This window comes from Hoplias malabaricus, chromosome 3 (assembly GCF_029633855.1).
Source record: "Hoplias malabaricus isolate fHopMal1 chromosome 3, fHopMal1.hap1, whole genome shotgun sequence".
Classification (NCBI taxonomy): domain Eukaryota; kingdom Metazoa; phylum Chordata; class Actinopteri; order Characiformes; family Erythrinidae; genus Hoplias; species Hoplias malabaricus.
Window position 1 is genome coordinate 11,716,678 of NC_089802.1, and position 144,179 is coordinate 11,860,856.

Sequence of the window (144,179 nt, forward strand, 5' to 3'; positions counted from 1 at the left end):
TGAAAGGTTTGGAGCAAATTATGGCACCACTCTCAGTCTCCGAGGACAGTTTCAGATTCAGAAATTACGTTAGGGATTTTCAAGTTCGCGAGCAATACAGAGGTGTTTCAGTGGTGAACCAGTAAAATGAAATGAAGTCAGAGTTCATACAAATGTCTGTTCCTCCTCAGAGCAGCAGGCTGTGTACATTAGGCATCTCCAAACCCTCATTCAGGGTAACCAGTCTAAACTAACATGTTCTTTTGAGCCTTGTTCTATTGTTATCACACAAAATGGCTGCTTACATTTACACATTAGGCCAAAACTGAACAATAAAACAGTGACCATATTCATTCTGTGTCTGACACGTGTTAAACAAGGCCTTAGTTTATTTGTAAATGGTACAATCTCATTCAATCTATTCATATCAAGTCTGCTCACTCTGTGGTTTCTGTTTCGAGCACAACAGCTGTCATTCATAGACATTAAAATATTTTTCCCTTGTCTAAAAGGCTTGTGACACCTACACAAACCTACACATTTGACCTTTAAAAGGCTTCGACACAGGCAGAGAAAAACCAGCACAGATTCACTGTCCAATGGGCAAACAAGTTCCCTTTTGGAGGAAACTCTTGAATACTCAAGAGGTATGAGGTTTCTTCTCTAACAAAACATCTTTGACAAATGCCCTCCCATACATTTGCAAAAAAGAAAAAAAATAGGACATTTTAAAAAGAGATAAGGGTTTGGACAGAAATAAAAAACAGAGGCAGAAGATTCCTCACTGAACCATTTTAAGGAAAGTGATGGGAAACATCACTGTAGCCTGTAGTATACCTCCCTCTGTTGGCCATAAAATCTCATTACATAAACATTACATGTCTAAATGTTTGTAGACGACCCTTAAAATGAGCTATTTTAGTAGGGTGACCAGATCTGAGATGGTGGAAAAGAGGACACGTCTTGGGTGGGGGGATGGGGAGGGGGTGATTAGCTCTCGCACCTCGCTGCCGTTGTATGTTTAGCCGAACCCATGTGTGCTTTTAGGTCCTTTACACCTTTATTTGCTACACAAAACATGGGAATTTCTTTTTTAATTCATCCGAGAATTTACATTTACGTTTCGGCACAGCTGCTCGAGATGAGGGTGGGTACATGAGCTTTGCCTGAGGTAAACAAGGACTACTGACGTGCAGACTGACCAATTAAATGTTTACAGAGAAGGTTATCGACCAATAACGGTAGCGCTACAGTCAGACCGTCCAATCAGAAGATTTTAGGCTACTTCACCACGCCCCCTTCTCACTCAAGCGAGCCAATCGGAGTAGGGGAGGGCGGAACTAGTTTGTGAACGAAACACTTCTCGAAGTTCTATGTAAGCTCTAGAAAAACAAAATCCCGGACGTTTGTGAAATTCCGTACGGACATTTTTTTAAGTCTAAAAAAGAGGACATGTCCGGGTAAAAGAGGACGTCTGGTCACCCTCATTTTAGAGATGGCCAGGGAGGTACAAAGACTGCTATAATCTTAACTGAACTGGTCTCATGTTAATGAGCTTAAGGGATACATTTAAAGCTGCAACTTTCTGAAAATGGAGAGGTTAAACTGTAAATTGAGATCCACACATTAAGATGTGCATTTGGCTCTTAATTTTGCTTAGATTTCCACAAACAATTTTCTCAAAATTAAAGAGAAAGTTAAGCCAGTGAAGGGCACCAGGGTTGCTCTTAAAGTAAATTTTTTTGGGTCATTGACACAATCAATTACACAGTTCTCTCACCCAGAAGTTGCAGTTGTTGTTCTACACTACTATTTAACTCTTGTAATGGAAAGGATGCACACCAAAGCAGAAGAAATGCAATAAAAAATTTTGTAATTTTTTTGTTTCCCAATCAAATACTTACTCACACTGGCATTGTTCCCTCTTCTGTCAATTTTGCAGATAATTATCGCAAATGAAATCTTCCTGTAACGTGCTGTTTTGTTTTGTATTTTGTTCTGTTCTGTGCTCCCCTTGTCATGTGACTGTTTCCCCATCTTGTGTCTGCTTCCTGCTTGTTCCCTGGTCATGTGATACCCTTCCCTTGTGTTTCTAGTGTCATGTGTCTTAATTAGTAACCAGGTGTTTCTTGTTGGTGTTGTCTTTATATAGTCTTTGTATGTATGTTTGGTTGTGTTCATGGTCCTCAGCCTTGTTCTAGGTTTAATGCTTGTCTTTTTTGTTTATATTCCTTGTTTAGTATTTAGCCCTTTAGTTCTGTATAGTCCTTGTTTATAGTTTAGCCCTTGTGTTTAGTGTCTCTCTGTCTAGTTTCCTTTAAGTTATTGTAATAAAGCCTCCTGCATTTACCTCCATCCCTTACTCCTACACCCCACCATTATTACACTTCCTTGCTTTTTTGTGTCCTGTTGGAACAATATTAACACAAATAACTCAAAATACATAGGTTCCACTGTGTTTTTCACAAATTCTATCTACCCCAGGCACAACGGACAAACATAAGGAAGACTATGATGATGAATATTGCATGCCTTGTGTTGTGATTATGCCCCAAAAATATTTGTTTTTAAAATGCATAGAGGAGTGTGTGGTTTGAAACTAGTTCACATTTACACTACCTCTCAATTTGACATGTTGAAATTTCAATTCACACCATAGTCATTGTTTTGAACACATATCCTCATCTGATATGTTCCGGTGCATAGCATGAGGTCTTATATCACTCACAAATAGGGAGCACCACATCACGATACTCCCACCACCACACTTCATCGTAGGTCTGGTGTTTTTGGCATCATTACAGACAGAATCTGATCAAAGCCTCCATTTTCAGTTTTTTGTAGAATTAAAGAATTCAAGTAGAATTACAAAAGTATTTGCCTTCAAATAGACTTTAAATATCAAACGTAAAAGTACTTAAGCACTGTAAGCCTTTGTTCATAAACAAACTAACAAAACACGAAAGAGTTTGTATACCTTCACAAAAATACGCATGACAAAACGACCTGGGGTGCTGCGGCAAGTTCATTCATCCTGTTGACATATGCACTCCTGCTGGCACTCGATGCTGCTGCATTAATGTTGAACTGGATAACTCTGTCTAGGCCAAAGCCTTTAACAAAGTGTGCGCTGTAACCAGATTTACTGTTCATGCTTTTGTTTAGATTTAATTTTGAATGAAGATATTTAACTATGAAATGTAGTGAAGTTAATGTGCCCCAAAATTTAAAGACTCCAGTAAAGTACAGACACAGAAAAAAAAAACCTAAGTACAGTAACAAATGACATTTACTTTCTTACTGTCCACCGCTGTTAACTCCCTCTCAAGAAGCTGGATGAAATTAGCCTGTAATTCTTACGACTTGATTTCACTCACAGAAGACATAAAATTTAAAACAAAACCTACAGCTGATCTGTGTGAGGAATAACTTGCCCTCCCATCATACCCTTGGAATGAGTAAGAGTGGCTTATAATAATAAATTAATTAACAATGTCATCATCTCGCTTTACGTCCTTGTGGTTAATTAAATCAAATACCCACAATAAATGTTCCATTATCTAATTGTGCTTTATATTTTCTATATATTTATAACACAATGAAGTGGCGGCACAGCAGGTAGTGTTACAGTCACACAGCTCCAGGGACCTGGAGGTTGTGGGTTCAATTTCCGCTCCGGGTGACTGAGGAGCTGGTGTGTTCTCCCAGTGTCCATGTGGGTTTCCTCCCACAGTCCAAAAACACTTGTTGGTAGGTGGATTGGTGACTCAAAAAGTGTCTGTAGGTGTGAGTGAATGCGAGTGTTGCCCTGTGAAGGACTGGCGCCCCATCCAGGGTGTATTCTTGCCTTGTGCCCAATGGTTCCAGGTAGGCTCCGGACCCACCGTGACCCTGAACTGGATAAGGGTTATAGATAATGAATAAAGGAACACAATGAAGTGTGTCTTCTGCATATAACACATCTGTGGCAGTGAACACACACAGACGTGGATTGAACCCTCAATTTTCAAACCGGTTGTGGGGACTGAATCAGAGATTCGTCCCAAGCCTGCTTCTCTAACCATTATGCCACAATTGACCCTTTCTAGGATTCTGGCACATGAACAAACACCTGACAAATTCTGTTCTTGTTGCTACTGAATTCGTGCTGTTGTACTTCAGGGCTTTCAAAAACCTTTGTAAGGATTAGCTAAACAGTGTCAGGTATAAAAGGCTTTTTGCTCCCCCTCTGTGGTTCTGAACATATAATTTAGCACACTAAAACCAAGAATGTTTTCTTCTTGCAAAAAATGTCAGAGAGAAACCAAGATGATATACATATTGTCACATAAGAGGTTTACTTACGTTTATTGATTTGTCCCTACTGAGGCACCCAACAAATACTTTGAGAACCAAAAACCTAATGAAAACATTAATACAGTTTGGATGATATTCATCTATGAGAACCAGAGAGAGATGCCACGTTGGAGGATTAGTTCTGGATTACAAACGCTAAGCCAACTCACCCCAAAGGCAATGGATGGAGCACATAACAGTTCCACTGCTACACAGCCTAATGCTGTTTGGATTTATACCTCTATAACGCATACCTCTTACTAGGCAAAGGCACCTCAGGGTCTTGCTTTTGCTCCAGAGTGATTTTCTATGGAGATTACACAAGCTGATGAAGGACTCAGAGCAGTGTAGCAGCAGAAATAAGGTTAATAAATGTTTTACTCATTAAGATGTATAAAAATGTGGTGAGAACATAAAATATAGATTAATGATTGATAAGAAAAACAACAAAACTGTCGATTTCTAGTTTATTTTCTTATAATATTTATATATTCACAAAAATTCATAAAATTGTAGACTATCATATTTCTTTATATAAACTGTACAGGGAAGTAAAGGCACTATACAGTGTAGTGAGGGGATCTGATACACCTCTATATCATTCAATGAATTCATGCCAACAAAAAAAAAAAAAAAAAAAAAAAAAAAAAAAAGTCACACACAGACACTATGTAAGCAAAGAAATCAGTGATGGCATGTAAAAATCTGTGAGTGGCACTAGACCAGACCATGACTACATTACTCACTCATAACAGGATCTCTCCCACTAACAGGGAAACCATTTAAAATTCTGACTGTACATTTTTTTCCCCACAAGTCTTAAGTATAAATTATAAACACATTCATATTAGAAAACAGACTGAGCTCGAATCATCTCTGAGTTCAGAGGCAACACGTCTTGTGCAACGTAGTGGAATGAATGCATGAACTGAAAAACAACCAAACAACCCCCCCAAAAAAAACAAAATAAAACAAAAAAAACTAACAAACAAAAACAAACAAACCCACAAAACTGGAAGACACAAAACCTTAATCAAAAATGCATTACATTTTCCACTTTTCATTTATATCTTTTTAACATAAACATGGAAAACAAAAAGACGGAAAGAGATACACTACAAGAGGCTGGTCAACCTCTGCTAATCTCTGTCCACATCCATCACTCACTTCCTCCTACTTTTACTGCCATCTCTTAACTGGACAGATGCCCTTGGATGCACACTCAGGAGCCCGGAGTCTAGTTAAAAGAGCACACTGAGCTTTGTCCACTTGCTTGTTCCTCCTGTTGCAGTCATTCTGCGGCGATTGGTGCCCCATCTCCAAAACACTGACTCTCCATTCTCTCTAGAACAGTCCTTTAGATTTCTTCACATTCACTTGTTTCCACACCGGCAAAGCCTCATACTCACTCCTCGTCATCTCCAGAGCTTTCTGTACAGATCACATACACACACCCAAAGACACAACATCTTAACATACAGTTACGGTCTAATACAAGTAAAGACAATGAGTAAAAACTCAGGGCTCCATGTGCTGTTGGTCTAAAAATCACTCACAAGAAAGATGGCTAGGATAATGACTAATGTACATATCTACAAAGAAGGATAAAAATGTATGGATGGATAGATAATGGATAACTATATCCATTATATATTTATATATAGAGACAGGTCAACACATGACCAAAACCAAACCAATTGCCCTTTATTGAGAGCTCTATATATTAACAAACACATGACTATCAATAAAATTAGGGGAAAGGATTAGGATTAGAGTTATGATTAGGATTCTTTTACAAGTGCATGATAAGCATTAGAGTTTAAAGGGTTTAAAAAAAATCAAACAAAGCAACAAGAGACTGAACGCTACCATGTCAAAGCTGATATGTGCATCTTCTTATGTAAATGTTTTACATTTTTTTAAATTTAATTGTAGTGAGTGACTAGTCTATTATTTTAAAGTTACACAGTTTACAAGTGTAAGGGCCAAATTTAACGACTAAAAGACGTTAGTATCTTTTTTTAATTTGTTACAACTTTGTATTATTTAATTAGTTTAAATATTTAAACTTTGTTTCATTGTGTTTTTATTATGATTTAGAATTTTTATCATTTATTTTCAAATTCAGAAGTTTGCCTTGGTTTTACTCTCCTTTTACTAGCTTTATTCAATGAATTTCCTAATTTTTTCCCCTTATAACGACAAAATTAGCACAGCAATCATGTAGCGTGTCATATTTCAAAATGTGAATTTTAAATCAGCAAATCAAAGCAGTAAAGCCATGACAGTATCCTTAATATGAAATTTTAAATCTGTGAAAAACACATGCAAAATGTGAGTCATCAATTCAGGTCATTTGTGCCAAGTCTCAACACCCCCCCCCACCCCCAAACACACACAGAGGAGTTAGAGGGATGTGGTACAAGCATGACCCAAACGTTAGAATTCTGAGGAAACAGGGGAGGGGGTGGGGGGCACATCTGGGTTCTTTAAACTCACCTTACCATAGGCCCCTACACCCTGAAGGTGAAAGGAAAATTTAACCTCTGTCAGATGCAAGACTATGCCAACACAGGAGAAAGAATACAGAGAAAGAATGAGAGCAAAAGGAAAGTCATAGAGAAATTTGACAGAGGAGACAGAGGGTAAATTATGAGAGAAGGAAAGACAGAGACAGAGTGACAAAATGAAAAAGGCACATGTACCATTCACGAAGATGAGACCCAACAACACTAAAACAAGAGCAAAGAGAAACTAGGCACTGCCATAGTGTCACAGAGGTGTTTTTGTTTACATGTGTTTTTATTCTGTGATTATGTTGTACAGAAAATTTAGAGGGCAGGTAATAAATGTTCTTCTTGTTCATTTTATTTAAATATAAATACTAGATGATCTACCACCAAAGAACAAAGACAACCAAGGACATTTTGCTGATTTTAATAATTACAATGACTTATTTATTGAATGTAACAGACACGATATAAAACAAATTCAGCTGTCCTCCTCTCTTTGTGAGATATAATGTGTGTGTAAATATTGCCGAGTTCAAAGCTGTCCTGCTGAGCCTGTGAACTAACTAACGTCAAGCCGAATCTCTGGCAAACGCAGCCCCAGAAACACACAGAGGGTGTTCCTGTCTTATTTCCTATTATTCAGCCTTGGTTCGCACTAAAGAACCAAATGTTCTTTGGCTCCAGCTGGGAACAAATTTATCTGGTTTGCTAACCTGTTTATGTCGGTGGAAACGCACCAAATGGTTCCAAATTTAGCTCACGAACTGGAATGACAAATATTGCTGAACTAACAACAGACGGTGTAGTGGCGCCACCTTACGTTCTCTCTTTGAAATATGGCTGAACTAACAGTTCCTACTTGTGCATGTGCGTTTCAACTTTACGAGTTAGTCAGTCAGTAAGTGAAAACGCCCCTTCAAATATCCAAACATATCTTGGCAAGTTTACATCTTCAGTAAGGTCTGTAGCAGTGAGGAGTTCGTTTTAAAAATCACAATCAAAAGTCTCCATTAGCTGTGTTCTTGATTGAACGTTATGATCTCACCTCAAAGTCTTCATCTGAAAGATAGATTTCAAGCCTCAAAGGGTCTACACCTTCTGGAAGGGGCCGGGCCTGCAGTTCAGCCAGTGGATATGTAGTCTTGCACAGTCTGGCCAACACATCTTCCACTAGAATTATCTGATTACATACTTCTGCTTCCTTTTATATGGAATAAAGCAAAGAGAACTAGTTATAGGTTTATTATAAGTGGTGTAACCATGCATCAAATCATAATATCACAATGTGAATACAGCAGGAAAATATGGCAATGAAAGTAGGGAGAAAATGTATTTTATTATATTATGATTTTCTATTAAATATTAAATGATATCTAATAAAACTACATTGTCTGGACTCAAATGTGGAAATATCCTGACACCAATTAACTAATAAAGTTCAAGTGCTACATTCTATCAACCATCCAGCTCTAGTTATATTACTAGACTGTGCAACAAAGATGGATAGTTCTATTTGACCATGTGTCCACGTGTGTGTGTGTGTGTGTGTGTGTGTGAGCATTAATAAAACCTTCTCTGTGATCTCAGCAATGTCTTCTCTGTGCTCCCAGCAGGGGAACATGTTGGTAAAGGTCAGAGGCTCTAGACCAGCATGGATCAGATAGGCTTTAGGAGGCTTCTTCTCGTTTTTCTCTGTGTAAATACACCCACACACAGAAGTCAGACATTTATAATGATTCATGTTTAATATTTGACAAAAATTAAAAAAAATTTTATTGAACAGCTGCTTCACACATCTCAGGGGAGGGCAAACTGCCCAGAGGGTAAATATCAGCTTACAGATGCCTACACCAGCTAGCAACTGCATACACTGTTGAAGGGAAATGGGGCCTACCCCACCTACACAGAGAGCAAAAACAACTGTGTGCTCTTGAAGGGAATTGAACTGAACTGTCTCCAGATTACATGAACAGAATGACTGCCACTCAGGAACCTGTATACTTTGTCTTTAAATAAAGTAACGATTTTACTTCTGTACACCTCAGTTCTTTTTATGTCTTTAAGGTGAATAGACATTCAAATTAAAAACTTCAATCAATGGACTGATTCAATTAAAAAAAAAAAAAACCACACAACTCTCAGCTGGGTACCTCTGCAGTACTGGAGCACAGTTTCCATAGCACACTTCCTATCCAAGTCCCAGCGGATGCGAGCAGACCCAGTGTTTTCACTATCCTGAGGCCACCAGCCCTGCCACAGGTACACCTCATGATGATTATCCACCAAGAACAGAGCTGTAAAAAAAAAAAAAAAAAAAAAAAAAGTGAAAAATAAGTGAAAAAAAGCACTGATGATAGAAACTGAACCAGTAAAGCAATAAAAGGTTTCTTTATTTTTGTTAAAAATATGATTTAAGCTATAATTGTCTTCATTATTCAAAAGAAATACACAAAAAGTATGTTATCACTTTGAAAATTGTAGAATGGGTGCACCTTGAAAAGGAGCTGAAGTCATGTAATTTTAAGGAATATACAAACATTTGGACAGAGTATATATTATCTAATATCACAACTGCATTTATTGAAAGCTTCATTAGAGGAAGGAGAGTTGAAACAGTGTTTAGCAGTTGTTAGCGGTGGTGTCTGGTGTGTTGTTACATTACCAGGCTGGGGTGCATTATACAGGTCTTCCTGATTGAAAGGCATCGAGTTGACCAGATTTGGCTCTCTGAACGGACAGATAAACTCCACAGCAACAAACTCCCCGGAAGCACTGCTCAACTGAAACAGTCGTGGTGTGAAGTTAAACTTCCCCAAATCTGAAACACAAAATAACACTTTGTTAACATGCACACATGTACTTTACATAAACAGACTGTTTTTGCTACCCACCATGAATCATGCAATCATATGCCTTCCGGTCCCGCTTTCCAAGAGCTTCACAAAAGCCCAGTGGTTCAGTCCCTTCATCACACTCCTGGATGGACACTTTACTGCTGCTGTGAAGCCCTGCCTCAAGGGGACACCTGGCAATCAAATAAAAAGCTGTGTATTAGTGTGTGTGCATATTGCAATTCAAAACTAATGACAATTTCAGTTACATCATGTGCAAGTTTAATTGCACTCATGTGATTACTGTGCAGTAAACCACTCATTTCAATATCTTTTCTCACTAGAAGTTTAAGTTGGTAGATTAGCTGGAAAATGTTCTTGCATAAAGTCAAAAAGTTAGTAATAAAATTTGAGTTTACAAACCCAAACTTCACTATAATTGAATACGTTTTATGCTCTATTACACTGAAATTTATTACTGAATTGATAACTTCTACTTAATGAAAAATCATTGCGAATGAAATAAATAAAAGTGTGGTTTCAGATATTTGTAAAGTGTGTTTTGTGTTTTATTTGTTGCGTTCACTCACTGCTCTTTGATCTTGTTAGCTGCAGTGCGGCCTACTTCACGGGTGTGTGTTTGGGCTTTGCAGCCATGCCAAAGGTACATGCTTGCTTTACGGACATTCAGCAGAATCATGGAGGTCCGAGAGCGAAGGCTGCTGCAGTGACAAACAACTTCTAACAGGTGACCTTCTAATGGCTTCTCTCCTCGAACGCAGTACAACCGCCAGTCATCTAGAGCCAGGTGAAAATATCAAGTGTAGGGTAAGGCCACTATGACAACAGACTTTTGACTGCTGATATAAAGTGTAGTTTCACAGTCATTGAGTGTAATTGGACTGAACACAATAATAATCAAACTGTTTTAGCCTCATTAAAATCTAGGCTTTCAATATATCAATATTCTTATGACAATTGTCTCTAGAACCAGGTTACTTGTTTACTCAATGAAGAGGATGTGCCTCTGAAACACCTTATTGTCAGACTAATAGTACAGAACAATAAAATGTTGAAACAGTTCATGCCTTCTTTAAACTACGCCATTTCAGTGTTGCGCTTGTAATCATGTACAGCATGAGCAGCCTTACTATTTTTTCTACCTTTAAAATAAACACGGGTATTATCCTACACTGCCATACATGCCCTGCTCTAAAACAACTGTTTGTGACATTATCTGCATCAGCCAGAATTTTCCTGTTTTCATTTACAGCCTTAACTGACGAGTAGGAAACAGAAATTTGACATGCTAGGGACAAACATGTCCTACGAGTCAGTTACTGATGCTCGACTAACGCCACTACTATTCTTAGATAAGAAAATGCAAATAATATTAATATATTGTAATCTAAAAATAATTGAACCAATTGGACATTGGTTTGGTTTACCACTGATTTTTATTATTATTTTTTTTAAATGTACTTCAATGGAGAGAGAAAATATAGCATACTCTGAGAATTCTCTTCCTCCTCTTCCCTTTTTCCTGCATGAATGACCATCCCTCCATTAAAGCACTGCAGGAAACATGGAGGCTCCTTGCCCTGTTGCACCTGAACCTGAAACAAAGTTATACTATTCAACATATATTCCCATGTTACCGTGATAATCATAAGTAACACTGGAGTTCTACTCCAGAACACTGAACTTGAGTTGTAGGTATGTTACAGTAATAACAGCAAACTAGGACTAGTGGCATTTCTGTAGACCTATAGCCCATTTCTGTTTCCAGCACAGAGAAGAAAGCTGACACTATCTGCTCAAATGCATCTGCAGTGGTGGTGAACATTTCATGTGACAACAGTCACTCTGTTTTTGTTCTGGTTACATGTGCCACAGCCCCTAGGAGTTTTCTCTAAAACTATTTGGCAGCTGCTCATCACTGTTCCTGTAACTTGTCATAGATTCATTAAAAAAAAAATTCAAACACACAAAAATATATATCTTAGCCACTGTGACAGCATGCAGACTGAGAAATCTGATTTGCTAAACTATGGATTAAAAGCAGTTAATATAGTTTTAGGCAACATGTTTCCAAGCTGGGTTTTGGCTGTAGTTCACCCAGGACAACTTCATCTCTAAGCTATGACCACTGAAATCAAATGTATTTTAGGGTAGTATCCTGATGTCTTATAAGCACCAGAACTCCGGGTGAGAATTACCTGTGCTCCTCCTTCCTCAGCCAGCTCCACAGTCATCAGAGCTGATGTTCCCTTCTCACTCACTGTGGAATTACGACCTTGCCAAAAGAAATACGCACACTTTTCCTTTCCTGGGCCGACAGCTCGCTCCGAATTAAATTTCTTTCCAACTGTACACACATACAAAAAGTGAAAAAGAAAATTGCTTGTCCATCACATCACTCCATCACTCATGATTTTGTACAATGCACTGAGAGGGTGGCTGACAGTTTGAGACATTTAAATCATTTGGGAAGAAATATGTTTGTTTGATGAAAGGTGACCATGCATACACAAATCAACATTAAAAAATAAGACAGAAAGCTCACCTGTTGTGCTGATCATGTGCTTCCATTTAACAACGTATGTGTCTCCCTCATGAAACTGCCCTATGCTTTGTTTAGGCAGACGACTGTAGCAGGAAAAACAAACCATCACACATTCAGTTCAAACCTGTTCAATAAGCCAAACAATTTAACTTGCATGTTTATCCAACAGAACTTTCATAACTGAAAGCTGTTTTGAATTTTGTCAGATTTTGAATGATAAAAACCTCAGCGCACACACACACACACACACACACGTTTAGAACTCAGTTCTGGTGGTCAATTCTGTACCTGTAATCAAACTCAAGAATATGCCACACATCCACAGACAGTGTGCTTATCTCAAAGCCTCGACCATCCTCTCCATCCACCAGTCCATAACCTCGACCCACATCCACTCCATCCAGAACAGTCCGAACAGGAGCCCGCAATAATGGTAACATCAGAGAGGCATTGTACGGCCGGGAGTCACTACTCTGCACCTCCTACAAGAGAAAAAAAATTCATTTTATTTATATATTTCTAAATATACCTTTAAGTAGATGTAAAAAGTAGGGACTAAATTTTTGTAATGTTTCAGAAAAAATAAATTTCTCTTATTTGTATGTCATATTTAACTGATAGTTACCCATGTAAAAGACTCAATCTATATCAATCTATCAATCACATTGGTTAACTAAGCAGAGTTAAAAAACAAAGCAGGTTATCATTTTATTTACACTGTACCTTGTTTTCAATGCTTTCTGTGTTACCATTCTTCTTTGAATCAATCCAATCTTGAAACTTCTCCTTAAACAGCGTGGTCTCATTGTGCTGGGTCAGCCTACCAAACACAGCCCAATCTGGCCGGCCCTGCCCTTTCCTAACACATATATACACAAGACATAAATATGGTGTCAGAGTATAGGTACACAAATACATAGGCATATATAAAAGAGAGACAGTGTGCGACTTTACTGTCATAGGTAACTAAGCCTTGTTTATATACACAATACTATTCTTGGCAGGGTTTACTGGCAGGGTTAAGGAGGTTAGCACTGAAGACATGAACATGACACTAACATGGACAACACCAGCAAAGTCCACCAAGTCACGTTTTTAAAAGCCATTCTAAGACCTAGCTACGGAAAATAAGTCCGTATTTCATACTACAAAACATATACATAATAAAAATACACTGAGAGAAGCAAACTTACACAAAAACAAAGCTCACTGAGAGTGTGTTTATGCATCATGCCTAGGCTAATGTCAATGAGGGTACATACTTGGGTATAAGCGTGTTGCATTCTCCTGGATCTAGTGGGTTGATATCACATGTTGTGTAATCAAATGTTCCATTCCAAAGGTGCTTGGCCAGCTGAAAGGCCACTTTCCTCTGAGCTAATGTCACCTCTTTACCATGCCACACATACACTTCACTACCAAAATCAAATACAAGAACCTGTAAAAACAAACAAATATCATTCCTCTTCAATACATCATAAAGGCATTTAAGATAATTGAATTTATTTAGTAAGTATGACATGAAAATTAGCCTTTTAGGCTAACTCAGGCTCATTTACAGAACCTCTCTGTTGATTAATGAGCATCAAATAAATAATGTCAAATAAATAAATTTAAAAATTAAATAAATAAATAACAAAGTTTGTGACTGTTGATATTGTTCTTTTCCCCAAGTATTTTAAATACCAATTGCTAAACTTGAAAACAGCAGTATAAAAAGTGTGTGCTGACCTCAGTGGAGCTGAGCATGCTGCAGCGGGGTAATCGTCCCCAGTAATCATCATCTGGCACCAGTTTATCCTCCTGCAGCCTATATACACAGTTCGTCTCCACTATGGCAGTTTCGTAGAACTCATCCTCTTTTGGAGTTCCTGCAGCTGTAATACACAGAACACTCAGATTTGACATGCTCCTCGCAAATCAGCAACTAGCTTTTGAATATGTATAAATTAATCCTGTTTGAATTACAAATCCTGCAACAAAGTGTCCCAATCAACACATCCACACACAGTTTATTTCAAACAATTCCCTTGTAAGCATTAAAAGATCTACAAAGCTCATTTGTCATCTCATCTGAGTTCTAGTTCATGCCTCCTAACCACCAGAGGGCAGCATAGCGCATGGATGTTTAACCTTGTGTTATTTACTTCAGATAGCTTCCAGACCAAGTAGATATTGACCTCAATGAGCTGAAGTAGTTTCTGTTCCTCACTGCCCCATGGGTCCTGAGCCATGCAAACTCCACATCAATAGCAGTGATCTACTGGATTATTTCCGTTAATACAGAAGCCCACATGCTGCTCCACACTCATTGTTAATTGTGCACTGTGAACTTATTACAGAGAGGTTTGAGAGCGAGCAGAAACATGGCGAGAACCTGAGCCTCCCACGCTGTTGACTAGGTCTCAGGCACAGCAGTGCTTCCTGCTTGACTATCTTCCGAGGTATTGAAGCCTGCATGGTGCTCTGAGCCCTTATTTTATATCGCGCCTTTTGAGTTTTCACAGGGATTCTCTTCATGCCTTTTACTCACCCTTTGGCCTCAAAGTCTCTCAATCGGTCGACTTTCCCCCAGCCACTCATCTGTACCTGCCCCAAGCTGATAGTAGCAATACCATCCAAAGCATTTTTCCTCTTGCGGCCATGAATACCCTCTGGTAACTCATTCCTCCCACCATTAGAAGCAAAATGACATTTATATCAGATGCCCATCTTGTCTAGGTCAGGAACATTTCTGCAGTGCTCCAACTGATCCTTGCATATACTGTGTGACCATGCCTCTAGCCAGACGCAGCAAATGGCTCTCCACTGTGCTGCTGTGCTATAATGACATGCTTTACATACTTTTTCTGGTTCAGAGTTCTGTTGTTTGACCTATCCAATTCATCAAGGGTCTTTTTGCGATGCTTTCGAGAAGATGTATCCCTCTCTTGGAAGGAAGCATGGAAATCCTGACATATTTCCGCTCACCCACCTGAGACCGCAAGCTTGCAGATATTAGTGCCCTTAGGTGTTCACTTGGAGAGGAGCGCTCTGCTAGTCTAGCCAGTTTACTAGAATGGTCTTGAATTTTGCCAAGTCACTTGGCAGATATACTGCACCTGGCATCAGGATTCATCCTAAGGCAACTTGTTTGCATCAATCTGCTTCTACAACTCCATATGCTCAAGCCTGCAGCACAGGTTTTTAAATTTTTTTATTACTTGGGTTATTTGAAATGAGACCGCTGCAAAATCAGCATAAATGGAACTAGGCCTTGATTGTATATAGCATAAACTGTTGTGCATGATTACAGAGTGAGCATGTACATCCTCACAGGATATGGCAGTGCCACTTCTTTCTGACAGTGGAGGTGCCACAGGATGCGGTCCTTTTGCAGGGAAGAAGTTACCACTTTCTGACTGGGGTGCAGTGTGGAGAGCAAGTGCCAGAGACTCCAATCCAGAGGCGGATTTCTTGTTGAGACACAGAGTGGCGAATGAAACCCAAGGTAGTTGTTCAGATTTGGGGCCATTATGCAGAGGCAGCGGTAGATCTGTACTCCAGCAGGAAACCACCTTTCCCCCCTTCACCTTTCTATTGGCGGTCCTGTTCTGAATACACCAGGACAATTACCGGGTTTCCTTGGTCACCCCTTGGCAGCCTTCCAGACCTGTGTTTACTCTGCTGCACCCTTTCCAATGTAGACCAGTCCTCTTGTCCCAAATCGAGTGTACAGATTGACATCCCCACCCGGAATACCTCCAACTAGGCGTTTGGTCCCTGGGACCAATGATATCTTAGATTAATTCTATCCCACAGACATTAACATTTTGGATAAAGCTAGAGATCCACCTATGAGTGCCTTGTATGTCAATTGGTGAAAGGTGAAGGCTTGCCCTTTGCAGTTTTCCCTTCTGTTGTTTATGAGTCTCACTAAAATATGCCTTCCAACTAGCAACAGTCTCAGAGATTTGGTGAACTACACCCACTGTCCATTAGCCCTGCTTGTTGGTGATGGTGGCCAGACACAGCAGTTGTTATCCTGTAGCCCTCGGTCTGCTGGTGGATGCAAGCTTGCTTTCTAAACAAGAGCATTTGCATTGGGTTGAACATGTTATGAGCTTGGTTTATAAAGCAAATGGCAATGTGCTACCTAGCAAAGTGCTCACTCCACCAGAAGTGTCTCAGTGTCATGGGCTGTGGTCAGAGGAGTCCATTTTCCAACACTGGTTTAAAGAAGAAGAAGAAACACCTCTATTGATCACCTTAGAGAAATTGCTTTTCTGCATTTGACCCATCCGTGGCAGTGAATACTAAAGAGCAATTCTTAATACACACTAGGGTCAGTGAACAAGCACACAACCAGAGCAGGGGGCTGCCAACTACCTCAGCGCCTGGGAAGCAGATTGGGGGTTAAGTGCCATGCTCAAGGGCACTTCATCCATGAATTATTTGCTTGCTGGTCCCGGGACTTGAACCGGCGAGCCTCCAGCTTCAATCTCTCTTCTCTGACCTCAAGGACATGGCTGCCCGTTGGCAGCGACTTCATCTCCCTCAACCTTCACCAGGTTTAAAAGACTGAACATTGCCTTGACTTCAAACCTTGCTGTGTCTGTAATGTCAGCTTCTGTTCAGCTCTAACCGGATTCTCCAGTAAACCCAACTATGTTGGTTTGGATGGTCATCTACCCTCTGGTGATCAGGAGGCACGAAAAAGATGATAGGTATATGAATGTAACTGTAGTTCTATGAATGCCACATGATTGCCAGAGCCATCACTCTGCTGCAAGAAGTTCTGAGTACATCCAACAAGTGTCATCCCTTTTGTTGGGTGAACACACGACTTTGTTGATATATCCCTTGATTTGTGCTACACGCAAAGGGAAACATACACAGGCTGAGCTGCCCTCTGGTAGTCATCCAGCATTCTTAGAACCACACAGTTACATTCATAACTAATGTTATGACAGAAGATAATGATAGGTCTTGCCTTGATAGCTTGTTTGCCCTCCCAAAATCTTCCAGAACTCCTTGGCTGCATGGCTGTGTGTATTGATCCCTTCCTCTATGGTCTGCACATATGTGGCTCTACAGCCCAGGTCATGCTTGGTTTGAATAAAAGTTGCCAACTCAGCAGCCTGCAGTGAGGATAAGGCAGTGTTTAAAAATAAGAAAGTGGTGCTTTTAACACTTAAATGCATAAGTAAAGAATCAACTGTTTGTTAGTAGCCTATATGTACACAGAGAAATGTGGAAAAACAATAATGTCTAGCTTTCTCACCAAATGATGTTACAATACAATCCTGTTTTTCTTACACACAACAGAACATATAACATTATTAAAATTAAAAAGACAGAAGTGAAGCCATTCAGCAACTTGGGGATCTCTACACTCCTAAAAACAATGGTTCTACAAGGGTTCTTTGGTAAAGAAAATGGTTCTATATAGAACCCGGAACATGTGAAGGACGTTTTGCTTGATTAAAGAGTTCCTTGTAATGTGAAGGGGTTCTTCAGAATGAGGGAGAATGTGCTATAGATGGTTCTATACAGCACCTTCTAGAACAGGGTCCTTTAATGCCCCAAAAATTGTTCCTCTACTGTAACACGCATTATATTCATGAAAACAGTTCTTCACATGTTCAGGGTTCTATATCAAATCCATTTCTTTTCTAAATAACGCTTGTAGAACCACCATTTTTAAGCCTGTACCTCATATTATTGTTCAAATGTAGGTCAAATTCATTTCCATTCAGGGTTCATTGACCTCTCTAGTGTTAAACAACAGCCTATTTTAGCTTGTATGACAGGTGTACACTTCTTAATGTTTCCTGCTTTTACAAATGTTTTCCGGTTTCCGGTATTTGAAGTCAACACAGCTCAGTGGTTTTTTTTGCTGACTTCCTGCACGTGGAGGATTAGTTAACCACAAACACAAACATGGGCAACAAGTGATATAGGCTTTTATGTCATAACTTTTTACTAGAATTTTTCCATCAGTCTGTCTGACTGGCGATTTTAATGTTTTAAACGGTTTTGGTGTTCAGGCTGTTTTATCAATGCTGACTACTGGACTGTTTTGAAGTCCCAACTCTTAACAACTGAACTTCATTTAGTGTTTCAGAGATACAAGAATTTCTTACAACAGTGTTCTATAGCAAACAATTATAAAAGAGCATGGGGCCGTTTAGCACACTTGTTATTCGTTATGTATTCCAGTCATAATATAGACTGAGATAAAACAGAGCAACAAAAAAAAAAAAGGGCAATTTCAATATCAGAATATAGTGAAACTGACTATATGAATGAATGTTAGTCATTTCTTTTTACCTTTATATTAAGCTAATTTTGTCTGTTCATCTTTCTGATACAAAAATAAACAGTGCTGAGCCATGACGTTCTCCCTTGTGTGTATGTGATGTGTGTGTCAGGGGAAAAACTCACTTTAGCCTTCTCAATAACATTTGCGAACTCTCCTGTCCAAATGAAGCAGTGATGAGGTGTGATCAGGAGGAAGCAATCACCACTGTTAAGTGAGGTTGCTCTGGGCTCCACTAGCCTTGTCTGGACATGTCGCCGACCTAGTCAGTATAACAAGGAAAACTGTTCAGTCCAATCCACAATACATATTTTATGCACACACTCCAATTCCACCTCTACATTTCACATATTATACTCCCCTTGTGTTTAGTTTACATCAGTGGTTCTCAAACTTTTTAGACCAAGTATAACACATTATCAAACAAAAACCTCCAACTAATACCTATGATTTTTACCACAAAACATGTGCCTCTGGTAATTCCTCTGTTCTGGGGGCATAAGGCAAAATCTTGATTGAATTTTTTGCATGTTTTTGTTGCTCTTAATTTACTTGAAATCTGCATGCTTAACACGAAATTATCTAAGATAATTACTAAAAAAGAGAGATAATACAATAACTAGGCCTAAACAGAATGTTTTAAACACAATTTATAAGAACACATAACATTTATGGGCAATAATCATTTTGAAAGGAATAATAAAGAGAGGTCAATTTAATATCAGTTATGTGCTTTAATACGCTACAGGTGACAACAGCGTTGCAGGGGCTTGGGGCAGGTCACAGTGGCTCTCTGCACTTGTTGCTGTAGGTGAAGGCTTTGTTTAAGGGCTGTAATGACGCAAAGAACGGCCACGTTTTCCTTCAGCCGAGTGTTTTCTTCTATTGTCTTCACTTGTACAGAATTCTTGCTTAGTTTTTCTCTTTCTGCCTCTGGATTTAGTCCTTCTGAGTATTTCTCAGGCTTGGCCTCAACTTGCTTTTCTCTTTTTATAATACATACCTAATTGCTAACGTAGGTCCTAGCCTTTGCTTACGTCCAGTAAGCTACTGAAACTGGGAGTTCCTTACATGGATTTCTCTAAAAACTGGGGATCGTTTTTCCCTCCCTGGAAATAAACGTGGAAGAATATTTCCCCCCCTAACGGCCGTTCCATTAAAGATGTAATTGACTACAGTGTATGCAAAACATGTTGTATTTTTCTACAACACTAATGAATTTCATTGGGGCATAATTAGGAAAACTTTGAAACATTATGTAATTTACTCAAAAACTTTGATTTTCATGTTTTGAGTTCCTTAATTCCTTAATTAAGTAGTAAATGTTTTAAGGTCATTTGGCATACCACCTCTTGCTGCCACACTTGGAGAACCACTGGTTTACATAATGTGCATTATTATTTTGACATGTTATTACTGTTATAGTTTAGATGTCAGACTTCATATGCCTCACAGGCACAGAACAACCTACAAACATTAATAAATGGAGGCTGATACAAGTGATCCAGCATCCATAAATCAGATCATTCATTTTATTTAAGTCTCATGTCCCTGATCATCATAGCTCATTGAAAATGAACAGAAACAATTACAGGTGAGACTTTTTTTTTCTTAAAATTTAATTAAATGAATTTAAGGGCACCAACAGGCTTAATTTACCAGTTGACAGGTTGAGGTACTGACCTTTGACTTGAATAAGCATGGTGCTCTTATAGGGAGTGGCACCGCTTTGGGACCTCTGCTCAGTGACGTTAACACTGCGCAAACTCACACTGCTGAAATTCTCTTTACTTGCCAAACCTGCCAGTGCCACAGCTGAGAAACCACTTTTCTTACTCACTGAGAGAGAGAGAGAGAGAGAGAGAGAGAGAGAGAGACTTATAATACAGCTTACAGTTATAAACTCCAAAATATTCATCATATGCTAAGGACATTTCAACGTGTCACATAACTTGGAAAACAAACTAATGTATGGCTGACCATTAACATTCTGAGACACAATCCTTTTTTACCCAAAACAGCAACATCTAGGAGTTTTACACTGGATATATTTCATGAGGACTGTTTTTAAAATAAAAGCTGTTGCACTCAGAGCCTGTGCATCACTACACACATAGCTATCTAAACCTATGATCTGTGTATACACAGACACCAATGATTAGCACCAGTTTAAAATTTGCATCACAAAACACTACAAACAATAATCAGATCCAGCGAAGTTCCACTGTATTTAATTCAGTCTCCACTTTGCTTTTCCTACAAACACCTGCAGAAACAAGTTCTTCCTTTTCAACCCTTCTGTCCTTCACTCACTTTTCTCCTGTTTAATCCTCTTGCTCTCTAGCATGCTGATGTTGAGTCTCTGCTCTGTGTATTCGTGTCTGATGTCCTCTCGTGAGGCCAGCAGCTTCAGAGGGTTCCTGGATGACTGAACGTTCCGAGCTGGACGCACTGCCCGCTTATGCTGCACCATCTCTGAGGCCAGCCTATAAATGTAAATAGCCACATAAAGAATCAGAATATACAAAAAAAAAAGTTCAAAATCTGCTTCTATGTAGTTTATGAGAGAATGTAGTTATTAACCCATATATACACACAATTAGTAAGTAAATATGACCCTACACCAATCCCATACTGAAAAATGACATGTGTGCAAATGTAATCTTTACTGTATATAAACCACACCAAGTCTTTGACCCTGAAACAACAGACCAGCCTTACTTGGCTGTCTGAGGTCCAAAGATGTCATCAAAGTCATCACTGATCTCCACTTTGCTAGTGACACTGGCGAGTTCCTCTGTGTGTCTGTAGAATTTATCAAAGCCCTCATCATCCAGGGTCATGATTGCTTTCACTTTCTTCTCCGTGACTTCAAGAGTGGTCTCCTGAAGACCTTCCACTAAATCAATGAAGGACAGGAAGAGAGCATTTAGTTTTCAGTTAGGCAACATTTTCACTTTTAAATGATTGACCTTGTTCACCTTTACTGTTGAGTCGACCAAGGAAGGACTCCAGCTTGTCTAGTTTCCGATCTGACTCAACTTTCATACCCTGCCTGACCTCAATCTCTGGAGAAGCAATGATCACAGATCAAATTTAATGAGAGAATACAACATGATAAAATACAATGCAAAAGATTAACACCACTCATCTATACATTTTAAAAGATCTTAATTTATAAAAACAAATAACAAATTAAAACACAGTATACCTTAATATATTATACTTATACTATACTATATTTTAGCATGTATACCAATATTGTCACTGTACAAGTCACTTCACTGTGACTGTGAAGTCACAATTTTTGTGAAACTTTTCAAAAGAAAAATAAGCAAAACACAGCATAAAACATTCAAATCAAATTGTTTTATGTGTTAAACAATTTCTCTATTAGAAAAGTAGCTTTGCAGGATACACATGTAGTCTCTTACCTTCCTGGGGCTTGCTGATTGTGTTCTTGTTTTTAGTGGATGGAGGAATCAGTATAGGATTCTTGAGAATTGAGGGGGAAGCCAGACCTGAAACACATCAGTCCAAATATATTGGTCTACATGACAGTAATACCTACACTACGATTATATATAACAACTGATAATAGTAATAGTACCACTGAAAATAAGAAAGATTTAACATTTAAAACTACTTGCAGTTCTGGTTTTGTGAAAATTTAAGCCTGACTAAGGGCAACCTATCCTCAGACCCAGAACCTACACTGGTTTGTATGGACAAGTTTTGGTTTTAGTGAAAATTCTCTTCTGCACACAAATCAACAATCCATGGGCTGTCAAAAAATAAATTTCTTTAATTTTTTTCTATTGTAAAAGTGTTTTGATGACTTTAAGCAAGGGAATCAGTGTGCACTTTCCTCCTCCCATAGCAGCACAGTACTGTGCATGTAATCAGCCTGATTTAACATTTAACTCTTGGAAAACTTGTACTAGTGAAATATTTAATTTTGACATATGTACCACGAAATATATTTTCTCCTAAACTTCTACGAAGACAGCTAATGCATGCATGTAAATATTTGCTGACCCTTCTTGACCATCCGACCAGCAACGGTGAACTGTGTGGAGTCATTGGCAGCTCCAAGGCCTTTGCTCTTCCAGGAATCCCCTTTGGCTGTGATGAGCTGCTTGCGCTCCTGAATGGACAACTCTACGCGCTCCAGCTGCTGACTCTCTACCAGTTCTTCTCCTATCCTCTGGAAGACAAAAACTCAGACAATCACAAATTCACAATCTCCATTTTCATATTTGCTAAATAAATATCCAGAAGCCACTAATCTGCAAAAACCATTGATCCTGTTTTCTCAGTTCAAGATCATACTGTGACAATTGCTCAGACATGCAGCTATCACAATTTTAATAGGCATACTAAATCCTACAAACACTGATAACTCTGTAATAGTAATGAATACGTGGAAGCACTCAGAAATGTAAATATGCATTCACGTACATATCTGAGGCATTTTAAAAATAAATGCAATTTTTTTGCTGAACCATTACTTTAACAAAAAGATTACAACCAGTCCAGAGATACAGTGTGTGTACTTAATATTAACACCCATATGAATGACCCAACAACTAAATCCAGAACATGTGTGGGGTCTTTGTGATGTTTATTAAAGTGACTTTACTGCAGTATTTAACGTGTACATGGTGTATGTTTGACAGTGTATCTGCTGGGGGATGATATGGGGCACCTTGCGTCTCCAGGGATGACGATCATCCGCCTGCACAAGCAGGGGTGGAGCCTTTATGGGGATAGGAGATGGGACAGGAAAAGATAGGGGTGAGGAAAGAGTGGACAGAGAAGATGACAGATGAAGGGATGCACTCTAGAGCTTCCTAAAGATAGCAAAGGCAAGTGAACACTATTACACTTTATTTAAACTCTCACCAGGAGGGGGTTGGCTAGATAATGTCAACATTATAAATGCATATTTGCATGAAGAAATAACAAGGATATAATGATATTTGGAGCAAGTGTATCTACATTCACATATACAAACTCCTCAAAAGGTAAATGACCTGTGTTATACTTTGCCTGTATTTCAAAGCATGCTATCTGGTGGAGGTTTAAGTAAAGTGCTTGACAGTGTTAAAATAAGTCTTACAACTTCTAAATAACACATGAAGCACCTCCAGGAAAATACATGAGCCACAGGCAGTAATTATCATCACAGAACCACATCAGGCTGTTCTGTTCAGAGAAGATTTTTTTTTTTTTAAGTGGGAGCTAAGAAAGTTCAACAGAAAAAAAACGAACATCTGAGGATGAGCAGTTCATCAAGGGGGGGGGGGGTAATGAACAATGCATAGAAAAAAAAAACGTTAGAAAGAAATGGAAGGGAAAGTTGTTCATTAGTACATTAAGGACCTTCATAAAACAGCAAGAGGCCAATGTATTTAACTGTGTGGATATTAATGATGGTTTCTGGCCAGCTGATAGTAACACTGTTCTATCTCTCTCTGTCTCACCTCGGTAGAATCGATGTTGTCCTGAGGCTCAGAAACACATGAGAAAGTGGAAGAAAAGACAGGTTCCTACAGGGAGGATGATGTGGAGAAAGCAAGACAAACGAGATGAAGGGATGTAAGAGAAATGACAGAGAATGAAATGAGCAGGGGAAGCAGAGGACAGGTGACAGGTTTGTTGATGTGTCTAAGCATTACTTTGAAGTATTCAGCGATACTGACTTTGACAAGGCAAAGTGAGGTTTGTTTCTAGCAACAGAGTTTGGCTAAATATGATTTCTCATTCTAAATAAGAGAGGATTTGAGTGAGACCCTTCAATGCAGTTGTAATGATCAAATAAGAAAGAGACAAAAGAAGTCTAAATGTTCAGTCGCGCTTAAAGACTAAGCACCAGCTCTATGAAAGTGTCAAACACAAATACAGTGGAATATGAGTTCCTAACTTGTGTTTATTGATAGTCAGAAAACATGTTATTTCTTACTAATTCAAGGAAAACGGTTTTCCAACAATATGGGGGTGTAAGGAAATCAACGAAAGGTGTTCAAGAGCCTCTGTAACATGGAGGTAAACAATGTAAGTACACTTGCTTCGCCTGTTTTAGTTGGTGTTAGTTAACGTTAGCTTGACTTGCTAAACTCGGTGGCTCAGATTATACTCGGCTACGTAGCTGCATTACGGAGGTTTATAGTGTCGGATGAATTCGACTTCGACTTCGACCACATTTACAAGAATAACGGTACCTCTAAATTTGAGTTTAGCTTATTGTTAGGCTACTGACATGAATAATGTTGGTTATTTAGCTAGATACTGTCATAACAGTCAGTCGTAACAGCGTTTTACCGCGGCGTTGTTCAGCTGCTGTCCACCAGTGACGTCACGGTTGTGTTCAAGAATTTCCGTAGCGAGCTCGGGTTTTTCCCGTCAATTTAATAAAATTGTCAGTTTTAAAGCAAATTAAGCTGCTATTTTTATTTTAATTCATACTTATATATGTCAGTAACTAAAATAATGTGAAATATTCATGAAGGCCCATTAAGTGGTGCTTAGCCTTTTTTACTGTATATGTTTGTTTTTTTTATTGTATATTGTTTGGCTGATAATATTTAGGTATCACAGGTTTATTACTATAGATAAATATTTTAACAATTAAGCAATGAAAGTTATTAAAAATGTATACGTTATGGCAAATATGAACATAAAATGGAAGTGAGACACAAACTTAAACACTGCCATGAAAAATGTATTTAATATAAGGACACATTCAATTATGCACTTATACTTTCCACTAACAGAAATTTAAGCATTTTAAAAATCTGTTGCAATCTGTGGAGATAAAACCTTAACTAGGAGAATGTCACCAGCCACCGTATGGAATGACAAAGCCATGGTAATGAGAATTCAAATACAGAAATACAAGCAAGTTAGATTGCTTTGTTATTATGGCAGCACAAAACTAGCAAATCCACCACCTTAAGTGCAGGGGTTGTTCACAATTCACCAAAACAACAGCTAAAAACACCAGCACAGCACACCATCACCATGAGTGAGTCCAAACACAAAGACACCTTTTAATCTCCACACCACACTATCAACAGGTGAATTCAGCCTCACAGGGGCTATCAGCAAACAATCTTACCCAGAGCTGGTCAGAAACAGCAAAGTCATCAATCATTCCATTGCCCTAGAAAAGGGGGTAAAATGAACAAGAAGATATGCTCCCTAAAGCATTGAAACTGAAATAAATCCACTAGGTTTTCTTATGATGCAACATACACTTGAATAAACCACTGGAATCTGGAGTGCTGTCCTACCTTTTCTACATAAATTTAGAAAATTCTATCAAAGTACTATCTATTGCTGACAACTATTAATTGCTTTTTGCTGCATTGTGCTTTAAAAACATTCATCTTCTCATAATTTATGATCTTTAATACAATGCATGCTGAATGACTAAGCGAATAAACATTAATAAAAAGAATAAGAACAGTGCATACTTCAGTATGGACTATCTGTGTTCTTTAGAGACAACAGTAAGATCACAGAACAGAGGACGATTAACTATGACTAATGTAAATCAAATACATTACTTTAAGAGTTACCAGTGAAGGGCAAATCCATTTATTGCAGTCTTATGAATAAATCCAAACAGAGAGGTACATGTGAATCTTTACACAAAAACTAAAGAGTAAACTCAGAGAAAGGGTAAAGACACAGAAAACATATAAATTGAAAAAAGAAAAACATAACAGGACATTACTAATCCCATAACAGGCCAAAAGCATTGTATTAGATCAACACAATGTAAGAAATCAAGCAAAACAAGAAAAGACCATCAGAATGCTTGGTTACATGTGAAACTTGTAACACAGTTTAGTATTAGAGTACACATATGTACTGTGATTAGTTATGTATATATGAAGGTTAATAATGAATTATGTGATCAAATAACTAAAAACATTAAAAAACTATAAAAGGAAATAAAACTGAACTATATTAACTTATAAACTCATAAGTTATTCCTGTTCTCTTCTATGCAATTAGAAAAAAAGGCAAAAACAATCTATCATCTAAATATTGAATACGCTGTAGTGAACTTACATATAAATATTACTTAACACACATACAACAACACTAAAGATCTTACAGTCTCAAAAACCAATTCTAAGACTGACTGTATTATTAATCTGGCCAAGCTTGAGAGACATTACATATAATAAATAGATAAAAACTATCCTGCTCAGTCATAATTTAGAAAATATATGTTTTTATCAGAGTAATCATTTTAATTCCATTAATAAATACACGACACTCTCAGAAAAGAGGTACAACTGAGGTACATTACTCTTCTCCATAAGGAGAGGTGAATATTTATAAGTTTTCATTATGGAACTGTGTCAAATATAAACACACAAAAGTCCTTGAGATGAAACAGATCGTATGAAATCAACACAATTATAAAATCTACAATTGTTATTGTACATTATTCTATTACATTCCCTAATTAAAAGGTACAAATACGTAGCCTTTAGGGCACCACCACAGTGACACATTTTCTGACAGTGTACAGCATGGATAAATTAAGTAGTTCCACATAGACACACTCATTTTACAGTCTAAACACATATAATATCAGTAACATATGCATTTTTCACATAAGAAAAACATTTAACTTGTATCATCACACATGCACTTCTATTATCCACAAAAAAGCCAAAAATCAGACAAAATCACTTTACCATGCCGACAGACATGAGCATGCAGAAAGATAGGGTCAAACAAACATAAAAAAAGAAAATAGAATAAGAAAAGCACATCCCCTCTCTGTTTAGAGATACCCCTGACTGACTTAGACATGGCTTTCTAGTTTTAGATTGGATAAGGTTTGGATGATTCCTGCGCAGAGAATGGTTTACTTGTATAAAGAGGAACAGAAACACTGAAAATAAAAAAAGCCATTTGTTTTTCTAAAGTTGAAGTGTATATTCAACTTTAATATTCAAGGTTCAGGGGTTACCTTCTTCTTGAAGGTCTGCTCCACCTCCCATAGCTGAGCATGTCTCTCTGAAATGGCAACTTGCACAATGTCCTGCTTCTTATTGATCCTGTTCCTCCAGTCTTCCTCACCACTCTTCCTCAGCAGAGCCAGTCTGGTGAAACAAAGGTACATAAACACACATCAGGTCAAATCTAAAGCAACAACTTTCAGAAACTACTGAAACTATGCTGCCTTAGACTTTCCCTCAAAACTCTCTTCTTTTCACCTATGTCTGCACACAAAATTAGCCCTGTTGACTTTTTATTTTCCCTACACTGCATGATGTCATCAATCAATTTAAAGGCCCACTTGCTTACGCCAGTACATCTATGGCAGCCACAGATGTCTGCCAACTGTCCATGAGTTACGCAACACTTTGATTGCGCATTAGCGAATTCAGAAATCTCCAAGCACATCAATACACATACTGGTGGTGTATGATTTGACCCCTGTTTATTTATGCAGGTCAAGTATACACAATGAAATTCAGGGTATTAATAAGTTACTTGTCCCCATAGATTGGGGTGATGACTAATGAATATATGACAACATTAGTGAGGTCAGCTTCTGATGTTAGATTAATTGTTTTGGATCGAAAAGCCAATCAGCTGCCTCTCAAATGCACTTAAATGTTGCTCACACAGTATACTGCTGGGGTGATTTATACCCCTGTGAAAAACTAAACTGTCCTTTCAGGTTTTCCACCCACATTAAAAAAAGTCATATTTCACACTGCATGAAACGAGCTCCTTCACCTCTAAATAGACATTCTTTAGATTCTGTAAAATATTGTTTACTTTGTATACTTTCTTACAACCTACAAAAAAAAAACTTTCTAAAATGTGCCCCATCTTTTTATATCATGTACCACCAGACACATTAAAGCCAATCAAATTTTTGACTAGGGATAGGCAGTATTTTTTTATACCATCATAACGTCTCAAAGTAACACTGTATACGGTATTACCGTGGGGTGTGCATTGTTGGGCTGCATGTGCCTCCTCATATCTGTGAGTGTAGTTCATCTCAGCACAGCCTAACAGTGCACACTGACGTGTTGACGATTTATAAATAAATAAATAAAGTCTAGTGCTAGAGAAACATCAGCAGTCAGTGAAATCCCAAAGCACCCCTTCCCTGTGGCTTTCTTAAATGCACATAAATGAGTTCTTTGGCCTTGTACTTAAAGGCAGATAACAGAAATTTGACACCACACACAATGGAGGTACCATCCATTTATATATACTGCGGTATGCTGTATTAGTGTTATACTGCCCAAACCTAATATTTACTGTCAGGAAAAAGAATCACTCGTACTCTTTCTCTCATAATCCAGTCTCAGACAGTCTGTCAAAGTGAAGACCATGTCCTGGCAGTTTTGACATCCTGTAAACAGTCAAGTAATCATTCTGACACTGATTCACAATCGCGGCACAGACATAGCCTTATATAGAATTGCTTCCAAGGGGCCTGTCTTGTGTCACATCTTATTAGCTTACATTTCAAAGTTCGAATCAACTGAGAGAAAATCAAAGATGTGCATTCAACCTACACTACCATTAATAGTAATATTAGCCATAGTAGTAGAAATGATAGTAGCATACATAGTAGTAGCTGAACATATAGCAGAAGTATTAGTAGTAGTTTTAACAGTTGTACTATAAGTCTATCAAAACTAAACTGGCATTATTGTGTGTTATTTATTTACAGTGCAGTGGGCACACACTGCTGTTGTCAACATTTAAAAGCACACACACGCAGCACTGCTCACCTTTCTTTGACGGACATCTGCCGGGCTGTCATGTCTGACATCTCGTCAGTCTCTTCGGTCAGCAAGTCTCTCTCTCTCTCCTCAGATATGATTCTGCTGGACTCAAGGGACTGCACAGGGTGTGATAGAGTGTGTGCGTGTGGTGTGAGAGTGCTGCTCCAGTTTGAGGACGAAGGCTGTGATGCAGCTCGCACTGAAAGTGCCTGCTCACAAAGACCTGTTACACACACACACACACACAGACACAGGAAGCTTTAGGACAGCCCAAATGGCTGAGCCCTACAGCATGACGAGAAGTGGGGTGGGCATTTTTCACAGCTGCTACATTATTGGTGAGAGCTTCACAGTGTGTTAGCTAATTTGCATAAAATACGTGTTAATCTGCATGTGCGACTGAAACAAGTGGTTTGTGGGTAAACAGAGGAAACCAACAGAACTATAAGTCTGCCTACTAGACAGATTCAGCAGGAAGTGTTGACAGTAGTTTTCAAACTATTATTTTTCACCTGCTTTACAAATGGAAAGCATTTTCCTATTAATCACTGCCATTGGCTGAGGTGATTACAGGTTCATTACCAGCTCCAATAAAGATTTTATTTCTACTTGCAATGCTTTTTTTTAATTTTTTGTTAGTTTAATGGAAATTATACAAGCTCTATGTACACATCTGATGACCAATCCACTGAGGGTAATCCTTCATATAGAAATTCAATAATAAAGTGGTTCTGTATACTTTGTCATAGGTCCTCCAGCAGCTCTGAGTATTCTGAGCATACCGAGTATTCAGAATTCATTCTGAATCATACCAAAACATATAAATCAAGTCTTTGCAAATCTTTGTAATTGATCAGCACATAACTGAATCAATCTGTGAGAAAGATTTTAAATATGCATCACTTTATTATGATGCCATAACTGAAAATGGTTCTCAGGAAATTTGAAAACTATCATGGTATCAACAGATCAATTGTAGCTGTGCAATTTGAGAATAGCCATAAAAACCATACTGTTAATAAACATTACAATTTTAAAAATATATGAGAAGAATGTCAAACATCAAGAAGTGAGTGAATGTTTTAAAAGTCAATTCTATTGCAATGTTTTGCACCTATAATATAATACTACCTGATGCTGTGGATTTAGAAATCTGCTCAACATCTTTCTCCTGGAAGTCAGAAGTCATGTCAGCCTTGTTGTGACCTCTCTGTTCCTCCCACACTCTGGGTGGCTGTTTTATGCTGTCTGGAGAGGGGTTCTTCCTTTTCCCAATGCCCAGCCTAGGCTCCTGTCCTAGTGCGACAGAGGAATCACTGGGGCCTTTTAGAGACTGGACCGTTGTAGCAGGTTGAGAATGGTGCGTTTGTCCATCGCAGGTGACAGAGGGCATGGTCAAATGGATGTCACCAGCGTGTGTTGTAGAAACTGTGGAAGATTGCATTGAGGAGGTCATGCTTAAATGAGACCCACCTCCAATCTGAGACCGAAAAAGAAGGGATGAAGAAAATACAGTTAGGCAGAGATGAAAAAGATAGAGAGAGACAGAAGAAAAAATGAGAGCAAGAACTGAACAGAGGCATGTTCATTTTAATCAAAAACAGACATGAAAAAAATGAAAGACAAACAGATCTGAATTCAGGGAAATTTAAAAACAGGTTAAAAAAGTCTGTCTTTGCATTTTTTCCTGAAACCAGTTTCTTCATTCTTCCAGCCATTGTTAAGGCAACTCTAGACACGTAAAAGCAATATGTATTTTTTTTTTACCTCTGCTCCTATTGTTAAGGAGATACTGGTTCACAGGGTGGCTTTGAAATCACAATCAAATCATTGTAGACAGAGGAGACTTTAGAAGAGGATTTTCTTCCACAGCAAAATCTTTCACTATGCCACATGATTATGGGAAAGAAAGGTTTTTCCTCAAAGGAGTGTTAGGAGATTTTGTACTGAAAGAAAATCTTGTTTTTACCACGTCTAAAATTATTTCAGATTAAGGGTGCAAAACCATATCTCCATCATCAATACACGCATATACTGTATTTGTGACTCATCAGGGGCCTTCTCAGAAATGCCAATAATCTCAAAGCCACAATGCACTCAAACATAGCACGCAAGATGCACCCAAAAGCACAGACACACACTGACCCTCTCAAATGTTGTATGCTCTCTCACTCACGTGCACCTACAGTTTGCTCATTCAGTAAAATCTGCTTTCACTTGTGGAGAAAAAAAAACCTTTCTGACGCTCTAAGTCAAACTTTCTTGGCAAATGTGCCAATATTGTGAGAAAATGTATTTCATAGAACTGCAGCATTCAAAAGCATGCTTGCAAACAACTCAGATCAGACTGCAAAGCAGATTCAAGTTCTAGAGCAGAACCACGCAGTTCTAAAAGCTCTCACATCGTCCAGATTGCTCAGTGTATCTGAGCCCTGCATTTCTTCATCATAAAGTTCAGAGTCGGAGTCATCCTATACCAAAGAGAACCATTACAGTCCATTTTATGTATTTATGCATGTGTGTGTGTCAGTGCACACACAGACAGATATGGGTTGCGGTCATAGCTGCAAAAATTTAACATGGGTTTCCTTAATGGTCATCATTCAACATTCACAGAAACACTGGTTATTACATCTTCTATAGTGAAGCTGACTACAGGGGGTCCTCGACTTATGACGTTGATCCGTTCCTACGTCGAGTCGTAAACCGATTTTCGGTGTAAGTCGGAACATACGTGCATACTGTTCGTAAATAACATACTGTATGCACTTATCCTATCCTGACGCCATCCTCCTCGGTCCTGAGCCGCGTAACCGTGTATTCTTCCGCCGCGCACACCACACACGAAGTTCACATTACGATGTTTAGGACGTAAAACCACTTAAGTCAAATCAAAACAAGGCTATATACAGTAAATGGGAGATGTGTCGTAACCACAAAACATCGTAACTCGGGACTGACGTAACCCGAGGACCTCCTGTATTTTAAGACACTACATGTTGTGCCAAAATCATAATATGAATTAGCTTTTCATATGAACAAAACTGGCCTTTTTGGTTTTTAAATAAAAAGTTGCATATTTGAATGGCATGCATCAGATGACGTTATATTAAGGGTAAAGAAAATGCTACTGGCTTTGTAGCACATTCAGACGTTTGTCTAGGTAGCAGCAACTGTATCCATTTACAGCGCAAGAGTGTTTGGCTAATATTTATCTGTTCAAATTACAACACAGATCAGGTAAGATGTAGATTGATTTTGGTAAATAGCATTTGAAGCAAATAAATCAGATTTAGTCAGTTCCAATTGCATGTTCCTATACCACACACAGACTTTATCCTCTGGTTGTGATGTTAGCACTCATGAGCATTTAAACGTATCTAAAACCTGCTCTTCATACTGATGCAAACACTGTGGGTATATTCCAGACTATTTCACTTGATCAAAACCTTTGTAGATATATTTCATACTTGCTGAAATGTAACCATGAAAAGCAAACTTTTGACACACAGTTCATAATAAAATAGCAGAAGTTGTGTGAGTTATAGATAAAGAAGTGTGATGTGCCGCACCTCTCCGGGTGTGATGGGCTGTGTCTGGTAGCGGGCATTACTGCGACGAGAACGACTGCCTCTACGGGTGACGGGGATAAACGTAGACTGCTTGGTCAGTCTGTTAAAAATAGCCATCTTCTCTGCCAAGCTGAGAGTGGACAGGTCAGGTTCCTCCTGACCTTCAGTAGAAATATCAGGGACACTTCTTTCTGCATTACAACTGTCCTGAGGTTGCCGACCATTCTTTACCTGCTCCCTCACCACCATAGAGCTGAGAGAGAAATAAAACACAGTATATTAGTAAAAAATAATAATAATAACACAAGCTTTTTCAGTGTCAGTCATTTAATGTGTTTGCAACTGCATTAAGAATTTCACAGGCCATTCATATAGCATTAGCTTTGAGTTTACAAGACAGATGCTTGTACTAACTACTGAAAAAGCACTGAACCAAATTACTGAGCTAAAACTGACAAGCATGAATTAGAAATAAAAATAGCAACATTTTAAGCTCATGTCATGTTTTAAGTTCCATTTCAAGTCAAAGCAATAACCATTTATCGACAGGACAGAATAAATGTGTGCTGTGAACTTTTGAGGGTGGCGTGATCTAACACTACATTAAAGATTACACTAGAATGCGCAGCACAGAGAGTGCATTTGTAATGGCACAGCAAAAGCATGCAGAGCCTGAGCAGTCAGCCATTGCTGAGGAAGCGTGATGTAACCAAAGCAGAGCATCTAAAACATCACAGCATTCTCCACAAAACCTGATGACTCTTTCACACCATGGGTTATCACATCTGTACCAAACATGTGGAAACCTATCAGACGATATTGACCGTTGTAAGGCTGACCTTTGGTTTAATCAACTGATCCACACTTAATCTGCTTCTTTGTTTTCTTAAAAAGATACAGAAGCCTTTAGAAGGGGATTCTTCTCAAAGCATATCAACACCGTTCAGTTGAGGTGTAATGGTCGTCAGAACGTTTTCTCACAGAACACTTTTCTGTAAGACAGATTTAGATGCTTCCTGTGTCCTGATCCCATCTCCAAAATGGCAAAGAATTCAGACTTTAGAATGAGGCATTTCAAATATCAGTCACTAAAAATAACCAATTTTACATCATAACTGCTATATTAGGCAGACTATTTGTAAATGTGGTGGAATTTCAATGTAAAGGTGAGGTGTTTTAATCTTAAACTACCACAAGAGGGAGCAGTGCACCTAAGCATACTTCACTCTGTATTCTTGATATCGGAACACAATGGTATTTTTTAAAATCCACTGTAAATTCTATAACTTCTGCTCAATAAGAAGTTGTGGTTTTGTGTGATTTACAAATAAAACTAAATTACAGTGAAGGTTGGAGGAAAAAGTCATGTATGTGTGTGTCAGATGTGGATGGCTGAAAATATATCTACAAAACAGGATGAGGCTGAAGAAAAGTTTGGGAAACACTGCCTTAGACCATTTCTACCAGCCTTTTTACCAGAACACACAAAGTAACAGTCACAATATGCTAAAAGAATCAGATTAATCCATATTCAACTTACTTCTCACAATGAACTCTTCTAAAACTTTTTTGTTGAGCTCACATCACAAAGCATGAAAAGTGCATACTCTCTGTGAGGCCCTTTTATACACACTGTTAGTATTGATTGGAATGACCATGCCCGTTTTGCACAAACATGCACAGTGCCTGTGTGTGTGTAGTACACCTGGGGTACCTGTGTTGGGTGACTGTGCTGTTGACTACAGTGGGACTAGGAACACGTGCTACTGAAGAATGAACAGACACAGTCTGGGTCAAAGGACCAGGGACACTTCACAGCGTGAGAAGGAAGAAGAAACAGAGAGAAGGGTCAGGAGTAAATAAAGGAGATAAATACCTGATAAAAATATATCCCAACATTTTACTAAGACCCTAGAATAGGGCTCACCTGTTCTGGTTCTGGAAAATAAGAGACCAATGTTTTGAGGTTAAATCTTTAACTCAACTCTAAAATCAAAGGCCAGGTTTAGTAGCCGTGTTTGAGGCCAGAATCTGGCAAGCTGTGCTGGACTGCAGCCCACCAAAACTGGAATTAAAGACCCCTAGTCTAGCCAATCTTTTGAAAACTTCTAAAGTCCTAAAATCTCCGGTGTGTGCATGTATACTGTGATATTTAAAAGTCAGTTGCTGGATGTGACTATCACATTCTCTGTAATAGACTTAAGCAGGAGACAGAAACAGAAGTAGACTGAAATACAGACACAGAAGCAGAGACATCGAACATCTGGATGTGCACGTTTGTGTTTCTGTGCTTACGTAGCAATGACGACTTCCTCTGATGTGACAGGCTGTGTACGGTAGCGACTCTGGCCCCGTCTCTGTCTGCGTGCTAAGGCTGGCTTTAAAGCTGTGCCATCTACACTCTTCTCCAGCTCCTGAGACAACACAGAACTTTATATGAAAACCCAAAGAGAAATAACTTCCCAATGCTAATTTAAATCTAAGTCAAATCAATCACTGAAAGCCACAACATTCCTAACTCATTGAAGTGCACGTGAAGGATCGTGTGTCCAGTTGGAAGTTTGCGTAATAGAAACACAGCATACCAACACTCAGTCACACAAACATACCCTGAAGAGAGAGCGCTTGGCAGCCACACTCATCTTTGCTCTCTCATCCAACTTCTCCTCATCCACTGGGAAAAAATAAGACAAAGGACACAGAAAAAGGGGAAAGGAGTAGTGAAGGAATATTCGTGAGAACGTTTTTACAGCAGATGGCCTGCAGAGGACAACACACATGGTGAAAATATTCCGGTGGGATGGGAGGGGGGGAAGGAGCAGAAATTCCTGCTTTCCACACTATAACCAATTTCAGGCTGATTATTCCTGTTGTCAACAAGTTGAAGTTTGGAGTTCAGACACTGGCTACTTGCCATGTCCTGCTGCTAGGAGGCACTACATCTACTATAGCTCAATTTGGACAGTCATGACTTTAAAGCAGAAAACTGTGACACAGGCCAGCAGGTGGGACGAGCCTGGTCCTCTGACCTTACCGATAAAAAATGGGGGCCTGTAACTACAAACCCTGTAGCAGAGGGTACAAACACATTCTCAGCCAAAAATGAAAAAGTAATAAAAGTATGTTATTGTGAACGGATTTTTTTTTTAATTTGTTTTTAATTTTCAGAAATGTGTTGCTGTCATACATCAAACAACGTACCACTTTATTACCTCTAAAGCCAAACCGTTTGCCTTTGTTTCAATTTTTGTGCTCTTTGTTAGGACTTAAGATAACTTGATCTTCCCCTTTTAAATTAATCTGTGTTAATGTGACATCACCTTATTCACGTAACTCAGACCAAGTTTTCACTGCTTGGTAAAAAGCCTTAAATAACATTTAAAAGACTTAATTATAAAAGAGGTACATCTTAGTACATTTGTGATACTGCAAAGAATGATCTACTTTTAAGCAACGCTGAACATCTTGCAATGGCTACTGACTTGAAAAATATGTTTGACTTACCTTCAGTGGCTTGCTGTTCTGGGGCTGGGGCTGGGAAAGACCTGTGCAGAGGGTAAAACCAAAACAACCTTAGATATGCAAAGTACTCAAAAGTGCAAGCAACTGCAACTTGTAAGATAATGAATTAATCAATCTAAAGCAACAGAGTGAGTAGTCAAGAGAGTGGTCAGCAAGCTTTGCATTCTGAGAAAGGAGAGAGAAAGAGCTAGATTAACAGAAAGCAAAGGCAATCAGGCACAATTAAAATGGTTAAATCCAGAAAGCATTACATTACAGTATTAGAAGTTCCTGCCAACATACCACAGGACAGAGGAAAAACAACAATGAAGCCTTTGTTTAATAAAAGCTGACCTTTGGAGTCTAAGCCAATTGGAAAATAATGGAAACATTTTTTTGGTAAATGAATGAATGTACTTTTACTTAGGACAATGCATTCGTAATCTGAGAATCATTCATAATTTGCATGTACTAAGAATAAATGAGAGAAATGTATATAATATATATTATATAATCAATTTCATTTTCTTGTGCATTGGATATATCCTTCAAAAAAAGTTTAACATGCTGTTAGATTAGCAAGATGCTCTGTAAACCACACAGACCTTACATCGAAATCACACATTTTCAGCATTGTGTCTGTGACAGGTACAAGCTGTGCAAATGATATTTCAGACACACCCCACACTTTGTGCATGTTTGGTAAAGCAATACCTATCAGACTCAAGTCGCTCAGCCGAAGTGACGGGCTGAGTTTTAAACCTCTCTGAGGTCTTTCTATCCTCAGAGGGTGCTATATATCGTCTGGGGGGTCGGGATCTGTTCCTAGCTCTCTCACTTCTCCAGGGCACTTCTGCAACTGTAGAAAATCCCTCTTCCCTACCACCACAAAACAGAGGGTACAAGCAGCAGCATTAGAGGAAGGAAAAGGAAGAAGAGGCTCAGTGCAGCTGCAGAGGATAAAATGATTAAAAATTTTTAAAAAGTCCCCAGATTAAAATGGTGGACAACATCTTCCGTTAGCAAACCAGCACCCCAGGCCCCTTTAGAAGGCTGAAGATAACAATAACTGATTGTAACAAGCAGTAGTGGTTAGAGTGGGCAAGCAGTTATTCTTTAAGAAGTTGAAGAGATTCAAGAACTGGTTAATTTTTCGAGGTTAGTCCCAGAGAGAAACACTAGCATGAGCCGAATGCTGAGATAATTATTAATTCATCACATACTGTTCAGCTTTCTGAGGGCTTGTGGCACTCTTCAGGTAAGAGTGGCGGAGCTGGGCCACAGAAACCTTCACATCAGTGGGTAAGTGATCTCCATTGGTGATGGCCTCCTGAGGAAAAGGCTTTCGGCTATGGATGGGTCCCTGGTTGGGGATTGGGGGCACAGACCTGCTTTGGGCACTGCTTGTGTCTGATATGTACTGGGATACAGGTCTTGCTGAATCTGGGGCCCATCTTCCACTGACCAATGAAGCAGGGTCCTGGACTCTAGCCTGGGCCTGCAGATAGCTGGTGCCTCGTTGGTGATGCCAGCTATCTGCCCTTTCTTCTACCTGTCTAGATCTTGAATGCATTGCTTCAGTAGCCTGTAGTCTGGAAACATGCTCACTGACCTCCTCCCTTCTAGACCGTCCTCTATGCCTCCCTCTATGGTCCTCCATTGCCTCTCTGCTGGCTGAAAAACGACTTTGGTTGTGCAAGTTTAAGTCAGTCTCCTCAAGCCTTCCACGATTGCAGTCTTCAGTGCTTCTCTCTCGCCTCCGAATTTCAGAGGGCAACACTGCCTTTCGGCTTCGCAGAAGGCCCACAGCCCTCACATCCTGCTGCTCCTCCCATTCCTCAGTTTCAGCCTTGGCATCTGGCCGTGCCTGGTTGCCAGGCTCGATGTCCATGGAGAGGTAGCCATGGTAGCCAGGGTCGTGGCTCTCAGTTTGGCGGTCAGTGTGGGACTGATAAAAAAGCCGAGAATTCAGTTGCTCCTGGTAGGTTGAGCGATCACTGTAGTTCAGTAAGGGCTGTGTGTGACGGCGGTACACTGGAGCTTCTGATCTAGAGACCAGTTCACGTCTCCTGTGTGTCTGCTCATCAAGAGCCAGTTTTTCCCTGACTCTGACTCTTCAGGAAGGAGAGAAAGAAGGGTTAAAACCAACCTAGCAAGAGTACGTCTCCCTGATTTCCAGAATATTCTTGTTAAGGAACCCATTGTTCTTCAAAATTCAATACATTTGGGCAGAAATAGGAATTCTATTTTTAAAGTAAGCTTAAAAAAACATAAAAGGAGGGAGGCACTATTACACAGCTGTAAAATGCAAACAATACAATAAACCAGTAAACACTTTTTTGGATTTAAAACCTGATGAAATTTTATATCTCCATTTAGAGCATTAAATAACTAAGGAACAAAAATGAAGCTGAAAAAAGACATTAAAATTCTTCTCTTTACTGAAGTCCTGCTGATCTTTCATGTTTAAGGATTTCATTTACAGGTTGGCCATATTAACACGTGGTCAAGTTGTCACCCTGATAACCTTTGGGAAAACACTGAGACACTAATACAGTACCACAGTACATCTTCCTTGTGGCAGCAGCAGTAATGAGAAATGTGCGCTAGAGCTGAAACATTCCCCAGACGTACCGTAACAAATACTGCCTGAAGCTGAAAGGAATGTGAAGCTGGAGTCACTTACAACTGGCAGAAACAGCATGTTCAGACTGCTACAGAATTAAACCATAACTCACTTTGAATATTCATCCCTTTAACTGGTTATTCATTAAAGCAAGCCTGTAAGACCATAACCATTCTTTGTAGGTTGTGAAGCAATGGAGAGAGAGAGAAATCAACAATTTGTTGTGTGCTTGAACGTTTCTGCTTCAACATATTGTGAAATAAATGTGTTAATGTAAATGGAACTGCTCCCTGGTGGTATGCCAGTGTTTCACTCTAAATCTTTAATTACAGTTAATTTATTTTAAGGTTAACACTCAAGTTAAGCTCTCCACAGGGGGCAGGCAGATGGCAAGAGCCCCTCGCTTAAACCATTGAGTATCAAGTACTTGATAATGTTCTACATAAACTCTTGCACAAAAAAAACCATTTAATTCCAGAGAAAGCACTCAGTGGCCTGCTTTTTCTTATGGTTTAAAACAAACCATAAAATGGCAGAACATTAGAAAGTACTATAGAATAGTACTATAAAATAGTTTATCTTTATTTTTTTTTCTGAACAGCTGTCACTACACTCATTTCTTCATCTGTTAAGTGATACACTGCTGCAATTGTAACATTATACAGAAGTGAATGTATATCTTTTCACTCCTCCAGTATTAGGCTTTGTTGCTGATTCTTTCACATGACCACAGTGTGAACAGAGATGTCTTAATGAGCCTCATGTGGCTCAACAACATTGGAAGCCATCACCAACTGCTCAGGAGAAAGAATAATCTCCATATTATATGTTTTTGCATGTCTCTAAACATTGATAGCGACAGTATAATGCTATCAGTGAATATGATAACAATATAAACATAACCTGAGTTTCATTGTGAAAGATTCAGAAGAAAAACTGAAAGTATTTTAAAAAGAACTTGATTTGTTGTAGTTATTATTTCCATTTGTGCTTCCTCTCTTGGTCGCACGTAAGAAATCACTCGGAAAAGTCTGTTCACTCAAGGCAAGTGAAAAGAGACGAGCCAGGACCAAATATTTCTCTCTCTCAACACTCCTCTACATGAATATTGAAGCGTTCTATGCAAAGGTTTAATATACGTGTCGACTTCCACTTTTTCCCCCATTGTATTTCATCATACCAGATTTAACTGCATTTCGATGTCTCTGATTTTACCATATGAACATCAAGAAACACTTTCTCTGTAGGACACTTGCATGACATAACCTACTCTTACCTTATTGGCTAGATGTAGTGCGTTGTGTCTACACGCTAGAGGCTGTATTTACACCACAAGTCACGTCAACCAATAGAAATAACGGTGGGCATGCACAGGCAGGTGACAAACAAAAATTCAAGATGGAGGAGGATAAGTGGAATGTTTTCCCTGTTCTATATGTGTAATGTGCTTACACACTAAACAATGGACATATATGCATGCAGCTTGTTTGTCTAAATGGTGTATACATGGCCAGAAAATCCAGCAGGAGACAAAAACATTTGGGCCATCTATATGAAAATTGCCCTAACCTGACAAACCAGAACACTAAGTGACACACTGCCAGGCACAAAGGAAGTGAACTTTTATATTTTGCATCATAAAGAACCAGGAAAGAATTCCCAGCACCGTCCTCCATCTTGGATTTTCATCCACCGTCTGCCTGTGCCTGCCCACCCTTGGAACTTTTGGTTGACAAGCCTGCACATCAGAATCTACTGCAGCAAAAATTGAAACACAATTTGTCATGCACTGTGTATGTGGAAGCTCTCTCCATTGACATGAATATAATTATGATGTGATGAAGTGGCAAGTGAACACGTAGAGTAAGATCTCCCACTTATAAGCACAATATGAGTCCTAGGGCAAGATTTCTAGCACTACCATTGACCTACCACTGTAATATGATTGGAATTCTAAGCCACGCTGGATACAATTATGTCAGGTAATTGCCATTAATGTAAACAGCAAGAGAAACTGTCAATGTCTATACACTCAAACTATCCCAATCACAGCCACTAACTAGCAGAGTCACAGGAGGATACAGAAGCACAGTATCCTTGCCTGCCAGTTTTAATGGATGAAAAATTGGAACTTTCTCCATAAAACGAGCTTATGGCAGCATGGCATTTTTTCTGACTGCTCAACCCTTCACACATATTCAAACTAAATCAGAATATCTCCTCCAGGGCTAATTCTCCCATTTCACATTTCATCTCTCATGAGCAGTGTTCATTTCAAACTAAGTGAATAAGACACTGGGCTTGATTCATCAGATGGGAAATATAATGAAAACAAAACATCAGTAATAATCACAAAGATTGTGGATTTAAAACATTTTTCCCCCCAAACAGTGCTCCACACTGAAACAGAATAGGGAATGAGTCAGTGCCTGTTTAATTGATGAGCTGACTGGTAATTAGTGCTGTTAAAAAGCAGCTGTTGATCTTGTAAACTCCAGAAGTGATTCACACACAAAGCTTAAAAAAAAAAAAAGAGGTCCACCACTTCTCAACAGGGATGAGGCTGATGGAAAAGGTGTGTAGATATTCTTGTTAGGGCAATGAGAGGGTCAGTTTAGATATGAATGAAGTCAAAACCCTTCACCTAGACTTTCATATTCATCCAAGCTGCGATGACTAAATAATAATCTATATTGTTCATCATTTATACAAAATCTAGTATTTGCAGGACTTTTCTTTTTAAGAGAATGCATTATTATCAAAAATGAGATGAAATTTTATTTTGTAGTACAAAGCCTACCATAATTGAAACTATTAATAAGCAAACTTACTCACATATCCATTTCTAAAGGACCAGAAGGTTATATTTCCACTTCTCTAATAGTAATGTAGACCTTAACCATTGGCTGACCTGTAGCAGTCCTATGGCCCTTTGGACACAGCTTTGGACAGAATCAGACACATTTTAAAGCTTTCCCTGTTCATAAATACTAAGCTCAAGACAGGGCTTGTTAGTTTTCTGCATTTAGATCATGTCTGTTGGAAACAGGGAACACTGTAAAATATACAGTGCACCTCTGGGACCAAGGTTTGGGATCACTGGTCTAAGTGAAGGGTCTAAAGATGGCTTTGAACATTGCCATAAGGTTAGATGGGGTAGGTATTAAAGAGTGTGTCAGACACTCAATCATCCTGAAAGGCAGGTACCTGGAGGGCCAGTTGATTGGGGAGTGAGTGTCACCTTCTGAGTCAGTCTGGAGTGACCACTGACTGGCTGGTTGGCTAGAGGAGCTAAATGCAGCAAGAGATATGCAAGTGAATCACCTGCTTAATTTAGTCATTATTCATGGGACACCACACAATAATGAACGTATGTGTTTCATATTTCAGATCTTAAAAATCACTCTTTCAAGGAACCTGGAGAAGTACACAAGCTAGATTTAAAACAAGAGATTGGAATTTTAACATTCAATGCATGCATGAGAAGTCAATTAAAAAAAAAGAAAAAGAAAAATTGTATTGAGCCTTAAAACTGACAGTGTAAACAGCAGTAATGCCAATGCAGAAAAATCCTGAACATACTAAGCATAGACAAAAACCAATCCGTCTCTTAAAACATTTTGTTAAAATCACATGTAATGTCTCAAGAACATCTGAATGCTGTAGAACGTCAAGGGGATGATGAGGGTAAAAAGTTAGAGTAAACCTTCCAGTCTCAGTGACTGTAACCCTCCAGCAATGACAGTAATACAGCACTGACCTGACACAGAAGAGGAGCTGTTGCCAGTTTATGAAATTTGAGCTTGAGCTGCAGTGACCTGCTGCTTTAAGGCCATGTCTTAAACTTTTAACCCAATTCAGTCAAAAGAAAGTAATGCTGACATGTCAAACTGAATTGCAACAGAGATTACTTAAGTAAAATGTGCAAGAATGGGACAAAGTGGGACCCAGTTTCTCATCATAAGCAAGAATGAGATAGAAAGGCATAGTAGTTCAACTTGGGAATGAATGATTAAAAGAAAAAAAAAAGCCAATTTGTGGTGCAATATATCTAGATGGGTGCTTTACTTTTATTTTTTACTAACATACGAGTTCACTAAAGTCAGTTGATACTTTGACATGTGTGTGCACTGAAAATTAACTGCAACTCTATGACTGATGAAAAGTTATACAGTATGTGCCATATTCTGACACAGAGGTCACAAACAGGCCTACCACAGTCCAGGTCTGCACACAGATGTTGTCCTATTCAGACCTGGGCTTTGTCCTATTCATAAGAATTAAACATTAAGCATTCATTAAATGAGGCTTCACTGTACATCTAGCAAAAAGCCTGTTAAAATAGATTCATTCATTTAAATTCATTTAAGTGGACATTACTCTGCTTTAGATGAGAAACGTGACCAGTGCTTTTTCAATGAATGCCCTGGCTTTTTTGGTGTATTATGTATTTTTGGTAAGTTACACTGTAATGCTGTGTAAGAGCTATCAATACTTTGTGTGTTGTGTAGCCGACATTGGTTTAAATATTTAAGAAAGCTCATTACTCCATGTAAAATGACTAAAAGCATTAGCTGCTCAAAATGCTGTGAATTATGGTAAATGAAATGTCTGTGCTGCATTGTAATGTCCTTTAGCCCTCCTCAGCAATCCAGGACCAAATAGATTTTTAGAGCTGTGACTCAAGTGGGGAACAGCAAAATTTTACTGATTACATAAAGACCAGCAATTTCAGACATGATCCAATAACATCCTATTAGTTTTACTTGTTTAGAGTCATTGAAATGTGCATGTGTGTCAATAAATGTTGTATTGTTATATTATATATTAGCATATATTGTTGACAGTTAAATCTAAGTTTATACATGTTAATTCTACATCGTTCTTTCATTGAGAACTATACAGCTAGAATGAAAAGAGACAAATTAATAATGATAAAGTGAACATTAAAGAAGAACAGAGAGAGCACCCAGCACTGTGGGTGCCACTTTAAAGAGGATCTGTTGGTTTTGCCGAAGGAATGAATCTGTAAAAGACATTACAAATTCAGAGCACTGTTGGCCAACCCTCTGTCAAAAAATGAGCAAAAAAAGAGAGGGTTATCACTGGGAAGTAAGTCTGATTTAACAGAAGCTGAAAGGAGAAGTATGCAAGATGAGTTGCAAATGAACATCTCTCAGTAGACGGGGCATTTAAGTACACAGAAATTAAGCGAAATAAAGAAGAAAATAACTATTTGAAAACAGATGTGGATATTCATATAAAGGCACATCTTTTTTCAGTAAAATCTTTGACAGTTCACAAATTACAACCACAGAAAATGACCCAATATTTATCTCTGGATTCAGGGTCCATTGAATACAGTTTTTGATCTACATTCTGGGATGTAAAAAACAATGCTCAACTCAACATATCAAATTCACCTGCACTAGTGGTGGGAAATATGATATTTGACCGCTATAACATTAAATAGATGGTGGTATAGGTGGCTGACTGGTTGTCCTGCATATTTGGATTAGGTGCAATGTAGTGTGGGTAACGTTAAAGACAAAATATAAAGGAAAAAAAATAAATAAATAAAAAACTCGCTGTATATATAGTTGTGTATATACATGTTGCTTTAAAGGCTGAACTATTTTGCAGCAGGGTCAAAACATTGTGAACACGAGGTATTTTGATGTAGGTGCAACATGGTGGTGCAAAATTTAGTGATGCTGTCACATGGCTCTTGCTTATGGTAAGTGAGTTATGCTCTGTGACAGACTTACGCCCTTGTGCCCAGTGACTGTGGCCCTGAACAAGATGAAATAGTTAAAGAAAATTAACATATCAACCCTTTATCTGCCTTTTTTAAACCTTTCATATTTCATTTGTTCAGATGTGTTTGGCTATGAATAATGGTTAATTCAACAAGTAAAATCTGCTGAACATACCAAGTGGACTATGAAACAATTTTGCATTATCCACAAAATAGATAGACAGGCTAAATTAAACAGACCTATGTCCCTGAGGACTTTCTTTGGGTGTACTCACACTGTGATCCGTACCATGCCCAACCAAATTTGAACCACAAAGTCCAGTTCGTTTGACTAGTGTGATCACTTCATGCCTTATTCACATCCAGGCCCATTTAAAGAGGTGGGCTCAGGCATGGTTCTCTCTGACCCTGCCTGGGTCTACTCCTGAGATGCAGTATTTGCTTAGATATTCAGAACGAATCTCACTGTAGAAGGAAAATTGTGAGTACTGCCTTACCAACAACTCTGTTTCTGCAATCTATGACCTTTCTGAAGGTTTAGACTTGGACAATGACAAGTAAAGCAGTCCATACTGTGTGTCACATTAAGAAAAATGGCAACATCATAGCATAACAGCTGAGAATAGTCAGCTTACCCTTGTCTGAGGAGCAAATTGTGGGCTTGTTGATCAATGAGCTGATTTCCAGGAGAAGTGGGTGTTTGGCCTGCTATGGGTGAGCTGGGGACTCCTGTTAGCCCCTGTTCTCTGGCGGGAACTTTTGCAAATCCTGAAGTGTCCATGTATATAGTAGAGGGGTCGGGAGCTGCTCCTCCTCTGTCCTGTGCTCTCCGCTGGTTCTCCAGGTTCATCCTCTTCTCTTGTTCAGACAGAGAGCCAATGCACTCTTGGTTGTAATCCTGCTCTGAGGTCTGAGCAGTTGTCCGGACAGAGCGAGAGCGGGAGGTGTAGGCATTGTGCTCCACACCCTCCCTCCCCTCCACTTGAAGCCTGGACTGCCGGTCAGAACCCTCAGGCTCTCTCCGGACTCTGGAGTAGTGGCCGCTGAAGTCAGCATCTACCTCTTCGTCCAGCAGGATGCGGCAGCGCTCGGTCAGTTGCCGGCGACGCTCGGCTTTGTAGCGGGCGATTCGCTCGGCTTTGGACTCCTGCTCAGCAGTTTCCGCAGAGCTGGGCTTGTAGGGAGGGTCAGTGTGGGCCTGGGATCTGGACACATACTCAGAGTCTCGAAGGTCCAACACACCAGAAACTTCATCTTTACCAAAGTGCTGAAGAGGAACTGAGGAATAAAAGTCATAGGGAATTAAAGTTAATAACTGCATAACAGTTTATTTTCAGTAATCAGAGTTAATCATGGATTGGACGGTAAATATATAAAATTCCCATCAAGTGTCAGAGATCAAAACTATCATGTTTTCAGTATTACACTGGGATTATTAAAATGAATGAACTTAAATATGAAATTAACCACATTGCTGCTATTTTTAGGCAGTTTACACAGTCTTCAGCCAAAATTATTTTTTACGTTATCTTTATTTTATTATTGTACTTTTTAAATTTAATTACTTTTTCCCTTCCATGTTGCAATGAAAATCATTAACACATGAAAAAGGATTACTATACTGTAGCATTTCATTTAATCTAGTAGCTATTTAATTGTTCAAAGCCAACCATTATCACTGGGCGCAATGTGGGAACACACCCTGGACAGGGTGCTAGTCAATCATAAGGCATTACACACCCACCCAGTCACCTACTCACACTTAGGGACACTTAAAGACATGTCTTAGATAGTAGTCTGTATAAAAGTGAAATGTTTAATTGTAAGCATTTACTGTACATCATGTTTTTGGAAAACTGAAACAAATTATACATATTCAACTTGACAAGTGTGGGTTATTGTTTTTTCTTTGAAAAACTGATAATGAAGATACCATGCAAGCCCTCTTCACCATTAACATCATCTTACTTGTGCATGGGTCACATGAGTCTGCTGCTCGAGTGTATCTGGGAGTGTCCTCCTCCAGCAGCCGATTGGTCACCAGACCGGCACTTGGAAGGGTAAGTTGAACGTCGCTGTCTATTCCCTCCAGGCGCCGTGAAATTCGTTCTTTCCTGAGAGGAGCGAGACGGATAGATGTAAATGTATCACTGAAATGGATGATAGACACTGAAAAACACTCACATTTGAAGCTTGCTAATGTATACATATGTCCATGTATTCTAATTCATTAGCGCAACTGTTGATTAAAAGGTCTCACCTGTTCATGTCCCAACAGTCACTCTGGCTTGTACTAATGCTTTCAAAATGCTTCCTTAGCTCTGAGACTGCAGAGAAAGAGAAACATTTGTCTCAGTGAGGTTTATGTCTCTGAACATAAAACAAAACTCAAAGGAATCAAAACTCACAACTTAAATGTTGTTGAGAACACCATATATGAGGGGTTAAATTAGTAAAAAAAAATAAATACTATGGCAGTACAATACGCAAGTCATTGTTATTGCAGGAAAAGGGGCTTCTGTTTGTTAATAAAGATGGATTAAGTATTATACTTAACAAAAAAAGAAAAAAAAAATTATTCCACTTTGCAATGCACAAACTTGCCTCATCAGTAAAGAAATCATTCTTACACAAGCATTCACAGCATCATCATGTATCCATTAAAATCCAAAAGCTTTCAAGCAACACTAAGATTTTCCTGGCCTTCACAGAGCACCACAGCTGCTGGAATGAAGTTCCTGCTATGAGCCAAAACATGCCTAAAGTACCTCAGAGTATGTGCATGAAGAAGTTTCTGAATGTTTACACCTAATATTGCTTTAAAAAGAAATCCTCAGTCAAAGCTTTGTGTTTCTTTTTTTCCCCCAGAGAGAATCACACTGGTGTAACCACGTTTACCACTAGTTCAGTGGTGCCTAATGTCTAAACTGTTGCACAAAAAAAGTTCAAGATAACTGAGAATTGACTGAAAAAATTATCTTCACATTTCACTAGACAATGAGTCAATATGACAAATGATTACATTCAAGATTATCAGCTACATTTTTCCCCCTTCAACTAAAAATAAATCAATAGACAAACCAAATATTCCCATTAAAAGTCCTAGTCTCAATCCTGCTGTTGACAATACACTGACATTTAATGTGTACACAGGACAGGTTTGAATATCAAAATCTTGGTTTATAAACGCAGAACAAGTTGTGTCCCTCAACTACCTTTCACCGTAAAATTAATCTGTTTAAAGGGATCTTACCAGATGGAGGCTGTTCCTGTGTTAGATTGACTAAATCATGTTCTCCCATTTTTGCAATCCAAGTGCAATAATAACCAAATTGTAAGAAGGATATTAGTCTTTCTTACACAATACAGTAGCTTTTAGGGCCACTACACAGAGATCACCACTTGCTTAAGAACAGGTGACCACAAGCAGGCCAAAAATAGTCCATCAATCCACATAGAGCCCAACCCCCAAAACTAAACGCACTGAGACTAAGAAACCCACCCAAAGAACCAGTAAATGAAGAAAGTAAATAAGGAAATATCCATGTTCTGACATAATACATTTGTCTTTTCTGAGAAATTATACAGATATTAAAAGACAAAGATTCGAAAAATACCAGCAAAATAAGTGCAGTGGAACAAAGTAAACAATCATTTTATCAATTCAAAACTATAAAGTGCAAGTGGTTTTGAGATGATACGACAATTTGTACTGACCCTTGGGGAGACTGGCCAGAGAATCAACAGCCTTGTTGGTCTGAGGAGCCTCGTCTTTATCCTCAAAAGAGAACTGTTTCTGGAAACTGAGAGAAAGAGACAGAATACTTGCTTGGACACAAGGAAGTGAATAAAGTGCTTAAGCATATATAAGCCATTCACAACAACATTGTCAGAAGGTGGAAGGCAGCATTTTAAGAGAGAAAAATATATCACAACCTACAAGAGCTTTCTAAGCTTATATCCCATGACTGGAATTAGTTCACTGTATATACTGTGCTGACAGAAAAATAGTTTCTTGCCAGTAAATGGTGTTATAAAACACCCCACGAAGGTCACAGAAGCATCTTCAAGCACGTCAAAGCGGCACAAAAAGAATAAGTGTTGTCTTATAAATAACTACAAAAACAAATCCAGGCTATTTCTGGAAACGTGAGAAATGTAAAAGTAGCATTCATTATCTGTCTCTGTGGGTCTACTCTTCTATAGAGGAATGGATTAGTGTAATGCTGAGCTTGTTAGAGATACGACTGATCTGGGTCATTACGCAGAAACCATTTGTGTAATGGGAACATCTTTTTAGTATGAAGTATATATATATATTTGTGCATTTGTTTGTATAAGGCAAAATGTGTTGTTGGACATATCCCCTTTTACATTCATTTCAGAAATCTGGGCTCAACTGAAAATAAAAACAAGTAAAACTCATGATCCATACAGATTTCTCAATTCAAAGAACAACTACATTCTCTTAATTACTCATCAAAAAAAACAAATTACAAAAATGACTGACTGTACTTCTGATCGTTTCTGATCCCCACGAGCAGATACAGCCGTTTGCTATTTAAGCTCATTGATTATTTGCAGTTCACTGAAACACTGAGCTTTACAAGTTAATCCAGTTGTTACAGAAATAATCTGCTAAGGATGAGAAATGTAGAGTAAACAACACTTGCCTAAGAGCCCTACGCTGGAGCTTGGGCTTGCCAACTTTGGTGTTGCTCTCTCCTGTGATACCTGTACAAATAAAAAAGACAATCATTTAAGAATTACAAACATAAATAAATAACACAGTATTACAGAACACTGAGTTCATTTAATTAGACGTACTGCTTTAATTAAATGAGGTACTGCTCAGTAAACCAATCACTCCAATGTCCAGGCATTTAGCATACCACAAAACCCAACTGTACTAAAAGACCCTATGGCTTCTATTAATGTGTTATAAATCAATAGGTTTTACTTTATTAAAAAGAAAAATCAATGTGAATTGATTTTAAATGTAACGTATTATATCCCTTTTTAAATAACGTTCCTGCAACATCTGTGACATGTTTTGGTCAAAATACCACATAGACCAGCCAAAACCTCACTTTAAGCCTGTCTAAACTGCCCTGCTCAGAGCTACTGGTTTCATCTGTTTAACTTCAAGTGAGGGGCACCCAGGAGTGAGGTACAAGGAGCAGAAAAGTTGGCTTTTAAATTTATTTCTTATTTCTCTGTGCTCTGTGTTCCTTTTGCTGCTTTAAACTTCATCTTTGGGCTCTCACAGAAATGTGAAACCAACACTGACTGGAGAGCCCCAATGGGTAGTTTGGACAACTCTGAAGTGGTTGATATTTACATAAAACTTCGTACAAAATCAGAATTACTCATTTTATCCGAGTTTCTCAGATTCACAAACAAACTGACTATTGTTTTATTTCAATGGGTGGATCCAAATCAAGAAACATACAGAAACCTCTAATTAAATCCAAAACGTACACTCAATTTTACCACAGATTTTAACACATATACACATGCCAAAGTCAATACATCACTATGAGCTCACACTCACAATACAAGCTGCTTTTATTAAGTTAATTGGGTATGGAGAATATTCATTACAATACCCAAAATAATATCATCTAGAAAGATGAAGCCATACTTGTCTTCATCTGATATTAGAGATATACTGCAGGAGGGTGGGGAAGAAGGAGAAACAAAAACACAACACCACCACATGTGTTTCTACTCTAGCTCATTCTCTCTATTTCTTACACAGATGGATAGACTGCTGGACACACACATCACTGCCCATTCATATGTGTGAGGCTTTCGTGCCAGTAAGTGAATCAGTGTTACATGTCCCTCACTCTTTACAAATGTTATTTGAGATGGCACAGTGAGGGAGAGCCATGAAGCTTCTCTCTGGTCTCTGCTGTGTTTTGGTATTGAGTGTGTTTTCACAGCTGGAAAGAGTATCTGCTAAAAACATTCCACACTTGCCAGGAATCCCCTTTCACCTCAGAGCACAATGCCAGCTGATGAGGCAAGAGTGACTGCAGAAATGGAGAGAACTAAGAAACTGAAAAAACAGAGTAAACAAAAGGAGCAATTTGCCTGAAGTGAAGACAGGAGTCAACTGAAGGGAAGGATCACTCACCTGCATGCTGATTCACAGCTGCTGAGGTACAAAGCCTAGAGCATCATACTCATTCTCCTAACCGAACCCCTTATCCTTAAACCTTTTACAATCTGACCTCATCTCTGACAGGGAGTTATGACTCAGCTACTCAAGCAGAGGCATGAATTGTCTATGGAATATTAGTTATTTAAAATATCTCTACATGGCTGATTTTATTAGAGCATTAACACAAGAAAAAAATACTTAAGCCAGCAGTCCTGACAACTTTACACTTAAACTCTCGAGATTAAATTGACATAAGTTGTTTGGTGTAAGGTCAGAGGGGGGAGAAGAAGGAAGAAAAAAACTAATTTAATATTATTCTAAGTCAGGGATGTTCAAAGTTCGGCCCCCGGGCGAAACGTAAGATGTTAATTGGCCTGCGGCATCACTTATGAATACATCATTAGAGGCCTGCTAGCACTTGGCAGTTTTTCCTTTCACCTGATGGTGACTGCAGTGTACTAATGTATAGGATATTGCACCACTGTGTTAATATAATCCATTCATTTTTCTGGACCAGCAAATTAATTCACAATGACATTTGGTGATGGCTGCAGCAAAAAAAAAAAAAAAAAAAAAAGAATATTAATGACAAATGATTACATTCAAGATTATCAGCTACATTTTTCCCCCCTTCAACTAAAAATAAATCAATAGACAAACCTGCATGCTGATTCACAGCTGCTGAGGTACAAACCTAGAGCATCATACTCATTCTCCTAACAGAACCCCTTATCCTTAAACCTTTTACAATCTGACCTCATCTCTGACAGGGAGTTTGTTAATGTATAGGATATTGCACCACTGTGTTAACATAATCCAGTCATTTTTCTGGACCAGCAAATTAATTCACAATGACATTTGGTGATGGCTGCAGCAAAAAAAAAAAGAATATTAATGAATACAAACTTGACAAATGTGTTTTTCATATTTCGAATAGACTGTTATGAATAAGGGCGGCACGGTGGCGCAGCTGGTAGTGTCGCAGTCACACAGCTCCAGGGGCCTGGAGGTTGTGGGTTTGATTTCTGCTCCGGGTGACCGTCTGTGAGGAGTTGGTGTGTTCTTCCTGTGTCCGCGTGAGTTTCCTCCGGGTGCTCTGGTTTCCTCCCACAATCCAAAAACACACATTGCAGGTGGATTGGCGACTCAAAAGTGTCTGTAGGTGTGAGTGTGTGAGTGAATGTGTGTGTGTGTCTGTGTTGCCCTGTGAAGGACTGGCGCCCTCTCCAGGGTGTATTCCCGCCTTGCGCCCAATGATTCCAGGTAGGCTCTGGACCCACCGCGACCCTGAACTGGATAAGGATTACAGATAATGAATGAATGAATGTTATGAATAATTTAGGAATAATATATTTGTAAATTGAAACTGCTCCTTAAGAATTTAGATATGGTCCAGTTCGGCCCCCTTTGAAAAATGTCCGGACACCCCTGTCCTAAGTCTTTACAACAGTAACTCTTCATGATCCACAGTCTTTGCAAAACTGCATTGTCTTAAATGTGACGGAGGGGCAGACTTTAGTCTTATTTTAGGAAGTTCTAGTGTATGGTTTACATTACAAGTGTCCATTACCATAACTTGAGCTACATGTGTAATGAGCATTTTAATATTTCTGCCTCAAAAGATACATCAATATACATGAAGCACCTCAGAAATATGGTACACCCCCCCCCAAAATAAATAAACAGATATAATAACAACAACAAACAGCATTAATATCTTATTTTAGCACACAATGGAAGTGCTACATTTAGGCTTGACAGTCATGCTTGTTTGTGTCAGCTCAGTTGCTCTACTTGGCCCCGTGCCCCATGATGCTGAGAAGATAATCATACACAGTCTAGTGTGACATTTACAGCACTTCTAATGGCATGCCTGCTATTCCTTAGCTGTTTAACATACACACAGACTGCCACTGACACACACACCTATCTGGAATATTCCAACCACAGTTCTAATTACAAAACCTGGGTGACATAAACAAGCCTGGACATTTATATGGTTCTGCTGGATGCTGGTTTCCTTTCCTCCTCCCCCTGAGACATCTCATAATTTGCACACCTGTTTTAAGGCCCAGTCACTCAAGGTTAATGTTCTAAAAAGGAGATAAGATGCATGACACAAGAATTCTGTCAGTATTCTGTCTCATGTCTATAATATGTCATGGCCTGGTTAGCGGGGAGCCTAGGAAAAGTATTTAAGTATTAAGTTGCAATTTAACTTTCAGCATGAAGATTTGTGAAAAGATGATAAAAATGCAGGTCAAACAGTTCAACGTTCAACATGAATTGCCACCTACCAATGTTCTTCCAATATCAGAAAAAACAGCAAATCAATGTGAAATGTTGTAATATGAGGAAATCAATGAACAAATAAAATTAACCTGCTTTTCAGAAGGAAAAAACAAACCTATAAAATGTTTACTACACTGCTTCAATTGGAAAGAAAAAGCAGGCAATAAGAAGTTTTAAAACAACAGGTAATAAAAGCAAATTAGTGAGAAAGCTGCCTAGCAGTGCAGTTAAGTTCTCGACACTAAAGCAGGCCAAAAAGCAGAGAGGGTTTTCCATAGCAACACGAGAGTACAATCAGGACAGCAAAGCCTAAGAGTGTTAGTAGAGCGCCTGTCTCAGCTAATGAAGGATTATCCTTCAAGAACCAGTGGGATTACCCTGAGGGGACACACAGGAAGTGTGTCACTTCACTACCTATAGTCTCACTTAGATCATGAATGACTTAATGAAATAGGTGTCCAAACATCAGAGATGTTTTAATAACAGCCCTAAAGCCCCTATGTGAGGGGTTATACACTATGGAGAAATGAGAAGTACTTGAAATGACAGCTGGCCTGTGCTCAACAGGAAAAAACAAAGTGACAAGCTGCTGTACACATTAACACCATCAAACTCATTTATCCATCTACCTCTGGGCAATATATTGCTTGTACCAGCAGTAGTAGCGCACACAATTTATGAATAAAGTGATAAATTATATAAATAGAAAAGGTTTAGTTAGTAATTCTGCAGCAATTCCACTTTCAACGTTCATTCATTCTTAAATATTTTGTTGCATTTTCTGCTGTAGTTAATCCAAGTAATTCCAGACACATCCACAGTACCGACAGAAGGCAGAAACACCATCAGGTCTGAAGCAACCAATCAGTTTTACTTGCACTTATCTCTCAAAGATCAAAGCTTCAGTCACAGATTATCTGATGGTGACCAGTTCTGGTGGTGTCCAGACCTTGTTGTTAAGAAACCCAAATTTTTGTCGATTTTAACACATTTCTGGAGGGTTTTTTTTTATATACACGCATTCTTCTTAATAGTATCTGATAAAATTGACCTTTGGCCATTTCGCCAGAAAAACAAATAAACATTGTGGTCTCTGACTTCTGCAGAGTACTATGCATACAAATTATCTCATAGCTATAAAAGAGTAACTTCCTGTAAATCTGGTTTCTATTTAAGTCATATTTATGATAATCTCTAAAGTTCCGTTTGGAACACTGACAGAGGAAAACAAGCTCTCTCTGTAAGCCTGGGTTAACCAAGTTTATTAATGCTGACGGAAATACGGTCTGATATTGTGTTACAGTGCACTGGGTGATATTGATAAAGTTCATTGTTTTGATATTTTCCCCATTCACAATCTAAGCCTTTTTAAAATGAAAATCCACTTAAAGCACTTAATGATATGAGAACAATGGATCCTCTCTTGTTTGCATAAAACTTAGTTGACAGGCTAAGGGCCAGGCAGATAGTGTAACATTAACATTCATTCACCCACACCTGCTATGAATTGTGCTGCACTAAACCAAGCAGAAACATTTCAGCATGGAGTATAAATGGAAAGTCATGTTCCACTGCAAAAACACCAAGACCCAAACAAAACCTAGCTGCAGTTTGGCACAGGAACAGTAAAAAAAATGTCAAGCTACAAATGTATCAGTGCTGTATATGACACTAATGTACAAAGGTCTACAAAAGCAAAGCTATCCAAGAAGCAAGAAATATGCAGCACTTTCTATCGGATCGCCTTTTCTGCAGTCTGAGAGTCTCCTGTACCTAATCAGCATGTCCTTGGAGGTTACAGCTTGCACCACAAGGACTTCTGAACACAAAAGCAGCATTAATGAAATAGCATCATGCAGCTGCCGGGCCAGGCCTGTTCACACAGTAACAGGACAGTCCCATCTCAGAGCTGCGCAACCAGGCTCTAATCCACTCACCTTGACAGAACTTGACATGGCTGAGATAGTTCGTGATCCACTGGTTCTGGTACATTTTGGCAAAGTTAAGGGAATGAAAAGAGTGGACAGAGGAACAGAAACCGAAAGAAAGAAGCAAGAAGGGAGAGAGAGAGAAAGGGAAATAGAAATAAAGGAAGAGGGTGCAGAAGGAGGAGAAAGACTGAGAAAAAGAAAGGGATGGAAGGAGGAGTGTGGAGGGAGGGGACTGCAGGCAGGCAGCAGTAAGCGAGCGGACTGCAAGGTGATGCAGCCGAGGCTGCAGGAGTGTCCCGGGACAGCCGAGGAGGGAGGGAAGGAGGGCGGGATCTCACTCTCTCTACAGCCACTCTCAAGATAGAGAGAGAGAGCGCACATGAAGTGTGAGAAAAGATTCCAAAAAAAGAGGTTGAGCACAGTGTTTTACGGTGGTAAAGAGAAAAACACAGAGCAAGTAGGGTGGCTATAGAGCAGCTGTGTCAGGAGAGAGAAGGGGAGGTTGATGCTTCTCTTCGACTTGCTCTAGAATGCTGCACTGGCTGCGCAGAGTTGGAGCTGCTCCTAAGTGCTGGATGCAACTCTGCTGTTAAATGCTAACAGGCTAACTAAGCTGTTCACATAAAGCTAATCTGATTACTGACAAGAGACTTCAGGGAGGGAGGGGGAGGAAGAGAGGAGCAGTGTGCGAGTGAGAGTGTGTGCGTATGTGTGTGTTTATATACTCAAACTCTGGAGCAGAGGAAGTGTGAGTGCAAAAGAGGCAAAACGACTACCTCACAGGAATGAGAAATTCCACTCATCCCTTAGCGATGACACACAAGCAATGCTGAGAGAGCAAGAGAGAAATTCTAATATCATTATAGCCAAACCTACTTCACTGCAAAAAGAGGAGTGTTTGATTTATGACCTCCTTATATTATAGGATACTTCCACAGCACTATTTTTTCCTCCTATACTTTTTCAAAACGTATAAATTATGTACTGCAATACCAAACGAACACATTGCAGTCTTAATGACATCTGCCTGAAATAATTAAATCATGCACACTGACATTTAAAGATTAATATAACAGCAAATGAATGAATTGAATGTAAAGAAGTAGTTGAATAAAGCTGTTTTCAGAAGAGAGGAGAGGAAAAAAAAAAAAAAAAAACAACACCCACTGTCTTGTGCTGTGCTCAGCTCTTTGTTTTCACTCTCAGGATGGCCATGCGACAATTTAGTCATGCCCTGTGGAAATTTTGGCCCTCCCCATGTTTGCTCTCGCCAAGGGATGAGACCGTGACAACACACAAAGCTTTGTGCAGGCAAGAGCGTGGACTGCCGTGCGAAATATTCAGAAAAAAGCAACTATCCACATATTTGTTCAAAAAAATTAACATTTTGCAGCAAAAATGGACTGACAAATAGTGAGGCATATGACTCAGCACCGCACTGGATTTTACAACATGGAGATCACTAAGTGCTTTTGAATGCCTACAATTCCGTTCATGTTTTTTCTGATCAAAAAAATCATGCCCAGCAGGCTGCCTCCACTCCTCATTATTGTGTGCTGTATCTATGGACTGGGAAATGGTCTTTTCTCGTCAGGTATTCCTGCTGTGTGGCATCTGGCGGATTTAGAAAGCAGATTTTCCCATTACACCTTAAACAGTGCTGCATTAATAGTCCTAATAAGACTCTGACTATTCTGCATTGCAGAGGACGAAAAAATTCAGGGTCCAAACAGGGCCACAGTGGCTCTCTCACTTACCTCTAACAAAGCTACTGAAAAAATGGGATTTGGGGTAGTGAGGCTGAAAGAAAGAGCGTGGCTGAATAATATTTATATGGATCTGAGATGCTGGTGCTTCATTGTGACTGCCAGTGGCAAAATGTGCATCTATGACATCACTAACATTCTGCTTTACCAGAGCCCCAAAAAACACATCGTTAAACAGGCTAACATTTTAAAATGTCTGTCAAATTTTAACAGCCATTTAGAGATCATATTTTGAAGTAAACTGTCTGTCAATTCTGATATCAATCATCCAAAAAATTATTCATATAAATTAATTTCTAAATTTATCTGAACTAAATGAATACAAAATCACACAACCTCTTTACTTTGTAAATCAATACAATAGGAAAATGAACAATGAGAAATGAGACAATGCGAAATAAATAAAAGGTAAACAGTAAAAGGATAAAAAGTTTGAAGAGAATAAGAAAGAAAATTACATCCAGCAACAATATAAAAAAGTGGCAGTGAGATGTAAAGCTAGTTGACAACTGCCTTTAATGAAAATTTGAATGTTTAAAATGAACTGATTTTTAGTTTACAAGTGCTAATAAAAATGTTTATAAAAATTCCTTTAATTTTTTATATTAAGATATTATTATAATCACACAAGATAAGATGTAAAGATCCTATGCCAATCCATTAGCGCTCCACACAGGGCCCACCACACTCTTCCACCACCAAAATTCCTGTTGAATCCTACACCTCAACTCGAAGGTTGCTGTGGCCATTTATGATCCGAACCGGAACCAGCTATCCTTAACAACTACGCTTACTCATTGAGTCCAGCCCATGAGTACTCAAGCCATCGGGCAGGCACCTCCTCTCATTGGTGTTTCGATAAATTAAGCCCACAACACCACCTCCAGAAGAACAACTAGGGTCTTCACCTACCCACTGTCCAAGATGTTGAGGTGTTGGAAGGACATCATAACTTACTCCCAGCAAAAACTTAATACGACTTGCCTCCATTGCCCACAAATCTTGCCAGTATCTAGATTCTCCCATCGAAGCCACTGGCCTTGTTTTGCCTGTGACGCTGCTGTTGTACACCATGCCTCTGCCTGCTCGTGAATAAAACTAGTCATCATTTGCCTTCTCTCTGGTGATGTGGCCTTACTAAAAGCTTTTCATGGATCACCTGACCCAAGGCCTGCTCTTCTGCATTGTACTAGGCCAATCACATCCTTTAGTTCTAATGAGCTCCTGGCTACCTGCACAGTCACTTTCAGATTGCACTTCCTTTCTGTTTTTGTGATTGGCGCTGCTGTTTTTACCACTGTGTCTTTCGAACCTAACAAAACATCTCATGACTCACCTTTGAACATTTAAATTCCTCAGCTAAACTTGTGAGTGGTAACTAAAGTACTCCTCTCCCATACAATGCCACGCTACACTGCAGCACCCCTAGCAACTTCCTTATGGCATTGTTCATAACCCTTTCCATTCTCTTTACTTCTGTGATTGAATCATACTAAACTGTCAACAGCCATCAAATACGAGGCAGTAAGCCAACCTGCAGACACAACAATTTCAACTTCCCTGGCAAACACAATCTATCAATACTATTAACAGCCTTCACCAGTTCAGCTTTTAGTCCCACAACTTGTTCTGTATCTTTTAGCGCTGCACTATACCATCTACCTAAACTCTTCACTGGTCTCTCCAGTACTGTAGGGATCATTTCTTCCATCAAAAAATATGATATAAATACAAATCAAACCCAATATTGGTTGATTTTAATCACCCAAATGATATATTAGTTGGGTTCTACTGCCAAGTTTAGAGAACAGGACAGAGCACTGCACTACCACAGGTGGGAGGTCAAGCACTGAAATACATTCAGAATGGCATCTGGTCTGGACTATTTCTGGCACATTATCCTGCCTGCTATGTTTCCACTGCAACACTTCTCATTCTTACTCTCTCACACAGATACATACACAAAGTGAAAGAACAGACCTAAAGCATGAAGACTACCATAGACTCCCAATCAAAATGTGTGTTAAGATTTGAGCTGCTACTTAATCCACCACTACAGTGGGATGAGGAAGGAGCAAAGATGATCATAAGCCTGCACCCAGGAACCATTCAAGACACAATCCTACAACATCAAAGACATTCCACAGCATGAGCTAATGCTCCAAATAATCATCACTTGACATGCCATAAGGTCCTAACTAAACCCAAGGACTCACTGGATGATGTCAGCCTACTTTCTTAGACAGGCAGACCTCAGAGGGCCTCACTCTACCTACTCATTAGACATAATAAACTCTCCTGAAAAAGCTTAAATGACACACAACGTAAACATGATATCATCCTCTTATGCAAAACACTTAATTAAAAAGGGCTAATGATGCAGGCAAACATGCACATTCATTCATGCATGAACACAGGTTCCTTGCGTAGCCTCTCGGCACAGAAGAATATCTTCAAGCAGGAGCCAGCTGAATTGAAGGCAGTAAAGTCTGTCAAACACTGCTCAAGAGGAATAAAGCAACAAATTATGCCAACGTCAGACAGTGCCACTGGTGTATTAACTCTTGTTTAGAGCATAGTTAATAAAAGGTTTCATTTATTTATCAATCCTAGACCAAATAGGAATCCAGGGCAGAAGAAGTCAATAAAAATTGTTTATATTCAAGTTTAAAATCTTTGCTCTGGCAGGCGAAGTATCAATAATAGTTTTCGCTCAAAGTTCTTGAAGGACATTTAATGATGCTGGGAATAAGAAAATAAGGAATAATTTTGACTTTGAGGCAGCGGATGGACTTTCACCACAATCACATCTATGCAAACTGAATACATCATTCAAAACTTTTTTAAAAAGTCAAGTAAGCCTTCATGAATTAAGGTCACACGGAATCCCAACTATCCTGCCATTCCTTGTTGAGGTTTGGCTTCTTGGTGCACTTTTTTTTTTTTTTTTTTTTTAAATCTTCACCTTCAGGTCTCAACAGTGTAGATACTAAATGGTGGCAGAGCTCTGATTGACATGGCTCTGGTCAATCACCACGAAATGCTGAGCTCATTCAAATCCAGCACACACCACCGCTTCTTAAATCTCTTAAGTTACAACAGCTTTCACATTTATTTTTTTTTTTAAATTGGGCTCACAATGGCAACGAATAACTTTACCTTGAGGTGTTTTGAAGAGGTTTAAATGCTCCTTGGGAACAACAGCCGATGAAAAATTCCAGTGAAAGCCGAACGTGCAAAAAGGAAAACTGATCTGTGAGAACTGGGGCGCGGGTCTGTGTTCAGTCCAAAAAACAAAAACACGCAAATACACAGAGTAAACAGCGCTCAACTTTACTGCCACCGTTTTGGTTTTCAAAACCAGCGATTCCTGGTAGAGACATGGTTTTGCAATGTCACCGGCTCCATTTCACGAGGGAGCCCTGCCAGTGGAAAAGCAACAAGCTTTAAGCGAGCCGAGCTGAGTCGAGTCAAGTCGCGTAGACCTGCTTTTTATCAGATCTGCTATAGAGATGAACCGAGGAGAGCTCTCAGATCTTTAGGAACTAGTCAGTTAGTCCTGCCATAGGTGAAAAATAAACAGAGAAGCACATTTAGCTACTATGTCGCTCTTAAATGGAACCAGCTGACTGAACATTAGAAGTGCCCCGACTTTAGACAATTTTTTATTGTTTCTTTAGACTCTGTAAAGCATTTTGACTTGCCCCTATGTATGAAAGATGCTCTATAAATAAACTTGCCTTGCCTACAGCCAGACCTATGCGGTGGAAAAGCACCATTAGAGGTGTCAGGGCAGTTAAAAACCAATTTTTGCATTCTGGAAGCTATATTTTGTATTCTTCATGTTAGTTTGGAATAGCAATGATGTGTGTGGATTGCATTTCACATTGTTCTATTGCAGTATTGCTAATTACTCTCCCTTGAATTTGTCACCTATATCTGTAATCTAATTTCCTCACAAACATCTGTGTATGTGTGAACACAACCACCTGCAAAGAATTTATCCTCCTTGAGTCCTAGTAAATGTTCCAGGTAAAGTCCAAGTCAGTGCATGTGAGAATAGGGTGGGAATAGTCCAACCTGCACACGCTGCACAAGTGCTGTGCGCCACGCCTAAATCATGTGTTTCATCTCCCGCTGCGAAAGCGCTCCTGAGGCAGAAAATCTCCTGCTGTGAGCTGCATGTGTGAAGGACCATTCCGGGACATCTCCGGACCTGATACTCCGGAGTTTCCCTAGAAATCCTCCAGAGTTTATGTATGAAAGAGGCATAAGATATACAGTGATATAGTCATTATTCTACATTTTTCCACCCATTCAATAATTAAAGATTTGGTTCTTATAACCCATCATTTGAATGTCATATTCCTGGCAAGTACAGAGGGTACAGATGTAGAGAAACCACCAAGCAGTGTTCAGATTTTACACAACAGAACTAATGAAAGATGTTATTAATATATATGGATATTTAAGTACTGGGTGTTAATATATATGTGCACACACGTATACACTATATGACTGTACAGAAGCCTCAATTACCCTTTGTGTGCTGTTTACACTGCTTAGAACAAGAGTTTCCAAAGAAAAGAGAAGATGGAAGAAGAGGAAAAACAATCTGAGCCAAGTTATGCCTTCATATTTGCTGTAGGTTATAAAACACAGAATTTACTACACCCCTCTGGATGGACATCAGTGTTTCATTCTTCTGGTTTAAAAGGTGAGACTGTGGAGCAGGACGAGGCGGTGCAGTATCCAGCAGAGCGCTGGCCCTCAGGCAGAGAGAGAAATTCCATCCAGCTTGGATGAGAGCTAAAAGGGGGAGATATTCTTACTGAATATGCAGCCTGCAGAAAGCTGGACTCATAGCGTCATATCACAGTGCTTCATCTGATATAACCAACATTAAAGCAAGTCTGTAGGGTATGCCATGGGGAGCTGAAGTTACACTGGACACTGCTGTGAGGTTCTAGATGAAAAGATAATACTAAACTTGACCACAACTGCAAAGACCTCTGAAAAACAATGAATGTGGCTTGATGCCAGTTAAACATTCTGCACAGCCCTCAAGAATGTGAGCTTGGTCATTTATAGCTTTAAAAGATATCACCTTGTACAAAATATTATCTGAACAATGTTACAAGTCCTGCCTGGCATTGCCTATACTTCAGAAGTTTAGATTGTGAGCTTGTTTGCTAACATTGTTATATTAACTTTGCAACCTATGTATCAACACGAGAATCGTATAAAGGTAAAAAGTGAATTTATTAGTTCAGCAGCTCAGATTCGTCTGAAAGATCGGCTTATCTAGATTTCAATAAATAAATAATCAAATAACTGGTAATCAAAATATCATTTGTTGGTCATTTATTTTAGCACATATATGTCAATATCATCAACCCAAAGTCACTGCTCATCCTTACACACAGTCCAACAACAACAAATCTGTAATAATTGGTAAAAAATAATGTAGGTAAGTCTTCATACATTTCATATTACTGATTTACCAATACAGTCACACCACAGCATGTTATACCAGTCACAATACTATTATACTGTCCATGTCATTCAGCCATAACACATGACCAAAAGTCAGGACTTACAAAGAAGCAAAGAATAAATTCTGACAAAGTGTTGATGTAAGTGAAACAGAGCTAACTTGTAAAGCATCATGGGCCTGGTTTCAGGCATTTCCATTGGCCTCATAGACTGAGCTGGTGGCGTGCAACAGGACAAGGTCATGAAAATATCTACCCGTGCCTGTCACATTTCCCTAAAATTAGCTATCCCTCACTCACACACATGCTGCTCTTCCCCAATAAGGAGAAGTGTTTGCTGAGTGGCTGGTTCTCCGTCACCAGCCTTTTCTTTTCCACCCAGCTGGAGGCTTGTTTGTGCCACTAATATGGATGCACCTTTATTGGCACATACAATGTGTGTGTGTGCGTGCGCGCATGTGTTTTGGTCTGATGGTGTGCATTATTCTTAGAGTGCTAGGTCTAGCACAGCAATACAAGATCCATATTTACAGATTTGAAAACACTAAGATTAAATGTGCCTCCTCAAGTCATGAGCAAACCATAACATCAGTTCTAGGCCAATTGTGACTACACAAAGGACACAAACATCCAAATGAATAAAATCATTGTTTGAGTGTAACCCAACAACCAATGTACATTATAAATATTCCCTCCCTGTTGCCCTGCTGGATAAATACTCAAGGTCATTAAAAAGGTGTTGAATTGTTTTCAGGAAATCGGTGATCAAAGAAATGTTCAAATTTTTTATTTTGTTTAATCCTTAAAGCTATTTAAACTGGAACTACACTGTGGGATATTTCTATGGTACGTGATTCACCATCATCAGGCACAGTTTACCATGCACACACATCCAATAAACCCTAACAGCAAATTGAAACAGTAGACAATGACAGTATTTGATAAGGCAAACCTGTATTATATAGTTGGAAAAGAAAATGTGCTTCTCCAGTGTCAGCCACATTAAGAGTGCAAAGCCTATTTTGATACCATTTAAACATGGACAGCAGAGATGATGGCCAGAAACAAGTGTCCTTTGCAGTAGATGTCATCCTCTTGATTACACAGGCTTAATTATCTGTTAACACATCCAGTTCATATTCATATTGAATATAGTGCCTGATGCGCGTGTGCACACACAGCTGAAAATGTGTTGTATTTTTTTCAATACTAGCCATCTATAGCCTTGTAAAATGTACACATTTGTTCTCACCCCACACAAGTGAACGTGCCCAAACGCACAAACTATGTACAGTAGAAAGGAAACAGATACATAGGGATTCCCTTGTCCTTTTCACACCAACTACAGTAACACTGCCTACAACAGGAAACAAGGTTCTACCCACTGGTGAACTGCATTACACACAAATAAAACACATGCAGCTACTGTTCTTCACCTAATCTCAGCTCACTGAGAAATAAAATAAAAAAATAAATAAAAACAAACACACAACTTACAGAGGGTGAATGCTAATGAGGCTGGTGTTCAGTGATAAGTCTTCAAAGAGTCCTGTAACTTCAATAACCAGGGGAAGTGGATAAATGTGGAAGAAAGCAAAGGGGTGGAAGTTTACAGAGCTTTGTGACTGATCAGTTCTGAAAGAGGTCAGTCAGTGAACAAGTCAAAGAAAGAGGGAAGCACACTACGGGGCCAAGCATGGTTAGACATGACATTCACCCTAAACCTCTGGTACACTGTCAATCGGCCCCTCCTCCCAACCCCCCGCCTGCCAAACACCCCCCACTCACCCCCAGGAAAAATGAGAGGCAGCTAGATCCAAGTGCTTCAGGCAGGAATCAGAAGCGCACAAATATAGCACGGTGCTTTCCCACTGATGCCTCACTACACCAAACCATGCCAAAAACTGACTGGGCACACTGAGGTGAGAGAGAAAGAAGAGCGAGAAATAACAGGATATATGAACATAAATCAGGGTCAAGCAGTATGTGACCAAAGCCTGACCTCCTCAAGTGAATGTATTAGATAGAGTCATATAAATAATATCTGAGGAGGCAAGAGAAGGATATTTAAATACAGTCAATAAAACATCTTGTCTGTACAGTTGACAAAGCACCTTTATCTTTAATGGAAAACCTCTATTTATAGATGTAAATACCAAGCGTTTTAAGGTCTATGTTTGGCGGTATTAAAGATATACCGCTGTATTTTAAAATATGCTATATTTATGACGTGTGTGGTGTGTCAGATTTCTGTTCTGTATCTTTCAGTACAAGGCCATAAAGTTCATTTATTTGCATTGTATGTGCACTGCAGGAGCTTGCTGACTGGTGATATCACATCCTGAAAACAGGTGGGGAACAACCCAAGCCCAGTAGCCACCACAGTTGTGAGTTTAGCACTGAGTTTGGATTACAAGAGAGGAATGAAGCCTAAAAAGACTAATTGACTCGTATTTGTGCTCACAGGTCTGAGGCTTTACCCTCTAAATGTGTGTTTTGAGCCTCAGTTCACTGAAAAAAATCATCTGCTGTGGTGTGCTAAACCACATATGCCTGTTAGCTGGTGAGCTATGCTTCTAAACAGGGTAGAACAGTCTTCTCTTATTTTTTTTTTTACCTTTCTGTTCCTCCACTGTCGGTCTGTGCTGTGCTGTACTGAACTGACTAGCATTTGACTTACATTCACAGGTATGAGGCTCACACAGCCTGGCAGTGCACCCTTGACCCCCATGGTAATTCTGTATACCATGATAATATTTTGAGACAGTATGACAAATGTGGATACTGCCCATCCCTAAAGGTCTAGGTTGCTAGAAATCAAATTTAAATGTGTGAATGCCACACAGGCAGAGCATATCCAAGTCCTGCATCGTCCCAGAAATAATGGCCGAGATAGGCATGTGGTAACCAATACACTTATTGAATATCAAACACACAGTTTGCCATGTATAGTCTTATTGGATAATCGTGAGTGGGTGAGCGTGTGTGACAGGATTAAATAGTTATTCACAGGATAGAGGCAGCTGCTTTCACAATGCAGCTGCCATGCTAACAAACGAGTTTTTGTTCTTCTTAAAAGCACAGTCTTTGACCAGCAGCAGGTGTCTCAAATTCACAAACGCCAATCAGGCCAAATCAATCTGTTAACATTCAGCTAGATATGAATACGGATGTGTAATCAGCTCGACAGTAGGACAACTGACAGTAAATTTCACATTAACTTCAGCATGAATAAAAACTCAGTGTGAAAACTAAACACAGTCGACAGAAAAGAGTGAGCAGAACTGTGTGTGTCCTCCCCACTCTGTCTTATTGGACATTTTTCCACAGACCACAGCTCCATCTAGTGTTCTCAGTCACAAACAGACTTAAAAAAGCTTGTAAATATTCATATAGGACACAAATTTACATCTCATCTTAATGTAATGTAAATTCATCAGCTCGATAGAACTTAAGACAGTTGAAATGAGTAGAATGAGCCATTCCCACATTGCCATCATCTCTCAATCAACCTGTAACTCAATCTCATCTACAAGTTTTTGCTTATTCACTGCTTATTCATTCTCCAGAAGCCACAGTGGAGAGAACTGAGTGTTGTACAGAGTGTGGCTGCAAAAGGCTGCAATTAACACTACATGGGGGTATAATTAAAACAATTGCAGAGTTTTCTTTTTTCATACATGCTTGGCTTAAGAGAGACTCAACCACTGACCAGCAGCAAATACCTGTACTAACAATAGGTTAGAGCAGCCAAAATTACTCCTCCTCCCAACACATTCAGCTTGTAAAACAAGTTTGCTTTAAAAATTGCTCAGAATCTTAAAATCTTCCTGATTAAAGCAGTAAAATATATCTTCATACTAATCTTCATAGATGTGGTTCCATTATTGCAGCATCAGAAACCTGGTAAGAAATTAATGTAAACTTATGGTTCAGATATTTTAATGTGAGATGTGCAGGATGCTGTGGTTTCTGACAAAACCATTTCTTTAAAATCACCTTACGATAACACAGTAAACTGAAGAATGAGTCCTCGGCATTGATAAAAGGTGCCTTTTTGGAGCTACAACATTTTAATAGAGCAAGAACATTATCAGCATCAGCTGATGGTTGACACCATATGTAACGTTTAACCCATGGTAACCAATCAATCACAGATTTAATGGCAATGAATGCTACTGTCAGGTAATTTACTGTGGTTTACTGTAAAACCAGTAACCATTTCATGTATACAGCAGAATCTCTGGTTTCTTGCTCGACTCCTGTTAAGCCACAGCAGAGGGGCTGGCAGCCCCAGTTTGAGGACTCTTGTAGACTCAGCAAATAACCTAATCTTAGGCTTCAATTCACCCCATGGAGGTTTTACAGTGCCAAACTATTACATTAATATATTTACTTTGACACACTCATCTATTCATATACATTTTGCTTCAAATTAAAATTCCAGCTCTTGCTTTACAAAAACCAAACTCATTCAAGTTGAGATATGGGCATCAGCCCACAGTTCCCATGTTGCATTCTTTTAAATTTGCACACTAAGGGGTGGTTTTCCAGACTGGAATTAAGCCTAGTTCTACACTAAACAGCATTTTGTATTTTGGTTTTCAATTAAAAAGAGAATATAGTCCAGGACTAGACTTAATCCCTATCAGGGAACCCAACCATTAAGACTTTCATCATTCCTTTATTATCTGTAACCCTTATCCAGTTCAGGGTCGCGGTGGGTCCAGAGCCTACCTGGAATCATTGGGCGCGAGGCAGGAATACACTCTGGATGGGGCGCCAGTCCTTTACAGGGCAACACACACTCACACATTCATGCACACACACGGACACTTGAGTCACCAATCCACCTACAAACGTGTGTTTTTGGACTGTGGGAGGAAACCGGAGCACCAGGAGGAAACCCACACAGACAAGGGGAGAACACACCAACTCCTCACCTTTAAGGGTTTGAATTCCCCAACTGCAGACTAATACACAAGCACTACACTGTTAAAGTGAGACAAAAAGCATAGCTAAATGTTAACTATGGGCAAAAGAGCTAGTGTGTTCCTCTAAACTGTGCAACAGTGATCCAGTGATGATCACTGAAAAAGCTTGTTCAAAGAGAAACAAGCTAACAGTTATGCATTTTAAGATAAAGGGAATGCCAGGTTTAGAGTCTTTCTGACCTCTGAGCCTGCACCTTTTGTTAACTATGCACTGGGGTCATTCCTACCATTAAAACAAAATGGAACCATTAAAAATTTCACATTCTGGCAAACAAGAATTATGCGCAATTTTTGTGGGAGTGAGGAAGGATTTACAAGGGTATGAGGATTTTACTTGAGTATTACACAATCATTCTGTGGGTTCCTTGTGCAACAACACACCCACTCTTCAGGGATAAACAGGAACAGATGGGCTCAATACAAAGGAGGGAAAAGCCCCTTCATGATCATCACCATGATGTGCATGCATTTCATCTCCCTGCTCATTCCCTTCAGGCTGGCAACAGTTCATCAGTAACTGACACAGTAAACAAGCAGCAGAATATAAAGATGGCCTTGTTTGTGTGTTAATGGGAAGAAAAAAAAAATGGAGAAAACAGCTTTTACATCCACTGTGCTTTTATAATGAGGCGTATGCAAACTTATGGCAGCCTCAAATGACCCACATGCTTAACCAACAGAAGCCACAGCCTCATTATGGCATTACAACAGCACAGAGAGCCAGATCACAGGAGAGGAATCTCATCTTCTTACAATCATGTAGGTCCTTGCTGATACACAAATTCAAACAGGAAAACTGGGGACACAGACCACTGTATACATGGGAAAACCGAGTTTGGAGATAATTATACTCTAAGAGAGAACTGAATAAAGCAAGAGATCTCATTAAAAGGTAAACCTCATGGTTAAATACAGGTTTAGTCGTTCTGGAATGAAGGAAGATGAGAAAAAGGACCCCAAAAACAAATGACATGAGTATGTCTACTTTACCTTTCATCCTGCCCTCTACTTTCTGCAGCTCCCTTGATTTGGACTTGCTGTACAACTCAGCAGCTTTAGAGTTACAAACTAACCCAGTAGTCACACATAGCATACTCCACAGTGGAAGTCAAATGAGAGAATAACAAGCATACTGGAATGGACTGGGAGGGACCACAAGGAGCCATTCACACGGGCAATCACAAAAGACATGTAGTCCTTGCCCAAAGCCATAATGTGCCTTCACATCAGTGTGGTCCCACCACAACAGGGTGGTTTTGTTACAGTTTAAACCGTTGGCTGACTGTCACTCTTCAGCCAGACACTGGATTGCCTCAAAGGCTGCACTGATTAGACCTGCTCCTAGTGAGAACACAGACAAAAAAAGTAATAATTTTTTACGCATTACCAGTTAAACACCTGACCACAATATGGGAAAAGTGGACTTAAATGACCAACACATAACACTCATTTAAACCCCTACAAGGTTCGTAAGCAAGTTGGGAAAAAGACTTTGTAAAAACAATGTTTTTCTGAGTCCATGCGCATATGGGAAAGCTTCTAACAAACATTTAATTAGCGCAAGTCTGTTGTGCACTGGTACATCTGCTTGGGTCAACAGCCAAATGAGGCCTCAGGACTCCCAAATACCACAGGTCAATGGGGACAAAATATTTTTAACAAACAAATAAACAACTGTAATTAACTAACTACAGGCAAATCTACTGGTAATTATGGAAACATATCTAATTTCACATTTATAAAACTTTCATATGACTACAGAGCTCACATAGAATTTTCATATATAGAGGGTCCTTGACTTACGACGTTGATCCGTTCCTACGTCGCGTCGTAAAACGATTTTCGGTGTAAGTCGGAACATACGTACATACTGTACGTAAATAACATACTGTAAGCACTTATCCTATCCTAACACCTATCCTCCTCAGTCCCGAGCCGCGTAACCGTGTATTCTTCCACCGCGCACACCACACACGAAGTTCGCGTTACGACGTTTACAACGCAAAACCACTTAAATCGAAACAAGGCTTTATACAGTAAATGGGAGATGTGTCATAACCACGAAACATCGTAACTCGGGACTGACGTAACCCGAGGACCTCCTGTACATGAACTTATGTAACCAAGTCTAACACGGGGTCCATATTTTTTTTTTTAACCAAAGATGAATAACATGCACAAAAACAAAAAATAAATAAATAAATAAACACACGATTTACCATCCCATAAAGTCTTCATTATTTTGAAAAGGAAGTGCCATAATATTTCAAAAATATCACTGTAGACTGCTGCATGGCATTTTGTCCTGCTTGCACATATAAATTGTTTTATTATAGAAAATGTGTGTGTAGGGAAACATGCTTCTTGCTGAAAGATACAGAGACAGAATTTCCAAAAACAGCTGGATTCAAGTGGTCCTTGTGCTAAAATATTAAATGATATGATAAAATCCTTAATTATCGCTGTTACACATGGGGCCCAACCTATTATCTTCACACATACGTAAGCACCCACTACGTCACAAGATTTTCACAGGGGTCATCAGGTAGCCCTTACATGTCCAGAAGGATAAAGTGAGGTCTGGCATCCCAGACCCACACCTCCAAGCTAAATTTTATCATTTAACCCGCCAAATGTGTAGACATCTACATCTGCCTCCCTGGGGACTAAGGATGTACCGAGCCCCACTGGCACCGTTAATGTATGCTCAGTGCCACGAGTACCATGCAAACCCTACAATCTACATCAGCAACCATACATACAATACACACACATTCCATCAATAGCTATAAATCCAAAATGGCCTCCCATATGACTAAGGCTCTTCTGCTGCTGCACAGTTTGTGTACGTCCAGGGAGAATGGAAGCTAAATATGTATGCAGACCAACAGATGAACAATAATCTTTAAATGCAGAACAGCAAACATCACTTAAATCATTAGTGGAGCTGATAAAATGGACAAGCGGGTACAGAACTAAGGTCATTTTAATATTTTGGCTGATTGTTATATCTAAACTGATTCAAACCACAAAAGCATAGCTTTGATGATTGAGCCACATATTTCAATCTTAGTGGCATTTTAAATTCCACCTGTTTCATTCTAAACTAATGAAAATGATTAAGTCTTATTTAAAATACATGTTTTGCAATAAATTACATAAAGTACACTCTGGAAAAAAAAAAAAAAAAAAGAGGTGTAGAGGTATATTATTGTCACTAAAGGCACAAAGAGTGTAAAGTGTTCTTTAAAGAACTGTGTAAAACAAAAGAATAAAGTGCTGGTGATGAAACTAGGTTAGTGAAATCAACAAAGCTTAAAAATCTACAATTATAAAAGACTAAGGTACAATTATGTTCCCTAATTAAAAGGTCACCACCACAGTGACAGTTTTTCTGAAAGTGTATGCAGCAAGGTAACTGCTGAAGTCACTAACTGACGTAGTCAGACAAATGTTTACTGTAATATAATTAAAGGTCCTGGACAGGGATTAAGTTACTCAAACTACATGTTCCTTTTAATCAAAAAGTCTGAGCTGAACGTTATGCAATCCAGGTCTTAAAAACCGACTCTCACACCGTTTGGTTATGGCCTGGGGCATTATAAATCACTCAAAGCAAGAGGCCTCCAACATCACAAATCTCTCTTAAACACTAATACATCTGTGATCACATCCATGAATGCGCTCAGATTATTATAATATTACTCCAGCTCTTGTGGATGGGAAAGGAAGGGATTATCAAGAGAAACAGAACCATGTGTTTACAGCACTTCTGGACATTACTGTAAACACGGGTCAGATACTGAGAAAATCCTTTGTTAGGGTGAATGAAAAGGAATAAATCATTAAACATATTAGAGAACCACAGAAAGAGATCAACATACTCTCTCTCTCTCTCTGTGTGTGTGTGTGTGTGTGTGTGTGTGTTTTGCCTTAGGTAGGGGTTTGGTCATTCCCCAGATGTGGCTGTTTGCACTCTGACGGAGGGAAAACTGAGGGAAGACTTAATTGAAAAATCATGTTCTTTTATTCCTTGCTTAGTCAAGAACAGAGTGCATCCACTTCTGCTCTCCAAACAGAGCAAAGCCCAGCCCTCTCCCTGTGGGACACCCCTCTGTTGCCATAGCACCCTCCCAAACTGTAGTGTCGTTGTCCTGGAAGCAGTTCACTGTGAACAGGGAGGTCCAGCCACTTCTCCGAATTCAGTGACGTCACTTTATTTTACGTTTGACTGACGGAGAACAGAGAGATGTCCTGGAGGAGCATCTATGCGTGACACTAACAATAGTCGATTTCACAATAACACAGAACCTCATGGGTCCCATTTAAATAAAAGAGTTCACCAACAAACACCAGCACTAATAATCTGCAGCCATCTCCAAGATTGTCCAATAAGCATGTGAATGAGTAGACAGCTGTTGCGCATGTGTAGCTGTTGGTGGAGTTTAGTGGCCGACAACTAGTGTCTGCTGGACCAACCACAGTGTCTTCAATTCCCTGTCCAGGCCAGCACACCCTAATACACAAATAGGGGTCCTGGGGCAAAACTACCATCTTCACCTGGCTCTGATACATAATTCAATTATGAAGTGATCTTAAATAGAAAAGCTAGGCTCCACTGGATGTGTGTATTGTGGACTGATTGGATATTCAGTGTTTTTCTATTAAATATCTGGTGATACTGTCACTCATGATAACACACAACTGGGTCTACCTCTCTTGGTTTAGCATTAAAGAGAAATTAAATATTTACTTGCCGAGGATTATACTATATTTTACTATGCACTATATAAGCCCACTACACAAGTCCATCCAGGCTTTAACTAAATTACACAGTATACATATCAGACTCAGCAGAATGTTTGCAAATATGTGTATTCTGCAAGCTGTGTGAACTCTGCTAAAGTGTCCTTGAGAATACCACATTAAAGACTTGAGCTCTTTGCAAGCCAAAGGAAATCGTAGCTAAATAACTGCCTTCACTTTGAGCGCGTAATATTGGTTTAGGGCAAGGCAGTAAAAAAGAGATGCAAAAAGGTAACCATCGCCCCAGTGCAGACATTCTCATGAGTTTATTTCAATGTAACAGGGAGGGTTCCTTGCTGTGACCTAGTTATACAAACAGAATTGCTGCAAAGTATTCACACAAAAATCACTCCTAAGGGCACAGACAGGCAGCTCTAAAAACACACACCTTCCAGTTTGATCTGGTATCCCATGGACTGGAGCCAGAGTAGATGCTGAGCAATCAACACATCTGTGCACCTTACGCTTGCTCACTCTCTCTCTGTGTTAGTGTGTGTGTGTGTGTGATGACTATGTGTGGAGGGGTTGAAGTTTCCACTCATATTTAACATATTTAATCATTGTATGACAATTTGTCTCATTCTGCATTTCAGCAGAAGACAAAGCCCTTTAAATAGTGTTTTTCGATGAGGCCATGGTAGCCTGTTGGTAAGAAGGTAAAAACAGAACAGCAAATGTTTAGCCCCCTTATTTTTCCACTGTTCAAGCAGCTGTGGACTAATCAATTCATACTTTTGCCTCGAGTCACTCATGAATTTACTATTGACAGCAAAAATATATTAAAAAATAATAATATTTCAAAATTTAAATTAAGTGGTCTTAGCCATTTGTGTTACAGTTAAAAGGGACATCTACAATTGTGGGGAAATGCTGTTCTTACTGCTTTGTTTACATTCAGCTCCTTGTCTTTTAAGGAGGAACGGTATGTTTGAGGGGGAAAAAAAACTGTTTGTACGTGGCTGAAGTTTAACATGTCTGTACATTTTTATTCACTGGTTTAGTTTTGTAGCACTTTCAGTAATGCAGTTAGCCATCTCCTGAATGTGGAGACACTTCCACTTTAACTAATCAGGACCATCAAAATAAGTCAACATTACCCACCTATGGAGCAGAAACGGAGAAATATCTTGGATCATTAAAAATAAAAATACACAAGGCACAAAGGAAGACTAGCATACCAGACCGATACATTTACAGACACGGGGGCTTCTTAAACCCATTAGATCGGTTTTGAGCATGCAAACAGTCCTGAGAGCTAGTGATGAGGAAACATACTCAATTTTATAAAAAGTGTTTTTTTTTTTTTGTTTTTTTTTTTTTTTTTTGTTGTTGTTTTTTTTTTAAATAAAATTATGAACATTGCTTTTAAGGAGCCTAAGTCCTGTTTTTCCACAAACCAACTACAGAAAAACCTACGTCTCTTTAACTGTGCATAACTAACTCCCGGTGAGCAAACAAGCTAATATTTGGGGGGTTTTTTTTAGCTTTAGACCTACAAACACCATAATACGACTAATGTCGTAAAACGTACAGCATGTCTGCTGCACCTACATCATTCCATATTCATAAATAAACCCAACTTTTGGAGTGTTGTTTGTTTCCATCTCTCTCTCTACGGCCACTGGATGAAATAATATTTCCTGGTGGTGTGTGCAAATACATTACAGTGTTTTATGTATTTATTATAACTATTTTAACTTTACCAATAAATGGTAACATTGTTTGAATGAACTGTTACCGTTGCTATCTTGCTCCAGTAAATTTGCTAATGCTAACAATATTTGCATTACTAGTCAAATTCCTACTCATGTTAGTCACTAAATCCTGCCACAGAACACAATCTCTCACAGATACAAAGCCCAAGTTCTGCCAGAAAAAAAAAAGCATAAAAAGGCAAAGCACCTGCTGATGGTTGTTTAGACTGTTGTTGGTAGTCAGTCACACTGCAGTCCTTAGCCACTAGTATGGTTAGCATTAAACTCCTGTTAATACAGAGTTAAATCTTATTCATTCTAATAACACTCCATTAACAAAAAGGAAAATATTTTTAGGATTACAGACATTTTCTTTTGCTGCAAATAGGTGAACTCTAAGTTAGACCATATCTACATTCAACTAATATTGAGGAAAACATTAGTCAGAATTTTTTTACCAGCATTATATTTACTGTATTCAAAATACAATGCAAATTTCAGAGTTTTATGCCCTTCACAGAACATTTCGCTAGGTATTGAGTTCCATATTATGGAATCAAAAGGACAACAAGGTCCACACAGACTTGGGAAAAGGTTTGCCATATCATGAAGCAAAATACAAAAAACAGGAGGCAGTGGTTGTCACAGCACATACTGCAAGACCATTTTCACAGTATCCCACAAAGTTTGTAGGGGCTTCCAGCTGCCTCTTCACAGAATGGGTGATTTTTCTGGGGCAGGCTGAGGCCCCAGGCCTTCTTGCCTCAAACACCATTCACCGCCCATTCCAGGGCCTCTATCAATGATGTAAGCTCTAGGACTTGCACAACAGGGTCAGCTGTAATACAGGAATTGGGGGGAGTAGGATTGTGGGAGGGGGACCTGGAACAGTTTTCTGTACTTGGATAATAACTGGTGCTGTCAAAGACATCCGTTTTATGCATCAGGTTTCCAGTTCTATCCCCAAGTCATGTACCCATCAAAATACAATTAGTGAACATTCTCTAACACCTTAAACAATTTTCTGTTGTGTAATTTTGTTTGTAACGTACATCAGTGTTTATTTGTTGCGTCATGGGGCATTGGCTCTAACTCCCAGTTTGCACAGGGGGCTGGGAGAGACACTAAAAAGCAAGTCCTAGGACTTGGAAAGGATAAACATTTTCCCACTTTATACTGCTCCAGAAACAAGGCAGACTAGCACTAGGAAAAGGTCTTTTAAAACCATGTGACCTGCATCCAGTCATATCCTTCCTTCCAGTGTTCCTCAACAAGATATCAACATCACCCAGTCTTAACTCATGGAAATGTACAGGCACAGGAAAGGGGCTTGAGATGGATGAGAGTCCAAAATATGATAAAATGCCGATAACCAATCAGTTGTTTAGAAAACTGACTTTAGTGCTCTAAAACCTAAGGCCATTAACTAATTACATCAATCAAAACTTGACTTTACAGTTTAAAACTACCATAATATAGAATCTCTCCAAACAAAAGCCCAGAAAATAATACAATAATAATAATAATAATAATAATAATAAAAGCATGTTGGTTCTTAAGCTATGATTAGTAATAACCATTCATCTTGAATAACACTGATATTTGGGGGAAGAAATGCAGATAAAGACCAACCTATTAACAAGTCAATAAGAGTTATTAAGACAGCATCTGTTAACAGGTCTCAGATGCCTGGAGAGACAAATATACAAACAGCCCCTAATACAAACACTTACATAATCAGTAAATCACAGTATGTTTACTTGCAACCTGTAGCATATTTTGAGCCAACAGTAAATGTTATTCCCTCCAGAACTTTTCCTATTCCTGTTCTGTAGCAACAACACTACTACTGAAATGTGAATAAGTGTCTCTCTGATATGCTGGCTTCACATGTCTGTAGTATTTCATTTTAGAAACAGACAGGAACAATGGCAAATCCTGAGGCAGGATGAAGATGTAATCAGACCCAGTGGAGCACAGTACAACCCATGTACACAATCTCCGGTACACACCAAGTAACTGAGTTTCCACAACTCCAGTTACCAAATACTCCAAATACTAGTATAAAAGGAAGAGCACAAAAGATCTCTTTCTTGTTCTATGCTTCTCTCCACGCTGTGTAGTTCTCTTTTTATAATTGAGTGCCCTTCTTTCATATAGTGGTTTTTATTGTGTTTGTTTGCTAAATGCTTGTTAGCATCTTATAAATATGAGTCTAATATAAAAAAGAAAGTCACCAAATGACCCGTAGTTATTAGGCCTTAGTTGGCGATTTTCACTTTAAATGTGCGCATGCGCAATTCCATTGCGCGTAATGCTGAGTACCTAATTAGAAAATGCGTTTGAAAAGGCTTCTGCGTTAACTGCTGTTAACGAGCATTACCCTCGTCCATTAAAACACATGCAACTGAAGGAGTTTTATCCGTGTTTAAGCTTCGCTTTGTGTAAATGTCATCCAAAATGTGATGTGTCCATGTTAAAGTCTGAAAATAGCACAAGCAATAAGTTTGACCGTTGGACAAAGTTAGACTATGTTGAGGCTAGTGCAATAATTAGCAGGACTGATTTACCCTAAATATACACAGCCCAAACAGTGTACAATGTACAAGAACTTACTTCACAGATTCTCTCAGCGGTGCTGCATGAATGGAAGTTGATAAACCGTGCACTCCTTCACCAACTCATCCACCAGCCGCGAAGTTTGGATGGCAGCCTTCAAACACTCATGACTTTCTCTTTCTTTCCGCTGTTAACACAAGCTTACACTCAAAGCCGAACTCTAAACAAAGGGGAGCTCAGCGAGGAAGCCAGATACGTCCTCCTGAAAGGAATACAACACAACTGTAGTGTTTTCTAATTGTTGCATGTAACTAAACTCTGGACAACAGCAAAACCTTCGACCACCAGTCTGTCATTTACCTTCGCGTCTCAAACTTATAGACGTTATTTTTTTCCCACCCATTTTCCTTTAACTCCGCCCTCTCTCCTAGGATTTGCTAGTGGTTCATGTTCACCAACAGCCTTGCGTAATGAGCCAATCCCAGAGAAGGAGGGCGGGGTTTATTCGAAAAACGTGTGGATTAAAAAATAAATAGCTTGCCTTTAGCTGTAGCTTCCGGAGGTGTATCTACTCTTAAAGGACCAAAGCATCCGTGCTTAACTTGGCAATTAGGCACATAAAATACAACAGTTTTAGCATTATTTCTCCAACAGTTTTGAGCAACAACCACTTGCTCCTAACTATGACCTAAGTCTGCTTGGAATTTTCCTGATTAATTACAGTTATTAGTTATTGTTCCATATATGTTTTCCAATAGAATCTAATAACAGAAAATCAGGGTCCAATTTTTCAAAACTTTTCTTTGATATAGATACATACACCCCCACACAGTCACACAGTATCACTGTGACAACCATGTTAAATGCACAATTGCGAGCCAACTGTTTTAGACAACTGCTTAGCAACCACCTAAAATACCATAGCAACAACCTAACAGCTGCCTAGCTATATGCTAGCAAACAGATGAGATAGGAAAGCGACCACAAATCAGCACTTTAGCGGCTTTCTGCAGTAGCACATAATGTTTAACACCAGCAACCATATAAAATGTATTTCTCCAACTATCACAGAACAAAATAGACAACCTAGTCATCATCTTGCATCTGTCATTGCTTAAAAGAATGAGAATATTGCAATTTAATATGAGATTTATATAAAAATAGGAAAATTGTGGTTTGTTCCGAGTGCCTGCATAAGCTGTGAATTTAATTCACCATAGAAACAATAAAGGTTCACAAATGCTAATCAACTTGAGATATTTTTGTTTACAACCTCCTTTCACTGCTTTAGATAAGGGTATGGCCTCTGGTTTGCATACCAGTGATGTCCTTCCATACTTTCATATTGTGTCATATTGCAACAGACACTTTTATAGGAAGTTGTTCTCTCTCTCTCTCTCTCTCTCTCTCTCTCTCTCTCTCTCTCTCTCTCTCTCTCTGTGAGTTAAGTGTGTTAATGGCTGAAGTTTTTATCTTCTTTCATATTTATGCTGGACTTTGTTTGGGTGGTGCATGTGGTGGTGGATTATACAGACACTCACAAATAAGCACTGTAAAACCTACAAGTCTTCTAGATATTGATCAGTTCTCCATGACCAGCAGAAAGATTTACTACAATCATAATATTTAATGGCCTATATTGCTCACTCAGATATGGAATAAGTCTTTATTGTGGGCAATTAATAGAAAAGAAAAACACTCAGCTTTTATGTAAAAGGTATGCACTACTGTAAATGGGAATCTTAATAGCTGTCCTGTTTGATTAAAACTTTATGGAAAATGACCAGTAGTGGTCAGATAACCCGATAAATAGAGAGAGAGAGAGAGAGAGAGAGAGAGAGAGAGAGAGATTAACATATCACTTCTGCATCTTAAAGCATTGAGACAATGAACTGAGACAATGTGACAGACAAACAGAGAACCTTCTAACACAGAATGTGTGTTCTGAAAATGACTTATTTATGCTCCAGCTGTTCCCACATTAACAACTCTTACATTATTCATCCTGTAAAACAATATTCTTACTGTCAGCAACATTATAGTGGTTGCACCCAAATTCTTTACCACACAGATCAGAGGTTTGTAAACTCTGAGAGATAAAGACATCTTTCTGTGGGGAGGAATAAAGAAAGCAAAGATGGTGATACAAGACTGGCAGACAATGTGAACAGAAACAACATCCACTAGTCGGAGCTGAAACAGTGAGACTATGAGGCTAAAAAATAAAGCAAAACATGCTTGTTTGTGTGCGTCTTTAAAAATACAGGGTTAACCATTTTTATTCTCTGTCACGTATTACGCAGTGTGTATTCTAAGGCATGGGGCAAGCGTTTATTCTGCTGTCAGAAGCTATATTACAGTCTGTTACACATGGCGTGTAGTAGAAAACAATAATATAAAATAGTAATAAACAAAACGGTATCGTATTATATTGTATACAAAATGCACTTATATGTTCAGTAGAGGACAAAGTCTAGAAACAAGGAGGTCAATCTAATTTTATGACGGCAGTGCAGTTTTGAATAAACCTCTTTACAATCTCTTATTTTAAGGCTTATTTTTATTTTTGCATATCAGCTGATATTGTTCTGTAAGTTGTAGCTTGGTACCCAAACAAGAATATTCTCACATCTATGATTCATGCCAATAAATAACTTGAGGCCACTTTCATTTCTTCATTGCAATTACAATTGACAAACAATTATATCTCACCAGAAAAATTAGAGGCACACACAGAACACTGGTCAAAAGAGGTTTTCTCTAAAGCTGTAGCTAAAGAGTTGAATCTGCAGTGCCAGGCCTGGAGCTGCCCCCAGTGAATACAAAGATGAAATACAGCTGTTGGACACTGTAAATAAAGTTGTTCCTCCAAGCCTCATTTCATTGCAGAGGGAGAGGTTTGATTACCATTCCATTTGGCATTTCAATCCATGAGAAACCCATGTGTCTCCTGTTAAAGAACTCCTGCTCCTTGGATTTCTAGTTCTGGATTATGTTGTTCAAGTTTTCAAAACCAACCAAACAAAAAAATACTGTGCATAAAATGTAACAATCCCGCCAGTTGATATTTTACTCTACATGCTGTAAGAAAATCGGTTCTGATACGAATTTCCTCATGAGGCTAAATTTAAGGAGAAACACTGGACATTCTTGCATGGATTACATAACACAAGCTGCTCAGTTATGCGACATCTATGAACATGTCTTGAGTCGTCTCAAATTGAGCAAATGGATTATACACTGATCATAAAATCTGTATATGTTTGTTCAATACTATAACTTCAGAACTAATCCATACAGCCATTATTGCCATAAACAAGTAATGTGAGCACACTGCTATCTTTTCATGCCACTCCCTCAAGAAATCTCCACCCTCAATCCAATTTTATCAGTTCTCATGTTTCCCATCAGTCGTACACTTATTAGAAACTACTGAAATCATCATCATTATCATTATCATCATCATCTTCTTTGCCCCTTAATCCATTTCAGGGTCACGGTAACTACTGAAATACACACAAAATATTTGTTAAGTCCCCTAACTCCTGTCGGTCCAATCATCAATCCCTGTCCATCCACCCCACCCCAACCCCGTGGATCAACGATGCATTTCCCCACCCACATCCCAATTCAGTTCTTGGTTATGTCAATACAGTTTTGTATGTTATTTTGCTTGCTTTAGGCAATAATGGTGTTCGAGTATCATTTATATGTAAACTATACGTTTAAGTATTTGGTGTAGCAGAAACAAAGTAAACAAAGGAGCACATTTATGAAGGAAGGAATGAGCTTCAGGCAGAAATACAGCAAGATTCAATTCTGTTTTTCTGTTCCTAATAACCATGATTTCCTGAGGCTGTCTATTGTCCACTAAGGTGAGTTTAATATTGAGTGAAAGGATCAGTTCACTACCAGAGAGCAGTGACGGTGTATGTGACACTATAACACACACACACACTTACCCAGACAACACCTGCTCCATTTGTCTGAGGACAAGAGATCATTGTATCGTATCATACGCATACACACAAACAAACAAACAAACACACACACACACACAACAAACATGGATAAGCATTAGTTTCTTAGTTACTGTAAAAAATGTCGTGTGTAAACTGTATATTAAATACAGTAACCTGCTTTGTGTAAATATGTTCTAATGTACAGCATTTTGTGCTTGTGAGAAAAATCATCTACTTTGGGGAGCGAACAATAGAAACTGTTTTCAAACACAGATATTAATCTGTAATAAATGAAAATGTGTAGAATCTACAGCTTATTCCCAAAGCCAGCAGGTTGTGTCATGTCATTGCTGCCCAAAGAAACATGCATGATTAAAATGGCAACCAAACAGAAGGTGGCAAACACACCCCTACATTTTATGCAAGATAATGTAGCGCTATTATAGTCCACATTTACGTTCTAATGCTTTTCAACTGGTCCATCTACTGGGAAAATTCATGTGTAGACCATGACCAATAAGTTTAAATTATTTAAAAATGTAAAAATATGGAGGCAGGGAAAGGTTGTAGCTGTAGGTCGAGTAGGTTCAATTTTTAAATATTTAAATATTTAAATTCGAATTCTACACATTTTTAAATATTTTTTGTATTAAGTCAAATAAAGCTGACTGTGATGTAGGGCAAAAAAAATGTGGAAGGAGATTAATTTATTGTTCAGTACATTTACACTGTGTTGTGTGTTACTGGAGTAGAAGAAGTAGAAAAGGCTGGTGAGCCAACTTAATACAGCTGATAAGAGTATTTGAATATTTTCAACTTAGCTGGTAAACCATCACATCAATGTTTTCCACAGGTTTTCAGCATTTCATTTTCCATTACGTTGACTATCGAGCTTAACCTGAAAATTTCATATTTTCCATTGTTTATTAAACTCACCAAAAACAACACTCTTTGTTCTCACAATCTTTATTAGTGCAGAACCCTCTTTTTAAAGAGTACACACACTATTACTAAGTCTGATTATATTCACAGGTCAGAGGCCACATCACAGAAAGTTTCCACAAAGATAATATCTATCACAGACCAGCCGTGTGATATTTCAGTCTCTCAGAGGAGAAAGTGGATCAACAGAACAAAAGCACAAAGACGGGAAATTACATAAAAACAGAACACTCAACAGTTTGGAATTTTCACATAAAAATGTTAATTATAAGTTCAGTGTTAATTACGCAGTCAGCTTCAGAGGGCGAGTTACCACATTTTCAACTGAGACACTAACAACTTCAACAGAGCAGTTAAACCCACATTTCGACAGACTGGTCATTATTGGTCAGTTCTGAGAAAGAATTCAGGAGCTTGTTTGTCTGTTTTAGAAGGTGCTATTCATATTATGCATTCAGAATAAGTTTTGAAAAACTTAGACCTTCATTATGCCATGTATCTGTTATTCATGATAAACTATGTAAATCAAAACCAAAGTAAAACCACATACCTTCATATGTCATCAAACACTGGTCATTGTGGAATTATGAACATTAGGTTTAAGGGATCATTTCTGTTTCCTTAAAAATATTAGATTTTTTAAAATTATTTTTACAAATGGAGAACATTAAGATAATGGAGCACATGAACATTAACTAAACTGCCTTCTTTGAAATGAAAGAAGCACCATCCTTCTGGATTGGGCTTTGTGATCTGAACCTAACAGTTCTTAAATTAGTTCAGGTTTAGGTTTATGTAACATAAATATAACATTTTAGTGTGGGAGGTTTCATGGATAAATTGGATCAGCCTGGTGGCCAATCTTCATTAACTGCACATTGCACCAGTAAGAGCAGAGTGTGAAGGTTCAGCAGAGGGTAAGAGCACAGTTTTGCTCAAAATATTGCAATGCACACAATATTATGGGTGACATACCAGAGTTCAAAAGAGGACAAATTGTTGGTGCATGTCTTGCTGGCGCATCTGTGACCAAGACAGCAAGTCTTTGTGATGTATCAAGAGCCACGGTATCCAGGGTAATGTCAGCACACCACCAAGAAGGACGAAACACATCCAACAGGATTAACTGTGGACGCAAGAGGAAGCTGTCTGAAAGGTGCTGACCCGGATTGTATCCAAAATAAATAAAACCACGGCTGCCCAAATCACGGCAGAATTAAATGTGCACCTCAACTCTCTTGTTTCCACCAGAACTGTCCGTCGGGAGCTCCACAGGGTCAATATACACGGCCAGGCTGCTATAGCCACACCTTTGGTCACTCATGCCAATGCCAAACGTCGGTTTCAATGGTGCAAGGAGCACAAATCTTGTTTGAACATGTATTGTTCTCTGATGAGTCCACCTTTACTGTTTTCCCCACAGGGAGAGTTACGGTGTGGAGAAGCCCCAAAGAAGCGTACCACCCAGACTGTTGCATGCCCAGAGTGAAGCATGGGGGTGGATCAGTGATGGTTTGGGCTGCCATATCATGGCATTCCCTTGGCCCAATACTTGTGCTAGATGGGTGTGTCACTGCCAAGGACTACCGAACCATTCTGGAAGACCATGTGCATCCAATGGAACAAACATTGTATCCTGAAGGCGGTGTATCAGGACGACAATGCACCAATACACACAGCAAGACTGCTGAAAGATTGGTTTGATGAACATGAAAGTGAAGTTAAACATCTCCCATGGCCTGCACAGTCACCAGATCTAAATATTACTGAGACCTTTTGGGGTGTTTTGGAGGAGCGAGTCAGGAAACGTTTTCCTCCACCAGCATCACGTAGTGACCTGGCCACTATCCTGCAAGAAGAATGGCTTAAAATCCCTCTGACCACTGTGCAGGACTTGTATATGTCATTCCCAAGACGAATTGACGCTGTATTGGCCACAAAAGGAGGCCCTACACCATACTAATATATTATTGTGGTCTAAAACCAGGTGTTTCAGTTTCATTGTCCAACCCCTGTATATATATATATATATATATATATATATATATTACTAAATACTGCCACCGTCTGTGAGGAGTTGGTGTGTTCTCCCTGTGTCCGCGTGGATTTCCTCCGGGTGCTCCGGTTTCCTCTCACAGTCCAAAAACACACGTTGGTAGGTGGATTGATGACTCAAAAGTGTCCGTAGGTGTGAGTGTGTGAGTGAATATGTGTCTGTGTTGCCCTGTGAAGGACTGGCGCCCCCTCCAGGGTGTATTCCTGTCTTGCGCCCAATGATTCCAGGTAGGCTCTGGACCCACTGCGACCCTGAACTAGATAAGCGGTTATAGGTAATGAATGAATGAATGAATGAATAAATACTGCCACCGCGACCCTGGAATGGACAAGGGGAAAAAATAATGATGATGATGATAAATACTGGCATTGTACTGAAAACTGTTACTGATGTGGAGCAGTCCCTAAATGTGAGTATACAGAGATTTGATTCAGAGGACTTCTGTAGTACTCTTGTCTCATACTTCAAATGTTAACAATTACAAAAGATATGTTCTGTGCTCAAATGATACAGAGAATAAAGAACAGAAATAGAGCGATGTTTGGACATATGGAAAATATAAAAATGTGAAACTTACTGTATATTTCAGAACCTGTTTTCTTTCACAGATGAAAGCTGTGTAACCTCAACGCATTGTGATTTTACTAAAAAATATTTTGCCATATGCAGTGTGTTCAGCATCTGACGATAATGCCTTAATGAACAGAGACGTCTGACTTGAGCAGAAGAAGCATGTCAGTGTGACATCAGTGAGTTTACGGCCAGTTATTGCATTGGAATTAAAAGCAGCTGGAGACTGTGTAATGATGAATATTACATCATGTGTGATAACACAAAGCAAATAAAGAAGCCTGTGGCCCATGGTCTGTGGAGCACTGGAATTGTGTGTTCTGGACTAAAGGAGAACCATTCAATATTATTAACATGAGCTGTAATAGTGTTTATGAGCCAACGCATTTAATCAAACATTAGCATTTAGTTTCAAACTTTGTGTGGATGAATGTAACTTTGCCTTCCCATAAGAGTAGAGGCTAATACTGCTGCAAAAGGAGGTCAAAGGTAATATCCTTCAATCAGAATTAACATAAATTTGCATGAATAGGGTTGTGAGCTCTTGATTTGGAAAAAGGCATTATAGAAATACTCATTTTCAATGAAGTAGTGCATTAGCTGCAGGTAGAAATCTCTGTGCTATTTAAAGCAACTGCAAAAACTTTCAAAGATACAAAAGTTGCAGCTGCATAATTACCAAGGTTCCTTAAGGAGTAGAGACACAGGGCAAAGGGAAATACTGAATAGAGAACAAAGATGACAAACGAATGAATTATTTAATAGCTCTGTGTTTTGCGCAACTTATAGCGACACCCCCTCAAAGACAGACAGAAAACTCTACACAGGCCTCTCATCTGCATTGCTATCTTTTATTTCTGCTGTGAAGGGAGAGAAGGAGGGATACAGCACTGGGGGAAAGAAAGGAGAGATTTAAACAAAGGAATGAGGGACCTCAGAGGGAGGGAGAGAGGGAGGGGGACATCTGTACCCTGACAAGCACAGTATGAAGAAATGGGATAGGGCTGATTGTGTTAGAACAGTAACCAGAGAGAAAAATAATGTGCGTGAAAAATAGAGACAGACATGCTGGTGAGCATGAATAAGCATGAAAGAGAGAGTTTGTGTTTTATTGTGTTCACTCTAAACTATCCATTTTTTATTCTCAGCTGCAGGGTTTACTCAGTGATTTCTCTCCAAGCCTTACTGTCCCTTACAGAAATCCTGTTAAATAGCTACTCCATTAGTAAACACTTTACTTAGGAGAAGGTTCTATAAAGTGTTACAAGATTCATCCCACTCACACGTCTTTTTCAACTTTGGACACCTTGGAGCGTTCTAGTAAAGCTTCAGTGGTGAAGACCACGAGACGTCTAATTGTAAATGAATAAAACGGTCAAAAATAGAACAAAAGAAGACAGAATTGCTTGGATCACTAATGCATCTGCTTAATGAAAGTTGACTGCGTGAGTCGACCTTCCACTTGGTTCAGTGAGCAGAATGAGTGTGAAATGAGAGAGAGAGAGAGAGAGAGACACACACACACAGAGAAAGAGAGAGAGACACACACACACAGAGAAAGAGAGAGAGACAGAGACACAGAGAAAGAGAGAGAGAGAGAGAGAGAGAGAGAGAAAGAGAGAGAGAGTTAATAAAGACATATGAATCAGACTTCATTAGGAAATGAGTCATTATTAGAAACAGTAATGATACAATGGAATTGCTGAATGATAAAAACAAAACCTCAAAATTCTCAATCAATGCACAAAAAAACAAAGAAAAAGAAAGAAAATTATTTGTGTTTTAAAATGACTAATAGAAAAGAAAATGGGGAGAGAAAAATAAAGAGAAGTTCAATAAGGGTTGGATTCAATGGCCAGAAAAATGGAGGGAAGTGGAGGAAAGGGCAAGAGAGAGAGAGAGAGAGAGAGAGAGAGAGAGAGAGAAAGAGAGAGCAGTCAAAAACAAGAGCTCTTTAGTGGACAAGTACGTGACAGTCCTAGTGAAATGTAACATTGTACTGTTATGTAATGCACACAAGTTCCTGCACTGTTGTGTGTGCACATGTGAGAAACTTATTTCCTTCAGTGTGTAATGAATCTCTCATGATCTTTCAACTTACTGCCCACTGAAGCCCGGTGCTGAGAAGGTCAAGGCCCAGTTAAACAGCAGAGAAATCGGTCAGGACAAACTGTCAAATGACTGTATCCAGCAGTGGGTTATATCTCTTTTGTGGACATTGGGAAGAGACATGGACCAGAATCCAGAACTTGATACATTTAAAAGACTGAGTAATACTGAATGACCAGGTTGTCTTATAGAGAAACAGAACAACATGACTTTGCTTCCTATGTTCCTGTGTCAGCAATTCATTAGAAAACATTGTGGAATTCCCCTGGAATGTTAGCTGACCCTGTCTCATTTGCCTCGTAATTATGCTTGCAGCGTGGCCATTATCCTGAATTTCTAGCTATAGTAACTGTGTTATTTCTGTGTACCACATCATTTCTTGTTTATTGTGTGTCCTTGTGTCCTGTTTCCTGTGTCTGTTGCTTCCCTTTGTGCTGACAGGCACAGTTATTACTACTGATACACAAAAGACATGACTCCTTTAGTTAACGTTAGCATTGGCCCTTCATTTAACACTGCAGCAAAACAACCTACACTAGGGTGACCAGATCTCAGATGGTGAAAAAGAGGACAGCTCTCGCCCCTCGCTGCCTTTGTATATTTAGCTGAACCTATGTGTGCTTTTAGGTCCTTTACACCTTTACTTGCTACACATGGGAATTTCTTATTTAATTCATCCGAGAACATACATTTACGTTTCGGCATAGCTGCTCGAGATGAGGGTGGGTACATGAGCTTTGCCTGAGGTAAACAAGGACTACTGACGTGCAGACTGACCAATTAAATGTTTACAGAGAAAGTTATCGAGCAATAACGGTAGCTCTACAGTCAGAACATTTTAGGCTACTTCACCACGCCCCCTTCTCACTCAAGCGAACCAATCGGAGTAGGGGAGGGCGGGACTAGTTTGTGAATGAAACGCTTCTTGAAGTTCTATGTAAGCTCTAGAAAAACAAAATGCCGGACGTTTGTGAAATTCCGCCCGGATATTTTTTTAAGTCTAAAAAAGAGGACATATCTTGGTAAAAGAGGACATCTGGTCACACTAATCTACAAAAAATACAGAAGCTAGTGTGTGTTAGTATGTGTTGTGCTGGTATGAGTGGATGGCATATAGTGTTTGTCCACAACCAGGTTACAGGTGTGCATGCTCCATCTCTGGATGTAGATGTGGAGATGTCCATAGTGATGGGGAATAATAAGTAGAGGTAGTTCAAGCAACTGTTCTAACTTGGCTGCTCCTTGAAGAAAATGTGTGTGTGTGTCTCTCTCTCTCTCTCCCAAGGGGAGATAATGAATAATATTACTGAAGTGATGAGTGGGTTAAGATGACTCATTGTTTTTGTCAGTGAGTCACAATGTCCACGACCCTCTCACTTCTGCATGTATTATTAAGTCCAGTCCATTCACATAGAGGCCTCAGCCTTCATGTGGCCTCCAGTTACTTCCAGTTAATAATTTATCAGCATCTCTCTCTCCCTCTTTCTCTAATATCACCATGAGAGAAATAAGACACACCCACCGAGAGAGAGAGAAGAAGAAGAAGAAGAATTCACAGTACACTGTTGGTTGGACATTTCTGGTTCATGGACTTTTCTCAGTCCAGCAGTGCCAATGAATGTTTTTGAAACTCAAGCAGCTGTGCTGTGTCTGATCCATCACCACCATATCTGCATCACTATAATGCTAATCCACATCAGCTACTTTTGAAACAAACCCAATAAAATAAAGAAAACACAGTTTTCACACCTCGACTGTAAACACAAATGAAACTCTGAAAACTTGTGTTACTCAAAGTAATGGAGAGTCTGAAGAAACAGTTGGACAGGCATCAGAATTTATACATGCATGTGTGTTTGTGTGTGCCTGGAAATCTCACATGGGGAGTACCAGAAGCAGGATCAGAGCATGTCCAGGTGTTTTGCTTAAACCAACACTTCTTCGTGGCCTGCAGGGGACAGTGAATGATCCTTTCTGCAATGCATTCAGGCAGACATAAAATGTGTGTATGTCTCAGTTTTTAAAAAAGGAAAGAAACAAACCCCTCAGAAATGTGTGTAATAGTTTAAAGGAGCATTCAGTCATATTCTAAGACATTCACATTATGAATGTTATTAAACTGTCAGAATTGTTTTACTAAAAAAGCCCCGCTCTGGGTGACTGTCTGTGAGGTGTTTGGTGTGTTCTTTCTGTGTCCGCGTGGGTTTCCTCCGGGTGCTCCGGTTTCCTGCCACGGTCCAAAATCCCACGTTGGTAGGTGGACTGGTGACTCAAAAGTGTCCGTAGGTGTTGACTGGCGCCCCCTCCAGGGTGTGATCCCGCCTTGCGCCCAGTGATTCCGGATAGGTTCCTGACCCACCGCGACCCTGAACTGGATAAGCGCTTATAGACAAGGAATAAATGAATGAGTGTTTTAAACATGGCCATCTCTGAGTGGGGGGACACCCACTGTATTGAGTATATAGTAAAAATAATAAAAAGCTACAAATTTAGTGGGCTACCATCCATAAAAAGATGTCAGCAAAACATACCAAGATGTGACTCACAATTTAAATGTCAGAAGGTGAGAAGGAAAGGATTAGTTTGGAGTCAGTAACACTGTGGTAGGAGAGCCATGAGAGGATATTAAATAGTTAAGACAGTGAGTGTAAAGTGAATAGAGAAAAGGGCTAATTACCGAGCCTTGTGGATCTTCAGCTGTAAAATTCTACTTCTAGTGCGTTGAAAGACTCAGACCTCTTCCATGCAGACTGTGACTCCAAGTTTGGCGGGGATGAACAGGAGTATATTGTGTTTGAGTGTGTCAAATGATGGAATGAGGTCAAGATGGCTCAAGATTGATGTGTTGTCATGGTTCCCACCCCTGGTCATGGAGTACACCCTGTTCTGCATATTTTGCTGTTCTCCCTGATCTAACTCATCAGTTTATTCACTCAACAGACCATTAACAAGTGGGTGTGTTCCAGTAAGAAAATATAATAATATCCTGAACAGTGTGTACTTAAAGAACGAGACTCAAAACTTCTGATCTGAGGTTAAAAAGAGGCCCTGGCGTGAAGGACTAACGAAACTGCGTTCTGTTCAACTACATTATAATTACCTGCCAGTTTTAGTTTGATATCTGATACTGATTGATACTGGTTTGGCATTTGTATGAATGAGTGAATCACACAAGCCCAAGAGCAGTGTAACCTGCTTGAAATTCAGTTGAAGCATTATCTTGATCTGGATACAAACACTGACAGTTTGTACTCTCTCCTTTGCCAGGATCAGAATGAGAGAGGCTTGAGATTTGTCTGAAAGGTCAGACAGGTTGCCAAATGAGAGGCATTAGTCAGCCTTGGGCTCAGAGAATGAGAGAGCGAGTGAGAGAGACAGTGCTGAAACATTAAGAGAAGGCCTGTTCTCTGCTGCTGTAATTGGAATGCACTCATGACTTTTAGCTCTATCTCCAGCGCTATGGGTTAGTTTCCTGAAAAGGCCCCTGGGTCTGACTCTAAGCAGAGGGTAATTTTTCCATTTAACCTTTACTCTTTGTAACTTGACATGCACCGAGGCATACAGGCCACGTTCAATCAACAATTAAAGTTGTGTGCTGGAATTAATGGCGACTGCTAATTTATGCGAGTGCCCTTTCAAACATACAAAGTGAATCATATGTGAGAGAATGAACTGACAAGCAGAAGAACACAAGCCATAAACATTAGGTTTGTGTCTCAATCTTATTTTAGCACTTCATTCATTCATTATCTGTAAGCGCTTATCCAGTTCAGGGTCCCGGTGGGTCCAGATCCTACCTGGAATCATTGGGCGCAAGGCAGGAATACACCCTGGAGGGGGCAACACACACACACTCACACATTCACTCACACCTATGGACACTTTTGAGTCGCCAATCCACCTACCAACGTGTGTTTTTGGACTGTGGGAGGAAACCGAAGCACCTGGAGGAAACCCACGCAGACACGGGGAGAACACACCAAACTCCTCACAGACAGTCACCCGGAGCGGGATTTGAACCCACAACCTCCAGGCCCCTGGAGCTGTGTGACTGCAACACTACCTGCTGTTATTTTAGCACTTGTAATTATTTATTTTATTACATATAAATCTAAATAGGCTTCAATTTGTGTAGTGGAAGTGAATGTACTTCATTTCTGCTTAATATCTGCAAATTAATAAACTACATTTGATAAACACAGTACTGCCAATGGTAAGTAAATAGAAATACATAGTTGTGTTGATGTTAGACATTTTATTCATGTCTTAATTAATGCAGTCCCTGACCAAGCACAATGCTTTACATTCTAATACTTTACCTTTAGCTCAACAATAAAGGCATTTAGTGCTGAATAAGAAGAGATTGTTTCAGGCCGTTTGTTTTGCTAAGGAACATGCTCTCACGATCTGTGGCACCATACAGTAACGATATCACCACCTCATGCCTATATTCTAATTCCCCACAATCTCCAGAGTCCAGACTGGACGTCCCGTTTCCTAAGGGTCCTTAAACCAGATTAGGATTAGGACCCCATTCAGGGAGCTTCCCAAGCTGTAAGCAGAGCAGTGGCGGATGCTGTGCTTAGTTTGCTTATTCTATTGATCCTTTGGTAAGGCCTCTGTACACTGTACACCAGGGATACCACAATCCCCCATTCATATGGTCAACTCAAACTGGATTTGTGGCATCAAGCATAAGCTGGTAGTTTGGTCACGATTGGCCTATACCCAGAAGTCATCGGCTCATATAAAGCTGCTAATAAAGTTTTAGAAGAAAATAAACAGTTCATTTGTAAACCATCAAAACTTTACACTGTGAAAATTGTATGAAATTCATTTAAAAATATGCAGTTTGTTTTCACTTTTGGCAACTAATGTATAAAAGTCATATAAACACATTTCCAGTTCTGTTTTACACACACAGACACACACACAATGGTGTCTCACCATGAATCCATATTGGTGTCTCAATATGAATCCATACTGACAAGACTATAATAATTATGTTTACATCTTTGCTCAGCCCACTGACACTGACACTTCACCATCACCTAAAGAACATGGTGAAAGAGGTCTTCAGATTTTAAAGAAACACAGCTTTAAAATCTTTAGATTTGAGAAATTACACTGGACATATGGATTAATCAAGAGCTTCATTTCAAAAAGCTGTATATTTATAACAAGAAGAGACATGGACATCAGACTATTAAAGCTTTTGGTAAAAAAATATATTTTATATATAAAAATATATTTAGCAGCAGGTAGTGTCGCAGTCACACAGTCCCAGGGAACTGGAGGTCCCGCTCCGGGTGACTGTCTATGAGGAGTTTGGTGTGTTCTCCCTGTGTCCGTGTGGGTTTCCTCCGGGTGCTCCAGTTTCCTCCCACAGTCCAAAAACACACGTTGGTAGGTGGATTGGCGACTCAAAAGTGTCCGTAGATGTGAGTGAATGTGTGAGTGTGTGTTGCCCTGTGAAGGACTGGCGCCCCCTCCAGGGTGTATTCCTGCCTTGCACCCAATGATTCCAGGTAGGCTCTGGACCCACCGCGACCCTGAACTGGATAAGGGTTACAGAAAATGAATGAATGAATGTATTCTTTATAGAGGCATATAATGTGTTTGGAAACTAATTTACATCACTGAACAGATGCCCATTGAAATATCCCCTGATTCTATCTGTGGAAATCAGAACAAAACCAAAGCAGTCCATGCAAAGAGTTTATTCATGAATAGCTTGTTGTGATGTACAAAGGAAGCACTTTGCCAACATTGTGTTTAAAATTAATTGCTTCAAATGTGTGTCCATATAATAAACACTTCCCTTCTTTAAAATACTCTAAAAATAAGGATTTGAATTTAAATATCTGTCAAAGATCTTTTGGAAGATACAAATATGCATTATGAAATATAATGATTTGTTTAATATATAGTACCAAATGCAATAATATGCAAAACTTTAAGTCCCCAGTTTTTTTCCATGATACATTGCTTAACACATGCAGAGAGGGAACACACATCAAGTACAAAAACAGAACAATTTCTGTATGAAAATAGAAAAGAACGTTAAATGAAATATACTGTTTGCAACACTATATATATATATATATATATTCATGTTGCACAACTCTTACAAAGGCTATACACTGACAAGAATGACCACTTAACAGTTAACATTTCATGGGCGGGTAGGGGATGGATATGAGGCTTCCCCCCAGCTATCCTCACGAGTTAGGAGTAATATATAAATATAAAGTATCAATCATTTATGGACTGTGGCCTATGTCACTTTATCCCATATGACAATCAGTTTCCACAAGCAAGTAAGATTTTGATCATACTCGTGTTCTCACCTAGCTTTTGCTCATGTACGCATATATTTGCAGACATTAAACAGCATTTACAATGCAGCTAAACACACACACACACTTCCATACACACACAGTGCTCCATGTACGAGAGGACGACACTGGCAAAACGTCAAGTACACCCTATGCTGAATATACAAGACAGTATTATAAATGAGAAGCTCTAACATGACGCCTTGACAACTTTGGGGAGATACAGACAACACGACATAAAAGTAATCTTGTCAGTTCTGTGTCAAAAGGCACACCAACACCACCTGAAATCCTCATTCACTGCACAGACGCTGCAGGAAATTCCACATACTGACACTTCACATACACTGAATGATTGTAATCGAGCAAATAAAATTACACAATTAATTATCAACTTTTAAGAACAAAATATTTTCATTTTTACACTCAGAGGATTGTGTGATAATAAAAATAAATACACATTATTATTATTATTATTATCTTGTAATGAGATGTTTGTTTTTCTGCTGGCTAAACACAAGATCTGTATTGCATATAAGAGAAGACAAGTATTAAATCACTGGTTATGAATAATGTCAAACATATTTCTGAAATGACAATATGACGCTGAGGACTGTAAAGCTTTCATAAAGCAGTGTAAATATTAGGTATATGATGAAAGTGTAATGTATTCTGCATTTACATTTACAACACATTAAACGTGTGTGTGTTGTACCTTAGGAATCTTCAATGCAGTTGTAATGATCAAATAAGAAAGAGACAAAAGAAGTCTAAACGTTCAGTCGCGCTTAAAGGCTAAGCACCAGCTCTATAAAAGTGTCAAACACAAATACAGTGGAATGTGAGTTCCTAACTTGTGTTTATTGATCGTCAGAAAACATGTTATTTCTTAGTAATTCAAGGAATAAGGTTTAAAAGACCGTTGGTTTTGGCTGCAATAATTCAATGTACAGTGGGACATCTGTGCACAAATGGCCCAAATATCCCAAAATATCCAGAAAACGAACTACATTTCTCAACTTTAAACGGGCACTTTGGAAAGGACCGTCCGCTCACTCCGTTATCTGTAGCTCATTTCACTGGCGCTTTTCCAACAATATGGACATGTAAGGACACCAACGAAAGGTGTTCAAGAGCCTCTGTAACATGGAGGTAAACAGGGTAAGGACACTTACTTCGCCTGTTTTAGTTGGTGTTAGTTAACGTTAGCTTGACTCGCTAAACTCGGTGGCTCAGATTATACTCGGCTACGTAGCTGCATTACGGAGGTTTATAGTGTCGGATGAATTCGACTTCGACTTTGATCACATTTACAAGAATAACGGTACCTCTACATTTGAGTTTAGCTTATTGCTAGGCTATTGTCATGAATAATGTTGGTTATTTAGCTAGATACTGTCATTACAGTCAGTCATAACGGTGTTTTACAGCGGCGTTGTTCAGCTGTTGTCCACCAGTGACGTCACGGTTGCGTTCAAGAATTTCCGTAGCGAGCTCGGGTTTTTCCGTCAATTTAATAAAATTATCAGTTTTAAAGCAAATTAAGCTGCTATTTTCATTTTAATTCATACTTATATCTGTCAGTAACTAAAATAATGTGAAATATTCATGGAGGTCCATTAAGTGGTGCTTAGCCTTTAAGATTTAAATTGTGTTACATGGAAGACTTAGAAACACATAATTTTTTTAATACGTGTCTGCAACTCTGCTACATTGTAATGATTATCTATACAAACATAAGAATAACATTTCTTCCAATTCCACTTTAATATATATTTCACTATTCAATACTTCATACAAAAAATACTTTGATCTTTAAATTATAGCACAGTGTAATCTATCTGGTCCGGCCTCAAAATTAACACACAGAGCACAAGGCTAATACTGATTGCTTTATATATTTTAGGTGAATGTTTTTGGTATTGGCAACATTGCTGTCATGTTTCTATACATTATATCAACAGCACTGTTAAACTGATGAGAGTCTGACAATATGCAAACATTTGCTGGTGCAGAAAGAATTATTTACAACAATTTCACTTTTGTTTTTCTCTAATTAGACATGTCCATCTCAACCGCATGGATAAACAGAATCAGTCGAGTTAATGACATGAAAACAACAAACAACAAAATAAAAGATGGGACTGAGTGCTATATATACAAAGCAAAAAGTCCTGAAAAAAAACTGGATATGTAGATATTCCTGGATATGGCAGTCACAGTGATATGGAGTGATAGTTTGATTGCCGTGACAATCTCCAAGTTCACACCCTCTCAACTCGGCTGGGATCATAGGAGTCTGAGGAATAAAAGGACATTAGAATCAAATTACCAAATTGCTTCACTGTGGATACGTGCAGTAGTTACACGTACAAATTTAGATTGTCTGTGTTTGTGTGTTTTGGGGTGGGGAGGTTGAGGGAGAGAGTGAGATTAGTGAATAAACTGGACTATGCATCCCTCTGGTGGTAGGAAACACTTACTGCAGCAGGCTTTTCTAGTCAGTATTGTCAGCATTAATAGGATTCATGGTGCAGGCTGCAAATAATCACTGTGCCATTCACAGGCAAATGCTGTACTTTTACAGCATATAGTGCAGTGAACTGAATGTAGGATTAGAAACACATTTGAACTACACTCTTTTGATCACGTTGATCATTTTGTTGTAGCTACAGAAAACAATATATCATTTAAGAAAACAACTGAAAATCAATAAATACTTAGAGCTTATTACAATGTTCTAATATTCAAAAGGCCACAAATAATTAGCTTCACATTAACAAGCATTTTTATCATGAAGAATCGTGCCAGAACTCTGTAACGCCTCCAATGTAAGTGAAGGAAATTATAAAGCAGGTAACTAAAAGCAGCTATGAAGCTATCGTGCCAGTCTGTTTGTGCTTATTTATGCCAGTACAATACAACATTTATTCAAATATTAAATAACTTTAAAACATACCTGGCACTATAGAAACTACACATTTTCTCTTCAAATATTAATACAAATGTAACATTTTAGATGCTAAAGGAATCTTAAGTAACACATGGCTCTAAGCCTTTGCTATCTCTACTTGTATACTTATACTGTTAGGTAACGTCTGACTATAGATACATAAATATAGACTCCTGTACTGACCTGAGACAAACTGATCGTCATCAGCCTCTACAGCAGCCAAGGCAGTTTTCATGTTGAATGTGGCTGGCAGAGTAATCTCCCTCTTGGTCACTGTGCCACTGCGAGGCTGAGGGACTGGACGCGTCATGGGCTTTGGTTGCTGTTTTAAACTCTCCTGAACTACTTCTTCTTCTGGTTCCTCCATCTCCTCACTGCTTTGGCTGTCATCATCCACAGCCTCCTTTTTGCCAACAGCTGTTTCCCCGTTACCTGCTTCCATTTCACTCTCTACAACTTGCTCTTTTCCTTTTACTCCTAGTACTTCCTCCTCTTGAACCGATTTTCCCTCTCGTATTTCCTCTGCCTCTTCCATCTCTTTGGTGAAAGTGCTGATGCATGATTCTGGCTCACCCAGAAGAGTAATGTGCTCTGCAGACAATTCTTCACTCTGGAACATATAAGATGGGAGATCTGCACTTGACTTGTCCTGTGTGCCGTCGGACACTTCTTCAGTGAGCCAAGTCTTTTTCTCACCTCCACAAACGCTTAAAGCTAATTCCTCATCCTCTGTCACTGGTAGTGACAAACGCAAATTGCTGGGGGGAAACTCGGTCAGCTCTAATACAGAAGAAACGGTATGGCTCTCTGCACTGGGCTTATTCTCTCTAGGTGTATTATCTCCTTGAATGCCTGGATCATTCTTTTCCATCTTCAGTTCACTCGTATGCCCTAGTGTCACTCCCACATCCTCGTGCTGTCTATTAACTTGCTGTGTATCTTTATTTGGGCTTATCTCCCTGGTTTGCATAGCATATGTGTCATTCAAGCCTTCTGCATTTTCTTCACTCTGCTTACCGTCACTTTGATCGACAACCAAAGCTTCAGCTGGCACAGCAATGCCCAGAATCCTAGCTGCTCTCTCTTCAAGTGATTCATGCACAGGAATGCCCTGAGCACACTGAACCTGGTACAAGTTGCTGAGATCTTCTGTTGGTAGGCTGTTGGCTTTCTCTTGACTCAAAAGTGTCTCCAGATGTTCATCCGCTAATGTTTTCTCATTACTCCAGCTTCGATAGTCTGAATACCCATCATCATCGTCGTCATCGTCGTCATCAACATAGTGTGCTTTAAAAGTAAAATGTGGACTTCTGGGAATGTAGATATGAGATGACTTTTGTCTAGAGACAACTTTGCTCCTGATCTCTGCCTCTTTTTCAAGGTCCAGTTTAGCTGTGATGCAGGTTTGATGATTCAAACTCTGATCCTCAACGAATTCAGGACTATTTCTGCTTCTATCTCCACCACTATCTGATGATGTGATGTGTAAGGCCTCACATGTTTCTGAGTTGTCGGAGGGACTGGTGAGCATCGGAGACTCTGGGCTTAAACCTGTAGGCGATCCTGATGTCACTGTGTCTGGGATTGCAGTGTACACTGTCAGCCCGACATCTTTTAGTAAGGACTCCTTTGGCACTGGGATATCTGGCCTTTGTCCCCTCACGTCATCCTGCATTCTCGGCAAGACCTCATAGTTTCCAAAACTGGAGTCTTTGGGTATAGGTATCTCTTGTTTCTGCGCTGTGTCAGAATTCACTGTCCTTCCTTTTGGCCTGGAGAAAGCAGTCCTAACTGCCTTGCATTCTCGATCCGCTTCAGTTTTGCCCCTGCTTTCTAAACCTGACCTGATATTCAAGTTGTCTTTCTTCAAAAGTTTCTCAGGATTTTGTTCCACTTGTAACTGATCCCGTTTCAAGTTTTGCGATGCCATCCCAGAGTTCATAACCTCTGTGCAGGTGTTGGTCACCTCTAGAATGTTTTGTAAAGCCTCATCCATGTCCTCTATCGCCTGTTCAATGCTTGGTTGATGCTTGCTGTTATGATCTTGTAGTTCCTTGTTGAATGATTCAAGTTCTCCAATAGCATCCCACGGGCGCCTGTTCACAGGTTTCAAAAGAAACTGGCCAAAAACCTCTTGGCCGTCTGGTGCTTGGGCTTTGGGTGCACTCTTTCTCAGTGGAAGCTGGTGCTCAGGGGATGGTGCTGTCTGACCTATGAGGAGCTCAGTATAATTCTTTGCACTGGAGCCACTACCTGCCCTTGTTCGTGAAAATGCACTGTTGCTTGAAAGGTTCAGGTTCTTTTGTCCTTTCACGGGATACCCAAAACTAGCATCACACTTAGTGTCAACTCCACTTTTTGTGGCGGTGTCCGATGGAGGAGGGTCATATGTGGTCTGGATGTGAAGGCTTGATGAATGAACACCTCTGGAAACCTCAGGAGAACCTGTCTGAGTCTCTTGGTTCTTGTATTGCTCCCCTGGCCATGACCCTGCATAGCACAATTCTTTGTCTGAGTTTGCTTGAAGGGACCAAACATCTACAATCTCTTTCTTAATTGGAGCTCTTTTAGAGTTCTTAATTGCTAAGGCGCTGCTGGACTCTATTTGAAGTTCATTGCTGATGGAGTTCACGGAGTGGTCTTTGCTATAAAGCTGAGCCACAGTGTTTTCTTTGGGTGCTACAACTGGGCTTGGCACTTTTTCATTATTGTTTGGATCAGCAGCTTCCCTGCTTGCCGGCGTATTTATTGGAACAGAAACAAGGCAGAACATGGTCTCTTTCAGTTTCTTTTTGTTCTTCTTATTCTCAGCTGCAGTTTGTGCCTCAAATTTTTTTACCTGGGTTACTGTTTCACAGCTTTGCTGTGATGATGCTGTTTGAAAAGTGTCTGAATAATGCGATGGGTACCTGTTGCAATTTTCATCAGATATTAATTTTGAGTCCTTTGAAACATCCTTTTGCGCGGCTGCTTCATTAACACAATCACTGATATTGCTTTTACTTGTTTCTGTGCTGCTGTATATTTTCTCTGAGGGCAGAAAGGCACTGTCATCAGGGGGGGTTTCATTTAAGGAGATGATGGGAATCTCTTTTCTGATATTCCTGATTTTGTCAGCATCTGTCAATGAATTCCCATCTATCCCCCCTCCTGAGATATGCCTTACACGTGGATCATCAAAAGGTATGTACTGAACATTACCCATCCGTTCCTCACTGTGTGCTGGGTAGGCCTGTCTTCTACATGGCATACTCCTTCTCCCATCTCTGTGATGATCTGGCCAAGACATGCCAGTCTGTCTCATAAACCATTCCTGGACTTCTGCCATGGCTGGTCCCTGCATATAAAGGTCACCCCTGTACTGGTAGTTCCCCATGGAATTTGCATAATTCCTATGCCCTCCTCTAATTGCAGGCTGTCTCCTGTAGGAAGGTGGAGGGATGTAACCTGGAGGCTCCATGCCAGACCCTCCAGGTTCCTGTGCAAAATATTCCTGTCTGGTAAAAGGAAGTGGAGTCCGGTCTCTGGCATGGGACATAAATTCTCCAGAGAGCATTTCTGAACTTCCACGCATTTGCTGGTGAACCTCATAAGATGGTGGTCTAAGAGGTCGGCTAAAACGCGGCTTTGAATTGGTTGCAGACTGCACACTTGATCTGCCATTATCAGGCCATCGCTCCCTGCTTTCCCCTTCACTAAGATTGCGTCCATGCGACTCCTGTAACTGATGCCCATTTATTCGGTAGCTCCCATATGGATCTTGACCAGAAGACGTGCTTAAAAACTGTACACTCTCCGAAGGCATGACTATTCTGGGCAGTGACTGAGATTTGGCTTTGGTCCTGGGTGGAACAGCACCCTCTGCTGTTCGAGGTCGCTGCTGCTCCTTAGCCCATCTCTCACTTTCGTTCTCAGATGTTTGTCGTCCCATTCCCACAACTGGACGCCACTCTTCTGTTCCCAGGCTTTGGTACTTCCTCTCTGCAGCAACTCTCCACTGGTACAGGGCCAGTTCACGTTCTCTGGCACGTGCACTGTCTGCCCTGCGCTGCCTCTGACGGCGATGCTCCTCTGTGCTTAAGGCTGAGTCTGGCCTGCGTTGCATGCCCTCTGCCTTAACAGGAACGCATGATTCCTTTCCATGTGGTTCCTTAAAGTCAGCGTAGTCCAAAAGAACATTAAAATCCTGACCCCGTCTCCGCCAGTAGGACACATCTTGCCTGGGCTGAGAATACATTCCTCTGTGGCTCTCGTGGAATCTGCATTAAGAATACAAAAAAAAAAGTTTTTGCAAGAGCAACTACATGACATCAAGTAGACTTCAAAGCCATATAATATAGATTTATCATAGACACAGGGAAATAAAATGATGCTGCTGAATGTGGCCTTGGAGAAGGTCAAACCTGTAAGCCCTCTTTTGCTTTGAGGAAAGAGCAAACATTGACTCCTCTAGCTTAAAGCAAACATTTAAGACCAGCACTGACAGGCCTCTTTAACTACTGTATAATGACTGCAGAGGGTTTCTGATCTGCATTTTTAGCAGTCCCAACAGTAATTCAGAAGAGAATCATAAAATGTCTGTTAGCTCTATGCATGTACTTCAATACAGATGAGCCTTGAAAATTACAAATGACATAAAATCTGAAAACGGAGTAAGTTCACAGAATAATTCATTTAAAAGCATTTTATTATTGATATATTTCTGATATTAATAATACATTAAAAAAGTGTGGAAGCAGAGAGACTAATTTTTCTTAGTAATTCCCTGAAATGTATTCATATTCAAGTGCTCACAAAAAAAAATCACATAAATACAGCACTACGTCGACTTCACCTATGAAACTGCTGTACTATAATTAGTACTATAACAATGTTCACACTTCAATTGATTATGTATTATTAATTTCAAGGTTACATAAGACATAAGGAGTGGAACTTGGATCTGAAAATAGACTCAGGAGATTTGAAGTTTACCAGTCGGTTTGCCTCTAGCACGGAGCATGCAAAGCAGGGGTTTCTTAGGGCTGTCCAGCTACAAAGCTGTTTACAATACAGCTGTCCCAGGTGGCAGGAAATGAATCAAACAGCAGATTGCCTTTTCTAGATAATATGGCTAATGGGCGTATCTAGGAGTGGGCGAGAAGGACTGAAAAACAGAGGCAAGAGCTAGCAACACGGAAAACAAGAAATTGAGTTGTGGAAAGTGCCCGATGAACACAAAGGACTGAAAACAAACTGAGGGCTAAGGGTATAAAGTTGGTTACATGTTTAAAGAAGACATTGCGCAATGGCAAAAAAAAAATAGAAAAAGAATGGGAGCTGTTAGAATCTTGTCCTACAGCTGTGGAAAAGTCCTTGACAGCTCCCACCTTTTACATAACACTCCAGTACTCCACACCCCCCAGTCAGCTTAAACCTGAGCCGCTCTGCAAGATCAACAAAAAAAAAGAGGAAAAAAATGCGGGGAAAACAACACTATAAAAAGAGAAGTCTGGTTATATGTAGGTGTCGGCAAGAGAGGGTTTAGCCACTAAAACACTTCCACTCACCCACTGTCTGTGGTCATGCTGTCTCCTGGTGACTGTCCATCTCCTAGGTTACCGTTGTCCTCTTCCCCTGTCCTCTGCTTCCTGTCTCTGGTCTCCGTGTCACTGGGGCCGCCCCTAGACGACATCTGCCTGACTCCTCCACCACCGTAAACACAGTCAGTCTTGTAGCCATTGACGGCACCATGTCCCGTTCTCTTCTCGCCGATTTCACAGCGGCTGCTGCTGCGCGTTGCTGGCCGCTGTTCGTACGTGGTGTGTTGGGATGAGGGCGAGTGTGAAGGGGGGACGTTGTTGTTGCTGCTGACTTTGTATCCATGAGAGATGAGGAGATCTTCAACGCTGTACATGGCTGAGCGGGAGAGGGTTGTGCTGTCCTAAGTGCGTGGAATATCGTCAGAGTTCTATATAGATCCCAGCTGAGGCGAGCCTAGGAACAGCTGCATGAGAGGGGCCATCACTGTGAAAAGAGAGTGAAAAAAAAAAACAGGATGGGGAAGAGAGAGTGAAAGAGACAGAGTGTGAGAGTGGGGCAGAGGGAGAGAAAGAGAGAGAACGGTGCCATTAATATGATTATCCTTCCAAATCCTTTTCATGTGAAGGCTGCCCCCCCTACCCCAAAGGGGAGACAGTCAAACCAAAAAGGCCCTATCTACAAGAAGAGAGGGAATTCTCAATGGCTCTTTGCCTGCCTGTCTGTCCAATTCCCTGCTCCTCTCCTCCCCACTTACCCTCCACCCCTCTTTCAGCACACCAATGAGACTCAACTCCAGAGACTGAAGTAGAAGGCAATGTTCACAATGTTCACCAACCCAATATACAGAGGCTTGTGATAATGACAGTGGATTGTGATAATGAAAATGCATATTTTAAATTCTTCTATTTAAAAAAAAAACATTGTAGCCAATACTAAAACATCTGTTATCTGTAGAGTTGTCTGTTGTCAGATGGCATGAAACAATTCAAATAACAAAAGATGACAACAGTGAACTCTAGAAGTTACTGGTCTTTATTTTTTCAACAGGCATATACTCACTGGGCTTTTTGATGTACATTTAGCATGGCCTTCTCTGTCTAAATTGTCTGAAATTGAAAAGATGACAAATTACACAGGGGCACCAGTGCAATGAACTATGACAGCCTTGCAAATTACAACAGCTTTCTGTCTGACAAGCCACACCAAGACAGTCTGAGGACACCTCTCTCTCTCTCTCTCTCTCTCTCTCTCTCTCTCTCTCTCTCTCTCTCTCTCTCTCCCACTCTCTAATCCTACAGCAACACCTGAACAGAAATCATTCTCTTTGTCTTCTGGGAGTAAAGTTTAAAAAAGTCTTAACCTTAACCAGTCCACAGGTTATAATTTTTAACTGCGTTTTGACCAGTCATCCCAATTATGGCCTGACACCTTGTAAATCAAAACATGATTGGTTGATTCCTCTCTGAATTCCTTTTTTTTAAAAAAACATAATCCTACACAGGAAAAGATGTAAATTATCCTAAACTAATCCTTACACATACAGCTTCACATAGGGCCCACCACACACACAGTTCCTACCTGCAGCCACCAAAATTCCTGTTGAATCCTACACCTCAACACTAAGGTTGCTGTGGCCGTTTATGATCTGAACAGGAACCAGCTATCCTTACAGTTACTCATTGAGCCCAGCCCACGAGTACTCAAACCAGCCACTGTATCACTAGCTCTTCACAGGGGTGATCAGGCAGGCACCTCTTCTCATTGGTGTTTCAATCAATTAAGTGCACAACACCTCCAAAAGGCTCAACAGTGAAGTCTGGCATCCCACACCCACTTAATCTAAATCTGACTTTCTGTTCAGCTTCTGAAGACCTCACAATGAGAGAGCTTCCTTGGCTGTTATCTACACAGAAGTCATGAAGGGTAATGACAAGTGATGAACCCCATTTTCTCTTGGTTGTTTAATTACGTTATTTAACAATTAAATAACATCACAATGATTTCCCTGATAACAATGACAATTACTACAATATCCAAGAGTTTCTAATAAACACGTATGTGGAACAAATCAGTTGAATTGTCCGTTTTTTTATTGTAACTGTAAACAATAGAACAGGCCTTCCCTTCAGCTAACGCTAATCTAAACTGAAGCCACAGGAGGTAGATCTGCAGGAGCAGGGTTAGAAATGCCTGGTTTAATCTGTAAGTAAGAACTTCAGCTACACCTTAGGAGACAGTGCACTGAAAGATGATACCTATTTAATCTACTGCTGTAGCATAAATCCTTCATGAAAGAACCTCTATGTCCTTAATTCCACCTGAGTGCATCTGCTCATTCATACACAGATGTGGCTGAGTGGGTCTGTGAGTGTGAAACACAAGTCTCTGTGATCACAGTGAACACTAATGCGATTAACTCTCTTTCACAACCTTAAACCTGTTGGTCTTGGAGGATTGACTCTTGACTTTGGTTGGGTGTCACTACCTCCTGTTAAACTTGCCGTTTGTTTTTAAAAGTAGGCTCTATAAAGTGGTGTTTTAAGCTAATCAAAAATGCACAGAAAATTAATGTAATGTAACATCTCTCTTGTACTGTCACTCTGGCACACAGTCAGCATTCAGTCAAGGGTTGGAGTTGCAGTCATAACACTGGACAAATCCCATTTAGGACACAATGTGTGTCCTAACCTTTGTACAATCCAATAATTAATTTCAGCTATGTTAGGGTGCACTTACTAAACACAGGTGTATACAGGTGTTTGTATAATTTCCTTTCCAAAAGCTTTAGCAATGAATGGAACGCACTGGAGGTGCAAGTGGGCCTGAGGTCATTGTCTAGAAGGGTATAAAATCCCTTGGCTGTAGGGCAGCAAGACTGTCCTCTGGAGTAACAAAACCTCATTCAATACTTCTGGGATGAGTTGTAATGGCACTTGTATTTCAGAACCAATCCACCATCGGCACCCGATCACATTTATATTTATATAGTTGAATGCAATCAAATTTTCACCTAGCTAAGCCTTCCTACACAAGTAGAAAGTATTACTGCAGTAAAGACAGGCAAACTATTTATTAATACACTTCATTTCAGAAGAAATCCTGGATGAGTAAGTGCCCACCACTTTAGCCATATATCATATTCTCCCTAGGTCCTTCAGCCCTGTTAAGAAATATGAATGGCAGTAATTTGTGGAGAGTTCACAAGTGGATGACTTTCAGAATTTCCTGCCTGGGTAGTTTATACAGATTCAAAAGCATTAGGGTCTGATACCTGAGAATAGTGCCTCCCACTGCAGCAACTAACACAGAAAAAGGTCAAATGAGGGGCCTTTAAAACAATATTGATCGCTTTCTAGTGGTTCCTTCATGCACACACACACACACACACACACACACACACACACACACACACACACAGGTCAAAAGAGGTCTCTGATAGATGAGACAACAAAAGTAAGAAAGAAGAAACTGCAGTAGAAACAGGTGTTGTCAAAAGCATCAATCATCATGAGACACATTTTCACCCAAATTTCCATATCTACCACAGCTCCCACACAAGCACACAAAACTCAACATGTATTTTTAGCCAAATGACAGCACTATTTACATTCCAACAGAAACCCTTACACAGTAGTTTTAACATTCATACCGTTTGTTTTTGCAAAAAGTAAGCAGCAGCCTCTGCACTCATACAGTGAACCAGGTCTCTTGTGCTGTTGCTGAATGATACTGAAAATGCTTGTCGCTTTTAAAAACATGACTGCCATTTTCATGATGGAAAATTGTTTCTTAGTGTGTTTCTGAGAAGTGTGGATCTGTTAGTTTTGGATGAAAACACTTTCTTATTAATGGCCTGCTTTTATTGCTAACATATGCGGAGGGCTAAAAATAAACAAAATCACATGCAGACTGGTGATGTCATGGGACTCCGCTGTGCAAAACCTTGTGCATGAATAAATTTCATAGAAGCAGACTCACATGTAGTTAGACCCAGTTCACAGTAAGCTGCATACTCCTAAGTCAGAACTGCAGATTGTGGAGATTCCGCAAAAAAATATGACAAAACATTAAAAAGCAATCCCCCAGACTCTAAAAACTAGAAAGCCTCGATACAAAATTACAAAAAAAAAATAATAACACTGATAAATAGTGCCTTGTCAAATATATTTCTTTTTAAAATCCCTTATTACAGTTAAACAGATTAGAATTAAACCTCCCAGCTGTAATGAGGCTAAGATATTGGCTCCATTCCTCCATAGACAATGAGGTACGGCTGTGGCGCAAATCCTTGGACTCATTCATAAATAAATCACACATTTTTAGATCTGTGCATTTGGAGGGCATCTGGCCCGCCTTCCCATCAGGCCACAGAGCACCCAGCACTGCTGCCCTGACAGTTTGGTGTCAGATTCTTATTCATAGCCTTAGTGAGATTTGTGGAGTATGCTTGTGAGGTTCAGAGGAGGCAGAGGTTGAGAGAAAGTGCAGGACAAACAAATTCAACACATGGAGTCTAAACCTGTGGGGTCATTTCTGAGGTTGTCAAAGCTGACATTAACAATCATTGAGAGAAACACAAAACTACTCATATTTTGAGCACTTGTGTCTCATCAGAAGCCTAGTTTTTGACTTCTTGGGACTGAACCATAACTCCTGTAACTATGTTTACAGATAAAATTGATTGGCTAAAATAATACAAAAATATGTTGACTTCTCAGTTCATGCTGAATAACACCCACTGACTCTCCAAAATGTAGTTTCTCTTCTGCTTTTTAGTAGCAACAGGAATTTGACTGCATTTAGCCACTGAAACCTGAGTGAGGTCTGGTACCAATTTTGGATCATAAATTCGTTCAAATGGTATATTTTGAATTTAATTTAAGCTTATCCCTTTTCACACTATGAAATAAACAGTGAATAACAATAAAATATGTTGTTTTTCAGAATTCTATTTGAGCCACGCCTAACGACCGTTTAACGACTTTGTGTTGGACAGAGACTCTAAGTGGCACATGCACGGATTCACTTTGTACCAAAGTCTCTTCATTGTTTACTTTGTGACATTAAAGCTGCTGACCTCCTCTTCCTGAGGATGTGCATGAACTGAGGAAAGTAGAATGTGAGTGTCAGTGGCGAAGGGTGGAAGATGTGACTGACTAGTGCTGTGTCCTCAGAGGAGAAAGCCAGAAACAGGAAATCTGCTCAAGTGGCCTGAATGTTATTCTCAAGATCTATCACTGAAGAAAAACTTCTTTCACTCCATTCCAGACTCTAAAGCAAAGTGGCCACACTTTTTTTTGGGTGGCGATGGTAAATTTGAACAGAGCTGCTGGGAATTCCATTATTCATTAGAATAGAAATTAACCTAAGTTCTTTTCATTGTAAATAACAAACGTGCTTTTTTTTATATACATTTTATGCATATGACCTGATCGATCCCTTCTGACCTTGAAAGACCTTCTAATGTCTAGATCAAAAGCCTAAAATACCAGTACAAAGATCAACAGTCTGTGTTGTACTTTTTTCAAACTGTGATTCTACTGTATCCCACAACTCCTAGTGTATTAGAGATAACTAAATAAATCACATACATTGCTGACGTGGCTACTAAGAGTTTCTGAAGGCTGAGTCAAGGTGAGTCAGTGGTTGAATCCACCTTTAGAACCAAATGCTACACATTCACAAAAGGATATTAACTCATCTATTAACCCAATGATTTCCAAAGTAGTGGGGAGCTATTGCAGCGGGGCGCGGCAAGGCAAATGTGTAACGCAGGTTTGAGCACTGCTTGCAAAAGATGGACAAGTTTGTGAGAGCTAAACCTGGAGCAGATGATGGGTTTTCTCAAGCCACAAGTTCCAAAGGGAAAAAAGAAAATATGATGAGCCCTATCTCAAAGCAAGCTCATACCAGTCACTGAAGGGATGTGGGGATTAAATATGTCATTTTTGAAGAGCAAATGTGCAGGTTTTAGGCTTTGTCTCTCAGGAAGCTGTTTTATAATATATTTTTTGTGCAGGGAAAACAACAATTAGCAGCAAATATGTTTAACAGTGACTTGTTTTTCTACAGTTTTGTATGAATGTATAAATAAATTCCAGTGGAGCTTGAAGGTAAAAGATGTGCACATGTGGGTGTGAACTACAAAATCGGAACACAGCAGAAATAGTTTGGGAACCACTGTATTAATCTTCTCATGAAGATTCACACCTCAAGGTGCTTACGCCAGCCATATTGTCCCAGACTTTCTTAACACATGAAGCACCACTAATCTAACCCTTCTGGGCAGAGCTGAAGCCACCTCCTCCCCTTGTTTTGTTCGGACAGTGTCCATGGATACTAATGTTATACTTTCTTCAACGGCAGGTTTTTACAGAATTTTGTACACATAAGGTGACACCTCCAGTCCTAAAGAAATGCTTTCACTCTCAAGTAATTCAATTGGCACAGTTATCAAAGGACTGTGAAGGCAGGAAATAATACTTTTTTTTTTTTTTTTTTTACAATGGGATACCACATTACAAATCACAGTGCCAGACTTCTGCTTCACAGACACACATGCTCACCATCCTAGCTTCTCACACTTAATTCTTTGGTGTATTTTCAGCAATTTTAATGTCTAGCCAGAACAAAAGTGGTACTTGATGGATTCCCACATGGCTTTAATTAGAGTGTATCCAGAAAATGGGGTAAACTCTATTTTAAATTCTTGTATTTTATGTCAACAACTACACTACACTAATTTTTGAAAACACTTGTCAAATTATTGCTGTTTATGATATTTTGTTTAGTAAAAACATAAACTGCATAAAACAAAATATTACAAAAAGAGAAGTATGCATCATTTAAATAGGTTCAATTCTATATTTTATTATTAGAGTTAATGTCATCACACTTTTGAAATACGTAGCATCTTTCTATGTCATTACAGAATCATACAGCTACATCATTCTGAACTAATCTCAAATGTCTTTATTTATAAAAGCTTCCTATATACACTCATCATCAACCATTACTTATTACATCATGGCGGTGTGTTACTGTGTTTTGCGCTGGTATGAGTGGATAAGGCACAGCAGTCCTGGAGCTTTTAACAACTGTGTCCTCTCATTGTCCATTCAAACATATTTGAATATGAAATATATTTAATATATATTAATAATATTAAAGGCTTCTTTCATTTCTAACATAATACTATGGTTTATTGTACATCTGATGTTTTATAACCAAACCACCTCCACAAGCCATTCCACTTTTTTGAAGCAAATCCCTCCTCAGAGCCACTTTCCACCATATTTCACGAGGGCTAAGTGACTTTTGTAAAGAACGTATGCCGTATTCTGGGTAACTGCATGATATGGTTATTTAAACAAGTCTGAATATCATTAATATTGATCACAATATTGATCTTTATCATTTTATGGCACAGCCCTAATTTGTATGACTGAAATCATTGAATCCAAACCATTGAATGGTAGTGTATTTCTAAAGCTAACGCCAACAGGCATGTTCATTACTTAAGAATGTATCTGTATCTATGGCAGTAACTGCTAAAATATGGTTGATGATATAGTAGTAATATTTCTATGTTAAAAAATACACCAACACTTGACTGTACTAAAGGAAGCACAAGCAAAATCTGATCAAACAAAAAAACATACGATAACAGTTACAGAGAAGGAAAAGTCAGAAAAAGAGAAGGCGTTTGGCAGAGATGTGGGATGCAGACCCAGCAGGTCGATATGTCATGATGTAGGCAGCGCTGGTGCCTATAAAATTCAAAGCACTGAGTTTGATCTACAGCTGAGGCTGTTTCTCAGCCTGATCCTCAGTGTGGAGCCACTTTTGACTTGCTCAGCATGTCTGTACATAATTAGCGTCCATCAAGGGGCTATGACTTCCGAGAGACGACACTGACAAAGTTTATCAGTTCAGGGAGCTCAGATCAAAGAATCAGTGCACACAAGCACTATGATAATTACCATTTTAACTTGCCAAGAAATGCAATCCCCAATTAGGAGGAAGGAGAGACGGAGACATTAAACAAACACCTCTGGCAAAATAGCTGATTTGTTCTCATTTCCGTTATCTCAAAATTTTGAGGGCTTCTTTGGTTTAGAGAAATATAAAGCAGAAAATGTTGAATTTGATGGACATCATACAACATACAGACCTCTGTTTTATTGCCTCCTTTATCCAAAGGGCAGATCATGGCCACAGGTTTCTATTTTCAATAAGAGAAGGGAAAAGCTCGGCGCAATCACAATAGCAGATCCTTATCGATACATACTCCTCCCTAGAGTAAAATCACATCATGGTAATTTATCAGATCAAGAGAAATTACACAGAAGAAAGAGCCTCACAATCCATATCTCTTTCACAAGGCTATAGGGTTCATAATATATGCCTCCATCAAATCATGAGGAAACAATCACAAGCATTCAGCTTTCATCACTTTTAATTACAACTAATCCAGTTTCTACTAATGTACATATGGTTGTATTTTACAGCCACACTATCACAACCAGACGGCATCTGAAACTTGTTCTTTATTGCAGAAAGTAGGAATTGAGTAAGGCACCAGTTCTTTAAAGGTTTTCTGTCATTGTAGCAAATGTGCTCCAGAATTCAGCTGGGGAGGCATTCAAATGCTAAGAATTTTCCTCAGATGGAATGCTGCACCAAAGGAAACCTACAGCTGAAATAAGGAAAATATTGTTCTGCCACTGTAATGGACCCTTTGGAATAACACATTACCAAGCTGCTTAAAATCAATAGTGTTCTCTTTAGTTCACTATCAGCGCTCTTTCTCAACACTCTTTCTCCTTAAAGCTTTAACAGGTTTCTTGTTGTTCATCAATTAAACTGAACACTTTCAGCCTGTGGTCCAATTTGTACCTAAAATGCATATAATGTTTTACTATTCAATGTTTTTACTGTGTTTAATGTGAAACACTGCTAAATATACTGCTTTTACTAATTACAGTTTAAATGTTCAGTGTAATTTCAGTAAAGACTTTGGTCATACTTTATGAAAAGCAGATGTGTGCAGCTTGTATAGTGTGCAATGATTAACCTAAATACAAAAGTAGCTCTACATTTGTTATTACACTTATGTCAGGTTTTCCTTGGGCAGCATTATCACACTGTGTTACATCTTGCTATCCCTCCACATTACATAATCATAATAACTTATTTATCAAGTTGTAGATAGCCTGGATCCAGACGGCACTGGCGTCTCCCTGGAGTTCTGGTGAACTAGTGGGAAAGAACTTTAAAAACAATGAGTCATGGAATAACTTCCAGTGGCTCTGTGGTGTTTGACCAGCCCTTTCCTCTGGAGCTGGAGCCAAAGTCACACTCTCGACTAAGAGAGCACTCTACTCTCACACCCTGCACTCTTCTGGTAGCAGTGACAAGAATGACCGAAGTGTGCTTAGGTCATATGAGCCAACAGACCCTGAAAGCCAATTACTCACTCCTTTGCGCACACACACACACACACCAGCAGAAACACTCCCCCTGCCTCTAACCGCTTCACTCTGCTCTTCCCTTCTCTGGAAGTCAGTGTCTCTTACACAATATAGCCACTATCTGGCTTGAATTTCGTGACTGGCTAAACTTAGGGGTGAGAAGTGGTGGTCTAATAGCACGACCTCTTAAGACTGGACCTTTAAGGGACTGGCAAAATGGAAACTGTGCCCTTCTGACTCCAATGACTGGACAAGCCTTATTGTCCCAGAGTCAGTATTACACTGGGATAAGCTCTGAGATTTTCAAGAATCCTATCAAGTACTAAGACAGCTCATTTACAACACAGCTTCTTAATCTGGGACTCAGAGATGGTAAAGTCCTGTAAGCCTGAGCAAGGGGTTCATGGCAAAATTAGCCTTCTTGTTATAGAAATACAATAATGAATATAATGTTCATTAATATAACATAACACTAACTTCTTGAACACAATGCTATACCTCAATAACTCTAAACAGAGGCTGATCGAACATTTCATCTAAAGTCAGGGACATTAATACGGAACCTCCATTGTTCTAAACTAGCCTCTAGATTTTTGGAAATGCTTCCCATTATATTTTGGAATATTGCTGTTCCACAGACCAATATTTTATAACTCTCCACGAAGGCTGACTGCATACTTTTGGACATAATTCATATCTTCCCTGCATTGAATTGTAATTATTTTCCAATATATATAATTGTTATCTAGACTGTTATCTGTTGTGTTAATCAAGTGTAAATCCACTCAGGGGCTCTTGGAGTTAAAAGATATTATAATTAACTGATCAATTAAATTCTTTAATCATTTTTTTTTTATCTCACTTCTATTTTCTTTGGTTTACTCCAAGGATGTCAACAGTATAGATAAGGCCTTGTGCTCAGCAGTAAAGTAAGATTATACATCTGCTCTAGATTAGCATCCTTCGCAGGATGAGCATGTATATAGTGCTGAATTGTTTTAAGGGGTTTCTCAGCCAAGAACTACTCAATAACCACTGATGTAAACTCAGACACAGATCTGAGACCACCCTCTCAACTGGAGATGCTTGGTGAATAAGGTCCTTGTTGCATTCATACAATGACACAGTTTTAACAGAATGAGATAATGACGCTTAGCAGACGTTTGGACAGTGAGAGCTGGACAAAGAGTACAAACATGACGATCAATCAGACTGAAGAATGCATGCCTTTCATCAGCAGTGAAGGAAGCATAACTGCAGATCCATTGATCTTTTCTAAAGAAAAAAATATGCTTAATACTGTAGGACATCAGGTGAAAGCACATTGATCTTGGTGATGTTTACAGGTGCAATGTTTATTATCTATCCGCTAACAGGAAACAGACTCCTCAATCCTATAAGATAAGTGATTTGCTATCTGTGACTAAAGAAACCTTCCTCCTTTGTCCTTTGACTCATGCAGACACCGCTGTCATTTCCAAGGTCAGGCTAACGTTACGGTTCTGCTCACAGATGAAAGACTCATCTTCACTGAGGAGGGAGTGTTCAGGAAGTAAACTGTCATTCAAGTTTTTAAAAAGTGAGCTGAATAAATTCTGGTTAGCTACAGCAATTTTCACACTCAGTTTTTCCGTGCTTAAGTAATACTCTTGACCTCAACTTGACATCTCCATGTTTCCTTAATGGTAGAAACTGTATCTTTTGTTTTCCCTCACTATTTCCCCTATCAGTCTCCTTCTGTCTGTATACTCCAAGACTCAATGCAAGGAAAGTCATTCATTTGCAGTTGGAGAATTGCACAGAACTTAAAAATTCCAGCAACATTAAATCTGTGATACATGGTGTTACAAGAGAAGGAAATAACTGCCTATTTACCATTGTTTACCTCAACCGAAATAAAAAAAACTGTTTTGTTCGATTCTGCATAAAGTGTTGCACGCTTACATAGCTGCCTCTGTAAGCGACTGGGAGCAAGGCAGCTCACAACACAACTGAGACACACCCATTTTCTCAAGCATCAGGCAGTGTATCAGGGTTCCTTTCTGTAAGGGATCTTTTAAATGCATTAGACTTCAGATGTCTGGTTCTTACTGCCTGTACAAAAACCTAAATATCTTCCCTAAAAAGCATCACTTAATTATGTGCAACTGTGGGTTGAGATTCCTTGGACATGATTTTATTTAATATTATGGAGTTTCAAAGGTTTGTGAAAGTGTATATTCTATTTCCAACAGAAAAAAAAATCGATCAAGCTGGTCTCTTTGTATAGACCCAGGAAGAAAAAGCGATGTTCAGTTGAAACTCCCTCCATTCACACCTCAGTATCACAGTCACAGCAGAGCCCCGGGGGCTGGGCTCACACTTCACCGCTCAGGAGCAACTAAAAGCGGCTGAGCGACTGGCAGCGTCCCGCCATTTTCACACCGAGAGAACAGGCTGCTCTGACTGGCAGCACACACCTTCAGCCTTTGAAGTCGTTCAGTTACCAGCAGGTGTGAACAAACCACCAACACAAATGGGCTCAGGACAGTCATCTAAAGTGACTAAAAACACAAACAACTGTGGCAGGGCGAAGACGTTACTCTTCACGGCTGTGTGTGCTTAAATTGGGCGCCTCTGGTCAACACAGGCTATGCTGAATGTCCAAGAGCTCATCCCCTACAAGGGCAAATAACTAGTATTTATTTAAAGGCACAGTAATTGTTTGATGAATGCTGCGTTTTGGAGAGAAACAAATTAATATATGCCCCTAAACTAAGTTAAAATTGAAATTGGCTTCAAATGTGCAGAAATAACAACATATTTAAGTTTGCTGCATATCGAAGATTTTTTTTAAACTCGTGTTATCTTTGAAAACCAACAAAACGTTTAACGCTACCTGAGGCGTCCACTCTGCGTCTACCTGAGGCGCCCGCGGTTAACTCTGGTTACTAACGGTCACCGAGACTCGCTCAGAGGGATTGTTGCCCAGTTCTGTGCAGTTCACTCCCGTCCCAAACACGGTCTGTAACGTAACCGCTTTCCAAACAACCCGTTTCCAGTCTAGCTACTTTTACAAAACAACATTATCCCTCTTTTTACGCTGGTAAAATAATTAATTCGGAAACTCCATTAACTGTAAACGAGTGTTCCTAAGGTTAGACCCTGTCCTAACTGAGCTCTGAGAGCCACACAGCTAACAGGCTAGCTCCAGTCTCACATAACAGCCTCTCCTCTGTGAAACACACAGAAAATAACACACTACTGCTCTCCTTCAAGAAAAGTTGATCCTTAACCGCAGCTCTGGTGAATACATCCTCCCGAGGCTTCGTCCTCTAGAACGAGTCCGTTAGCTAACCGAGGCTAAGCGTGGCAGAGGTGCAGCAGTGTGTGTGACCGGTGATGTGTCCCCCCTCTGCTCCGTTATTTTAGACTTTACACATGCGGGACACAGCACAGTCCTCTACAGCCCTCTTCAGTGCAGTTTAGTCTGTCCTCAAAAGCGATAAAAAAAAAGCACACAGCCCCGAGAACCGGACGTGTTCTCTGGACAGATGAATTTGAGTTGAGCTGGACACGTACCTGAGCTTCGCTGATCTCCGAAGAGCCGCAGTTTAACTCTCAGAGCGGATCTGTGTCCTCTCACTGGAGCAGGAGGAGGAGAATGAACTGAGAGAGAGAGGAGAGAGAGAGAGAGAGAGAGAGAGAGAGAGAGAGAGAGAGAGAGAGAGAGAGAGAGAGAGAGAGAGAGAGAGAGAGGCTTAGGGCAGGATGGGAATGGTTTCTCCCAAAGACAAGATAAATTGTCTGAAGCCTAAGCATTACACAATAATAATAATATAAAACTACTACTAATAATATTGTTATATCAGTGTAATACTTAAGAACAACCATGGTATATACACACAATTTAAATAATATAAAATAAAATATATTTTTATAATTACTAATAACATCAGTATGAATTACATTGTTATTAAAATGAATACCACCACCACCACAATTAAAAATACTACTACAATAAAAAATAATAATAATAACAACAGTAACTGACATAAAACTTTGACAATAACAATCAAAAATTGTTTGGAGTGTAATATTTTTGTAATACCGCAGGACAAATATTGAATGAATTAAAAAATATTGTATTAAAAGCAATCCAGGCAGAAATGAGACCACATCCAATAAATGGACTTAAAAATATTATTTTTGATTTGCCAATATATTTTGCTAACAGCTGCTAAAATGCCTTGTCCATGTAAGGTGTGTACAGACACACTATCGCACAGAACCCCACATACCTGTGTGTTTTCATGGCTGATTGTTCGCAGATGGAGAAGAGCTTGAGCAAATCAGAAGAACAAAGGCAGACAGCGTTCATAATATTGACACAGATGTTGCATATAACTGAATCTGAAGAAGATTTTCATGGAAATTTGGGTTGTTTGTATCTGGTGGGACGACCTCAAACCACAGCCCACCTTACGACTCAGAGAGAGAATGGAGGATCCAATGTACATGTGCTGTGATGAACTTGTTTTTGGTGTTCACTGGATGTGTTTTCAGAAGCTGAAACAGATTGCACATCTGCTCAGGGCGCTTTCAGGGTCATGGCACCACAACTACTTTAATGCTTCTGATAAATCCTGTAGACCTCAAATTACCTTTCTGATGCTTATCAGACTCCGGTAAACTTCTCCATTGTTTGGGTCTGGCTCCACACCCCCCCACATCTCCTGGGCCTACTTAAGCCAAGATAAATAAACTTAAGGAAAATCATAGTTCATACAACATGACGCAGCTTCCGCTCCGGATTGTGTGAAAGTGTAATAAACAATACAAGAACACATAGCGCCGATGTGCTTGACTGTATTAAGAGCAATAAGGATATAACCTCGAACTGACGTGTATGAAGGGAGACTGAGTCTATTACAGGCCAAAGGAGACCTCTGGAATCGGTGTATATATAATATAAGATGTATGAGAGGGTGTGAGGCACTATGGCCAAGACTCAGACCTGTTTCTAATATTCTGTGGGTGGATTTCCAGTAGGTGGATCCGGTGATCAGGTTTCTGATTCACTTACAGGTGGGAGTTGATTATTTCACATCCTGCAGTTAATACAATGTCCCAGCAACCTGTATAATGCAATATACATAGTGTGACCTACTGACATATTCCAGCTTACATATGCAACATCTGCAATAGGTCAGTGCTGGAAGAGATATATCTGTGAACATAAAATTTAAAAAATAGACTACACTGTCAGAAAAACTGTTACTGTGGTGGTACCCTCAAGGGACATATTCTGTGCCTTTAATTAGAGAATATAATTGTCCCTTATTCTATTATAATTGTAGTTTTTGAAATTGTGTTGATTACATAAGCACCACTTTTCCAAGACTTTATGTTCTTTCATTTTACACAGTTCCACAATGAAGGATCACAAAGATTCCACTCTCCTTCTGGAGAAGAGAATAAACTGAACCTTTAGGGAACACAACTGGACTTTAAAACCACTGCTGTCCCTTGAAAGATACATTTACAATGTTTACACCTTTACTGACGAATAATGTACCTCTACTGTACCTTTTTTTTCTGAGAGTATACATTATAACGAAAAGTTTGTGGACCCCCATCCAACAGAGGTGTTACTAGGTAGTGCCAACGTTCCAGAAAACAGTTCCCACTGCTACAAAGTCCACTGTTTGGGGGATTTATTTAATTGTAGCCCACGCTTAACAGTGGCCATTGTGACTGATGTGCAGCTGCTCCCGAGCATCCCATTTCATTACATACCCTTCTATGGAGATAACACAGCTTGTGTGCACAACTGTTAAAATCACTACTTAATCTGTGTCTACATACAGTGTAAATACGTGTAAGAGGGACTGCTTAACATTTGTAGACTTTTTTAGTATATATAGCATACATAGGGCCTCCTGGGGCCTCATTGTGTTTTTTGTAAAGCAGTCAAGGGCTTGCTGGCCTGGAGTAGGAGGCAGGGTAATGGGCTTTAAAAAGACAATCAGTCAGTGGTGATAGCTAGGGTGATGGCTAACCTCTCTCACTCCCACATAGCTTAGCCTGAGGGAGACAGTGATTATCCTTCAGTCAAGGTTTCAGCCCCTCTTGGTCAATGTACTCCACCTTGAACTTTCCTGTGTAATGTGATTAACTAAGCAATTACAATATATCCAAGTACTCAGCTACACGATTCAACTCTCGTACAGTAAATTTGAAGGTGCGCCTATTGCTGACACAGGTTCAACTGCACATACATAACTTGTAAAGTATAATATTCATAGAAAAGCATTTACAACATGGCGTGCTCTGGAGGTCTGGTGCATGGAGACTTAGGACCCCATGTAAAATTCAGATGTTTTATCCAATATCTAGTGTACAAATAGTGTACAATTTTATTTTAGACCAACACAAACTTCAGTGTATTTATAATAATAGCCACACACAGCCTATTGACTCAGCAAATTCTACTTTTGGACCGTAAGAGGAAATTGGAGCACCTGGAAGAAACCTATACAGATACTGGGAGAACACATACTCCTTACAAACAATGACACAAAGTAGGGAATCCACAGTCCCACGACCCTCAACACCTGCCCATAATATTACTTAGTTAATTGTCTTTCCATAGGTATGTATATACTTAGGAACATGTGTTAGCCTCGTAAATTATTATGGGATTTATACAGTTTTGATCGTTTCTTAAGCTCTACATGTAGCTGGCTGTTTGTTGGCCTTCATACTTTGCAAAGCTGTGGTTTGCTGATAGACTTCCCATTATACAACCAAACTACAGCCAGGAATAGTGAAAGTGAAAAGTCAGACTGTGGTTTTAAGAGGAAAAGACCGAGTAGGAAAACATTACCAGGGTTCACAAGATCCATGCAAACAGAATGAGGCCAAAATGAAATCAGATGGAATAACTACTGGTGTTCATAGACAGAGTGTTAGAGCAGACTGAAATCATGCTCTCCTCACTCTCAGTCCAGACTCAACCTATAATTTACTCTGGCTATTTTAGAAACCCTGCATTGGCCCATGGTCACTTGCTCTATACCATCTCAGCAGACTAAGAAAAGTTTCCAAACCAGACTCTGGGCCACTGGGCAGCACATGCTTCAGGCTCATCTGACCAGAACCCTCTGATGAACGCCACATTGATTGCAGTCGACACATGAGAGAATTGAAATTGGATACCAAGAAACCAGAAAGAGCATTTTCAGCATATTGTGGTCCAGTGTATTTGCATGTGCTGTGTTGTGTGTCCTGTTCTATTAAGAAAGCTTAATAATGTGATCAATTTTGGCCCAGATGGGGAAAAGTTGCCAGTTTTTTTTTTAAATTTATGACATACCTTTGTTCATGGCAGACATGCATTCTGATTGAATGGATTTAACAAGATAAATAATGATTATGAGATTAAAATTTATTTTATTTTCAATCAATCCTTTTACTCGGAAGAGCATTTCAACCTTTTGCTAACATTTAAAATTCATTCATTCATTATCTGTAAGCGCTTATCCAGTTCAGGGTCGCGGTGGGTCCGGAGCCTACATGGAATCACTGGTCGCAAGGCAGGAACACACCCTGGAGGTGGCGCCAGTTCTTCACAGGGCGGCACACACTCACACATTCACTCACACACTCACACCTACGTACACTTTTGAGTCGCCAATCCACCTACCAATGTGTGTTTTTGGACCGTGGGAGGAAACCCACACAGACACAGAGAGAAAACACCAAACTCCTCACAGTCAGTCCCCCAGAGCAGGGCTCAAACCCACATCCCCAGGACCCTGGAGCTGTGTGACTGTGACACTACATGTTGCACCACCGTACAATTTTACATCCCTTTTTTTTTGTTCTTTAACATACTATGACTGCACTGCCCATCATGCATTAGTCTAACACACATACAACTGGGAGATGAAGTATCCATTATCTTTTTCATTTGGCCTTTTTAAGATATTTTTTAATGCATGCACTCATTTAGAGGTTTTGACTCTTATAAATTTAAATCACACTTCAAGACCACCTTTTTTACATGTGTCTTACAAGACTTTTGAGTGTTCTTTGAGTGCTCTCAGTAATAAATGAGTAAAGGAAACTGAGTGACGTCAGATCCGAAGCCAAAGCACGGCTCAAAGCTGTCACTGCTCCCTTGTTTCCAGCCACAACTTCTAATCTTCACAAGTTTTTTCCGCCGGAAGGAGGCTGGGACGAAGAAAGGAAAGAGCCTGATTTATGGCACAGCAGCCTCTTTGTTTTGCACATATGAAAATTCAAAAGTATCTAAATTCGGCCACAAACAAATAGAGTGGACACTCCAAAGTGCAATTCAATTAGCCCACGGACTTATGAAACAATGCTTTTTGACATGGATACTGCTGGAATATGAACGGACTCTGGAAAGCCCCAAATGAATTCTGCCCACACACACATACACACACACACACACACACACACATACACACACACACACACACACAGTAAACACAGCATGGTAAACACACAGACCAGATACTTGTAGGGCCACGGTGGTTTTGCCTGCACACACCACATAATATGGCAAGCAAACACCCTTAACACGACAAGCAGACCTCCCATGATCCTCCGCTCCTCCGCTTCTGCCAGGGCAAATCCTTAAGTGGCTGCGTCCGCCTGAGCTTGCAACTCCACTAACACAACACAGATGTGTGTGGGGTAGAAGTGGGGGGTGGGGGTGATGTAGGGCATCAGAGACTAAGGGTGGAGTTGTGTATAAACCCCTGACTCAGCTGGGGCATCTGGATCTTGTGAGGAAGGAGAGAGCAGAAGACCTGTGTTGAGCACATGAGGATCATGTAGCACAGCCTCACCTCTGAACTGCCTGCCGAACAGCTGTCTACTGTTGATCCTCCGATTCATGCTGATCCACTTTGATGTGGAAAGATCCCACTGCCTCATACAGAGAGTTGCTACAGTAAAGACCACTCTAATGAAAGGCTTCAGGACGGCAGCTTATCTGCTTCAACTTCATACTCCTAGCACACCAGCCACAGCACAATGAACAGGTCAAAAGTCAGCAAATGTGAACATAGTCCTCAAACAGGGGCGTTTATTTCAGCCTTTAAAATCTGAGGCGTATTAAATCCCAAAGCAAGATATTGAAGTAAGTACAGAGACTTAAGTGCAAGCTATAGCTAAAGAAGAAGAAAATATTTATGTAAGTTTTGATCAAAGTAGTAATTTAATCAATTTAATCCCAAAATATTCCCAGCTACGCTCTTTAAATAGTTGCCAAAAAGGGGGCCCTTTGAGTGATGCCTTAGAAAAAACATATTTAATTCTCCAAAGACAGCACTTGACAAAGGGAGATTTGTGAGTGTAGAAGCATTTAAGCGTGTAGAAGTTAAATAGTGGAGGGAAAACATAGATAATAATGGCCTTGAAGCGTTAAAGATGAGTGTGTCATTGCTTTTATGCACTGAAAAGAAATTTAAGTAAACAGATAACAAAGGGTCACTGTCCTAACTACTAAGAAGTAAATGCTGATCCATGTGGTTGTTCAGTAGATCACATAGTGACTTGCTGAGTGATGGAAACCTACATATTGGATTCCATAGTCACACATTACAAAGTAAGGAAAATATTATGTGCCACGCCACTGGAAAAGCACTAGAGTTTCAGCAAACTGAGACCTCTCTCTAAATTCTCAAACATTCAATGCCTGCCTTATTTATCTATTAAAAATGCCAGAAGTCAATAAGGCAGTATTAAGAGCCCCACAAAAACGTCCTTTCAGTTTACACACAATCGACAGATTCAGATATGGCCAAATAAGAAAATAAAATCAAACAGCAGTGAAAGGCCTCTGGAAATGAACCAGTGTCTCTTAGCCAAAAATGCTGCTAAACACTTCCTGTTTTTCTGTTTGAGCAGCACGCAGCATCTGACCCCTCGCTGGACGAGCCCAGTCCACAGCACGCCTGCGTCCAGACAGCATGGCTAATTTAATATGGACAGCACTGACCCTTCCTCTGCCAACTGTGACATCAGAGCTCTTCAGAGAGAAAGCTGAGAGAGGAGATTCCCCGTTGTAATCAGCCAGAGAAAGAGAGAGAAAGAGATGGACAGAGATGGGGCACAGAAAGAGAGACAGTTTGCAAATGCAGGAATGTAGGAATATAGTGCTGTTTGTGTACAATTATATTCAATTGGTATAATCTCCATAAAAATGTATTAAATGGAGCAAGGTTATGCTCAGTGCCAAGTTTGAGTTCGAGGACCATAAACCCCCAGCAATATTCTGTTATAGACCGGTAAATCTTCTCTTCTCAGAAAGGCAGAAGCCGTTACAGCGTGAAAAGATACTGAGCCCTTCTTTTTGGGAAAAAACTAATGACAGAAAGGTGTTCATATAATGTATAGAGAGGAAAAACAAGACTTTAATACTCATGTGGATAACCTGAAAAATGAAGAGCAAGTGCAAAAGCAAGTATTAGCCCCAAGCAAGACCCCTACAAGACAGACAAAGTTAGAAAATCATTCCCTGAGTATAAGACTCCACTATGGAAAAACCTGACCACAAGCTCTGGATTTCAATTCACTCAGCTGAAACTTACGAGCCCGTTTAAAGCACTGTTGTGTTTTGATGTGTGAGTGCAGGAGTCTGAGATATTTACAATATGCCCTTTGCTCCAACTATAATGACACTGTAAAAACACACACACACACACACACACACACACACACACACACACACACACACACACACACACACACACACACACACACCCTGCTTTCTCTGTAGCTTGTTAACCAGGACACACACTTGACAGAATGCAAAACACAAGCATCAACCACTCCAACACAGACGAGCACACTGCCAAAATTATAATAAAAATGTAAGTGTATATGTGTATGTGTGCCCTACCATATCACAAGAGTGCAGCACTCTGTAAACTGGAAGACTGAAAGAGGAATGAGGGGGTGGAGAGAGAGAGAGAGAGAGAGAGAGAGAGAGAGAGAGAGAGAGAGAGAGAGAGAATTTTAACAGCCAAGTTTTGTCCCGATAAGATCAAAAGTTTGTAGAGTTAAAATGTGTGTCAAAAGGTGCTTTTAGTTGTCATTAATGGTCAGCAAAACCACGCACAAGTTTTAATAAATTGGGACGTGGCATATACTACAATCTGTAAGTGTAAGGCATTTATACAGTCTGTGGAAATGATAAAATGGACAATGAGTTTAGAAACAAGAGGGCTTTAAAGTTTTTCTGATAAAGGTATATAACATGTAAATATTATATATAACTACCCATATATAAAACCATTACTAATATGTTAGTATTATATATGAAAACACCTATATGCACATAAATATAATCTTAATATTTAATATCAACTAAAAGATTAATATCAAGTAAAAGGTTTTTTTTTTTGTAATAAACATGGATTTTATTCTAGTACAGAATAATTTGGCTGGTTCAAACATTATTAATCGAATTCACCTCGATTTTCTCTGGTTTTCCAGACTGCTGGAGTTTACAATAACAGTGGATATGAATAACGTCACCTCTCTCTGCATTCAGACTATGAGAGAGAAATACTGCATTGATGAAGATCTTCTGTGAAAATCGACACTTGGAGTATACACAACCCCCTCCACGCATGCCTATACATACATATACATTAGAATTCACTAAACATCACTAACAGGAGGATGTATGATCATTAATACACAACATCTGGAAATTGCAGAGTGTGTGTGTGTGTGTGTGTTGTTTTATGTTTTAACTTCTCTCACTGCTCCATTCTTCAACAAAACTCTGAAAATTAAGCCATAGCCACAGCCATGTCCAAGAACTGTCCAGTGTCAATAAATAAACATGAACTAAATATATCAAAACAATTACTAAGTCACCTTAAGGCAAACAATGTTTATCTAATGCACCTCATTCTCTCTGATGTACACAACAGAACCAGATTCCATTCAAAAGTATACACAGAATGAGGATGTAGAAAGAAAGCAAAATAAAGTAGGAGGGCACAGGACAGACAGACAGACAGATAGATAGACACGTGTATTACACTTACATGAGATTATTGAGGCGTCAGAGATAAGCCTCGTTTTCAGTCTTTAATTCCTTCCCTTGAAACTGTTGTTTTCTTTTCACCGAATTACTGTTAGCAAGTAATCAGCGTAATCACTGTCAACATCCACACCCAAATGCTTCAGAGGTAAAGTGATGAGTGTGTAATGTGCATGAATTCTAAGCCTGTGTCTGTGTGAGGGTCTAAGGAAAATATTTATTTTTAAATGTTTCAACAGTGACTGATATGATTTGCCGTATGTAAGAAAAGACTGGATTTAGATTATGTAAGCTATTCCTTGAGTTAGGATATCCTTATAACAGATTATGACTGCTGTCAGCAATTTTGTAAATGTACACACAGAGTCCATGAGGCAATTACATTTTACATCCTGGATGTACATATGCACAGGTGAAGACTAGACAGAGATATTTATATCCATTTTTATAAACTCTACTGAACTGAGCATCTCACTGGTGACAGCCCCTAAATCAGTGCCATAAAATCAGAATTCTGAGAATAATCTTGGAATAATTCACAGCGTATAATGGAGCAGACACATTGAGAGTAGTTGTGGAATGCAGTGTGTTGCTTAAGTCATACTATGGTATAGATTTCAGGAATAAACACTCAGTTCCCTTCCACATCAGGACCACAGTGATTAGTATTTAAACCCTGAATCAGTGCAAGAACCCGTTTGTTCAGAAGAGGGCATGTAGTTTCACAGGATACAATTAATGATCATGAGAATGATCGATCCAGAGCGAGTGGAACTCAGCGTGCCCAGGAGGCTCCATCGTCTTATGGATCATGGACTCGTACAATAAACTAATGCCCTATGCATCGCAGACAGGGGCAGCACTGACAGGTTTAGTCGACATGTCGTGTGGATACTTTTAATAAATAATTCTGGTCATTTCACTGACTGCTTCTTTAACAAGCCTGAGTCTGTCTGTCTACATATTATAATAAATAATAACCCAAAACTGTGTTTCTCTAAATATTCTGACTATATTCTATGAATTATAGTAACCTTTTTACTCAATTATTCTAAGATTTTCTCAGAATTATTTTGAGATTATTCTCAGAATTCTGACTTTATTCTCGGAATCTTATTTATTTATTTATTTATTTTTTCAATGCCGTGGCCGTGGCCTTCAGTCGTAGTTACTGAACCAAATTCAGATCATTTTCATACATTTAAAATCCAGATGGGCACTGTCATTTGGAATACATTTATATTCATCTTTTTATCATTAAACAGTAGGGACAATAAAAAAATCTGTTTGGCATAACAGAGACACCTGATGACGTTTTTCCACTTCTCTCTATATAGATCCACAGCCGTCCCATCCATCAGTTCATCTCATATCTATCTCTATCAGCAGCTAAAAAAAATGAAACCACATGTTAATGTAAGCATCTCGGATCAAAAACTAGGCCCTAATCCAAACTGTTCTCTCTGGCTCCAGTCTTCAGCATTCATAACAATACTTTAAATCATAAAATGCCTGCATTCCTTAGCAACATTGTCATCTAATGGTTACTGCAGCGAAGCAGTTCAACTGAACATTTGAACCAAATATGAGCTAAAAGTAAGCATTCTATTTCAGCCACCATAATGTGACCACCACAGAGACAGGAGGGGTTATAGGAATATTGTTTTGAGTGTGTTTGAGAGTGGTGGGGTAGAGTGTGCTTTAGTCCAAGTGCAACACAGTGGTCTGTGGCCTAAAGGCTCCTCCAGCCAGCCGAGACAGAGTAAACAACAGAGAAAGACAGAGCAAGAATAAAAAAAGAGCGAGAGACTCCATCATGACATTTTACCCTCTTGGCACAAGAATAGAAAGGATTTTTGAAAGGCATATATTTGTTAAAAAAAAGGGTTGTGTGTATGTGTGTGTGTGCGCGCATGGGGGGGCAGGGGGCTGGGCTTACTTTAGTTTGGTTTTCCATTTAAGAATAAATCAAGGCCAACACACCATGATTTTAACTACATTTAAGAGCACAGCAGAGATCAGAGGGCCTTTCAGAATTCACAGTAAATGTTAGAACTGCCATGAGAGTGTCACAGTCTCAGTGTTTTCAGATAAAAATAAAGAAGACAGAAATGGTTAGACATGTTTAGTTGTTGTGATGGATGGATCTTTAGACAGCAGTTTTGTAAATAAGATTTTGGCGTGTTAAGATCCTTTCTAGATATGAAGAACTTCATAGAGTTGTACTCAGACACCCAAATTCACATTTAGGATCTGCTCCAAAAGTGGGTGCCATTCAATGTTTAACATCACATCATGGGTGTGTACCAATTCCTAGTGAGCTGCCTTCCCTCATCTCACAATCACCTCAGAATTTAGTCTCCTTAGGTCTTAAAATCACCTCGGTTTACTCCTCTCATCTCACAATCACCTCAGAGTTTATTTCTCTCAGTTCACAATCACATCAGAGTTTACTTCCCTCAGTTCACAATCACATCAGAGTTTACTCCCCTCAGTTCACAATCACATCAGAGTTTACTCCCCTCAGTTCACAATCACATCAGAGTTTACTCTCCTCAGTTCACAATCACATCAGAGTTTACTCCCCTCAGTTCACAATCACATCAGAGTTTATTTCCCTCAGTTCACAATCACATCAGAGTTTACTCCCCTCAGTTCACAATCACATCAGAGTTTACACCCCTCAGCTCACAATCACATAAGAGTTTACTTCCCTCAGTTCACAATCACATCAGAGTTTACTCCCCTCAGTTCACAATCACATCAGAGTTTACTCCCCTTAGTTCACAATCACATCAGAGTTTACTCCCCTCAGCTCACAATCACCTCAGAGTTTACTCCCCTCAGCTCACAATCACCTCAGAGTTTACTCCCCTCATTTCACAATCACATCAGAGTTTACTCCCCTCAGTTCACAATCACATCAGAGTTTACTTCCCTCAGTTCACAATCACATCAGAGTTTACTTCCCTCCGTTCACAATCACATCAGAGTTTACTCCCCTCAGTTCACAATCACATCAGAGTTTACCCCCTCAGCTCACAATCACATCAGAGTTTACTTCCCTCAGTTCACAATCACATCAGAGTTTACCCCCTCAGCTCACAATCACATAAGAGTTTACTTCCCTCAGTTCACAATCACATCAGAGTTTACTCCCCTCCTTTCACAATCAGCTCAGAGTTTACTCCCCTCAGTTCACAATCACATCAGAGTTTACTCCCCTCAGCTCACAATCACATCAGAGTTTACCCCCTCAGTTCACAATCACATCAGAGTTTACTTCCCTCCGTTCACAATCACATCAGAGTTTACTCCCCTCAGCTCACAATCACATCAGAGTTTACTTCCCTCAGTTCACAATCACATCAGAGTTTACTCCCCTCAGTTCACAATCACCTCAGAGTTTACCCCCTCAGTTCACAATCACCTCAGAGTTTACCCCCCTCAGTTCACAATCACCTCAGAGTTTACTCCCCTCAGCTCACAATCACCTCAGAGTTTACTCCCCTCAGCTCACAATCACCTCAGAGTTTACTCCCCTCAGCTCACAATCACCTGAGAGTTTACATTCTTCAGTTCACAATCACCTCAGAGTTTACCCCCCTCAGTTCACAATCACCTCAGAGTTTACTCCCCTCAGCTCACAATCACCTCAGAGTTTACTCCCCTCAGCTCACAATCACCTCAGAGTTTACTCCCCTCAGCTCACAATCACCTGAGAGTTTACATTCTTCAGTTCAAAATCAGCTCACAGTTTACTTCCCTCAGCTCACAATCACTTCAATATCACTTCAATTGGCAGAGAGGATTTGGCATATTCCTCAAGGGCACAACCCACATACTCAGCTCTACTGCTTATCCCACAAATGCATGTTCCTTACAAATGTGGCAAAGGGAAGTTAACAGGCTTTCCAATGGTATAAGATGTACCCAAATTTCCCAAATTTCTGTACCTTTTGTGCTATGTTTACCAACATGCATGCACACACACACACACACACACATTTAAAAGTAGAATGAGCATGCCAGTCAGAATTCAACATCATGATGTACCAACCAGAAGGCTGAATGTGGGAATAGGACTCATAAATTGGCGAACTCAGGGGAGCGTTACATACCCTAAGCTTAAACCTGATCACACACTCAGATAACAAAGAGCTGTGCTATTACTCCCAGCTTAAAGCCCACTTCAAGCAGCTTGCATGTGGTTTTAACACTCCAGGGATTCTCAGCACCAGCAGATATCAGCACCTAGCCACTGGCCTCTGGCTCATTACACTTCATATCCTGTGATATTGCAGAAACAAGCCACATCCTGCATGAAACCCTATAATCTGTTTCTCAACGTTTACACATGAACTATAAAGATAGCATATATTCCCATGATAAAAATACAGTTTAGAATCGTTATGAATTTAGCATATAGGTGAAGTATTCATTAGCAGCTAACACAGCCACTGCTCTTCTACAGAGGCTGTACATCAAGTAAGGAACATTGCAGTGATCATTATTTTGCATTCAACCACATAAACATTAGTATTGTCAGGTACTGACATTGGGTGCTGAATTGTGGATAATGAACTGACACCACTCCAACGAATCTCAAGAGAACTGGATAGAGCTCAATCAATCCAGCGAATGCCACTGAAGTGCCTCATAGCCTGATGCTGAGGGGTTGCATATGTACCATTGCTGTATTATAATCGAGTGGCAGGGTAGTGCAGCAGGAAGTGTTGCAGTCACACAGCTCCAGGGATCTGAAGGTTCAAGTCCCGCTCCGGGTGACTGTCTGTGAGGTGTTTGGTGTGTTCTCCCTGTGTCCACATGGGTTTCCTCTGGGTGCTCCGGTTTCCTCCCACGGTCCAAAAACCATGAGTGTGTGTGTTGCCCTGGGAAAGACTGGTGCCCCCTCCAGGGGGTGATCTCTCCTTGCGCCCAATGATAAGCTAATGAATGTATTATTATCAACATTATACACTGACAAGAAAAGAAGATTAAAACCACTGACATGTTAAGGGGTGGCAGAAAATGAAATTGTTGATTTAAAATAAGAAATAAGAAAAAGTTGCAAGCATGAAGCTCTTTTTCTAATATGTTTCACCTCTTCTTCCATTGCCCTCACACTGGAGAATTGAGAGACCCTCTCTGAAATGTTCACTCAGAAATATTATGGTACAGAGAGTAGTGAATTATGATTTCTAATTGATGTTGACTTGAAACCTATATGTGTGTGTAGATCTAACTGTGTGAGGTTCATATCCTGTGAGAGACTCCAGTAAGGGGCCTCTTTAATGTCAGACTTCTCTTAGAGCAGTGCTGCCAACTGCTCTACATCTGTCTGGACGAGAGACTAGACTGCCCTATAAAACTCAGCCACACTACACAGCCGGACCACCAACACAGAGGCTCTATTTCTCTCTGCTGTCTCTCTTTCTGTCTCCTGTCCTATTGCTCTATATGTCCTTTTCTCTCTGTCTCACTCTCCCTCACTGTCTGCTGCCCTCCCTCTTTTTCAATCTTTCTGCCTCTCCCCATCTTTATCTGTCTCTCTGTTCATCTTCCTGAACTTCTGTTTCTCTCACCATCTTATCTCTCCATCATCTTTGATTATTTCCTCCTCTTTCTCTCTCTCTCCCTGCCTCCTTCCCCCCAGTTTCATTTTAATATTTGTCTTCTTCTGTCTTTCTCAGTGCATCTGCCATTCTGTCTTTCTCTCCTGCAGTTATAGGCTGGTGAGTCATTTGCTGTTTTCCATGAGGAAAACAAAAGATATAAATATACATCACTTCAACAGCTGTCACATTAATAAATGCATATCTGAGAAGAAAGGCATATTTATTGTTTGCTATTAGGTTCAATAATGATTGAGAGAATGGAAACCAATAAGTTATTGCATTGCTTTTCTCTATAGTGTAAATGAAAAGCTATGAGATGATGCACCTCTTCAGCACAATGGCATCTCAATCAAACAGGACTGGTGCTCCAGAGGGAATGTGGTTAGAACACAATGGATCCATTAGTGTCTCTGACACAATGCCTCGTCTGTGCTATGGTGACAGACAGAGAGAAACAGGGAGACGAGGAAAACAGACATGAGGGAGAAATGCAAACAGTGACAGTGACACTTTCACATTTTTCTAAACAGAAGGCATAATAAAATTCCCTCAATCTACTCAACATTATCCCAGTTGTTTTTGCCTTTTAATTTCCTCTTACCTCCAAAGAATGTTTATTGAATATTATGGAATATAACCGCTGTTGTTTTTCTGACTTTGATTGATAATAAAACATATAAATCAGAACATGACATACAAAACCCCCAAATTGATCAGTTTTGATTTTTCCATTTAGACTTAGGGCCAAAATGAAATCATGCGGAAAAAGCATGATTTTTTTAAATGCAGTGTTTCTTACATTTTTGTTCCAGTTATTTTAATACATTATTCCTGCCTTTTAGGCCTGCAATGCCTTCCAAAATATTTTTAACAATTTGACATGTTGGGTGGCACGGTGGCGCAGCAGGAAGTGTCGCCGCCACACAGCTCCAGGGTCCTGGAGGTTGTGGGTTCGAGCCCAGCTCTGGGTGACCGTCTTTGAGGAGTTGGTGTGTTCTCCCTGTGTCCGCGTGGGTTTCCTCCCATAGTCCAAAAACACACGTTGGTAGGTGGATTGGCGACTTGAGTGTGTGAGTGAATGTGTGTGTTGCCCTGTGAAGGACTGGCGCCCCCTGCAGGGTGTATTCCGGCCTTGTGTCCAATGATTCCAGGTAGGCTCTGGACCCACCGTGACCCTGAATTGGATTAGCGGTTACAGATAATGAATGAATGTTTTGGCAAAAAGGATACCAAGTGATGAAGCGCCTCAGGTGTTATTCTTGTCCGATTCTTCCTGCAAATCTTCTTAAGACGTGCAAACCTGTCACATTTTTTGTTCAGGTTGCTCCACAAATTCTCTGTTGAAGGCAGGTCAGAACTGCAGGCAGGCCAGTTCAGAACCCAGACCCTCTTCATCCTCAGCCATACCTTTGTAATGTGTGTAGCATGTGGTTTCGCCTGGTCTTCTTGGAAAATGCACGAACATCTCTGAAAAAGGTATTGTTTTGAAGGCAAAACATTTTGCTCTAAGTTCTTAATGTACTTTTCTACATTAATACTGCTACCTCAGAATGGTAAATAACCTTTTCCATCGGCACTGACATGACCCCATTCCATGGCTGACCCTAGCGATTTGATTTGTTGCTGAGAACAGCCTGGACGGTCCTTTCTGTCTTTGGTCCAGAGCACAGTGTTCATGTCTTCCAAAACAGATCGAGAATATTGATTCCTCTGACCACAGTACACATTTCCACTGTGCGATGGTCCATTCCAGACACCTCAGAACCCAGAGGAAGTGACACCACTTCTGGACATGCTTAGGGTTTGTTTTTTGCGCAGTAAAGTTTTAAGGTGCATTTGTGACTGTGAACTCTGTATTGTAGTGCTTGACAAAGGGTTCAGATCACGGATGTTCAGCTAATGCTTTTTGCCTAACATGGAAAAGCACACATTGCAGCTGCTTACACAGACTTAAAAGCAACAAAACCAAAGTGTGCCAGTGATAGCTTAGCTATGAATGTCTTTACTCATTTCATTCAGTGATGGAACATTATGCACATTCAACGCTTCCCCTTCCCATGCCGTGGACTCTTCAGGGCTTATTCTGGGAATGCCACACTGCTCCTGAATCTTAGGAATTCCTTATAGACAAAGTGTGACTTTTAACCAGCAGCCATCTGACAGTCCCAGCTCCTTCCCGTCATCTCTGACTCCCATGACCACAGAATCCAAGTCCCGTCACAACGGCAGTGCTGGAATGCTGCGGGGCCTGATAATCGGCTGCATTCCAGAAGATAAAAGTGAAGGGAAGTGAGATATCTAAGCGCTTATCATCAGAGAACAGAGACCATCCCACAGGCCAGAATACTATAAATATAACCAATCACATCACGGTAGCATACCAAGTCACCAGCAGCCAGGTAAGGGCTATGGTCATCAGAGGAGAAATTGTAACATTCTATTAAACGAGGAGTACTCCGTCCCCCCAAACTCCATCTAATTCATTCTTTAATCGCATCAAACAGTTCCTTTAGTTTCACAGCACTAAATGGGGCAGGTGTTATCTTAGAGTTCAGCACACTGGGCATTCTCCCTGATGCTCAGCTTGGTCAGTCATGCAGCCAGTTTTAGCTCGTGCTAGCTAAAGCCTTGTCATCAGTAAGTGAAACAATACTGTGCTGCTGTATACCCTCCTCTACGACTAAATGTGGCCAGCTCAAATTTTATTAAATAACTGTTGACAGCGAACACGAAAACATTGAAAAAAACTAACGATTCCTGCTGTTGTTTGATGACATTTTGAACTCAAGCAAATCATATTTTGAGGTTCACATAGCATCTTTTTATATAATTGGTGAATTTTCATTTTTCATACATGATATATGTATATAATTAATATAATATACATATACAAATAATATAATTACATATATATATAACAATTCTATATATGTATATTATTGTTCAAAAATATAGAATCACCCATTAAAAGTATAGAACGTCTTATTTAGAAATATATTGATTGTTGTGAAGTCCAGTGATGGACTGGTGCCCCGTCCAGCGTGTGTATTTCACCCAATAATTCAAAATGGACTCCGGAACCTTGGTCAGGATAATATGGTTATACATAATGAATACAGGAATGAATAAAAATAATTTATACATATTTTAATTCAGGAAATTGCTAGAAGGATATTATTTTATCATTTAGTTCAACTGTGCTATGTTTTAAAATTCATAAAATAATTTAAATAGTTAATTAATTAGTTCATGTATTAGCATCTAGTTTAAAACATCTCAGCCTACAATGCACAAATCTGAATAACAATTATTAATATGACAATAATAAAGTTCTGAATGGTAATGTATAGGTGAACACATTACTTTTTAATTTCATTGAATTACAGTGTCTCCAAGTACTGTATTAACTGAAGATTTAAGCCCAGTCCTTTAGTTACAGAGTGCATGAGTAAGTGCAATACCTGTTAAGGAAGTGGAATATGTGCTATACAGATCTCATATGTATATAGAACCTCCTCACTTTTATTACATCAAAGTACAGAGCACTGTTATTTACCCCTGTAACAGAACCACACCTATATTTACCCCTGTAACCCACTTCCATATTCCTGCTCTATTTACTGTTATATCTGTATGTCTTCTCTTGTGCCCCATGTACAGTACTGTGACAGTACTATCACATTTTAAGCACTATGTGGATGGATGTATAAATACTTGATTGAGGATATCCTAAGATGGCACGGTATTCCCACCTATCCCAGCACCACTGTGGTTCCGGGAGTGTTTTGGGGATATTTTTGCTTGTGGCCATAATAAAAGTCTATAGGTTGCTCTATTTGATCTTTTGGGTTTTTACTAATTCCATTGCATCCAATGATTTAATCAGCTTGGCTTCACTAGAGGGGCATGTGTTAGCTTCCATCTCAGAATTAATCAGATTTCACACAGAATAAAAGCCCCACCTACAGATTAACAAGAAGAAAAAAAAATAGCAGAAACTGGACATCCCCATGTTGAGCTTCCAGTAAAGCCCCACCCTCAGAAGCATACTCAACTGACTGGTCAGCAAGTCTGGTCTCCAAAGGCCAACCCATGATCTAACCCACCAGTGAGTCCACCCTCACTGTTACTGGCCTTCACAACACTGCATCAACAACAAACTGAAGCTTGACAGATGCTATTCCAGAGCCACATTTAGACAATGAAATCAAATCAGCAGAGACTTCACCTCTAGATATGCATTAAGTACAGACTAATTACAGGAGGTTTGCTGCTTAAGTTGTGAAACAGATATTCAGTAAAGGGAGATGAACACATAGAGAACATTCTTTGTGATGTTCCTCTAAATGGCTTATATAATTTACTATAATAAAGACATTATAATTACATTTACTGAAGTACTATACGAACAAACTACTGGAATTAAGGGCATTGATATGTAGTTCTCACTTTTGCCACAGCTGCTGCATCTTTGCGAAAGCTTTAGATATGTTTTTGGAAAATGTTTGTGAAGTCTTGAAGACACATTAGAGAGTTCATGTAACAGTAATGGATCTAATGCCATTCCAAGTCTCAAAGTTATTAGACAGAGTGCCATCACTCCATACAATTTGTTTCTACTGTGACCCTCTAACTGATGTTTGGTATTGGGAATGGCGACTTGAAGCTCATGTGTAGCTGCTCCAGAGTGTCCCAGCTAACACTGTTTCCCAAGGTTTTTTCCTCATATTATCAAACTGTCATTATACAGACACAGATCTCCTGGTAATGCTTGTGATTCTGTACAAAACCTTAATATCACACAAGTTGTCTTGATAGAAAACAACTCATCACTTATATGCCACTTTTGATTGTAAAAATGACATTACTCTTTTTATTAATGTATTATTTACATCCTCTCGCCCTGTTTTCTTCCAATTGAGCAATTTTGTATGGATTGAAGCTACACACCTCTGAAAGTGAGTTCACTTAAGTGCCCTGACGTTTTGTTGCTCTAAGTCACGGATGAGTGTGAAATGTACATCATGACTAAAGTATGTGACCCATGACCTCACACCACCTCAATCTATACACACACAGGCTGCAGAGAGACACACAGGGATTAGTGACCTTTTAACCCCTCTATCAACTGCGGATCTTCTCAGATATTACCTGACCTTAAATGTCAAGTAGCATCACAGACTGACAGATATGAAATATAAAAAAATGGAGAGAGAGAGAGAGGGGAAGGAAAAGTAGAGTGAGTAGAGTTGTAGAGAGATAGATAGAGGTAAGAGAGACAGTCAGAATGTAAAAGAGCAAGAGATAGTGAGAGAAGAGGGAGAGCAAATGAAGGTAGAAAAAAAAGAAATGGAAAGATGGAGTGGAAAGCAAAAAAGAGGAAAGAGAGGAAGAGAGGTAAAAGGGAGAGTAAGAAAAAGAGCAAGAAAAAAGAGAGAGAATGTGTTGGAACAAAGCCGTGGCAGTAACTGAACCCCCTCATTAGAACGGTGCAGAGGAAAGAGGCTGATTATATGTATGTTGCTATAAGTGGAGCGGAGAATAAGACTAAATTATATCATTGCGTTTAAGTGTGTGATTATGCAGGTATGAAGGACTGAAGAGAGAGAGTTCAGACACTGTCAGACGAAGGATGGCAGCGATCACACTAAAACACCACACAGTGCTTCATGCCAGTTTCCATCCACAGACACACACTGAAATCATGTGTTCAACAGTCCACTCCATCATCAAGAAGCACTGCATCACATGATCGAGCATGAAAGAATAAATAAATGAAAACAAACATAGCAAGAATGATTCTGTAGCATTGTCCAAGAAAACACAACGCTGGGCATTCCTGCATGCTGAGAGGCCCTGGGCGTTCTGACCAGTTTGTATAATCTCAACAGAAAGAATAAAAAGAAATGGTACATTCTGAAGAATATTTACATGAGAATGAAGTCACCATGCTCAATGCCAAGTGTTGGCTTCACAAATGCTCTTTTGGCTGAATGCAGTTAAATTCTCACATCAATGTTCCAACAGCTAAAGTTAAGCCCCCTTTAAAGAGAGGAAATGCTGAAAAGCAGATGTATAGAGACTTTTATTCATATGATATGTCTTTAAATTAAAGCTGACAAATTACACCTTCACCACTGTCTAATTTAACATAATATTGGTATAGAGCCCAAACATGAAACACCGTCCAAGTAATGTTGGCGGCGCTGCAGTTCTTGGCCTAAATCATTTGTGAATGACAATGTCATCACATCAAGAGAACAATAACATGCTCTGCCGCAGCACAAACATATTAACAATCTACAGAGTCGTAAACATTGGTGCAACATAAAAACATGAACCGTCTGTTGCACAAAACCACATCTGAAACTGCACTCTGGGCCATGGAGATCAGTTCTTAGCTATTATACTGATCTGACGATGACAATTTAATGTCTGCCATAATAAATAAACTGAGACTGTTTTAGCCTCCTCCTTCATTCGTCAGAGATCCTCCCAAGAGGCCCAGTGGATTAAAAAACAATAAAATCACACAGCCACCAGATTAATCCTAAATACATTGGAGTCAATTGTAAATTTGTGTCTGTACAATGGGCTCAAGAACAAAATATTGAGTGAAAAAGAGGAGAAGAGAAAGTAAAAGACAGGGGAAGAGGGAAATTAAATGGCATAGAAAAAAAGAGAATAGTAGGGAAGCTGAGAGAGAGAGAGAGAGAGAGAGAACTTCAGGATCACGATAAAAAGCAGGGGAGCTCATAGGAAAATGGGGTCAGACTGGTTAGACTGCCGTGTGTGTGTGTGTGTGCAAGAGAGAGAGAGAGAGAGAGAGAGAGAGAGAGATAGACCTAGTTAAGCCTAATATATGAATCTAAGTGCTAGTGTAATTACTATTTCATCTCTGTGGGACTTTCCATCTCTAGACCCCCCCACCCCTCGCTCAGCTCCCCACTCAGACTGTAGCAAAGACATCGTCCTTTCTTTAGCTACGTTCAGCTCCTGGCTTGTGTTGTGTTTAAAGGCTAAAGGTATATAGAGAGCAAGGAAGTGTATATTCCACACATGTATAGTGGAATAGCATGTAATGTTTAAGAGGATAAGCCCAACAGTGTGAGTGAATGAATAGTGTCTGGTGTAGAGCAGGGGCACTGAGAGAGAGAGTCACTACAAATGATAACTGCACTTCTGGTCAGAGTACATTTGAGGCGAGTCTCCTGTTGTCTTTAACACACTCTCACTGTTCTAGCCTCCCCCTAATCCTCCCTTTGGGGCGTCTGGGAGCACTATAAATAAGAAAATATCTCCTTCATCTTCAGTGGACTAGTTAAATGTATCATTGTGATCAAGGGAACTTTTCCTTTTAAACCCTTTAAAATCAGTTCAACTCAGGGAGAGTGTGTAGTGCCCAGTGATGGACAGGTGCCCTATCCAGGGTATGTTTCTGCCTAGTGATTCTGGGTAGACACCGGACACACAGTGACCCTGAAGAGGGTGAAAGAGTTACAGAAGATAATAAATTGATTAATATTGAATTGCACATTGCTCTGCTATATATTCAAATCACAATAAACTAAAAGGCATGTGCTAGGATCTACGAGAGTTACACTGTTTAGAATGAGTTCATTCCCAATTCCATCTGCCTCTAGTACCAAAAGAAAGAAATCTACTACGCACTAATTTCACCAGATAGCTCCATCTTTAAAAATGTCTAATTTGAGCAATATTTTCAAATTTCCCAGGTAGGCATATCCCAAGAATGATGCCCCCAATTGAGTCTACTTGCAAACTAAGGCTAGGCGTAGCTAACATAATATTATTCCAAAATAAGGTATCGCTAATGGCTCAGCTAGTTATTCCAATCCTCCATGCTAAGGGGTCTTTAACATACCAACACATATGTATGTAGCCAGTTTTGGGGTTTTTCTTTTTAACACAGAAAAATACTAAAGCAAAAACTTATTTTCAGTGTGTTCTTTATCATTTATGAGGTAATATTTCAATACTCAGTATATTTCGATAACTAATATAGCAGTTTATGCTAGTAACAGCCAAATGATCCAAGACAGCTTAAGAAGTAAATGGCCACTAAACTCACTTGAGGAGAACACAAACGTCCCAACTGTGTTATGATCATCAAAAGAAGCCTGGATTTGTTAGCTTCCATGAGTGGTGAGGGAGAGAGTGAAGCTAGGTGTGCTGTCTTGGATTCCTGGGTGTATTTTACAAAGCCCAGTGGACTGGCTAACCTGGATAATACTGCTTTTTGGAAGATCTCCTTATCCTTGGAAGACCATGTCAATTCCAGTGATTGAATTTATGAAGGTGCCAGTCAGTTAAGACATGTTTATTCATAACTTATCCATATGCACAGAATAACATTTATAAACCAATACTTAATACTTAATAAGAATACATTAAGAACAACAGAGAAGGTTTCTGAGGTGAGATTTGCTTTCAGTTATAAAATATAAATAAATCTGAGGTATATTATTTTCCATGATTCGTGTAAAAACTCAGTCTTAGGTGTAATTTGGATATTGTGCTTCTCACCAAGATTTTTTTTTTCTTCAGATGTGAAGCAAGATTGGGTCTTGATTTCTCCTGCCTCCTTAGAGTTAGGAGTTTATTTGATGGTAACAAGGTTTTTTTTTGTTGTTCTGGTCTGGCAAGAATGTAAATAAAAATAGAATGTATATCTGATCCAATCTACGTTGAAATTTCACTTTAGGGCACTGGTTTTTAAGTAGTTTGAGTGAGGCAGCATTAGAAGTAAGCAGTTATCAAAGTGTCTAAACAGCAAGACGTGTGGAGTGCTCCTTGTCAGCAGTAGTGAGGACCTATAAACAGTAGTCTGTGACTGTTGTGTGGCCAAGGCAAACTATTTAATTTCCAAACAGCAGGGGAAATTTTGTTGTACCTGACATGGGCCATTTAAAGCATTCTTAGGGAGTGAAATTGAGGTCTGTAATAGTTGTTAAAATAAGATATTAGAAAGAAAAAGGCTTCTCATATTCAGTTACCCTCTTATTTTCGTTTGTATTTATTTTGTTTTGCTGGGAGGTGACAAAAAAAGGGTGGCAGGGCAATAGAAGTGAGATGTGCCCTGAGTAGAAAGTGTGTCATGTACCAAATACACTATATAGCTAAAAGTTTGTGGACACCTGTACATTGACCTTCTGTTAAAGAGTTTGCCTCTTTGCTGAATTAATTTGAAGAATAAACAGTAAGACAAGAACTCACTCCATTTCACTGAAAAATGATTTCTGAAATTAAGAAAAGTTCTCGTCCCCTCCAGGGTGTATTCCCGCCTTGCGCCCAATGATTCCAGGTAGGCTCTGGACCCCCCGTGACCCTAAATTGGATAAGCGCTTACAGATAATGGATGGATGGAAGAAAAGTTCTCGATTTCCAATGCTATTTTTTTACTCTACAAACAGATTTAAATACAAGGTGGGACATTTATATGGATACACCTTAATAAAACATCAAACTTATTGGGAATTTCACAAGAAAAACAATGGTGTGCTTGGTTTTAATGTAACTTTATTCTTTCATGAGTTATTTACAAGTTTCTGACCACTTATAAAATGTGTTCAACCATTTGAACCATTCCCATTTTATTAAGGTGTATCCATATAAACGACCCACCCTGTACATAGTCTATTGCAGATATACTCTTTTAATGCATTAGATCACAGCTACTTACATTCAGTTCTATGGAACCATTTATAATTTAGACAGTCTGCAACTGCACTATCCACACTAGCACCTTCCCCCAACACAAACAGGATCCTGTAAAAGTAAAGGTTGTAGACAGGGACTTAAACTTATGTACAGTTCAATAGAGCTTTTTTCAGAGCACAGATGGCATGACCGCAATTTAATACTGTGTTTGTGATAGAGTGATGCACTGCAGATGAGCAGGTGTCCACAAAATGTTGGCCATCTTTCACTCAGAACAGAACAGTGAAGCGTAAAAGGAAAAAAGGAGTGCAACTGTAAAAGAGTGGATCATAAAGGGGGAACATGTGTAAATAAAATAAGGTGTTTTACTTGCAATATCTCAGACTTTTTACAACTATTATTGTAAAAGACCCCGTTTGACTCCATACATTCCCAGTATGAAGAAAAAGACGTGCAGCAGTGCCTCTGATGTGTAATTCACAGTAATGCTCCATGAAGAGAAAAATCTAGCCTTTATTATTGACAAGAGGGCACTTCATCTAGCTCTTTCTCAGTATATAATTTCTCCCCTCTTCTTCATTACTCCATCTCACTTACTTCTCTGTCTGTTTCTCAATCACTCCTTTATAAGCCCCATCCCCCTCCTAAATGTGATATTACTTAAGTAAACAGGCCATGTTGGCCATGTGTGAGCAGTGTGGTAGAGGAGGGGAGTAGCTTCACACCTTGCTTCCTCTTTCTCTCTCCTTCTTTCTCTTTCTCTCTCTCAGTCTCTCTCTCTCTCTCTGTGTGTGTGTGTGTGTGTGTGTGTCTGATCGGGGAGAGGGTGGAAAATTCCTGAGCTGTAAGCTAGCTGCACTCCTGGGCTCACTCCCTCCCAAATTAAAGGCATGTGTGGAATCTTGAGCCAAAGTTCTGACAGTGAGGAAAGAGGGGAACAGCAGAAAGATGAGGAGAGGGTTCAGGAAAGGGTGGAGAATGAGAAAGTACGGGTTAGGGAGGAGGAAGGAGATGCAAAGTCAAAGACACACACGAACAAAAATGAGGTATGAAAGTTAGGAGCAAAATAATGAGGATGGGGTTTAAAAGGTGAAATGAAAGACACTGTTACATTTGATGATACTTGAAGCATGAGGTGGAGCTCCCACTGGGATGAAGCTGCTGATGTCTCCCTCCAGCAGTTTTCTCTCCCTCCACTCCCCAATTATTCTTAGCACCTCCATTCAGTCATTGTTTCGTCTTGACTCCAGATCGTTGTATGAGGGAACTGAAGGGTGTTAAGAGTCTCTCAAGCGCAGATGTGAATTCTCAAAATGCCAGTTTAATAAAAAGAAAACAAACCTGCCCCACTTTCTCCAGCCTAACCTGGCCCACCGGAGGGGGAATTAGAACCTGCTGCCCAGGGTCCTACAGAAACTTCTGGATCCCCTCCAGCCTGCCATTGACTTCTCATTCTCAGCAGCTACCTAAACACAGATGGGTAGAAGGACACACCCCAGACAAGCCCTCAAGAAACAGCTTACATTTGGTCTTTATTACAAGCACAAAACTCTGACCTCATAACCATTTAATTCCATTGCTCATCCTTATTAAACAAATAAACCAAAGTGAAGACAGTATGTGAAATGTTATAAAACAATTTAATGCAGTTCAAAATATATCTTTTAAGATTTCAAATAAAAAAAATTAAAACAAGTTACAACAGGTGTTCAACTATATTTCTAAAAAAATACTTAAACCTCTGAGGACTGAAGACATCAATTAATCTAGTTTTATTTTATTTTATTTTTTTAATTGTAGTGGAATACAGCAATAATTATACCTCATTCATTTTACAGATTTGTTGGAATCTGAGGGATTTTAATAATTTAACATTAATTAAAAACAGCTATAAATTTATACTTGGTGATTTCACACAGTAAATATGAAAAGTTGCCCATTACTCTTCATTAGGAGTCAGTTCACAGAGACCTTGCCTTTGCAGTATTATGTGAGCTCACTTTTCAGAAAAGTTGCATGTGAAAGTTCTAACCAAATACTGCAGTGCATTATGGGGATTTTGCATCTGTAATGATATATTATTTATACATCTTTTATAAAAGGCACTTTCTCCACCATTTTTGCCATCATAAGGATAAGGAAAGCATCAAACAGTGCACAACCCAGACCTTAAAATAAACGAGAACCAGTAGTGTATGTCAAATCCAGTGGTAAGGAAGTGCTTAATTAGCTCATCACTCTCAGTACTCAGGAGTAACTGTGGATAAAGCATTAAGTTGGATTCAAAAGTACATCCCACATGCACATAGTCAAGCTTTCTCCTCCCATCATGCTCCCTAATGAATCTTACAATACAGAGCCAGTTATATTTGACCCTCAGGTTAGGATGGGAAATTAGGCGACTAAGCTTTGAAACCAGCTCTGAAAACCTTCTACTACTACCACCACCACCACATGTACTGAACTACTCAAACTACAGAAATGATGCAATCTAAAAGCAGTTTTACTCATCTATTTTTAAACAACAAATGATCCAAAAGCTAATGATACACTGAGGCTTTGTCATTTGATAATGAGATGGAACAAAAGCCTGGAGTTACTCATCTAGTACAAGTCAGCTGTAAATGACAAACGCCCAGAGGAATTATAAACATTTAAATGTCAAAGCAATGCCAGTGACAAGATTCAGCATTCTCTAATTTCAGATGAATGAGCCACTGGCTAGGAAGCTGAAACATTGTTTGCAGTTTCTGGTCATGACTCATCTGACCAACACATGAGAGTTAGCAAAGGCTGAATCTTCTGCAGAACGACAAATCACACTGAAGTAACTCCAATTTAGAGACATTTTACAGAATTTACAGTAGAAGAACATTCCATTTAGGAGTTCTTTATATCTCAGTACTCAGACAGTAATGAGATCAGATGGAAGATGGTGGGGTGGGGATCTCAATTTTCATAGGATAAATATCTGAGCAGGAGAACTAAGCTAACATCTCAACAGCTCAGATTTATTGAGATAATTACACTCATGTTCATCTGCAGCTGGACCAATGTGAGTTCTATCCACCGAATAAGCTTTACTACACTTTCTCCCACCATAAAGCAGCAGTAAGTCATTTTACAAAGAATAAATGGAGAGAGACATTAAATAATACACACACACAACCCAAATTAGATCAAACATCCAATTGCTTTAAAGTTCCTGAATGAATCTGTTTATACTCTATGTAGTGGGTTTCCCCCAACTCAGTGATGATTCATTCATTCATTCATTGTCTGTAACCACTTATCCAGTTCAGGGTTGTGGTGGGTCCGGAGCCTACCCGGAATCATTGGGCAGGAACACACCCTGGAGGGGGCGCCAGTCCTTAACAGGGCGACACACACACACACACCTACCAACATGTGCAGACACGGGGAGAACACACCAAACGCCACACAGACAGTCACCCACAGCAGGACTTGAACCCACAACCTCCAGGTGCCTGGAGCTGTGTGACTGTGACACTACATGCTGCGCCACCGTGCCGCCCCAAAATACACCATGCATATGTGAAATGTATAACTCAAGCCGCCCCTGATTTGGAATGATTTTGACATTAATTTTTATCACTTTTTTTTATAACATATTATAACATATTACAGGGGTTTGACAGGTTTCAGCCCCTTATGTCCAGCCTACTGAGAATTTGCTCAATTTTGTAGCTGAAAAGTGCATTACAACATCTCTCACACAAAGCCACGATCTGAGCCCTGCGTCCACTCAGAAAGAGTGACTTCACTAATGGATACACAGAGACAAAAAATGCCCTCAAGGCAAGAGTCCAGAAGAATGAGGGAGGAAATAGAAAAATAAAAAACAACTGCACAACCTGAAGCTCCGTGTTTATAGAGTGAGTCTTGTGACCCCACAGAGGTCAGCAGCACGGGTGGCCATTACTTCCAAAGGTCAAACATAAGCACGCTCATTTACTTGATTAAACTTGGATATTAATATTGACAAAGTCAGGGTGAACTATTTGTTTAATGCTGTAACCTACAAACAGTTTACATCATCGGAAGGAAAACCAAAGAAATATTTACTCCTGGCTTAGAGGAGTAAGCATTACTGACACCAAGTCATTCAGGCTTGGCATCCCTACTGACTTCACATTATGCACAAAAAACTTCAATCAGTAAACTTTAGGACAACAGGTGATACTCAAATAAAATATAAATCAGAGATGAGTAGCGCCTTTTTAATTCCGTTTTTGCCCATGACTCTACACAGAACGTGAGTAAATGCTCAAAACTAATCACAGCTTTCCCTTTTTACTAGAATTTTCTAAGCATTTCTTTACTTAGCCACAGATCTTGACAGATTGGATTTTGTTCTTATTTATGATCAAAATACGGTAGGTAAAATACAAAAGGTATTTGTTCACGTGCCACACTTGTGAAATGTTGCTGAGCCCTGCCAGTTAACTTTGGTTTATAATGGACATTTGTAAATGTCTAAAAGAAATTCGGCCACACAGACAGGCGATGACGGCTCATAGTGAAATGTTTTATTTATAGCCACTTAAAAATATATAATTTAATAAAAATGATTATATAAATATTACAACACTAAAGGAGACAGTGTGACATTCTTTGCCCTCAGAAATTAACGGTAAGAGCAGGTAACATCACCCAACATTATTCAATTTAAATACAGTCCTTTCTGAAGTGTTCATGTTAAATCATGTTAAATGAGGAAGTGCAGAAGGTAATTACACAGTTTTCTGAACATATTCAGTGAACCTCATTTGAATGTCAGAGGAAAATATGTAGACAATTTTGGCAAATGACACAAAACTGAACAGATTTATATGGTTTTGGTTTTATTTGTTCGTGCAATTAATACATGTTTCTTTAGTGTTAAATCATTCTTCATTTCTCAGCCATGGCAGAGTAACTCTTACTTTACTGTTAAGGAACATTCTCTATTTAAAATGCTTTTTAATAGATGCACAATTCTGATGAGTGATTGGCCAGCAGAGTGGTGCAGCTGTGCCACTCTAAAATCTGTGTGTTCCAGTACAACAGGTAGTCCAGAAACACCCCTGACGCATACTGTCATGGTTTATGCCCTACCCCATAATTTAATTCCCTTGTGATGTCAGCACTCAACATGTACTCGAATGGCAAAACTTCTCAAATACAACACTACTCAAATGGCAGCAAACTTTTGACAGGCAGGGTAAACAGCTATAGTGAACAAAACATGTGTTTCCACTTAGTGTTGCCCTTTGCCGAGGACATCTCTCAGTTCCAGTTCTGCACTGACAGCACTAAAGACCTTGTTATTCATGTGACCTGAGTTGACCACATACAGCACACTACTGCCCCTTCACACTCAATCACTTGATCCCACTAGCTCATGACACCCAGTCAAACAAACATCATTAATAAGAGCTATCAATTACAACAGATAAGTCTGTAATTTTTACAAAAATAAAGTTTAAATTATATTTATGAATATGATTCTTATTTTTTACAACTCACATGTTGAAAATTGAATTTCTTTGTAGTCCCTGAATCAACCAGTTCATGCTCCACAGTGTGGGTCCCCCAATGGGGCATCCATGTTTAAAGTAGGTTTATAGAGGCCACAAGGTGTCATTATGACATCTGTTTCATAAAGTGGAGTGTAAGTGTAAAAATCAACTGATATCTATGTTAAAACTTAACCAATTGTTCCATGTCTTTTTGGTGGAGGTTAGAACCGGAAATAATTATAATAAAGGACAACTCCAGTGAATTTCTTTTTAACTCATTAACACAAAACACACACATCAGAGAAAACACTTGTTTCAGCTGATTGCTTGAGTGTTCATTTAAAGTATTTCTCAGTTCCAAGCCTTAGTTATTATAAAATGTACATGTTGTGGAATGCTCATTGTGGTGACTTACTAGGGAGAGTCTTGGGCCTTTCGCCATTTAACGTGGCCAAGAACCGCCTACTACTGCAGGAAAATAAATTTGACTCACACGCAAAAGGACCAATCACAAGTTCGTAGCAGGAGACAATCTATATGATTCACATAGGACCAGTAAGAGTCAGTACAAAATGATACGCTGAAGTGCATAAATGAGGAAGTACAGAATGTGTGTCATTCATTCATTATCTGTAACCCTTATCCAGTTCAGGGTCGCAGTGGGTCCAGAGCCTACCTGGAATCATTGGGCACTGGGGGGGGGGGGTGCCAGTCCTTCACAGGGCAACACAGACACACACACAGTCACTCACACCTGCGGACACTTTTGAGTCGCCAATCCACCTACCAACGTGTGTTTCTGGAGGAACGTGTGTTTCCTACTGTGGGAGGAAACCGGAACACATGGAGGAAACCCACACAGACACGGGGGGAACACAACAACTCCT

General features: G+C 39.5%; 2 protein-coding genes across 4 annotated transcripts; both read right to left on the reverse strand.

Moving 5' to 3' along the window:
• Positions 1-4,738: 4,738 nt before the first annotated feature.
• On the reverse strand, positions 4,739-76,806 carry svila (supervillin a). 2 transcript variants are annotated; one of them, XM_066663266.1, is made up of 40 exons: positions 76,530-76,806; positions 49,440-49,500; positions 48,484-48,569; positions 47,027-47,093; positions 46,735-46,880; positions 45,402-46,044; positions 37,606-38,496; positions 37,097-37,261; positions 36,386-36,426; positions 35,491-35,555; positions 35,177-35,295; positions 34,596-34,691; positions 32,882-33,134; positions 30,441-30,789; positions 29,316-29,532; positions 27,524-27,656; positions 25,646-25,690; positions 22,564-22,732; positions 21,960-22,046; positions 21,507-21,593; positions 21,247-21,424; positions 20,839-21,011; positions 20,209-20,364; positions 18,651-18,787; positions 17,197-17,344; positions 13,956-14,101; positions 13,487-13,662; positions 12,948-13,083; positions 12,513-12,706; positions 12,225-12,307; positions 11,878-12,026; positions 11,169-11,274; positions 10,249-10,456; positions 9,719-9,852; positions 9,490-9,645; positions 8,978-9,121; positions 8,398-8,519; positions 7,873-8,028; positions 6,814-6,834; positions 4,739-5,745 (listed from the first exon to the last, which is right to left on the reverse strand). In XM_066663266.1, exons 4-40 carry the CDS (start codon positions 47,032-47,034, stop codon positions 5,659-5,661), a joined length of 6,324 nt encoding a protein of 2,107 aa, XP_066519363.1. In that variant the 5' UTR covers positions 47,035-47,093; positions 48,484-48,569; positions 49,440-49,500; positions 76,530-76,806; the 3' UTR covers positions 4,739-5,658. The 2 variants fall into 2 exon arrangements, with proteins under 2 accessions (XP_066519363.1, XP_066519364.1); XM_066663267.1 differs by lacking the exon at positions 34,596-34,691.
• Positions 76,807-91,500: 14,694 nt separating this feature from the next.
• jcada (junctional cadherin 5 associated a) lies at positions 91,501-114,021 on the reverse strand. 2 transcript variants are annotated; one of them, XM_066666487.1, is made up of 4 exons: positions 113,960-114,021; positions 100,952-101,408; positions 95,586-99,661; positions 91,501-94,748 (listed from the first exon to the last, which is right to left on the reverse strand). In XM_066666487.1, the coding sequence occupies exons 2-4, from the start codon at positions 101,296-101,298 to the stop codon at positions 94,714-94,716; spliced, it is 4,458 nt and encodes a 1,485-aa protein (XP_066522584.1). In that variant the 5' UTR covers positions 101,299-101,408; positions 113,960-114,021; the 3' UTR covers positions 91,501-94,713. The 2 variants fall into 2 exon arrangements, with proteins under 2 accessions (XP_066522584.1, XP_066522585.1); XM_066666488.1 differs by lacking the exon at positions 113,960-114,021 and adding an exon at positions 113,277-113,389.
• Positions 114,022-144,179: the final 30,158 nt, after the last annotated feature.

Bases quoted from the DNA above. Each gene is read 5' to 3' on its own strand.
- svila (XM_066663266.1), bottom strand. The intron at 12,707-12,947 runs GTACAGTGTAAA...TTTCTCTTGTAG, and splicing joins CAGAAAGCATTGAAAACAAG to GAGGTGCAGAGTAGTGACTC. The intron at 10,457-11,168 runs GTATGCTATATT...ACCTGGCTCTAG, and splicing joins GGAGGAAGAGAATTCTCAGA to ATGACTGGCGGTTGTACTGC.
- jcada (XM_066666487.1), bottom strand. From the start codon at position 101,298: ATGTACAGCGTTGAAGATCTCCTCATCTCTCATGGATACAAAGTCAGC. The intron at 99,662-100,951 runs GTGAGTGGAAGT...TTCTTAATGCAG, and splicing joins AGCATGACCACAGACAGTGG to ATTCCACGAGAGCCACAGAG. The intron at 94,749-95,585 runs GTCAGTACAGGA...TTTATTCCTCAG, and splicing joins TGACGATCAGTTTGTCTCAG to ACTCCTATGATCCCAGCCGA.